The sequence below is a fragment of the Physeter macrocephalus genome, chromosome 17 (assembly GCF_002837175.3).
Source record: "Physeter macrocephalus isolate SW-GA chromosome 17, ASM283717v5, whole genome shotgun sequence".
Taxonomy (NCBI): domain Eukaryota; kingdom Metazoa; phylum Chordata; class Mammalia; order Artiodactyla; family Physeteridae; genus Physeter; species Physeter macrocephalus.
In genome coordinates, this window is record NC_041230.1 from 20,826,866 (window position 1) to 20,970,671 (window position 143,806).

At 45.6% G+C, this 143,806-nt stretch overlaps 2 protein-coding genes across 2 annotated transcripts; both read right to left on the minus strand.

Annotated features, from left to right (window-relative positions):
* Positions 1-45,771: 45,771 nt before the first annotated feature.
* LOC102996921 (ATP-binding cassette sub-family C member 12) lies at positions 45,772-87,370 on the minus strand. Its single transcript, XM_055078909.1, has 17 exons — positions 87,293-87,370; positions 87,055-87,141; positions 85,184-85,279; positions 81,484-81,559; positions 81,329-81,388; positions 78,420-78,530; positions 77,610-77,713; positions 75,274-75,471; positions 74,382-74,608; positions 71,827-71,967; positions 67,102-67,288; positions 52,383-52,472; positions 50,483-50,672; positions 49,902-50,047; positions 47,666-47,779; positions 45,967-46,131; positions 45,772-45,864 (listed from the first exon to the last, which is right to left on the minus strand). The coding sequence occupies exons 1-17, from the start codon at positions 87,368-87,370 to the stop codon at positions 45,772-45,774; spliced, it is 2,163 nt and encodes a 720-aa protein (XP_054934884.1).
* Positions 87,371-89,380: 2,010 nt separating this feature from the next.
* LOC129391422 (ATP-binding cassette sub-family C member 12-like) lies at positions 89,381-115,309 on the minus strand. Its single transcript, XM_055079012.1, is given in 12 exon segments — positions 89,381-89,502; positions 91,859-91,937; positions 95,495-95,770; positions 100,568-100,675; positions 103,048-103,196; positions 106,047-106,049; positions 106,613-106,757; positions 107,167-107,340; positions 108,848-109,081; positions 109,370-109,517; positions 112,049-112,204; positions 115,191-115,309. Coding segments are annotated over 12 exon segments (1,713 nt in total).
* Positions 115,310-143,806: the final 28,497 nt, after the last annotated feature.

Sequence of the window (143,806 nt, forward strand, 5' to 3'; positions counted from 1 at the left end):
TTTTTGATTTCCTCTTTGATTTCTTCAGTGATCTCTTGGTTATTTAGTAGTGTATTGTTTAGCCTCCATGTGTTTGTGTTTTTTACGTTTTTTCCCTTATAATTGATTTCTAATCTTATAGCGTTGTGGTCAGAAAAGATGTTTGAAATGATTTCAATTTTCTTAAATTTACTGAGACTTGATTTGTGACCCAATGTGTGATCTATCCTGGAGAATGTTCCATGCGCACTTGAGAAGAAAGTGTAATCCTGTAAATATAAATTAAATCTATCTGTCTACTGTGTCATTTAAAGCTTCTGTTTCCTTATTAATTTTCTGTTTGGATGATCTGTCCACTGGCGTAAGTGAGGCATTAAAGTGCCCCACTATTTTTGTGTTATTGTCGATTTCCCATTTTACAGCTGTTAGCATTTGCCTTATGTATTGAGATGCCCCTATGTTGGGTGCATATATATTTATAATTTTTATATCTTCTTCCTGGGTTGATCCCTTGATCATTATGTAGTGTACTTCCTTGTCTCTTATAACATTCTTTATTTTAAAGTCTATTTTGTCTGATATGAATATTGCTACTCCAGCTTTCTTGTGATTTCCATTTACGGGGGATATCTTTTTCCATCCCCTCACTTTCAGTCTGTATGTGTCCCTAGGTCTAAAGTGGGTCTCCTGTAGACAGCATCTATATGGGTCTTGTCTTTGTATCCATCCAGCAAACCTGTGTCTTTTGGTTGGAGCATTTAATCCATTCACGTTTAAGGTAATTATCAATATGTATCTTCCTATTACCATTTTCTTAATTGTTTTGGGTTTGTTTTTGTAAGTCCTTTTCTTCTCTTGTGTTTCCCACTTAGAGTCGTTCCTTTAGCATTTGATGTAGAGCTGGCTTGGTGGTGCTGAATTCTTTCAGCTTTTGCTTGTCTGTAAAATTTTGATTTCTCCATCGAATCTGCATGAGATCCTTGCTGGGTAGATTAATCTTGGTTGTAGGTTCTTCCCTTTCATCACTTTAAATATGTCATGCCACTCCCTTCTGGCTTGTAGAATTTCCTGCGAAATCAGCTGTTAACCTTATGGGAGTTCCCTTGTATGTTATTTGTTGTTTTTCCTTTGCTGCTTTCAATAATTTTTCTGTCTTTAATTTTTGCCAGTTTGATTACTATGTGTCTCGGCATGTTTCTCCTTGGGTTTATCCTGCCTGGGTCTCTCTGAACTTCCTGGACTTGGGTGGATATTTCCTTTCCCATGTTAGGGAAGTTTTCAACTATAATCTCTTCAAATATTTTCTCAGGTCCTTTCTCTCTCTCTTCTCCTTCTGGGACCCTATAATGCGAATGTTGTTGCGTTTAATGTTGTCCCAGAGGTCTCTTAGGCTGTCTTCATTTCTTTTTTTTTGTGGTACACGGGCCTCTCACTGTTGTGGCCTCTCCCATTGCGGAGCACGGGCTCTGGACGCACAGGCTCAGCAGCCATGGCTCACGGGCCTAGCCGCTCCGCAGCATGTGGGATCTTCCCAGACCGGGGCATGAACCTGTGTCCCCTGCATCGGTCAGCTATTGTATTGTTCATCTCTGTTTGTTTGTTCTTTAATTCTTCTAAGAAATCTTTGTTAAACATTTCTTGCATCTTCTCGATCTTTGCCTCCATTATTTTTCTGAGGTCCTGAATCATTTTCACTATTGTTATTCTGAATTCCTTTTCTAGAAAGTTGCCTATCTCCACTTCATTTAGTAGTTTTTCTTGGGTTTTATCTTGTTCCTTCATCTGGTACATAGCCCTCTGCCTTTTTATCTTGTCTATCTTTCTGTGAATGTGGTTTTTGTTCCACAGGCTGCAGGATTGTAGTTCTTCTTGCTTCTGCTATCTGCCCTCTGGTGGATGAGGCTATCTAAGAAAATTGTGCAAGTTTCCTGATGGGAGGGACTGGTGGTGGGTAGAGCTGGCTGTTGCTCTGGTGGGCAGAGTTCAGTAAAACTTTAATCTGCTTGTCTGCTGATGGGTAGCCCTGGGTTCCCTCCCTGTTGGTTGTTTGGCCTGAGGCGACCCAACACTGGAGCCTACCTGGGCTCTTTGGTGAGGTAAATGGCAGACTCTGGGAGGGCTCATGTCAAGTTCCCAGAACTTGTGCTACCAGCATCCTTGTCCTCATGGTGAGACACAGCCACACCCCACCTCTGCAGGAGACCCTCCAACACTAGCAGTTAGGTCTGGTTCAGTCTCCTATGGGGTCACTGCTCCTTCCCCTGGGTCCCAATGCGCACACTACTTTGTGTGTGCTTCCAAGAGTGGAGTCTCTGTTCCCCCCAGGCCTGTCAAAGTCTTTCAATCAAATTCCGCTAGGCTTCAAAGCCTGATTCTCTAGGAATTCCTCCCTCCGTTGCCAGACCCCCAGGTTGCAAAGCCTGACATGGGGCTCAGAACCTTCATTCCAGTGGCTGGACTTCTGTAGTATAAGTGTTCTCCAGTTAGTGAGTCACCCACCCAGCAGTTATGGGATTTGATTTTATTGTGATTGCGCCCTTCCTACCATCTCATTGTGGCTTCTCCTTTGTCTTTGGATGTGGGGTATCTTTTTTGGTGAGTTCCAGTGTCTTCCTGTTGATGATTGTTCAGCAGTTAGTTGTGATTCCGGTGCTCTCGCAGAGGGAGTGAGAGCACGTCCTTCCACTCCACCATCTTGAACCAATCTAGTCATCATCTCCTTAATCTTCTCTAATCTGTGACAGCTCCTCAGTCTTTTCTTGTCCTGCTGACCTTGACACTTTTGAAGAATACCAGTTGGGTATTTTGTAGGCTGTATGAATTTGGCTGGTGATTTCTTATGATTAGACTGAGGTGGTAGATTTGGGGAAGTGCACCACAAAGATGAGGCGCCCTTCTCATCCTATCTTGTCAGGGGGTACGTGAGACCAACATGTCTTATTGCTGGTGATGCTAACTTTCATCACTTGGCAAAAGTGGTGTCAATTGTTTTTCTCCCTATATAAAGTCACTATTTTCCCCTTTCCATACTCTATGCATTAGAATTGACTCACAGAATCCAGCCCACACTCAAGAGGACAGGAGATAAGCCCACCCTCCTGGAGGAAGACCTGTCAAAGAATTTGCAGGTATATGTTAAAGCCACCACAGTAATTAATATTTGAAGGGAGATACTTTGAGGCTATGCAAATATCCTATTTCTTCTTAAACTTTCCCAACGAATTTTAGCATTCATGAGAGGATTTTGCCTGCAGCAATGATTATTGTGATGCTCTAGTGGTGATTTTCTATTTCCCTCATTCCTTCTCCATTTATTAATTGGAATTCTTCTGTAAGGAAGAGTTAGGCTTTCCCCTCCATTTATTTATTTATTCAATCATTTATTTATATCAGTATGGACTCATGAATCTGTATTATACTCTTTGCGTTAAAATTCAACACCATTATTATATATTTTGTTGCTGAAATGGTTTAGTTTGTCCATTGGGAGCTCTTTCAGGTTGGTTTCTGTGACTTTTTAATATGTCTCCATCCTTTTGTCATTTGGTTTTGGTTTGGTTTTGCTGTTTTGTTTCTCTTTTTTTGGTACAGGCCATGTAATTTTCCCCTCCCAAACAGAAATCTCTTTACTGTTTATCTTATTATTATTGTTTAGATGCATATATTTAAAGCATCACTTAGACATGTTAGTCTTCAGCTCCAAACCTTCTAATGGTTCCCATTGGACTTAGAATAAACTCAGAGTTCTCCCACAGCACACGAGTCCCTGTGTGATCTGACCTCACTTTTCCTACTCTCTTGTCTCTTGCTGACCTTGGATCCCTCTGGCTTTATTCTTATACCTTTGACACACCTAGTTTGTTATCTGTAAGCCCTTTGCTCCTAGGTCCCCTCTGCCTGGAGTATCCTTGCCCAGATGTCACCTTGGCTAGCTTCTTGTCATTCAAGCCAAAGCTCAAAGTGGCCTCCCTGACCACAAGTGAAGTGGTAGAAACACTCAGAGGAGCAACTGAAGAGAGTTTAATGATGGCACAGTTTACAGAGGTATGCATGGGCTTACAGGAACCAAGAAGGACGAGTAAAGCATTGGGGACAAGCCAGATGGGGAACATTACCAATCCCCAGCTTGGAGGGGCAAGAGGAGGAAACAGTGTTAACAATGCTTGGCAAGACCTGGGGCCACAGGTACAGGAACTCAATCACTGCCCAAGCTGTGGTCCCAGCTGAGTCAGGGGTGGGTCCCGGGGTGTATTTACCTTTCCCTCCCAACCTCCAATCTCCTGTCAGTGTTCTCCATTGGCCAGACCCAATATGGAGCCAGAGGACACGTCTGCTGCTGCACCCAGCAGAGGTTAGCCTCCTGACACACAGGACAGGGCGGAGAATGGGTCTGCAGGGGCCAGTGGAGAATATAACCCCAACCAAACTGTGTCCATCATTTCATCTTGTTCCTTTCCCACTCCATCATGCATTAATCATTATCTGAAACTGTCTTATTATTTACTGCTTGTTTACAGTCTACCTCCCCACCTCTTGACATAATGTGATCCCAATGGAGAAGGGACCATCTTGTTCACCACTACATTCATAGTCCCTTGCACATAGTAGGTGTTCCATAAATATTTGTGCATAAACAAAAAGTGAATCCATATTCAAAGGCCAAAACTCATGTTTGGGCCCATGGTACTCCCAGCTGGTTTTTCTCCGTTTAGAATGCTTCTGTGGCTGGAATGATTTGTGTTAGAATTTCTCCAGCACCTCTGATCCACCCTCACCTCACATACTCCTCATCAGCACGGCTGAGCTGACTTCCAGTGCAGCAGTGATGTGCCGCCTTTCTCACCCTCCCACCCCTGAGGCCTAGCTCCACCTGCCTCCTCCCAAAGGCTGCCTGATGTCTGCAGCCCTCCTACCATCACCATTCCTATTTGAAGGCATGTGCCCATCGCCTTCCACTGCTCACCAGTTTCTCTAGACCTGCGCTGTCCTATGTAGCAGCCACTAGCCACATGTGGCTACCTAGCACTTGAACATGGCAGTCAAACTGAGATGTGCTGAGTTTAAAGTACATGCCAGATTTCAAAGAGTTAGTATGAATAAGAGGATGTAAAAATCTCGATTACATGTAAATGATAACATATTGGGTATATTGGGTTATGAAAATTAACGTCACCTATTTTCAGTTTTTTTAATCTAGCTACTAGAAAATTTGAAATTACATATGTGGCTCACATTCTATTTCTGTGAGACAGAGCTGCTCCAGACGAAATGTCTCCATGAGCACCATTTCATTTGCTGCAGCATTTCCAGGGCCTGGCACAGAGCATGGCAAGTAGTAGATGCTCAATAAATACTTGTTGGGACATAGAAAACAAACTTATGTTTACCAAAGGGGAAACGGGGGAGGAGTTTGGGATTAACACATACACACTACTATATATAAAATAAACAACAAGGTCTTACTGTATAGCACAGGCAATTATATTCAATATCTTGTAATAACCTATAATGGAAAAGAATCTGAGAAAGAATATATATGTGTATTTGTGTGTGTGTGTAACAATCACTTTGCTGTACACTTGAAAGTAACACAACATTGTAAATCAACTATACTTCAATAAAAAAGAAAGAAAGAAAAAATAAATAAATACCTGTTGGACAAAGGAACATTCCCCTCTAGAAGTCTTCCCCAAAGGGATCATGAACTGCTGGAGGACAAGGCAGGGCCCCTCTGTCTGCCTCACAGGTAGGGAGTGTACCCAAATCTCAAATAGACTGAGAGTGGCCTACGGCCCATGTTTGCTGAATGAAGGTGAGTAGGGAGGTGCAAAGCTGACTGCAGCTACAGGAATCAAACCTGGTGGGGCCTGATGTGTGACAAAGGAAGTAAATGCAAAAAACCAGATTGGAGAATACGTGGTGTTACCATTCTACTAAGAATAACTCACTCGAGGGTTCTAGAGAACACAGGACTCTTACAGAAATAGCTCAGGACCCTGGAGACCTGTTTTGCTCAGGCTAGGGAGGTTGCCATGTACCAGTTTTCTTGACAGGAGGCTGCTCGTTTGTGCTAGCTCTGCACATTTTCACCTGACAGAGCAGAGAAATATGTAACCTTTTCTGCTGCAGGAAGTTGTAAAAGGAAGAGCTATCTGCCTCTCCCTAGAGGCAGAGCTTGAGCCAGACGCTGTTGTGAGCACTTGAGAACTGTTATTTCATAAATCCTTTCAATGCGTCTGTGAGGCAGGTAGTATTACCAGCTCTGTTTTACTGATGAGGAAAATGAAGCTCCAAGAAGTGAAGTCACTTAGCCAAAGTCTCAGAGAGGCAGTGGCAGAGTCAGTGCCAGAATGTAGTTTTCTTGCCTCTTTATCCAGTGTACTGTCAACTGCACCACACTGCCTCCATCTCTAAACTGAAAGAGAGGGAGAGAGGGAGAGGGAAAAAGAGAGAGAAAGAGTTGGGTTTCAATGACTATTTGGTCAAGGAATAGAAACACACATTGTGCTTCAAGAATAATACTGGGCGTATTCTTGATTTGTAAAATAATGCTACAACAGATTTCTATTACATTCTGGTTCATCATTTCCCTGATTTTAATATTTCACAGGTCAAATCCCATCTCTGAAACTGAACTACATCTGATTTTATGTAATCGGCCAATATACAAATCCCATTTTCCATTACCAAGGTGGTAACATTTCCACTACAATAACAGAGAAACTTACACCTAGCATTGAGAGTGAGCACTGCTCTCCAATTGCAGTTTTCTATGTGCTTGAATTATTAATGACCAAAGCTCCCCTTATAAATCTACTCACTTTTCCATGGCCTTCCCAGATTTTAGAGCTTGCTACTTTTCTAAGAGCATTGCATGAAGGTTTGCTGTGTTTAATGGCAAATGGGTTGGGTGTGTTTATCAGCCAAGTAATCATAGATATGTAGGTATATCTATGTAAGTAAAGACAGACTGAGTAGAAGAGAGTCCCTAACCTCAAGGAGCATAGAGTCTCGTTGGGAAGATGATATACTCTCTGTAGTGACACAAGCCAGCCACGTCAGTACTACGGTGTGTGTGTGGTTCAGGTCAAACCATCACTGAAAATGTCACCTTAAATTCCCCAGTTGAGGCCATGGAACCACATGTTTTTTAACATGTTCTCAAATCTGACTTCTGTAGTTTAGATCTCAAAAGCAAACGTGAAATTTTGAAAAAAGTTCAGTTTTCTGAAATGATGGTTTCAAATCTCTGATCAGCAATACTTAGGTTTCTCTGGCATTCCTTTCAGCTTAATTTCTGGTCTCGTCAAGGGTATTTTTATCAGTTTATGGGAGAAGACTAATTTTATTTGATAAAAGAAAAATAGAAGCACTAGATGGTAAGCATTCATCTCATTTTCAGTTCATGTTTCATTATGAATTTGCATTGCATCTGACACTCTCGTGTTAACAAATCCTTGGATGTATCATCTTGGAGTTAAGACAATAATTTGCCTGCAAATTTGACAAAAAAATTCAGTAATGCTAGAGATCCATCATACAGATATAATTTGCTACTGCTGTGATCATTTTCAGTAAAATGATCCAATTATACTCTGCATAGCTTATTATTAGCTTCCTTCCCTCAACCAGCTGGAAAAGGGAAAATAGTGTCACTTTATTAGTAAATGGATAAAGTTTGTTTTGTGCAACTCATAGTCTGATTTTAACAGTGAATTTTGGGGACATCAAGCCCCAAGCCTTGTGATCACATATTTGCTTAACAAATACATACTATGCAAGACATTGTGCTGGGTATGAAGAGGAGGAGGAATAGTAATACAAAAAAGTAAGACAGGAGGGCCCCAGTCTCAGTGCCTGCAGTTGCCACACTGCTGACATGAATGGCCCAAGTGGGCATAGGGGGAGTCAGCAAATGGGAGGCCACATACCCCGCCGACTCAGCTCCAGTCACCCATCACCTTACGTGAAAGTAAGAGGAGGAGGAGTGGCCAGATCATCTAAATTTTTAAAAGGAGCCATGAACCTGGGCATTTAGTGAAATGTCCTGATTTGAAAACCCTGTCTATTGGCCCATGGCTGCTCATTGGGATACCCAGTTGCAGACAGGATTCCTGTCCTCAAGAACAGGAGGCAGCAGTGGACAAAGGTCACTTGCTACAGAGCAGAGTGAGATTAGTGATGGGATAGATGTATCCCCAAAGTGCTAGAGAAGCAAGAGGGAGGGGGAGAGCCCTCCAAGCATGGGTTTCAGCAGGAGTCTTCCCTGTGAGACATCTGTAAGACTCAGGCATTCCTTCCTTTGAAGACCCCACCCAAGACATGGTAATCATATTAAAATGCACCCAGTTCTCATATGAAATTTAATATTTTGCTGTCAAAATTTATCTTTAAAATATTATTTTGATTTTGCAGTTTTCGTATTTTGGAGTTCATTCTTTCTTTCTGAGATGAACCTCCACTGCAGGTCTCCACCATTGTCACAGGCTCATGAAAACCCTTTGGGGCCTGATGGATAAAATACTCCGGGGGTCAAGAATGATGGTATAGATCTTGAAAGAAGAGAGTATTTCCACCAGCAGAGAGGGAGCTGAAGGGCTTTCCAGAGAGAGGAAACAGTGGGAGAATGTTCAGGAACATTCTGGAAAGGATGATGTATTCAGCCCTTGCCAGAGGCAGTTTAGAGAGAGGTCTGGAAAGATAAGTAGGAAACAAATTTTGGAGACTAGACTTTTTAGGCCATGAAGAGCCACTGATGGTTCTGAGAGAAGTATGACCTGTGCAGAGGACTGTAGGAGGCACCGGCCTTGGAAAGCTCCAAGGAGGTGAATCTAAAACCTGACTTTGATGAATGAACCTCAGAGCAGAGCTTGGTGTAGAACCCACTTGCTTTCTGCACTGACTGTGCTCCTTGTTTTTCTTAATTCCTTCTTATCACATTGCTTTTCAAGCCTCCTCACTTCCTTTCTCAGCCACGATGTTCCCTAGAATGTATTTTACTTCTCCTTCCTGGTTTCTAGCAGCTATCCCTGCTCTGTCTGGCCTTCTCAGTCAACACTTCTTTGGTTATTACATTTTCCTCTCCCAAAACACATTTCCCAATAATTCACACTATAGCTTCTTTTTCTACCACAGAATGAACTTATTTATAGAACTTTAATGCTGAAAGGGACATGAGAAGCCAATCACTCTTCATTGCCTCAAATTTACTTGCCTAATGTCACTAGAATGATAGTCGGAGTTGGGACAAGGATCTGTGTCATCTGGCTCTAATAAGGTAGCTTCTCTGTACCTGGCCACCTCCTGTGGGTATAACCTGGAGATTAAACTGACAAAGTGTGAGCTTTCAGATACTAAGAAGAGACACAACGCTCTCTGAATTGAGATTGGTGTCCTCTGAGACAATCTAGGAATACTTTTGGTCATGGGTCCTTGGGGTTTGTGACCAGACAATGTTGTCTTGGGGTCAATTATACTGACCTTGGAATACACTACCCATGGATTCTTCAAGTCAGTCTCTGATTTCCTTCCTTTTTTAACCTTTTCAAATAAGAGTGAGTGAAATAAATGTTGGGATTGATCAGTCACCCTTTTTCTGATCCTCCTTTTTTTTTTTTAAGGCCACTGTCTACCCTTGGAAAAATAGTGATGTCAAGCATAGCCATGAGCTTCCTTAGTCATCTAACCCGCCTTCCCCCACCAGTTTTTCAGAGAGGGCTTCCCAGGCATCATGAACTCATGAAATCTTCATTTGTCTTTAAAGGAGATTTGGTGCTGGAACTTTCCACGACAGTCTGTAAATGTCAATATAACTCATGGTGATAGGTTGTGTTGTGGAGGCAGTGGAGGTGAGCAAAGTAGACATGAAATCACCCAAAAAAGACCGGTCTCACTCCCTCTCTGGCACTGTCTTCAGAGAGCTATCACACCCCTTCCTGAAAATCTCCGAGAAGGGACACCCCCGTGCCCTGACTCCGTAGGCTGAACCTGATGTTTTAACATTAGACTTGCACAAAGCTGATTCTCTGATCAAAACTGCAATCCCTTCCACATCCATTTAATCTCTTCCTTTCTCAGTTTGATGCCTAAAACATGGAAATTACCACTTGACTTTGTTCTTCCCCTTCGTATTCTTGCAGATGACACCGCTTCTGTTGGGAATGACACTGCGGGCTCTCGAGGGTAAAGGCAGCTTGCAGGGAAGTTTTCCTTGGACCCACGACCCCAGAGTCTCACTCTGGGATGCATTTCAGATAGGTCCTCTTGGAGAAGGTGGTAACTCACTTCTCTGCTGTCTCTTCAATTTCTTCAGGATGCCAGTGAACCTACTGCCTGCAAAATGAGTTATTCCCTTGTTTGAATCTGTGCTTACGGTTTCTCATTAAATAATAACTTTCACAGCATTCACAGCATTCTGCTGCTCTAAGCCTGAATAGCATGTCCATTACCTCTACAAGTGAAGTCAAAATTACAAGCCTGTCATTTCCTGGATTCTCTCATAAATGCAAGCATTAAGTTTTACCTATACTCACCCATTAGTAACTTTGTGGTGGGTGTTGAAATGTCTTATAATGACTCTACTACCTCTTCAACTTTCCATCCCTCTCAGAATAGTAATAAATTTCACCTTGTTCTAGAGTTCCTGTCTAGTTTGTCTTCTAATTTCTTGATGTAACATGGATTTGACTTCATAAAGTTCTTTTTTCCTTCTCTTTGGGAAAGGAAAAGAGAAACATCTTTCTTACGCAGTTACCATTCTTTAAGGAGTGAGAAGCTGCTAGAAGAAGAATCACCTTTCAGCTTTCAAGTTTTTCTTTGAGAAGACCTACAGGTTGGGTCCAACTGCAGACAGACTGGGTCCCTCCCTCTGGGGTTTTTAATCATTTTTGCCCCTTGATCACAACACTTGTGTTCTGGGTGCTTTATGTGTATTGACTATTTTAATCCTTCCAATAACCCTATGTTCCCATTTTACAGATGAGGAAACTAAGGCAAAGAGGTTAATGAACTTTCTCAAGATCACACAGCTAGCAAGTGTCAGATACGGATTAAACCCAAGTGGTCTAACCCCAGAGTCCACATATCCATCAGAGTTTTTTGCGTTATAAGTGACAGAAGCTCAACTCAAATTAACTAGGCAAAAAGGGAAAGTTTGTTTCCTCACAAGACCAATCCTTGAAAAGAACAGGAAGGTAGCTGCTCACTGAGACAAGTGAGACTGGGAATTTGACTGCCCTCAGGACTCTCTATCTCTGATCTCCAGGTGTTTCCATAGTTCCTTCAGGCTGGCTTCTTCCACAAAGCTGGAGTCTTATTTCTTAGCTGACACCCCCACTAGCTTCACAATGAAAAGAAGGCTCTTGCCCCCAAGCTCCAATTGTTTAAAAAAGGAAAGAGAGAGAGAGAGAGAAGAAACAGGAAAGGATACTGATTGGCCAACTTGAGTCACATACTCATGACCGGGACCCAATCACTGTGGCCAGTAGGGTGAGGTACCAGGATCATTCAGGCTGGGTTAAGCGCCTATACTTGGAGAAGTTATTGCAAAAGGAGAGATAAAGTAGCTTCTGGTAAATCATATTTTAGAGTCATGGAATAAGAGAAAAACGAAACAAATCCCTAAAGGATGGAGAAAGCACAGCTTTGACACTGGAATAATTACTGCAAGCTGAACAGCTTCAGGAAAAACAATTTATCTTAACCTTTATGTTCCTGAGTTTTATTGTTGTTCCTGAAGTGGATGGAACAGATCAACAGATCTGGCAACACTAGACTTGCAGGTGTACAGTCAGCTGGAGCTGAGGACCAGGTCCTCAGGTGGGATGAGGACAGTCCACTTTGCCAAAGCTGCCATCAGGTCTGCTTTGCTCATTTATGTGGCCTGCCTGGACCCTGTATGCATTTGAGTTGGAGGCAGGTGGCTTAGTGTATCACCAAATAGCACATTCATTCATTGGGATGACCAATGAGAGCATCCATTTCCTCCATTATATTTGGCCAACAGCCCATGAAGAAGGTTAATGCTTTGAAGAAGAAAGAGGAAAGGCAAAGCATCTGGCAGTTAAAAACAAGAGTTTTCTTGACAGAATGGCTTATGGCATTTGACAGAATTATTCAAGGCGCAGAAAAACAAGTTTGACAGCATGTGTTTTAAGCAGAGATTCGTATATGGCACTTCCAAAGTCAATCACTGCCAGCCTGTGTGTGGGGTGGGAGGCAGGAGGGAGGGGGACTTCTTTTCTCTCTCTTTTCTTCTTTCCGCCCAGCGCCTCAGTCTGCTCTCTTTAGATGCCTGTGTGAATAGGCAAACCCATTTCTCTCTTGTTCCCACTAATTTTCAAGGTACTGTCTGCCGTGGCATTCCCTTTGTGATGATGCCTAGCAGCTCCTGGAAAGCCATGGATCCCAGGGCATCATACAACGTCGAGCTTTTCAAACTGTGTTTCAGGAGATTCTTCACTGCGTAAACCAAGAGGTGTTTTCTGGCAAGATGGCTGCTTGAAGGTCTTCTAGAGCTTAGAGAAAAGATTTTGTTTTCCCTGACGGACTGGGATAGAGTGGGCTGGTAGTGGAAACATAGAATGAAAGTTTCATGCTTCACATTCAGTCTTCATTTTTCTCCACATCTGGAGCTGCACAAATATTGGGAGGGGAGGGCAGTGACCCTGAGCTGGGAAGTGGAAAACGAGGGAGAAGGAGATGATCATTTTGGAAAAGACATGACATCACACTGGTCAAGCACTCTTCCTAGTCCCCTCTCACTGAGTGCCTATAAGAAGATGCATCTCCTGCTTCCTTAGATGGAATTATTGGTTCCATTATCATATTTGGAGTGGAGAGCAAACTTGGCCACCAGTGACTGTCTCCTTCTCTTGTCCCTTTTGGAATAAAACCCATATTTGTGCAGTGGATTTGGTTTTCCTGACTGCTTTGCAGCACCTCTGGCACTATTGTCCTCCCTGTAACTTGTGTAATCACCCTGCTACATTCCTAGATGATTTTGGTGTTTATTTGTATGTTTTCCCCTCTTTTCACAGACAGGGAAGAAACAGTTTATTGCTCCCTAGTTGCACACCAGTAAGTCTCAGCTTCAGCTTTACTATTAGACTTAAATCATCTTGTCCAACTCCCCATTGTGCTGATTTTTTTTAAGCCAAGAAATACTGCCTTTATCAAACTCAGCTCTTGGCCAAAAGTAAATAAGAATGTTTTTAACTTCATTTTTTTGAATTTATAACCTGTGCTCAAGTTCATCCTTAATCTAACAAGTGATTATCTCTCACACCAGGTTAGTCATCCATCCATCCATCCATCTGCCCAGACATTTAACAAGCATTTTGTTGAGTGAATACTGTGTGCCGCTCATGAACAGGTTCTTTGCTCTTAGCAGTTGCAAATAATATTTATTCAGATATAAACATGAGATCAAAAAACCATCTTTTTTATATTTTAATTTATCCCAGTGATGTTATGGAATCAGCTACATCAAGAATCATAGGTACTGGACTTCCCTGGTGGCTCAGTGGTTAAGAATCTGCCTGCCAATGCAGGGGACATTGGTTCAATCCCTGGTCCAGGAGGATCCCACAAGCTGCGGAGCAACTAAGCCTGTTGGCCACAGCTAACTACTGCGCCTGCGCTCTAAAGCCCGCGCGCCACATCTACTGAAGCTCGCGTGCCCTAGAGCCCGTGCGCCTCAGCTACTGAAGGCTGCATGCTCTAGGCCTGTGTGCTGCAACTACTGAAGACCACGCGCCTAGAGCCCGTACTCTGCAACAACAGAAGCCACAGCAATGAGAAGCCTAGGCACGGCAAGGAAGAGTAGCCCCCGCTCGCTGCAACTAGAGAAAGCCCACGCCCAGCAACAAAGACCCAACACAGCCAAAAAACAAAAACAAAAACAAAAAAAGCATAGGTACTATGCAGACATCAGTTTTTAAAACAACCAAAGAAGCACTTTGACTAGGCAATCATTAAGTATATAACTGGACTTTTCTGGAGAGTATTGTTCCTAAATCCTTAAAAGTAATTTTTAGTTGTGGAAGTAAAGTATGACCCTATTTCTTAAAAAGAAAAACAAGAGGAAGGAAAGGAGGGAGAGGAAAAGAGGAGAGAACATTACAGATGTCCCTTTGCTAAGGTCTCTTTGCTCCCCTTCCCCAACCTTGGTCCCTTCCCTTCTCCCTAAAGGCCACCATTGTTATGAGATGAGAGTTGCAGACCTTGTTAGATGCATTTATATAACTATACATTATGATACAATTTATACCGTATCATACTGTATATTTAATATATATTATACTTTATTATATCTAATATATATTTATATTAAAATACACACAAAATAATGCCACATTTTTCTCCATGGATAAATAAAAATACATGCATTCCCTGATTTCTTTATCGTAAGCAATTTCAAAGAGTTCCCACAGTTTCAGTAGAAATGGACCTACATCATTTATTCCTTGTTTTTTAGCATAAATTTGCAAGACCCTGGTTAAACATCAGTGCTTTGGATGGCAGCAATGTCTGGGCTTGGGTCAGAAGGCTGGCATAAATTTGGAGAAATGTAATTTGCCCAGATCAATTAAAATTCAAAACCACCCAGTTTTACAGAGGGCACTCACTACGTTACCAACTTTGCCCAAGGCGTTTCCTCAGGAGAGGCTGAGGATTAGGAAGAGCAGCCTATCGGCACCCTCTTTGCTCAGGCTAGCCCTCTCCCATCAACACACTTGCTCTCAGTTCACTCTCCCTGAATTGAGAGCAGAAAAGTTGCCACCCCCTAAAAAATAACTTGAAGAAGAGAGAGTCTAAAAGCGTGGGGCTGTCATGATATCAAGCCCAAACTGGAGGTGGTGGAGGCATAAAAACAGGGCCGTAAGTCCCAAGGCTAAGCTTGCCATCATTGACAGGAATCTTTCAGCTCTTCCTTCACATCATTACTTTGTTATATATTCACTTTTTGCTTTGATCTGGTAGGACTGATCATAATAAATTCATTTGCCTTTTACACAAGAGCTCATTCCTCAGCCTCTGCCCCAACCTTATCACCAGCTCTGCACTCCCACATGGATTAAGAAAGCATGGTGTCATACTTCAACAATGGCATAGCCATACATTAACATACAGAGAAATTCCTAAATTGGAAGGCTTTAAGTTTAAAAAATATGTATCTGAGTTATAAATCACCAGGATTTATAGACATATTCAAATAGTCCAGGTAAATATGAATAATCACATGTTATCCTAAGATTCCACATTAAATTATTCATTTCTACAGTGGATTTTCCAATTAACCCAGGGTCCTTTTTCTCAAGATGCTTTTTTTTGAGAGTAATGATTGTATTGGGCTGTTTTGTTTTTAACAGCTTGTGTTTATTATAAAGAATTTAAGCAATGACAAATCTATAGAGAAGAAAGTAAAAGAATTATCCCAAATCTAACCCCCAGAAATATCATTAAAACAATGTGAATATTTTTTAAATTACAAAAATATTATTCCAAATATGTCTTTCTCTTTTGCATATATACAGATGGGAGGCCAGATAAATCAAGTAAACTATATTTCTATGAATTGGATGATACTATACATGCTATTTTTATTTATTTATTTTTAAAATAAATTTATTTACTTTATTTATTTTTATTTTTGGTTGAACTTGGTCTTTGTTGCTGTGCGTGGGCTTTCTCTGGTTGTGGCGAGCGGGGGCTACTCTTCATTGCGGTGTGCAGGCTTCTCATTGCAGTGGCTTCTCTTGTTGCAGAGCTCGGGCTCTAGGCGTGTGGGCTTCAGTAGTTGTGGTGCACGGGCTTAGCTGCTCCATGGCATGTGAGATCTTCCCCGGCCAGGGCTCGAACCCGTGTCCCCTGCATTGGCAGGCGGATTCTTAACCACTGCGCCACCAGGGAAGCCCTATACATGCTACTTTTAAAAAATTAATTTAATTTTACTTAAATTTAATAGGAAAAAATGACATTAAACTAAAAGAATTTATGAATTTGAAGTAAAAAATTACTGTATCACTAGAGGTATTTTTTTTCTGCTTAAATTTTTATTATTATTATTTTTTTATTTTTTACTGGAGTATAATTGCCTTACAATGTTGTATAAGTTTCTGCTGTACAATGAAGTGAATCAGCTATATGCATACCTATATCCTCTCCCTCTTGGATCTCTCCCCTGCCATCCCACCCATCTAGGTCATGACACAGCACTGAGCTGAGCTTTCTGTGCTTTATAGTATGTTCCCACTAGCTATCTGTTTTACACATGGTAGTGTGTATATATGTCAGTCCTGATCTCCCAATTCGTTCCACCCTCCCCTTCCTACCCTGTGTCCACATGTCCATTCTCTATGTCTATGTCTCTATCCTGCCCTGAGAATAGGTTCACCACAAGAGGTATTAGTTCCTAAAAAAGGCTTCTTAGATTAAGATAATAATAATAACTAAAACTTGAAAATGTTTAAGTCATTTTTACCTTTCTATATCCATTTTAAATAATATTTATCTACTCCATTCTATGCAAAATATGGAAATCAGCACTACCCTCCCCCTACTTTTGTTGGCTTTTTAAAAATATTTTTCAAGGTTTATGACATTTGCAGGCTAGTCTATAAGTATGATTCCGAATTTATTTAGTCCTGGTTTATATTGAAGTGACTCTATTGTTCAGAACCTGCTTTTTCCATGGCTTCTTTATTGTGTTGTTGATTGTTCTTTTCAAGAGGACTCAGGGTGCTCTTTTTAAGTAGTTCTTTCCACTGAGAATCTTGGACTGCCTCTGTTACAGCCAAATGACATCTTGTTGGAATAGAATAGATTAGGAAGGTGTGTTCCATCCAGAGCCTTGGACAGAGATGCAGGCAACATCGCACTCAGCCTGTTGGGTTTCAGTGGACCCAACGTAGTCATACTTAGAAGAAGAAGAAGGAAAAGGGGGGTGAGGAGGAGGAAGAGGAAAATGCGCTAGAGGGGCAGGGATTGGAATGATTAGATTCTGGTTGAGCCTGCATGAGGGGAAGGTCCCCTGGTCCCCTGTGGGTGTCGAGGAAAGGCTGCCCATCAGAGGGTGAGCCCCACCCTTGTTCCAGCTCTCCCTTCAGCTGCACATGGAATCCAAGGGAGGAGGGCAGAAGCCCCCATGAAATCTCAGAGGACTGGATGTGAGCCTGCCAGGGAACGAAGGAGGAATTCTGCCACCTGACAGCCGAGCCCTCTAAGGAAAAAGCAGAGTGAAACTAACAAATTCAATCAGAGCAAAAGCAAATGAAAGGGAAGTGAGAATAGGAGGGAATGAAAAGCTGGTGATCAGGCACAGCTGGCTCATTCAGAGCAAGCTGAATATCTCTCAATTACAGGATGAGCTCTGCTCTTCGATAATATTCAAGCTCATTTTCTCATTCAGTGCTCCTGCAAGGTTGACAGTTCTAGCCCCATTTTACAGCAAGGACACCAAACTGGGAGATGGCGGGGCTGAGACGAGGTCCTTATGTGCTAATCCAGGTGGAGGTTCCTATGTGCTGCCTCTGGTATATTCAAAAGACAATGAAACAAAAAGACAAAGAGGATTAAACTGGAAGCTTTAGACGCTTTCCACTGTAAGTTTTTCATTGTCTTTTGCAAGATGGAGGCTGGGCCAACTATGTAATAGACTTCCATCAGCTTTGGCTACCCACCAACATCCCTTCCCTGACGACCCACCACTTTCCTGTTGGGGAATCATCTTCTGCCCCTTCCCATTGGAGATGGTCTTGGTGAAAAATAATACCAGGTGACCACCTTTCACTACAAAAACTAAGGGAGCCAATCCCACCCCAGGATAGTGAGGGCATGTGTTCTCTCCCCAGACCTTGAATCTTGAAAAATGCTGAAAAGTGTAAATGGTTGGAAGTCATTCATCGTGGCCATGGCGGAGGCCATGGCATCCACGCTTCGGATGGAACGGCTCCTGCCTGTTAAAGCTGTCCCATAAATCTCCGTTTGTACAAAGACGCCAATTGCTTGCTGTTGCTGGCAGCCCTGACCCCTAACTGACACAAAGTGTTGGCAGGGCTTAAAATCTTTCCAAAGTTCCAGCCCCCTCCTCGGTCACTGAGGCCCTTGGTGGACAGCCAGGACCTGGGAAGGGAGCAGAGAGGGCTAGGTTCTCTTTAGGCCACACGGCTACAGGTGAGCAGATCTTGAGTTTGGTGGATTATCAGCAGCATTCCTGAGTCACAGTGAGAAACTCCTGGAGCCTCCTGGATGGTGGATTCCTGGCCAAACAGAGGAGTTCGTGTCCCAAGGGGGACCCTGGGACTAAACGCTGAACCAAGTTGGGGCTGCCTGTGCACAGGCTTTGTACAGGAACATCCCAGGGGTGCCTCTCCATCACAAAGCCTGCTCAAAGTTTCATTTGCTCCTGCAACTGGTTCCCTGCACCAGCGGAACTGGCTGGCATCCTATAGAAAGGATATCCTCTATTCTGGCTGCTGTTTGTAGCAGAGATGCTTGGAAGAGCCTGCCCAGGAAATGTCAGTGAGTCAAGTCTGGAGCGCTCACCCCTGACCTTGCACAGGGAGGCGTCCACTCCCTCGGCTGCCCTTAAACATACATTTTCCATTTTACAACAGAGCTTTGTTTCCAGAGTGCTCAGGGAGTGGACGGGCGCGAGAGCCTCTGTAAATCACACCTCGGAGCCCACTGCCTTCGGGCTCTTTCCTGCTGCCCTCGGGGTGGAAAATGCTGCTTCCCTGGTGCTGCGGGTCCTCTGCTTCTCTCCTGTTTCCTCCTCTTGCTGCCCAGGAAAAGTGACATGTTTGCTCCTTGTGGGAGTAGCTGTTAAATGAAAGAGTTGTTAAACTCCCCCCAAAGTGTTTATTTTACCTTATTCATTCCGTCATTCTTAAGAAGTCTGCTTACAAAATAGAGGTGAGGAATAACTGATATGCCTACAGTGGCAGAAGCAGCAAATCCTTCTCGCCTGGCTTCCCCATCTGAGCTGCAGGGCTGGAGAGCGTGCCCCTTCATGAAACTCCTCCATTTCTCTCTTTCCTTCCTAGAATGGAAGCTCCATGAAGGCAGAGGCTGTGTGCTCTCTCTCTGCTGCATCTCCAGGGCCTAGGAACATGCCTGCGACTGGGGGGTGGGGAGCACCAGTGGTGCCATGTGGCAGGGTGCCTGTTCCCTTCCTTTCATAGCCTGGAATAATAATGTAGAACATACAGGGACCTTAACATACTGTATGTAGAACATACAGTGATGGACTCCAATGGCCTCATTTTAGATGAAGATGCCCGAAGAAATAAAAGGATTTTCCCCCTCCCCACCCACCAAATCACACAGCTGGTTAGTGGTAGGCATGGGACTCAAATTAGACAATTCTATCCAGACCACAGAGGTAGAAGTCCCCCTAAATTACTATTTTTCCAGGCTACATGAGAAATACAGGATTTTAAAAATCTAATTGTATTGTGGTAAGAACATCTAACATGAGATCTACCCTCAAAGATTTTTTAAGTGTACAATGCAATATTGTTCACGATAGTTACAGAGTTGTACAGCAGATTTCTAGGACTTATTCATCTTGCTTAACTGAAACTTTATGCCTGTTGATTAGTAGCTGCCCAGTTCTCTCTCTCCCCAGCCCCTGGAAACTACAATTCCACTCCTTGATTCTATGAGTTTGACTATTTTAGATACTTCATGTAAGTGGAATCATGCAGTATTTGCCGGAGACACGGTATAGAACTTTGCATGTTGTAGAACTTCCCTCCTTTTTAAGGTTGAATAATATTCTATTGTATGTATAGACTACATTTTTTTTTATCCATTCACCCACTAATGGATACTTAGGTTGTTTCCACATCTTGGCTGTTGTGAATAGTACTGTAATGAACATTAGAGTGATAGTATCTCTTCAAGATCCTGATTTCAGTTCTTTTGGGTAAATAAATTTGGCGGGGGGGGGGGCGGATTTTTTCATTTTTTTGAATCTGCTTCCAATTGTGGGAACATACTTCTCTAAGCCTAAATATAGAATAGTCGATTGAATTAATAAGATAGAGATTACCGTGTCTCATCTTCATTTCATCTTAACAAGTGGTTCGTACATGAATACCCCAAATTGAGATTGCTGGATCAAATGGTTTAAAAGGAAGAGAAGAAAAAAATATATATATGGTCTTGGTTAAGTGCCAGATTTTGAGGGGACTAATTCTTTTGAAAGAATTATTTTGACAACTTGGATGAGCTGAAGAAGGATGGCGAAGGGGTCTGAGAGCCATATTGTTTGAGAACAAGCCGAATACACTGGAAGCGTGGAGCAGGAAAAGCAATGGGATGCAGAGCTGCTATCTTCACGTATGCATCTTTCTTCCCCTGCAAACACTTAGCACAGAGTGGGCGCACCATAAATATTTTGTTGGGTGAGTGATTTAATTGCTTTCCCTGGAAAAGAAGGGAATGGCTTGCTGCATGCAGCTTCAGAAAGCTTAATGATAGCTAATGAGTAAAAAAGTTTCAAAGAGCTTTTGGGGGAAGTGGGTGGCATCGGTCAGAGCTGAAGAACAGTGCTTCTCAAATTTCAGTGTGCTCCTGAATCACATGGAGCTCTTATTAAAGTCCAGATCCTGATTCATTAGGTCGGGGTGGAGCTGAGGTTCTGCGTTGTCAACCAGCTTCCAGGTGATGCTGCTGTTCATGGACCACCTTTTGGGCAGGGAAGATATAGATGAAACTCTTCAGCGAGGTTAGGGTTAATCACCATTTTAGGTCACTTCCTTCTCTAAGAGTCCCTGAGTGTGGAGCCTTTCACAAAAAAGACGAAGTTGAGAAATCTGGTAGGATGTGATTTCCAGACATACAAATTCATCTTTATATTTATGTAAATCCAGAGATCTCTATGCGGGGAACTGTGATCAAAGGATGTCTTTGTATTTGTATTTTCACACCAGAAGAAAAGCATTCCTGGTGGCTATGATTCTACTAAAATACTCAGCATATGTACTGCACTTCACAACAAATCTGCTCAGTTTGATGCATTAAAAACCTGTCAAATGCTTTACAAACAGAAAATACATAACTCATGCAGAACCCATGAGGCGGTTAAAGCTCCGTGCTGTTACCCTCAGCAAAATGAGGTCCCTCGTACACCCACAGTGTCTCCATTGGGTCTGTTTCTCTGAGTTACCAGCTTTTCATACAGATTTTCACCCTAATGCTGCTCCTTCACTTGGCTCTGGAGAGCCTGGGAAATTGCCCTCCAGGCCCTTGAGCTTACCGCACCAGCCATTCTTGAACCCCTGGCCATTCCTTCCTCAGCAGAGATCATGGAATTGACAGCTTCTGTTTGGAGCGGGGGTGGCAAGTTGATAGGGAAGGAAGAAGAGGAGGAGGAATCACATTGCTGTGCACTGACTACATGCCAGACAATGGACCAGGCTTATTCCACACGTTTTCCTTCATGCTCATGGCACTGTCGTTAGAGGGCAATGGAAGGTACAGACAGAAAAAGAAGTTTCCTGATTATGTATGGGCATCAGAGGTGAGTCAACAGTTCCCAGACTGCTCTCCTGTCCCTCTACACACAGGTCCCAACTTTGACTATGTCCAGAACTCTCCCACTGTCTCTGGGGGCCTGGGACAGACACCAAAGTATTCCCAGATCAAGGCTGCCTGGCTGCACAGGGAGAATCTAGTGATGATGGCTCCAAGTCATTATTTTCTTCTCCCAGTGTTGTCTGCTCCCAGCGGAGGCTGCAGACAGCAAATGCAGAAGTCCTGCCCAGATTCTGCGCTCGCAAAAATTACAGATCCTCTCCTGGAGCCTGAAATTTCAAACCATAGAGTGCCAGATCCCAGACCAAAATGCTGTGGCACAAACACCTTGTTATCAATGCTGTCGATTTCAGGTCCATTTCCAATAGAGGAGGAATGGGTTTGTCTTTTTTTTTTTTTCCAGTTGAAAGGGGCTAAAGTAATAAGCAACAGGGGGTATCTTTATGGACAGTTGCTCACACTGGTAAAATATATCCCAGGTAAGAACGACAATAATAATAACAACAACAATAATAACAATGCCACCATGCCCTTTTAGCAAATGGAGGAAATCTCTCTTCAGCAGGGAATCATTTTTCCAGCTTTCATGTTTTTAGCCACAGGAAATAAAGCAAGCATTGGACCTTACCCTTTAATTCACTGTCTCTCCCATCTAGTGTCTATTTCTTAGTAAATTAAATAGGTGCAATTTACGGGCTTTTCTTACTTTCCTTGCTCCTGTGAACTCTGTTTTCAAAAGCCTCTCAACTCTTCCCCTACCCCTCCCTCCATATATCTAACTTGGCTCTTCTGAGAAGAGCTTATATAAATATTGTTAAACTAGAGTAAGGTATCCTGCATGTAGTAGGTACTTAATAAATGTTGCCCTGGGTTAAACTGAAGCACCGACAGTTCCTTATCTTGGCCTCAGCCCAGTGGAGAATTACAGAATCCAAGGAAAAGACACCTTGCCTCCCCAATCTAGCCTGCTCTCTTCCATGTTCATTACTCGAGGTTTGCACCCTCAGAGAAGCTCTTACTCCCTAAGCAGAGTGCTGGAGATGAAGCCCTGAGCCCAGCCCAGCCCAGCCCAGGTCAGCCACAGCAGCCTGTGCCTATCAACACAAGGCCCCCCCCGGACCCCGCATCAGCCAGATGGGATCTTCTGATGGGGCTGCCCCGGTAGGGCCACTCTGTGAGAAAGGAGTCACGTACTTGCTAAATGGGGGCAGGGGGGCAAGCATACTACCCATATCCTCGGAAACTGCAAGAATATTCAGGAGCTGAAATAATCCCGCTTTGTCTTTCTTTCTCCCTGCTTTTCAAGAGCGCTCTGTTCTCCATCTACTCCCTGCCCACAGCAGCCCCTAGTGGCAGCAAGCTAGGCACGCAGGCCTGCAGAAGGATCGTAGGAGTTGAGACTGCTCCAGAGAGGTCTCCAGACCCCACCCTTCCTGCTCACCTTCATTGAGCTACTTTTTATTTCTTGGGGGCTCAGGTTAACCTTTTGATTTTTCAGTACGTACAAATGCACACACATGAATGTTCACAGGTGAATGAATGTTCACACTGACTCTGTGTGGGGTGGGACCAGCCGGGTCAAGGAGCCTTTCAGGCAGGTGGAAGGGGGTGCAGGGCTGGAGACTGGTGAGGAGAGGGAGAGTGTCTCAGCAAATTCCCATGTTTACTGGTCCAGTGTGGCCCGGGAAACTGGGGCCTGGCTCTGACTTGATTTTTGTCCAGAAGAATCAGCTGTCAAAGAGCGAGGGGTGGACAAGCCAGGCCTCACACAGGGACTGACAATCCCTGCTTTTATCCTCACAGCCCCACAAGCAGCTGCCAGCAGCCAAGGTGAGAAAAGCATAATGGCACCCTTGAGAGAGAGCCCTTCATTAAGCAGCAGAATGTCTTCTCTCTTCCCAGGGAGTGACTTCATAAAACCTCAAACTCCTACCTTGGATGACAGCCTAAACAACTTTTATTAAAGAAAGTCTAAATGCAAAAGCTTATTTCAAACAGCGTCCCAAGGGTGTCCTTGGATCCCTAACCCAGGTGAGGAATTGATGCAAAGACTACTTTCCCTTAAGGGAATCTGATAGTCAAGCGCCTTCACAATCCCCCTTCCTGGAATCAAAGGCCAGTGGAGGCATCAGGGTCCCCCCAGGCCCATTTTGGAAGGGCTGGGAAGGGAGGGGAATTGGATTTGTGCACGCCTACTGAGGGCTGAGACTCCACTGGATGCTTCCTTCACTAACCTTAGCTCACTTCAGACTCTGCACAGAGAAGCCAGCATGGGAAGAATTCCTCTGGGAGGGAACTGACACTTGGGGGAATGGAACTCTTGTTCCTACCTTCAGGGGACCCTGTACATGTTAAAATGGATTCAAATACAACTGAAACTGAGTTGGGTGATTTTGACATCAGTTAATATACTCCAATAAAGTTAGTAGAGGGGGTCTTTGAATTAAGCTCAAGAAAAAAAGAGAAGAATAAACAGCTCTTATACTTTCTGCTTGAAATTAAAACAGCGCATACAGGGCAATTCCCTCAGGGCTTATTTCAAAGTCTCAGAAGATGTTTAACCCATGAGGAAAAGCCTGGAGCTCTGGATCTTGGAGAGGAATGTGAGTTAGTCAGTAAGGGGACAGCAGATCCTTCCAGCCATGTGTGATCTTGGACCTGGTGTGGCCTGCTTCTCAGCAGCTTGAAAGATGGATGTCAGATCAGGCAGGCTGGGCACTCAGGGGTTAACTTCCAAGCCAAGACCAGGAGAGAAGGAGACCCTCCCAAGGGCCACAGGCCCGTTTAAGAACCTGAGCCTCCTCCCTGTCAAGACCTGCCCTCACCCTTCTGTGGTTGACTTGGGGTTGCTGAGCATTTATTTTCTACTCCCAAATCTCAAAATGTGTTACACATGAACTGTTTCCACCTGTCCATCCACCTTCAATTGGCTGCATCACTAAAACAACTTTGGGGAAGGGCACCATGTTGAGCTCCCTCTCATCCAGATCCACGGACCTCTTCCCAGGCCTTGCTGCAGGTGTCCTGCCTCTCTGAGCCGTTCTCCTCATGGAGCTCCTGAGACAGGCTCACAAGGAGGTCTCCTCTCCTCTGCTCTTCCTCATGCTTCAAGCCGACCTTGGTGATGCTCTCTTGCTGATGATGTTCTCTATGGTTTGGTAGTGGGCGTCCAGTCTTTTTACCAACCCAGTCCTCGCTTCCCCTTTATCCATTCATTCCACCATATTCATTAAGTGCCTACCGTCTGTCAGGCACTCCTCCAACCCAGGGGATGCAACAGATGGATATAACAGACAAAAGTCCCTGGGACTTAGATTCTCGTGCAGGGGTTGGCCAACTTTTTCTGTAAAGGACAAGACAGTAAATATTTCAGGTTTTGCAGGTCAGATGGTCTCTGGAGGTCTCTGGACGACTCAGCTCTGTTGCTGTAGCTCAAAAGCAGCCATAGGCAATGCATAAACACACGTGGCTGGGTTCCAATAAAACTTTATTTACAAAATGGGTTGTAAGGGGAGGGATTTGGCCTGTGGACCTCAGTTTTAGTGGATTAACAACACCCACAATTTTTCTTTGGGCAGACACCCTTCTCTACTTTCAGTTCATGTCTGAGCCCACTCCTCAGACCTAAGGGTGGTCGTGTGACCCAGGCTCGGACAAAGTCATAGTGATTGCCTCAGGGATGGGCGCAAGGCCAGTGAACTGATGAGAAGCAGCCTTGCTCCTTTCTCTGCAAGTGTTGAGAAAGACATACTCCCTTTCTGTTGGGATTACTAAGCAAACAGAGTAAGTCCTCGGGGTCACCTTTGCCACAACACAGGGACAACATGCGTGAGAATGAAGCTATTCAGAAGGAAGGTAGAAGGAAGAATCCTCATGACATCTTTGAGCACCGAGAATCAACCATGCAACCACATGTGAAGCCATATGTACCTCTCCTTGTGCCTTTGGTTACTGAAGTCAATAAACATTCCTCCTGTCTCCATTTTTTCCCCTAATCCAGTTGAGTTGGGGTTCTGTCATTTGTAACCAGAGTCCTGACTGATACAAAACCCAAACCCATTCTTGAACACCCTTTCTCTTTATTCTACATATTTCTCTGGGCAACCTCATCTACCTTCCTGAGTTTCTGCTGTCATCTCTATGTAGATGACCTTCCTATCTTTATTTCAGGCCCTAGCTTTAACACTGGGCTCATATTACCTACTGACTACTGAAACGTTTCTACCGAGAGATCCTGCAAGTATAACATCTAAAACTCAACTCATTATGCAGCCTCACCCCTCCAGATATCTTCTTCTATGTCTCATAATACTACTGAAAATAATAACAACAAATAAGTTATTACTCTGTGCAAAGCCCTATAGTAGGCAGTATATATATGCATTATTTGTAATCTTCCCAACTAACATGCAAGGCAGATAGTGTAAGTCCAACTATACAGATGAGGAAACTAAAGCTCAAAGAGTCGAAGCTCATTTGATTTGTAAGTAACTGAGCCACAGTTTAACTTCAGGCCAACTGTTCCCAATCCTTGCTGGCTGCCTTTGACTCCACTATGCCGGGCTGGCTGCCCTCCTATTTGGTTAAGAGCACCACCGTCCAATCAGTCAAGCAAGTCAGCAACTCCAATATCCTTTCAGTCACTAGGGCCCGCTGAGTCTTATTCTAGGCATCTCTTCTATTTCCTCTCTCTAAACAGCCTTTGTCTTGGTCCAAGTTCTCATTCCTGAGGAAACACAGTCTTCTAAATGCCCTCTCTTTCCCTTCCACTCCAGTCCATACTATATTACATTACATAAAATATAAAGCCAAACCTCAAAGAACAAAAATTAAAAAATCTCTGCATCTTGATACTCTGCTCAGAAATCAACAATTACTCCATTATCTACGGGATAAAAGCCAAGCACCTTAGCTTGCAGTCAAGGCCATTTTCTTTCCTTTCATTTTTTTTTAAGCAGTTTTATTGAGATATAACTTGTATACAAAAAACATACACATTTAATAGATGCAATTTGATGAGTTTGGGTATATGCATATACACATGAAACCATCACCACGATTAAGGTAACAGACATCTCCATCACCTCCAAAAGTTTCCTTGTGTCCTTTCGTATGTGTGGGTAAAAATATTTAACATGAGATCTACCCTATTAACAAATTAAAAACTTTTAAGTGCACAATACAGTACTGTTAACTATAGCCACTATGTTCAATTGGTAAAAAGTTTCAGTTAACACAACAAATAAGTTCTAGTTATCTGCTGTGTAACATAATCAAGACCATTTCAATCCAACCCATGACCTACCTTTTTAATCTTCTCTCTGGCCCACCATTTAATATAGTCTTGATCTAGTGACTACTTCCAGAAAATAGCAAGTTTAACCTGCTTTTCCAGAACTGCTGAGACCACTTCAGGTTGGAATGATCCATCAGCTAGCTAACTCTCCTTAAATCCCTTCTCAGGCTCCAATTCTCCCACAAAGCACTCCTGAATACTTGAAATTACTCTTATCTCCACACCTCCTGAAATTTTTTTCTTTCCACTCATCTGGAAAGTTCTCTCTCTCTCAGTTTTGTGCTAGTTTGAAACATCTTTTCTTTTGAGTCTTGTCTTAGTTCATTAGTTAACACATTCATTATTTTTTTAATAAATAAATAAAATTTATTTATTTATTTATGGCTGCATTGGGTCTTTGTTGCTGCACGTGGGCTTTCTCTAGTTGTGGCGGGAGGGGGCTACTCTTCGTTGAAGTGCAAGGCTTCTCATTGCAGTGGCTTCTCTTGTTGCAGAGCACAGACTCCAGGCACACGGGCTTCAGTAGTTGTGGCATGTGGGCTTCAGTAGTTGTGGCTCACAGGCTCCAGAATGCAGGCTCAGTAGTTGTGGCGCACGGGCTTAGTTGCTCTGCAGCATGTGGGATCTTCCCAGATCAGGGATCGAACCCATGTCCCCTGCATTGGCAGGTGGATTCTTAACCACTGTGGCACCAGGAAAGTCCCCACTTTCATTATTTTTTAACTGCATCTTATTTCTCTAACTAGGCAGTAAGTACTTAGAGGTCAGGGGTTTTTTTTAATCTTGCCACAGTTTCTAGCACATTTCTTATTACACCTCTTCTCAACCTTGGCTATACTTTAAAGTCTCCAGTAGAACTTTGCAAAAAATATAAATAAATGCCAGGTCCCACGACCAGAGATTTGGATTAAACTGGTCTGATGTGAGGCCCAGGCCCAGGTTCTATTATAAAGCTTTCCAGGTGATTCTACTGCTCAGTCAGGCTTGAGAACTAGTGGTTCAGCACCTCACAGATACTCAGAAAATGGTCAATAGGTATTTGATTGATTGAAGAGTTCAGATGTGGGACCAAATTTCATAATTAATTGTTCCAAGTTTATCTGGCTACCATCACAACGTACCTAACCCAGAAGACTTAATAAATATTGTCTGGGGCTGAGGATGATAATGTCATTGATGATGATGATGATGATGATGGTGGCGGTGATAAAAACCTGAAACATATTCATTCTTGTGTTTCTAGTCTCAGCACCAGGCAACAGTTCCCCAGTAAGAAAGCAGGTCAGCCCCAGTTTGATCTCTGAAAATTCTTTTCTTCTCTAATAGGTGCCTTGTGCCTTGCTGGTCACTCCACACAGGACTCTTTGCAAGACAACATTTGTGGAGCAGACTCACTGGGAATAACCCAGTTCCTCCTCATCCCCAAGGCCACAGTTTATAAAAAGCTTAGTTAATTTGTCGTCTGAGGAAATTTGGGGCACAACTAGCTCTTTTCTTAATAAAGCCTGGTTCCCAGGGAACGGACAGGGACACAGACTTTTGTCTATACCTAAAATGTTCTTGAAAGAGAATGAGTTTGCATCAATGGTGGTCGCCAGCTGTTTAGAGATTATTTGCTAATGAGGCTAGTGGCAGGGCTCCATCCCCACATGGAATAACAAGCTTTGCTGGTTCTGTGAGTGGAGTCCACTCCTAACGTCACCCAGGATCTTGCAAATGTCCTCAGAGCATTCATATAGATGGTGAGAAGGCGTGGAGGATGGTTTGTTACTGCTGGATTAGAGGGAGCATCTTTATCCATGAGGCAGGCCCCACAGTTATAGCTAAGCATTCAGGACCTGGGGGCTGTTTCTGCTATTTTAGAGGATAATTGATTAAGGACTTACCTTGGTTAGAAGTCAAATGACATCTAAGATGCAAAAACCAGGCATATGTTTTCTTTCTCTTTAGTCCAACTTCCATTTAAAGTCAAAAGAAACCAAGGCAGGTCTGAGCGGATCTGAAACAGGGGGCCTTGGGCAATGCTTATTTGGGGGACCATATGGAGAATAGGTCAGGGGATCAGAGTAGTATAGTGGTCAGGAACACAAGCTCTGGAGTCAGCCTACCTCTGTTCAAACCCCACACTGACCTTAGGCAATTGACTTCACCACTCTAGGCCTTAATTTCCATATTTGTAAAATAGGATAATAATAGTAAGTAATGGTAACAATCCTGGAATGTTCTGGGCGAGGGTAGAGGGAAATTGTGGGAACTATGGCATCGAGGGGCCCCTGTGGCTGCTGTGCGATAGTGACGTTGACCCAAATCCTTGCTCCTTGCAGCCTGGCTTCTGTTTAGCACAGTCCTCAATTAAGGGAATCAGCTTGTCAAAGCATAGGCCAATAGAGGTCTTTCTGGTCTCCAACCCATAGGACAGACCACTATTTTAACCAGGATCCAGTCAAAAGCACAGAAATCACTCCAGGTCTTCCAAACAGAAGCAGTTTAATATGGGGAATTGGTGACACAGGTAAGGCAAGAGCCAAGAAGCCAAGCAAAGGAGAGTGAGGTGAGCCAGAAATTAGCAATGGCAAGAAGTCATTACCATCTGAGGGCTGGAAGGACAATGGGAAAATTTGGGTTTGCAGGGTCCAAAAGCCACGCTTCCAGGTAGGAGCTAAGGCCATAAGGGGCTGATAGGAAGTACCTGGGACATTGGAGGGAGGGACTGTTTGGTGGAAGCTAAAGCCATGGAGGAGACAGAGCCACTGCCAGAGACAGCATAGTAAGCAGAGGGAGATGGGAAGAAACACCCTGGCTTTTCTCCTCCTCTCATCCCATCCAGTGAGCAAGGGAGTCTGGGAAATGTAGTTTCCTACGACACCAAGTGGGATAGAGAATGCAGGCAATGGATCTGAGAGAGACGGGTAGTTGACAGGCATAGACTCCTTTCCCAGTTCCTAATGCACTTGTCTCTCCTGGAGCTGGCACAGAATTTTGTTTCTTGAGTGAATTAAAATGCTAAGGAGCACTTCTCATCTGAGAAGTATCAGAAGGCACTGGGTAAACTGATTAGAAAGGTCCTGGAACCACACTACATAACCAGGGCTGCTCTGTTAGGATAAGGAATACTATAGATAGCAGGAAGGGAAATACTGCTGGGATTGAGGGAATTACATTTGCTTGTTTTCTTTAAATTTTTTCTGGCAAGTGCCTTAGTTCTTTTTATTATTAATCTGGGATTTTTCTTTCATGTTCTCCATACATCTTTGAAAGAATAATTTAAACCAAATCTGTAGGGCTAATCCATTTTTCTGACTCTTTGAACAAAAGGACAATTATTATTTCTTATCAACAGAAAAGCATAGCTCTTTGAGATAAAAGCCCAAGAAGTTCCCTGCCTCCTTGGCAATCTGGAGGCTTGAGACTTGGTTGACAATCTCAGCACAGGCTGAGTTTCTTGCGGGATTTTTAACATAGTTGGAAAAGAAGGAAGAAAGAGGATGGCTTTTGCCACACCAGGCAAAGACTTTAGGACCCTGGGCACTGCTCTCCCTTATCCTCCTTCCACCCCAGTTGTGTGAAAAGGGCAGGTTTCCCCTCAGCCTGTGAGTAAATGCATAATGGGGGAGAGGCTTCTGCTGTGAGCAGAAGTGAGTCTTCCCTCTTTGATCCGAAGTTCACAAGCTGGGGCTTCTGGCAGGAACTAAATCATGGCAGAGGCTGCCCAGGGGTCGCTGAGAGACCCAGAGATACCAAATAAGCAGAGAGATTGGGAAGGAGTACCCCGGCTTTCCCCTCTTCCTGCCCTCCAATCCTGGAGCTAGCATCAAGGTGAAGCTATGAAAATGACACAGTCTCAGAGCTAGAACGTCAGCCTTCTGACAAATGTCTCCTCCCTTAATACCCCCCACCCCACAACACACACGCACAGAACCCTGATGCTGTTAGGATGTGCGCGGCGCGGGAAGCTCGCTGTCCCTCCATCCCTTTAGCGGCTGACCCGAGATCTCCACTTCTTCCTTGCGCCCAAGGGAAGAGGGCTCAGTCTGCCCCGCTTGACAACCCCTCAGGCCTCCCTCGTCTCTGAGGTATCCTCTGTCCTGGATGGAGAGCCTGTCATTCTTATAACAGAAGCGCCACATTCAGCTTTTTGTTTTATACGTCTGCCTGCTAACTATCTGAGCTAGGTTTATCCAAAATGTGTCACAGTGTAGGAATTGATATTCCTTGGAGGAAAAAAAAAAGTTCTGTGGTCAAATAAGTTTTAAAAATTCTGGGTTAATAAACTTTGGCTGTTGCTGTCAGTGACACCCTTGACTCTTCAGCGCAGGCGACCGACCCTAGTTCCATGGTCAGATCCTACATTTCTGTTCTTGAAGTCTTTGTTGGACCCTTGGAGCCCACCCTGACAACACAGGACCAGCAAGAAGTGCCAAGGCATGAGCACTCCTTAGGAGCAGCCCTCAGCCAAAGAGCCACAGAGGTGGTGTGTGTCCACCCAGCTCTCCCACCCTGCCCTTTCGGGCAGACAGCAGGCCAGTATTCTCACTGCTGCAAAATTCCCCAGTGGAATCAAGCTTCAGTTCAGGGCCACTGGCCCTATTACTCATCCTTCCCTGTCTCACTTCCCCACCTTCATTCTCCATCTTTCAGGAACCAGGAAACTTTATCTCAGTCAATGCTCTTGGAAAACCCAAAAGAAGACACAGCCAACTTACACTGTAAATCTCCAGCCAAGGGCCATAGTCTGAGGCCTTCCCAAATATATTTGACCGAGGAACTCTCTTCTCACACTTCATCTCGAAGGGCTAGGGTTCCAGAGAACACTCTTTGGGAAGCACTCTTCTAACTCCTGGGCAGGGTGCACACCTGTCACAGAGTTGTGTCCAGGGAAGAAGTCAGGGATGGGATGGATGACCAGGACGTGAGGCAGGAAGGATGTTGGCGAGGGAATATTCGGCCACCTAGAAATATCTGTGGTTAGGACTCCTCAGGGACAGAGCCCTCCCAAAGACCCAGGCTGCCCGGAAGGGCTGAAGTGGGCGTTAAACTGGTTCATTTGCTGTTATGGGGCCTACTTTGAATTCCTGTTCTCCCATTTCAAGGGCAGTGTGTGGATTAGGCTAAGTCCTAGAGGATTCACACTTCACAAACAAAGAATATTTTGCTGCCTGTGAGGGAACAAACCATCCTGCCCTGCTCCTACCTGTAAGGAAATGCTACCCACCTCCTCCAGCTGTGAGATGGACCGTCAGCGACACCCCAGGACCAGGCAATTATGTCAGGAAACTCAACATTTGAGATGAATGGAAAATGGCTGGGGAGGATATTTCCCAACAACTTGGCTTGAGCAGGATTGATTCCGGGACTGAGAGGCATTCAAGTGACACAGAGCCTGCAGTGTTATAAAATAGGATCATTTTATAGTTGGAAAATCTAAGGTATGCCCTACCATCAAAGCACAGGCATTTAATGATATTGGTTGAAGATGCAGAAGCAGTGAGGGGGGAAATCAACCATGAAATGCTGGGTCAAACCTATGTTTGGAGTCCAGAGGATCACAAAGGTACAGGAAGACATCCTCCAAGTTTCGACATGGACTGGGAAACTTTATCTTGCCCTGAAAGGACATGGAATGTTCTCTCTGGGACACCCCACAGCACTGGCCCAGGAAATCTCTGTGATGTTCCACGACAGGAAATTCTGTCTGAGCCTGCACACAGATCCTTAGGCCTCTGCTTGGCACTTGCTTCACGTTCAGCATTTTGTGATCTGTTATACATGTGATGGGATATAATTTTAGAAGGTGAATGGTCCCAGTCATTCCTGATCCCCTACCCACTCATGAACATTCTGGCTGGGCCTGCTCCACACCCTCTGAGAAGGGCACTGCTCAGCAGAACAGCTCTTCAGACTTGGTAGCAGAGAATCTGGAGAAAGGAAGGGGGAGAGAAATACAAGAGGCCTGGGAGGCGGGGCTTAGAGGAGAAAGTTCTTCAGTGTGGTTTGGGAAAAATAAGTTCAGAGCTGCTGTAGTACATGAGCAAAGAGGATGAGAGAGAAAACAGGAATGTGTTAAGAATGGCTGAGGTCTATATGTGCCCTCCTTCGTGTCTGAAAAATATAAACCAAGCATAGGAGTGCCTGTTTTGAAATTAATCTTGATTGTTGAGTCTTGACCTCAAAACCACCCTGGGACTGGGCTTTGTGGGTCATGGCTTAAAGCACTACATAGATGTATATCCAGTTCCTGAGCTTTTAAACAAATCCACCCACCTACAAAAGGTATGGCTGATGACCAATGAAAATAAGCATTGGGACCTCCAGCCCAGTTCACAGCAATGTGTCTGGGATCTTCTCTCTCTTCCCATCTTGTTCCTCACTGTTTACTCCAGTCTCTTCTTGATTTCTGACTTTTCAATAGTTCTCCCATTTTGGCTCTGTGCTTCCTCCTTGAACTTGAGTGTAGAAGTTGATGTCCCTGGTATGGATCCTTGTTTTCCTTAGGAAACAGCTTTTTTCTCATTCTGGCTCTCTCCTGTCCTAAACCCCTAGCATGAGCACCAGCCCAGCCTGCCTCCAGTCCCTGGACCACCTTGATGCCTCATATTAGCTGGGCTTGCTCTGCAGCCCACTGCCACCTTGAGGGGTCATTTGATGGTGTAGAACATGTTTGTTTCCCCCTAGACTGTAACTACCCCAGAACCCAGTTATGTCCTGTCTACATGACGTCCTTCCCAATCCTAACCCTGCATCTTGTCCAGAGCAAGGGCTCAGCAAGTATTTACTGATTCCCTGTCACAGAATCAGCGTTAGGTCTTACCCTGGCAGAAACATCAATAAGAACGGTGACACTTGGAATTTACCATGAAGACACATGAGTTAACAGAAATTTTAGAATGCCAGAGAGGCTCCTGGATAAATTAGAAATCACAGGAAAGAGAGATGCTATTTTCTGGCCAATACCAATCATTAATGATTTAACAAAGTCAGTAGCTCACGGCTCCTCCATGACTTTCCCCCATTGAATCGTTGCCTTCCTTTTGCTTTTAAAGATCAGTCCTGTCCTGGTTCAGCTGATTTTTCCCAGCTGGACTGCACTTTTCCTAGGCCCCTAGACTCCTGCCTTGTGTAGTCCTCCCCTCCCTCCTCCTCCTCTGGTTCTAGAATCTGGAACCAAATAGAACCCAGATTTCTGTAGGTCTGTGATGCAGTCCTGAGTTGTTTCTGATTAGATGATTGTTTATTTTTCCTGTTTTTGTTTACTTTTTTCAAAATATTTTGAGTATCTGCTATGGGTCAAGCCCTCTGCAGAGCTCTAGGAACACAGTGCAGTCCCAACATTAAGAGCTTGCAACACAATGGGGAAGACAGGCAAGAAATTTAAAAATGCTGTTGTGATGGGGCTGACATGTTGCAGAGGCAGAGAGGAGGGCCTGCCTCTCCTCTCTGTGTGCCTCTGTGTGTGGGGGAGGGTGATGATGGAGGGGAGTAGAGGTAAGAAAGGCTTTCAGGAAGGGGCAATGCCTGAGAAAACTTTAAAGGATTTGTAGCAGATACGTTAGTCCAATAGAGAAGCCAACAGAAGGTATTCTAATCTTCAAGTCTTTGACTTGGTGCTCTTGAAACCTTTTTTACCTGATACATCTGTACACTTCCTCCAAAGCCCCATTCAAAGGACACCACCTTTGTAGGGTCTTCCTAATCACCGCATCCCCCCCCCACACACACACACACCTCAGCTTCTGGGATTCAGCTGTTTGCTTTTCTCATGGTTCTTTTGAACCCAATGCAATAAGACTTCTTCTACTGCATCTTCTTATTTAACATGCCAGAAACTTATTTCTTTCTCATACTGCTCATATCACGTGTTCCATTCAGGTCAGCTGGTGATAGGAGTAGGGGGAGAAGGAGGATTCTTCTTCACATAGTTATTTAGGAACCCAGGATGATGAAGCCTCCACCATATGAAATGAGATCTGGAATGTGGCCAAAACAGTGGAAGAGACAACTGGAGGGTTTTGCACTGGTTTTTCCATGCATGAGTCCATGTTGACTTGTATCCTTTCCATTTAAGCCTATTAACCAACATTGCAAGAGAATTGCAAAACTCCCCTTGTAATAGCAAGTGAATGGTGAGGGTGGGGAAAGAGCCAGTGGAATGTTTGGTGAGACCACTGACTCTGCTACAGGTAGGAGCTAAAGTTGCCGCTGGCTTTTCTTCATCAGATGAGGAAGATGGGCACCACTGGGGGGAAGTCACCAACTCACACTGCCCGGCCTGAGATCCCATGCCCTGGCTCCCAGTAACACACAGGAAATTGTGAAGCATGAAGCCTTCCAGACACTCTTGTTATGTTCATCTTTCCATGGAAATGCTACTCACTGCCCAGATCTCACTGGTCCCTGGCCTTCTTCTGCAGTGTGGTTACCAACATACAGGAGATCTCCATCTTCAGGCAGGTGCCTGGAGCCCACGGAGCAGTGCTTCTCCACTGCATCCACCAACATCCCTGCCTTCCTCCAGGGGAACTCTGCCCCCAGGTACTCTATTTGCACACAGTTGCAAAACCCAATTTTGTAGCATCATGCTCTTCACTTTCTTGATTTTCAACTTTTCCTTTGCTCTCACCTTCATTCTCCTTTCTGGTGCCAATCCCTTGAATCCTACTATGTTTTAATGTTTCAGTTTAATCAGATAGCTCATCTCTGGGGCTGTTGTCATTAATGGCTTCAAAGAAATAACTTTTGGCAATCATTTTCCATGTCTTCCCTCCCCTCCCCTACACCCCTACCCCCCAACACCTCCTATTGTCCTCTGCATCTCCTTATGTTCCTAGCTTGGACTCACTCATGAAAGTCATTTTCATTTGTTTTCTGCTTGAGTCTATTAATACAATGCATTTCCATGCTATTGCCCTCATTAATCTTATTTGTGCTGCCGACGTCGACTCAGGAGATATACATCAATCCACACGTGGTAGCTTTTCAGAAGAGAGAGGGGAGAGGCTTGGCTTAGTGGTCGGAGTTTGCACTGCCTCTGCTGATTTGCTTTCTTCATTACCTCCCTAGTTCAGGTGATAGTTTTCATTTGCGTGGGTTTCTCTTTCTGACTATGAACTCCCCTCGGCTGTGGCCTCCTTCCATGTTTTTCTGCATTAGTGACAGCCCATGGGCTTGGCTGGCTGGCTGGTCAAGCACTCCACTCCCATCTTCCTCCCATTCGCTCTCCCAGACGCTCACAGTCTGGGGCAGAGGAAGACCAGAGTCCTCACAGCTGCCCTGTCGCATACAGGAGCTCTGATCATCCCCCGGGATGCTGGTCCCTCCATCATATACTTGCCTCCCACCTCAGCTCAGAAAAAAATTAAACCTTAAACTCCCTTGGACACTGAGGACACTTTCTGGGGGGAAATAAAGTCATCTGGGTTTGAGCTGAAACTCTACCTAGATTATCAGAGGGACCGTGGCTAGCACAGACCACCTCCTCCTTCTGAACTTAGAGGGAGGTCGTCCAGGTTAGGGGGTTGGAGGGTGAGGGTGGAGATGAGCAGTTTCTGAGACAGTGGGAAGGCGCAGTGTATGTGTGTGTGAGAGAGAGAGAGAGAGAGAAAGGGAGAGAGAGTTGCAGAGAGACAAAGACAGAGAGGGGGGGGTGGGGGCACACCCTTCTGAGGAGCACGGTAGAATAAAAGAGCTGAGAAGATTAAGACCCCAGACCCCAACTTGCTTTCAGGCAGACCTCTCTCTCCTCTGGCTCTCCGTCTCCCCCACAGTTAGATGAGCAACTGGGATTGCATGGTTTCCGAAATTCCTTCCAACTCTGCGCTTCCATGTTTTTGTGAGTGAACTCTGACTTGATAGTCCTTGTCTGACCATAGGCAATTTATTTCAACTTTTTATGCTTTGGGGTTGTTTTTAATTCAGGAAACTGTTGTGACAATAAAAGGAGATTAAAGATGTAAAATCATTGAAATAAACTCAGTGATACTTTTAAAATGCAGGGTCCTTGAGCAAGTGACTTCACTTGCCTGGGCCTCAGTGAAACGTGGATCCCAGCTGTGCTCTTGTGAGAAGCAAGTGAGGAAATCCTGCAAAACTCATAAAACAATGTCTGGCACGTGGCAAGCACTAAATAAATGTGTTCTTATTTCTGTGCTTCAAGATGCTCGTAGGAGAGTATAACAGAGCAGGAGACCCCCTGGGACTGACTCGTAGGAGGAGGCTTTGTGCAGGGGAGGCCTGGGCCTGAAAGAGCATCTGGCTCCTAGCTTAGCCTTCTGGTGAGGGCCCTTCTCCCCATTCAGGGCACAACACAGTATAGCTCTGGCATGGCAGGTACTTTGGGGGCTGGGAAGCTCCGGGGGCACCAGGAGTCAGTACCCCATCAGCAACAAATCCCCAACAGAGACCAAGCTACCCAAAAGAGATGAGGAATGCCCAGGGCACATGGTAACAACTTCCCCATCTCTCAGTTCTGCTTTCTTCTGTGTTGCCTTCTTTCTCAGGCAGACGCTCTCCTTGAGATATCAAAAATGGCATCTGGAAGCTGGAAGCTAAAGAGGTCTGTGGTTCCCTCCCCCCATCCAGGAAGGAGAATTCCCCGTTTCCCCCTTAGTTCCAGCTAAAGTCCTGGGTTTGACTCTGACTGACCCGGCCTGGATCACGTGCCCACCACACACCTCTCACAGCACCACAGAGGTGTGACTCTCCGACTGGCCTCTTCTTATCCCAGGCCCACCCCAGGAGATAGCTGGTGAGTCAGCATCATGTGAACTGCCTAGGTCCTGGGCTAAGAATAGAGTGGGTAATGGTCCCCCAAGAGGTGCTGAGATCTTGAAAATGATGGGTTCGGGTTTGAGCTGAGATTTCTTTGACCTTCTGTCTTAGGTAGGCTTTCCCAGAAATAGACCCAGAGATAAGGATTTATATGCTAGTAATTTATCAAGGAAGTGCTCCCAGGGAAAATCTGTAAAGGCTGAGGGAAAACAGGACAAGGAATGGGAGAGGTCCAGATTCTGGCCAAGTCCTGTACAGACTCCCTTCAACCTAATCCCACAGGGGAGCTTGCAAGTGTGTGTTACACTTCTGAAGCGTCCCACCCTGAGACTAGGGAGCTGGCCTATCAGCTCAGAGCTGCCCTGGAAGAATGTAAACTTCTAGGCTCTTCTGCCTGTCCTTGTGTGAGCTGAGTGGCTCCAGTAGCCCAAGGTGGTCCTGGGAAGAAGAGGTAAAGGTAGAGCCCTTTGGAAACAAGAGCAGGCTGAAACATCCCACTGACCCCAGGGATCCGGGCAGAGCACCAACGGTGTTTCCTAGGAGACCAGGACCCAGGCTTGCTTCTCTCCCCCACATGCCCTGTCCTTCAGTTTGTCTATCCTGCTATTAACATGTTGCCTCCACTTAGAGTGAGGATACCTGGCTCTAAAATCCCCACGTCAGAGAAAACTGAGGAATTTGATTAGTGCTGTAGCACCGTTATCACCACTTACCAAAGAAGCCCTTTGGTTGCCAAGCCAAATGTGCTTTCTGCACAGAGGGGCCTCATCATTTCCTAAATGGTCCTGCTGTGCAGATCATCTCAGACTTACCTATTCCAGAAACAAAGAGACATGCCGTGGAAACGGATGCGCCAGAGGGAACTTGGCTTCCCTTCCACCGAGCGCCCGGGAGAGAGCTTCCCGCGGACGGGCAGCATGCACGATACAGGCTGCTGAATGTGACCCTTGCATGTCCCTGGCAGTATGTCCTCAGGACGTGCATCCTGCCCTGGGGATGGGGGGTGATGTGGCGGAACCAACCCATCTCTGTCCTCCCAACGTTTGTTGGCTCCACTGGCTCTGTGGCAGTCGGATTGTCCGAGGCCCTGCTTTCCTTGGCCAGACTCCCTGGATTGCTAATGGGCTCTTCCCAGCACCTGCCCTAATTGGTTCCACAACAAACTATATCCAATTACATCCAAGCCATTGGTGGTCTCCACCTGTGTTTGGAGATGCAGACATTGAAGCACCTGACAATTTTCCAAACAGTTCTCAGTGCTAGTTAGGCAGTCACCTGCCGTCTCCCTCAACCAGGCCTCATCCTCACCTCAGGTCTTTGGATGATTTCCGCAACCAGGAACACCCTTCCCAGTCTCCCGCCTTAGTGGCCCCTACTTGTCCTACAGGGACTGTCGGTTGTTTTCAGAATCGTTCTCACCGCTTCCACACTTCATTCACTTTCCCCGTTTTTAAATGGAAGGAAGGATCAAAAGAGTGAATGATCACATAAAATACTTAAAGAATGAATAAATAAATAAATGAAAGAATGAATGAATGAGCTCACATCTAACGTTACACTCCATCCTCCTGCATTTTACTGTACGCCCTTTGGCACTTTTATGTCACTTCCCCAGTAATATTATAAGCTGCCTGGAGGAAAGAACTATTATGTTTTATTTCTTTTTTTTTTTTTTTTTTTTTTTTTTTTTTGCGGTACGTGGGCCTCTCACTGTTGTGGCCCCTCCCGCTGCGGAGCACAGGCTCCGGACGCGAGGGTTTTTTTTTGTTTTTTTTTTTTTTTTTTTTTTTGCGGTACGTGGGCCTCTCACTGTTGTGGCCCCTCCCGCTGCGGAGCACAGGCTCCGGACGCGAGGGCTCAGCGGCCGTGGCTCACGGGCCCAGCCGCTCCGCGGCATGTAGGATCTTCCCGGACCGGGGCACGAACCCGCGTCCCCTGATCGGCAGGCGGACTCCCAACCACTGCGCCACCAGGGAAGCCCTGTTTTATTTCTTTTATGGCTCAGGTCACAGAACTGTGCCACCGTGGATCTTTTTGAGAACAGTCTGTGCACCAATCAGTGTGGCATCATGGACACAGCACCAAGTTGGAATTCAGGATCCTAGCCCTCCCCCAACTACTCTTCAGATGAACTCAGACCAGTTTTAGACTTTCTGGGCTTTAGCTCCCTAGTCTTTAGAGTGGAGGGATTGAACTGAGTGGGCTCTTGAGTACAAATCCTGTTTCCTCTGTCTACCATCTGGAGAGATTCTGTAACCTCCTTGAACAAACAGGAAGACTTAATGAGTTGCTTTAAATACTTAATGATATGCCGCATGTTAGGTGTTTAGCCCACAGCTGATAATTACAGTCTCTAAATTCCTGTCCCTATTCTGACACAATGAGAATATTCGTTCATGACACTATATCAGAGAAGGAATTTGCAAGGTGGTGGAAGACTGTTTCTTCTGTTAAGATTCTTACATGCTGTGCAAATTTCTCTTTAAAAGAAATGCAAGGCCAATAAACACATGAAAAGATGCTCCATGTCACTAAACATCAGGGACAAATCAAAACCGCAATGAGATACCACTTCACACTTATTAGGATGGCCTTAAAATGGAATGAAATTCTGACACATGCCTTGAAGACATTATGCTAAGAGAAATTATCCAGTCACGAAAAGACAAACACTGTGTAAATCTACTTATATGAGTTGCCGACAGTAGTCATATTCACAGAGACAGAAAGTGGAATGGTGATTACCGGGGGCTGGGGGGAGGGTGGAGCTGAGAGTTATTTTTCAATGGGTATGGAGTTTCAGTTTGGAATGATGAAAAAGATCTGGAGATGGGTGATGGTGATGGTTGCACAGCAATGTAAATGTACTTAATGCCACTGAGTTGTACTCTTGAAAATGGTTAAAGTGGTAAATTTTAAAGTGGTAAATTATCTATCTTTTAACATAATAAAAAATGTTTTAAAGAAATATAAAACAATTGCCACAAACCAAATTCAGGCTCCTTTGGGTGTGAGTTTTGCCAGAGACTCCTGGAGCTGAGGGTAAAGATCAGCCTGGCTGCCTCCGTGTTTCTTGCTGAAACTGTAGAAACAGCCTGGGTCTGGCCCTTTAATGCCAGTCCCACCAGAGGGAAAGCCTTTCAGCAGAAGCCATGAACATGCACATCGGGAAGTCAGGCAGGCAGACCCTCTCCACGGAAATCAGCATGTATTTGAAGGTTTTAGTGCCCGATTTAGCCTCACTCGGAGGTGACCTTCTACAAAGGGCCAAAAGAAAAGTGATTTCTTTGATCGTCCATCTGACCCCAAACTGACCTCCTGCGCTTTTTAATTCATTTTAAATCATGCTGTTCTGGCCAAAGTGACTCCAACTCCTAGCAAAGAATATTTCACATTTTGACCAACGATTCTTGGCTGATTTCAGATCTGTTCACTTGAATAGCAAGAATAAAATCTGTGAGTTCTTTCTGGGTCCTTCTGATCTCAGGCAGCAGGGAGGGAAGGTGAGGGAAATATTCATATGTGGCATGAAGCTTTGGCAGGAGATGAGAATTACAAAGTCCTTCTTGCTTGGATGTGAACTAGTGCCCATTTGGGCCACTTCTAAGGTAGAGGAAAATGGGTGTGACTCCAGGGCAGGGACCCAGGTTTGCTTTTCCTCGGGTCAGGCTCAGCATCTTCCCAGGAAGGAGGATGTCACTGTCTTCTGCATCGTTTATGATGTTTTTGGCCACAAGTAATAGTAAGTCAACTCCAGCTGGTCTAAACCATAAAGATAATGCAGCCTCTCACGTGACAAGAGGTGGGGTGACTCCAGGGTCGGCAAAACAGCAGCTCAATGTCATAAGCAAGAACTTATGTCTGTCCATCTCTCTACTTCCTCCGTGGGCACAAGGTGGCTGCTGCAGCTTCAGTCACCGCACACACACACCAGGCCACGGGAGAGAATGCTTTCCAGAAGCCACCCTCCAACCTTCAGCTGACTTCCCTCTTATGTCTCATTGACCTGAATTGCATTACACACCAATGCCTTAACTTTTTCTGTAAACGGCCAGGAGAGTAAATGTTTCTGGCTTTGAGGACATGCGTTTGGTTGCAACTACTCAGCTCTGCCAAAAAGTAGCCAGAGGTAATACATTAACAAACGAGGATGGCTGCGTTCCAATAAAACTTTATTTATAAAAACATGCAGGCTGGATTTGGCATATGGGCTGTAGTTTGCCCATCCCCACTCTAGATCAGCCATTCTGAAGCATGTCACAGGCAATTTGTTATTAATTTATAATAACAATGCTTATTGGTGGCTTATTCTATTCTTTGCTGGCATCTAATAAAGGATATTTGAGAAGTTGTAAGTCATAACATTGAACGTATGATCACCTAATAGACAGGCAGATTAAGAGAAGACAGCAAAACAGGGCACCAAATAAAGTGAGAATAAAAATTTCAAAGTCCTTCTAATATCCTAATGAGCATCAAAGTAGACACTAAAGGAAGAGTCAGAACTCAGTTAAACCTTGTTCAAGTTTCTTTACAAATTTAACATTTACAAAAATGTTTAATTACATTTAGGGTTCACTATAATCCCCTTGGAGTTCCAAATACCAGTCTCTAGAAACTATTTTCATATCTCCTTTTTATTCCTCCTGTATTGAAAGTCAAAACTGAAAAGAACTCAGTCCAAACCCCCAAATTTTACAGATGAGGGAATGGAGGCTCAGAGAGAGCAAGCTACTTTCCCCAGATCACACAGCCACTCAGTACCAAAATTAACACCCAAACCCAGGCTGTGGTAGGTTGTAATGTTCAAAATATCTGCTGTCCCTCCCAAGGGGTGGATTATACAACTCCCTACAGGGACAAGCTTGACCATGTGCCTTGACATGCCCCCCACAACTCCCCCCCGCAGGTGGAGTACACGCCTCACCTCCCTGTTGAACTCAGGAATGGCCATGTGACTTGTTGCCCATGAAATGTGGTGAAGTGGCACGTGACACTTCTGATTGCTCTGCCAGCCTGGGCTGCAGAATGAAGAAGGTAAACAGCACAGGCACAGATGACCCATGGTGGACATGTCATGTGAACGGGAAATAAACCACTGAGATGTGAGGCTGTTTGTTACCACAGCATATCTGAGCCTAATCCTGACACAGGCTTTACAACGCTGAACACTGGGCTCTTTCTCACCTGGAGAGTCTCAGGTTTCCAGCAGTGCTACATGGGACTGAGGAGCACACATTCCAGCACCAGCCTGCCTGGATTCAGATTTCACTAGCTGTGTGACGTTGGTCCAGGGGCTCTCAGTGCCTCAGTGTCATCATCAGTAATATGAAGGTAACACTGGTACCTTCCCCACAGCAATATGGTGAGGATTCAATGAACTCAGTCTGTGTTTTGAGGACCACAGGCACACCTCACTTGATTGCTCTTTGCTTTATTGCACTTGACAGATACTGCGTTTTTTACAAATCAAAGGTCTGTGGCAACCCTGCATTGAGCAAGTCTCTCAGTACCATTTGTCCAACGGCATTTGCTCACTTCTTGTCTCTGTCACACTTTGGTAATTCTCACAATATTTCAAATTTTTCATTATTACTGTATTTGTTATGGTGATCTGTGATCAGTGACCTTGACTGTTACTATGATTCACTGAAGGCTTGTATGATGGTTAGCATTTTTTAGTAATAAAATATTTTTTCATTAAGACATGTACTTTTTTGTAGACGTAATGCTCTTGCACACTTGGTGGACTACAGTACAGTGCGAATATAGATCTAATGTGCACTGGGAAACCAAAGAAAATGTGTGACTCACTTTATTGCCATGGTCTGGAACCAAACCTGCAGAATCTCAGAGGTCTGCCTGTACTGGCTAAACATTGGTTATTATTACTCAACATACTTTCTCCCTGGCCAACATTTCAGTGACAATAGGGGTGGGAGGGGAGGGCTCCCTGAGTCCAATCCACGTCATTGCACACGCAAGCAATAGTCATCCCTCTGGAAGTCACTCTTCGCTGGGTGCCATCTGACAACTATCACTGTCCCTGCTACAGGATGAGGGGGATGAGCGTGAGGAGCTCTTGTGGAGGGGTTAGGAGCAGGGTGCTAGAGTCAGACTGGTTAGGGTTCAAATCCTGCCTCTGTTTTTTCCTTTTGTACATCTATAGCTAAGTTACTAACCTCAGTGAGCCTTAGTGTCTACCTCTGGAAGATGGGAATAATAAAAGGGTCCATCTCATGGTGTGAGGTGAAGAGTCAATGAAATTACTCATGTAAAAATGCTTATCACGGTGCCTGGCACATCACAGAGGTGAGTCAGGATTGGTATTCTCTTCTGGACAGTACAAGCCAAGGGGAGCATGGGCAGAAAGAATTAGCAGGAGATGATTCATATTTTAGTGTATCTGAAGGGGCCCCAGGGATCTTTGTAGCCTTGGTGCCCTCCTGCCCTCCTGGAAACACCTTCCTGAAATCATAGACTGATTGTCTGGCAGGTGCTGAGTTGGTAGAAAACAAAGCATCTTCCTCCATCACACAGCTGGCATGGATTTCCACGAGCAGCACAGACTGCCTGGTCTGCTTGCCACATGGGGGAGTCACTGGACATCCATCCATCAAAGTGAAGACCACACTCAGCCTGGAGCAGCTGCTCCAGAGCCCAGTGGATGTGGGTTTGAAGACCTCAGATAAACCTCACATACTGTGATAAGGCAAGAAGCAGGTCAGGACAGTGAACCGTTCTAAGATGCACTGTGTCCCTTCACAGGGAGATCTGAACTTGGCATGGAGCTGCCGTGAACGGAGCCCCCTCACTCGTGGCCTTTTCAACCACATCCTTCTTGCTCTGTGCCCTCTGCTGATGGCAGAATTGCTGCCCAACTACCTTAGCCAGGGCCTTAACGGTCACCATATGGGGAGCTCTACTTGCAGCCAGCTGTGCCTGCTTCACCTCTGGTCCTACAGACACCCGCCCAGGCCTGGCCAGAGGAGAGCTGGAGACTGATTTATTGGAAGCACAAGCCACAAGCCCAGCCTTTGAGATGCTAGTGGATGGCTTGCCTGGCCTAAATCTCAGCCTCTCCAGATTAAACCCTTAACATGCAAATATACCCTGGGAGTAGGGAGATGGCAGGTACCTGCCAGGATGAGTTCATCATGGTGTCATGCACTCATGTCACTCATTCTTGAGTACTATGTGCCAGGCTTGCCTTCCTCCATGTTTGGAAGGATAGGGTGAAGAATGGGACCAAGACTAAGAAGGGGTGGGGCGGGGGCTTCACTGGCCATGGCTGCCCCATGCCACTCACTCCTGGGCTGCTGGGACTATGTCTTTACTGCCTCCGCCATAGCAAACTTTGAGGCTAGAAAGAAAGGTTTTATTTGGGAAATGCTGTGGAGGTTTGTTACTGAGTCAATGGAGAAAGCACAGAGGGTCTGTGAGAGTAAATAGTACAGAAACTGGAATATCTTCAGCAAAATAATTGCAAGGCAACATTTCAGGGTAGTTTAATTTCCTCCTGCATTTTAATGACCAATATAGAAGATATAAAAATGTAATTTACAGAAAAACTCCAACATTTTGTTTCCCTGGTTATTCTAATAGAGCAAATGGGACATACAATATGATTAAAAAAAAAACATTTTCACCAAACACTGTAATCAATCTTTCATGCTACAGATCTGTGTAGTTACTGCTTGTCACACACTCCAAATAGATGTGAATAGGAGTTAAGCAGGAAGAAAACTCTGCTCTTTTCCTTTCTGATAACAGGGCAGGAAACCTTTACAAAGTCCATCCTTAGGCATTTTTCCATTCTGTTTGACCAGTTTTTAACTGAAAGTTACAATGGTTCCATTCCCAGGCACTGAGGTGGTAATGATAAGGACACGAGGGATGGTTGGGGTTTTAGAAGGTGAGGGGCAGTTTTTTAACCCACAAGCTTCTTCTGCCTCTGTTCATCACCTAGGACGAGACCCACGCACTCCAAGTGAGGTCAGGAGGCATGTGCTGGGCGAGGCAAGGAAACAACCTCCACCCCAGCTCTGCCTGTGGTCCAGGCGTGGGAGGGATGGTGGACCAGAGCTGCCCCCTGAGATAACGGCCCCTCTCCCTGCAGACACATCTGACTCATCTCACACAGCCTCCTCTTCCTTTAAAATCAGCTGATGTGGCCTCTATGGGGACTTTTATAGTCGGATTTTGCTTTCTGCTGCTAGTAACATTGCAAACACAGAATCTGGCTTCTCAGCAAGGACTTCAGGCTTATCAAACCCGACCACCTGAAAGTCAGAGAAGAAGAGCTGAAATTGTCAGAAAATATCCACCCACCACAGACCCCAAACCACTGAAGCCTCTGGAGAGGTGACGCTAACTTCCCGCACCTTCCCGTTTTCCAGGACCAGGACGCGGTCACAGTTGAGGACCATGTTGAGGCGGTGGGCAATGGTCAACACAATGCAGTCTTTGAAGGCATCTTTGATGGTGCTCTGAACAAGGGTGTCAGTCTTAGAGTCCATGGAGGCAGTGGCTTCATCAAGGAGAATGATCTGTTGAGGAAGGAGCATTGTGAAAGTCACACCAAGCCAAAGCTATACCTAGAGGGAAACTTATAGTCTTAGCTCAATTTACTAAAAAAGAAGGGCTGAAAAGTAATGAGCTAAGTATCCATCTCAGAAAGTAAGAAAAAGAACAAGAGAATAAAAGTCATATCACACCACCTTCATCTTCCTCAGAGGGACTTGCTGGAGAAACAAGGTTGTATATTCTTTGCTCCCCTTTTTGTGAATGGTTTATTCTAATCCTACAAACCAGTAAGAAGAAATGCCCCATGGTCTTTATCTACTGTACTACATGAGTTAGCATGAGATATAATAACAGTACTTGTTACGTTTCCTACTGCTGCTATAACAAATTAGCACAAATTAGAGGCTCAAAACAACACAAATTTATTATCTTACAGTTCTGGAGGTCAGAAGTCCTAAAGCTAAGGTATTGTCAGGACTGCATTTCTTTTGCAGGCTCAAGAGAAGACATGGTTTTCTTGCCTTTTCCAGCTTCCGGAGACTGCCTGCATTCCTTGGCTCGTGGCCTCTTTCTGACATCACTCTAACCTTTACTGCCATCGTTGCATTTCTTCTTTCTTTCTGACTCTCTTTCCTCCCCTTATAAAGACTTGTGTAATTACACTGGGCCCACCAAGGTAATCCAGGATAATGTCCCCATCTCAAGATCCTTGACTTAACCACATCAGCAAAGCCCCTTTTTCCCAGGTAAGGTAACATGTTCACAGATTCTGGGTATCAGGACATGGGCATCTTTGGGGGCCATTTTCTGCCTGCCACAGTGCTGGTTTGCCAGTCAGAGGGCTTGAGTTCAGCTCTAACTCTGCTTGACTTTGGCTAAATTACTTGACTTCCCCAAGGCTCCATTTCTTTGTCTGTAAAAGGGGGTTACACCTTATCATGAACACGAAATGCAAGGACAACACATCAACCACTCAGTACTGTGTAGTGCCACAGTCAGGACTGAATGCATGCTTGCTCTCTTCCCTGTCGTTAGCACATGTAGAGAGCACACACGATGGGTTACACTTTGATCAGGGTTCAGAGAATGGGATTTCTAAAGCAACAGCAATCCCTTCTCCAAAATCAGTAAGCAAAGATGGCTAAGTCACTAAGAAAAATGAGTATGAATTTTACAGTCCTTATATCCTGGCATTCTGAAGGCCTTCTTTGGTATCGAGTACTGTTTATCAGGCCTCAGAATCATTCAGGGACAAAGCGAAAAAGTTGAGAGGCAGATTTCTCAAACCCAAACCACTTAGGAGGACAGAGAGAATACCTAAGCAAGATCTCCCCGGGGAAAGGCCCAGGGGAGGCAGGTGCTATTGCTGTAAATGGCTGTTATTTTTCAATTTTTTCCCCTCACAACTTTGTCTTAAGAAAAAGTGATTGGTTTTTAAATGGCCCAATTGCTCTCTCTTTACTGAAAGACAAACGCCTGGCTCTACTTCTTGGATTGAGTGGCACTGCAGGAAATATCCAAAATTGGACCAGTCCATTTTCCGCGTTGTTTCCTTACTTTTGAATTACGGAGAAGCACTCGGGCCATACAAAGCAGCTGACGTTCCCCTACTGAGAAGTTTTCTCCATTTTCTGTGACTTCTGTCTGTAATTTCTCTGGGAGTTTCATTATCTATAGAACACAGAGAATGCCATATTTGTGCTGATGATCTATAAAATTGTCCTGTATCCTCCATATTGATTGCCCCCTTCTCTTGCATTTATCAGCTGGCTTTATTTTACTGCGGAAAAGAAAGTGCAAAACGACAATCATTTCAATATTGCGAACAGGCACCAGGGAAAGACCAAGGAGTAGGCAGCCATTAATAATTTAAAATCACAGTGTGATTCATAGAACCCCGTAGACACCTTGCCAAAAGAGTACAAATGATGCACATATGGCTCCAGAGAAACACAAACAAGTGTAAATGGCTTTCAGGATCCTTATTTCTATGCATAAAATGGAGATGGGATGGAGTTTTCTGGTCATCAAGGAAAGGTAAAGACAGGGTCTGATTTATCTAGCAGGACAAGTCAAAGTGGTTTTGGGTGATGCTCACCTTGGTACCAAGTCCTGGGAAAAATAAATTCCCTCTGGGCTGCAGAGGTGGCCACGCTCACCTGCTGACCCCAGCTGCAGCTCTTATAGCACAGGGTTCCATCTCACAGATGGTTCATTCCATGCCATGCCCTCTCACCTTCCCAGAGTTTATCTGCTTCAATAAGCAAATGAGGCTATTGGCAGAGCAGTAGGGCACTTCCTCTGGTCTAGAGTCAGATGGGCTTGGGGTCAAGTCTCCATTCTGCTACTCACACCTGACTACGCTGAGTCTTAATTTCTGCATCTCTAAAAGTAGGGGTAGGAGTACCAACCTCAGAGGGTTGTAGTCAGGACCAACTGAGATAATGCATGTAGAGCTCTTGACTGAATCTTTGCAGTGGCCTAATAAATCCTATCTATTGTTGCTTTTAACAAGGAGTAATAAGGATTGACATATGTGGTGCCAACAAACAACTGGCCACATCTAAACCTGAGCCAAGTGTCTGGGGCACTGGTGCTGGGAAACGGACTCATCCCGGACAGCCCCAGAGACCTACTGTGTCTCTAATGAATGTTCTCTCCAGAACCTGTCAGAGCATCTCATCGCTGTGACTCTCAAAGGGATCCATGTTGTACCTGCAATGAAGGAAAGGAGAGGAAGCTGAATTTCTGAGGACGAGAGGATGGGAGAGCATGTTTTCCACAGCATGAGGGGGAGAGCGGGAGGTGGTGTGTGATGACGCCACAGCAACAAGAGCAGTGCTTAGTCCAGGGCAGTGGTTCATGAAATACCAACTTCAGGCCCAGAGACCGAGAACCCATGACTCTGGGATGGAGCAGAAACCACCAAGGCGGGCAGAACACCAACCCTGCCAAGAGATAGCCCCGAGCGAGGCACTGGGGAGACACATTTGGTCCTCTCCATGGCCGTGTGCAGCAGAGCAGATCTGACCTTATGCAAATTCTTGGCAGAGAGAGAGGCAGCAAGCAATTCCACCTCCCGGTGTGTTCACTCTGCCTTCAGAGAGGCAAGAGCTTTACCTGCAGCTCCCGGGCCTTGCAGAGGGTGAGCACCTTACATGTAGGGTGTGAGTCTAGCATTTCAAGACACGGAAGGTGTCCTTTTCATTCATCTCTCAATACAGCCTCCTACTTCATTTGGTGCTCAATGGGGGAAATGTCCCTCTTGTTAGAGGGGCAGCCACTACACTGGGGTAAGTGAGTAACTGTGGTTTTCTCCTTGTGCCTTGACAACAGATCTCGAGCCCTGTAGAAGTTGCAACCCTACTGTTCTTGGACTTGAGCAGTTTCTGTTCACTTCTTAATGGAGTGAATTGACGTACTTCCTAAAGGATAGCTACATACGTAGGATAACCATTTATTTTATGTGCAAACTGGGGTAATTTAGGGAGTGGCCACTGCTAAACCTGATAAGATGCTGAAACAGGCATAAATCAGGGCTCTCCAGGGCCAACTGGGATGTCTGCTCACCCTGCACATAAGCATCTTGCTTATTTGTAATGTAGTTAATAAAACACAAGTAATGTTCAGGCCCCTAGTCCTCAGCTCCTCTCAAGGCTCGTGAGCATCTCAGGATAGGACAGCCCCAGGCCAGCCACGGCGTGGGAGCTTCACAAAGCTCTTGTTGGTCTGATTTCACTATCCAAAAATAGGGATGCACAACGATCAAAAACAGCTACCTTACTGTACCTACAAACAGAACAGGATCCTGGGGGATCACAGTCAGCTTGGTTCTGAGGTCTTCCAAACCAACAGTACAGATATCCATGCCATCAATGAGGATTGTGCCACTGGCGGGCTCCACCAGACGAAGCAAGGCCGTTCCTAAGGATGACTTGCCTGGGAACGATAAATGCAACAGCAGCAAATCAAACATCAGTTTGTATTCCATCATACCTGAGTATCTATCTAATCAAGGGAATTTTTAATGCAATGAAAATGGCATTGTGCAGACAGAAATCCCACTCTGCAGGGGCTACCCTAATACAGTTAACCTGTCCATCCCTGCAGGGGCTATAAACACATGACTCATCCTCTGGGCCTCATCTCACCAGACTGATTCTCATTTAATTAATTCAAAAACTGATGTGTGTTTACTTCTAACTCCACACATCCATCTAACCTGAAATCCTAATTTACAGTAAAGAGATGTCAGGGAAAAAACAACCAATCCACCACACACGCACATCACCCTCTGTTGTGATTTAACTAGCATGCCCAGTGGAAATGCAAAGAAAACAACATGAAAGAAACACAATCAGAGCTTGTCCTCACCAGAACCTGTTCTTTCAACAATCCCAACTGTCTGCCCACTCTGGATGTTCAAGTTCAGCCCGTTGAGAACAAGGGGAGTGTTGCCTCTGTATCTCATCTGATAGTCTCTGAATGTTATCTCCCCGCGGCTGGGCCAGTCGTGGGGATAAGTCCCTACTTTGAGGGGGTGAGTGCATTCAGGAACACAGGTCTGAAAAGCAGAATAACAAATGATGGGTTAATAGTCATTTGCTTTTCCATTCATTCATTCATTCATTCATTCACACAATTCTAGGTACTGGTATTCACGCTGGTGAACTAGACCAATAAGGACACTGCACTCCAGAAACTCACATTGCAGTGGGGAAGTCAGATAATAAACAAGAAAAGAGATGAGAAATGAAGACAATAAAACAGCGTATTGTAATAGAACACACAATGTGTAGGGTGGAAGAGGTAGGAGGAGTAAAAGTTACTTAAGTGTTGAGGAAGGCATCTGTGAGGATGTGACATTCAAGCTGAGACCTGGAATGCTGAGAAGATGTCAGCTACAGGAAGATTCATTCCAGGCAGAGTAGACAGCTACTGCAAAAGCCCTGAGGCCAGAATGAGTGTGGGGACTTTGAGGAACAGAAAGAAAAGTCAGTGTGGCTAGAGCTTAGTGAATAGAATGGATGACTATAAGGGGCAGCTCATACTGGGCCTTGTGAGCCTGGGCAAGTGTCAGCAGTGTGACCTTGAAGCTGTGTGACAAATCCAGACCAAGCCTTGAGATTTGCAGAATTCGATCAGATACAATTTCGTTATCTGCAAGAGTCACTGTGGTGTTAGAAGCAGGAAGATGACAGTAGCACCGGGTGTCAAGTTCAGAGTTACGTGGAAAAGGAATTAAAGTTTTATAAGGGCCCAAGAAATGCAAATCTCCTCTAATTAAGGAGGAGAGCAACTTGACTGCATTATAAGACTAACCCCTCCTCTGAATTATAAAGTCCCTGTTAACCAGGAGAAATAGAGCTCCCGTGTTCCCCATTAGGGTGGCTGACCAGCCCACATCCCTGGTTGAAAGGCAACCACAATTAGCTGAGAAAATAATTGTATTCCTAGACAGTGAGTATTTTTAATCCCTAGAAGATTTAGAATTTGTAATAATAATATTTAAGAGAAGCAAAATTGGAATAGTAGTATTTTTAGTTTATGGAATCTGCATATTTGGTGCTTTAAGTATTCATAATGTTAATACCATTCAGGCTTGTGAATCTAATTTAAAATGTAAAATTGAATAACTTATTTTAACATGGTTTTAAGTTTAAAAACTTACTGTTTATATACAGCATTGGGATTGTCGTGAGAACTTAAAGCTCACCATACTTATAAGTTTAATTTATTAGATTTATATAACCTCAGGAAGGTTTGTTTGTTAAATCAGATTATCGAGGTACTTAAAAAGGAAATGGAATGCATTAAATTTTAAAATGCAGTTTAAAATGTTTTAAAGTGTTTAATTAAGTTTGTAAAAGGGGCCAAATGCTGTTCAAAGGCCCTTAAAAGTGATTGCTTGCATTGGCAAGACTGCTTTTCAAAGAATAGCAGGATTTGTAAGGGGAACATAAAACCTTTTAAAGAAGAGGAAGACTGGTTTTTTCAATTTACAATTTTAGTCAAGTAAATATTAATTTTTAGAAACTTAAGTAAGCCACTGAATTCTCTCTTCTGTATACAGAAACTGCCCTTGAGGAAATTTTTTAAAAACAACTTCCCCCTCATCATCAAGGACTTTAGACTATATTGTCAATATGGGCGTTAAGAAAAGGGGTTGTGGTCCGATTTCAGTTTTTAAAGAGATCCCTTTCACATGTAAAAAGATCAAATACCTAAATTCTGCCAGAGTTAACTGGCTCCTCCTCTTGCACTGATTTCTTACCGAAATGTACTCCCTGAGCAGCTCCACGGAGGTGAACTTGGCCTGGATCTCCGTCCCTGTCCGCACGCACACTTGGAGCAGCCCACTCAGCTGTGGAGGGGGCGACAAGCAGCCACAGTCAGAGCCCTCTCTGCCTTCAGGGCTGGCTTGTGAGTCACCCCTCCCGTCTTACTCAGGACCACACCAAAAGCAGGCCTGCATTCCCAGCCAAGTGCCCAGATGTAAAGACACTCCTGTTGGGGTGTTTTGTCTTTAAACACTTCCTTTGTATTTAGAAACAAATGGTAATTATATTCTCCCTGGCACTCCAGATGGTCAGAGTCATCCCACCACAGCACCGCTCAGGCACAAGCTTCTTGGTTGGAGCGGTGCGGGAACTGCTGTGAGCAGGAATTCTCCCAGGGCCTCTGCACTGCTGGAAACCCAGCACTTGCGGCCACCTGGTAGGGTCCTGCACCTCTGTGCCCTCCCTGATTACCCCACCTGCATCCTGGAAGCACCTGAAACCCAATCACCACAGATATCAGAAGTGGAAGAAAACCATCAAGCCCAACTACTTGCTTCGGACATGAGAAACTCTAGGCTTAGACGGTGGCCTGCTAAGGTCACCCACCTTAGGCCAGGATACCCCCAAAGCCAACCCTGAGGTTTGAGGGCAAGCAGGTTGAATGGAGTTCCCCCCCAAAGATATTCCACATCCAAATCCCTGGGACCCTTGAATGTTACCTCATTAGGAAGAGGGTCTTTGCAGGTATAATTAAGGACCTTGAGATCAAGCTGGGTTACCTGGGTGGACCCTAAATCCAACAAGTGTCCATATAAGAGACAGAGGAGGAGGAGACATGAAGGCGGGACAGAGATTGGAGGGATGCAGCTACAAACCCAGGAAGCCAACAGCCACCAGATGCCGGGAGGGACAAGGAACAGACTCTCCCCTGGAGCCTTCCAAGGGAACATGGCCCTACAGACACCTTGATTCTAGACTTCCAACTTCCAGGACTGCAAGAGAATACATTTCTCTGGTTTTAAGCCACTAGTTTATAATTTGTTACAGCAGCCCTAGGAAACAACTCCAGGAGGTGGACCCAAAAAGTCCCAGTAGGAGCTGGGAGAACTGAGGCACAGAGGAGGAGAGTGTGGATAGGCTTCACTGTGAGCAACTGAAGCTTGACTCCCCTGGGTGTCCTGGGAGTCTGCACAGAACACACCTGACTTGTCCCGAGGATACTGTTCTATCTCCACTAACTCCCTGCAGGCATTGCTGGGGCGCTGGGAGGACTCCCCATACCGCAGGTGCAACCTGCCTCAGCCTTGAACTGAGCACCTTCCCGCAGCAGTGGGAGGCCAGCTGGCCTGCCCTGGAAGGGGGGCCACCAACAGCACCTGCCTCGGTCGCAGGGTGGGCTAGTGGGCTGGAGGAAGGACCAGGTCTTCCTCACTAGGTGAGCAGTGACTGGGTGCCAGCACAGTTGGGGCTGGTTTCCCAGGGGTGAACGTGATAGACAAGACCCCTGCAGCCCCAGGGCTTGCATTCTAGTGGGCCGGCGGGATGAGACACAGGCAATTTCAAGGAACCCTAAGAATGTCAGTTATATGGTAAGATGTGAAAGAGGGGCTAGGGCTGGACTGGGGGGTTACCTTAGTTGGGGTGATTAAGAAGATGGTGTGTGCTGAAGCATTCATGATAAGTCTGCCAGGCAAACTCTGGGTAGCAGCAAGTGGCCTTAACAGGAAGGAGGCAGTGTGGCCTGAGCAGGCAGATGAGGTGAGAGCAAGTGTGGGTCCAGACCCTCTGAGAGCTCATCTCCGTGGGCCTCCCTTGCTGCCTCCCAGCTCTTTACACATGCCACTGGCTTTCCATTTCTCTTAGGGCACTGGCTCTCAGCCGGGGTGATTAGGCACCCCATCCCCGGGACATTTGGCAATGTCTGGAGACATTTTGGGTTGTCACGACCTTGGAGGCGGGAGATTCTACTGGCATCTCCTGGTTAGAGATCAGGAAGACTGCTGACATCCTGCAACACGCAGAACAGCCCCTGTCAGAAAGGATTATCTGGCCCAAATGTCCACAGTGCTGCAGGCGAGAAAGCCTTTCTTAGAAGACAGGAGACACCCCTGCCCACGGCTGACGGAGCCCCGCCGACCCCTCATATCGTATTCTCCACCACCCTGCGCAGGCCACAGGAGCTTCTGCGTTCCTCCAAGGCACCAGTCTCCTGCCTGCCCTCAGCCTTTCCTGGCCCCCTCAGACTGAAGCACTTCCCTGGCTCCTTCTTTATCAAATTCAGGTGTCAGCTTGCAAATCACCTCCCGGCAGAGGCCTTCCCTGACTCTATCGGGTCTAATGCTGCTTCCCCACTGACAGTCAATTACCCTGCTTCATTATCTTCATAACAGTTCAACAGTTTCTGAAGTCTCCCTATTTATTTACTTGCGCACTTATTTATTCCATCCCACTTTATATCCCTTTATATCCCACTAGCATGTAAGCTCCATGAGTGCAGAGACCTGTCCCGCTTGTTCACTGCTGAACGCACAGCAGCTGAAATGGTTCCGGCTCCTGGCAGGTGCTCAGTGGACACATCTGGTGAGTGAATGAATGAACTCTGCTCTTGAGAAGGGCATATAAATATTTTGTTAAGTTCAAGGGTATCAGCTCCTCAGGGACCCAGGCAGCCCTCCATGGGGTTAGAATTCCCTTATCAGCACAGTGCTGGCCCCAGGAAGTGCTCATCCTCCTCCGTCATGTTATGTGATGTTACTTTGCACTCACTTTCTGCTCTGTGGGACTTCACACCGATTTCTCATCCACCTAGGGAGTCTCCTCTGTTCTCAAGGGAAGCTCTGTCAGCTGGATTTTCTGTATTCTCCAAAGGGGGGGCTAACGCTGGATAAAACTCCAAAGCCAGCTGGAGGGGAAACACCCGCTAGATCTTGAGGTGTGCAAATTCTCCAGCCTCACAGGAATGTTTGAAAACAATCTCATAGAAAGCTGGTGATATATCCCAAGGGCATAACCTCAGTTGAGGAAAGCGGTTTCACTTGGACCAAGTAAGGGAATCTATCCAACATCATCTGTTTAATATTTTACTAGGTAACAACAAATAAAATCATCCATCAATGAGAGAAACTGCCTACACAAGGAAAATTCATTTCCCTCACTTAACATAGAGTCCTGAGCATATATTTCTTCCTCTTCCTTTCCAAAATATTATTAAAATGATAGTACAGAGATTGCAAAAAGGAATAGACCATTAACAGCAAGGGGCTTGGGAAGAGATATCATTGAAGGAGAGAGTTACACATTTCTGGAAGATGGAAAGAGGATGGAAGCCTTTTGATAGGATGGAGGCAGAGTGTGCTGCAGGGGCTTCCAGAACCTTCTGTCCAGCAGAAGTCAGAGAGGCTCCAGGTAAGAGAAGGGGTCCACAAAGAGACAGACGGAGGTGGTGTATAGACAGCTACTCCTGTTGGGCCCATTTCCTCCCCCTCCTCATCTTCCTCCCAACCAGAGGTAGCTGGACAATTTATCCCTAGGCCAACACACACACACACACGCACACGCACATGCACACGCACACGCACACGCACACGCACACACACACACACACATTTCCCTAAAGAAAGTGGATAAATGACTTGGGGCTCCCAGAATAGTATCCTAGATAAAATCCCTTTAAATCTAGCCTTTGGGTGTCTGAAGGCCAGCTCTCTGGCTGCTTTCCTGAAGTGAAGCCAGCCTGTGGAAAAGTCCAACCCACCTATCCATAGTTATAAAACCTCCCATCAGGAGAGACCTACCAAGGCATTTACAAAGGCAGATGAAACGTGAAAATCCAACCAAGTTTCTCAGCCTTAACCACAAATGGATCAAGGGACTTAAGAACAAAACCAATGGCATGAAAGAGCAAGAACCAGATGAACAAACAAACAAACAAAAAACCTGATCCTGGAAAAAACAGATATCAGTCAAAGAAGGAAGGAGAGTTTAAGAAAGGTGAGGAGCTCTAATTAATATCCTCGGAGAGATTAAAAATATGTTACACCCATTTTTAAATGATTTGCTTAAAAACTCAGAGACTAAGAAAGAGTTTGTGGAAATTAAGTATACAAACATATGATCGCCAAACTTCAAATTCAAGAGAATGGCCGAATGACAAAGCAAAGGAAAATTCCCAGAAAAAAGATAAAAAAAACAAGAACATGGAAACTTTGAGATGAAAGAAAGGAAACATAGAGGACTGATGCAAGAAATCCAATATTCAACCAATATGAGTCACAGGAAAAGAAAACAAAGGGAAAGGAGACAAGGAAATTATCAAGAAGAGAAAAAGGAATAAAGGAGGAAAAGGAGAAATTTTTCCACTTGAAGAGAGATTTGACTTTACTCTGTTCCCAGCCTTGAACAGAATGAGTGGAAACAGACCTCCACTCAGACTCACTGTCCTGGAATGTCAGAGCACCGAGGATAAGGGCTGCATCGGAACAGCTTCCAAAGACAGAAGTGTGAGGTATGTAACAAGGAGCAGATGCAGACTCAGATTGGTATCAGACTCAGATGACGTGGGTTCAAATCCTGGCTCTCACACATGCCGGTGTGTGATTCTGACAAGTCTTTCTGGACCTCAGTCTCCTCACCTGTAAAACCAGGATTATGGCGTCCCGACCTCATGCGTTATTGTGGGGATAAATGAGTTAATTTATGTAAAGGACTTACAACAGTGCCTAAAATGACATGTGTTTCCCTATTATCATTATTATTCCCTATTATTATTATTTCCCTGTTATTCTTATTTTTCAAAAGAAAAACACCAAAGCAACCAAAAAGAGAAGTTGGTGATTATTTGTCATGGACATCATGGTTGCCCCCCAGCATTCCTTTCCCTCTCCCCATTGTGGGGCAGCAGTGTGTGACATGAGAGCAACATGGGGTATGACTCCATCCTTTGGCCTAAGCCAGTCATCCGAGTCCCATCGAGCCCCAAATTAGTTCGGGGATGCCTCAATTAATCCAGTAAAAGTAAAACACAGGGCTTTTGTTCAGTGGCTGGGGCAGGAAATGCTTTTCTCCTGCTTGCTTCCTGCTAGAGCCCCCAGAGGCTGCCAGTCACCATTGCACAACAATGAAGAAAGTCATCACAGGAGGAGGACAAACCCAGGGGCCATGATCCATCTGTGCCTGAAGCCCATACAGCCACCAGACCTTTTAATGATGTGAACCACTGAGCTCTCTTTATTATTTAAACCCGTTGAGTTGGGTTTTCTGTTATGTCCACCTTCCCTGATACACTCTATGCCAGAGCCTCCAGGCCAAGCCCAGCCTTACACTAGGTGTTACCTGGATGATGTAAGACAATGACAAGCCTTTGGATGAAGCACTGATTGAGGAGAAACTCAGGGTCACCAACAAGACCACAATGAAGGTGACGATGTTCATGAGGACATCCATCCTTAGAGCAAACCACCTGAGAGCACAGTTAAAGTATAGGAGAGGGCTGCAGTTTTCATCATTTAGCATCTTAAACCTAAAATTAAGAAATCAGACAAAACAGGAGGTCAGGTTGTGCTTCCATAGACTTAGGGTTAGGGCTACTGGAGAAATAGGACGAGAGGAATTTTTACTCAAGGGCCAATGCATTCTTATATAGGAAACTCTTACAAAGATGAGCATATATTCATACTCTTTAGAATCTGCTGCCACGGGCATCTTTGATTTGCACGTATTTTGAGAAATCCTACACGGCAGTAGCATATGGTGCTGAGTGGGCTCTTTCTGTCTTTCCCAGAACTGGCAACTGGAACCCACAGCTGAGAACAAAAGGGGCTGAGAACCTCACACTCTACCTCCAAAGGACCGCTGTCTTGGAGGCAGCCACCCCCCAAAGGCCCTGTGGAAATGACCGTTGACCCCTTTGATCTATACAGGGTGGGAGGTGAGGAGATCTCAATGTTTGTGATGGCAGAGGAAGGAAAAGAAGGTGCTGGATTGGTTCTCCTCCCCAGTTCAGGGAAAGAAGAGGCAAGGCAATTGTTTATAAAGGTGGAGGATGAAAAAGAAAGCTGACATCTTGTACCCCTGCTGCGTGTCCCCTGAGCCAAAGAGGAGAAGGAGCACAGGGTAGAGCGACAGAGAGATGACACAGCCGAGGGATGAAGGCAAGACCCAGCCCCGGAGTTGCTCGGTCCCCAGATGTACGGAAGGTGGGTCCTTCCTGTTCCTGCAGTTCCTAGAGTTGGAGTGCAGAGGGCAGATGGCATGTGAGGCTGCAGTCTTGATGCCACACTGATCGGCATGAGGCAAGAGGCCCCACATAAAAGGAAAGCAGTGTGAGGCTGCCAGGAGGAGCTCATGGGGGGACCCGCCAGAGCCTGCCCATCGGCAGCGCCCAGCAGAGTGGCTGGGGACCTGGGTCCTGTTGGGGGCTCTCCCCTGCCACACCTCATCTGCACGGGGAGCTGGACCAGAAGAAATCAGCAGCAGAAAGGAGAATGACCCGGACAGGGTGGTCACCTGAGGATGTGTCCTTCCCCACCTCCATACCCCTGCACCAGCCTCAGAGAACCAGGCTCAGAGAAAAGGGAGAGAGTGTTTAAAAGAAAAGACTGGGTGCTTCCCAACAATGATCCTGCCCCCTTGCCCGACACATAGAGCAGCACAGCATGCCCACTCCAAGCCTCCGAAGAGATGGAGGGTGGGGGGCTGTGACCTGAGTACCTTCAAGATTGAAGTTTTAACCGGACTGAGCTAACCATTGACCAGAAGGGACATTAATCACAATGGCCACTGAAGGTTCCCCTGACTTACTGGGAAAGGGGCCTCATCAGAACAGCAGGTAGAAATTATTAGAAACAGAAGGGACATTAATCACAATGGCCACTGAAGGTTCCCCTGACTTACTGGGAAAGGGGCCTCATCAGAACAACAGGTAGAAATTATTAGAAAAAAAATTAAAACTTTCCATGCTTAAACCCTTAAAGAGTTGAGATTCCTCCATTGGTACAGTCATGACATCCTCGGACATTGTTGCTCCATCCTGTTCTAAACCTCCTCAAAGGATTCTGCCTGGAAGCCCCTCTGACTACCCAGGCTGGGCCCTGTAGCACCCTCCTCTCTGTTTCCACTCCAACTAATTTTTCCCAGAGCTTAGTTAAAATATTCTTCAAAACACTTTGGTCTTTCTACCATGTCTCTATAAAGCCTACAAATTCAACTGACAGCTTAAGTGACTTAGGAGTCATCTGTGGTCTTACGTGTGTGGTTGGTTAGGTTGTGCAGAAACAGAATCACTGGCAGGGATCAAATTGGAATTTGACCTCGAACCTTTTTTTAGTGCTGTAGCATTTTTGTCTGTTCGCAGAAGCAGTACAAGTCAGAAGCCCAAGCCCTCTGGAAAGTCCATGAAAGGAATGAAAGGATGAAAAGAGGGGAGAGCCCATCAATGGCGTAGGGCTCAGGTCTCCTATAGGATCGTTTTGGAAACCTTGGGGGAGAATCTGCAGGAAGACAAGGATTGAATTTGTTCAGTTTGTTGTGAGTTGATGAATGGCCCATGACCAGGACACTGGAAGGGTGGATGTGTGATGCAGGACTCTTGACAGATGATGTTCAGGTCACACCAGTAACAGGGCTAGATGCTGACTGAACTAAAGACAGGCCGGGATGCCAGGTCCACAGTGAGATCGTGGGTGGTGGGGAGAGAGAGACACAAACTTTGAAGTGTGTGTTAGGATTTTAAGGAGGGAAAGGATGGGGGTGGAAAAAGACCATCCATGTGGCAGAGACGCTATAGATTCACCAAACTCCATTTTCTTTTCCTCCTATGGCCACAGCTGGACTACATTTCCCAGCCCCCTTTGCAGTTAGGTGCACCCATGTGACTGACATCTGGCCAATGAGTGTGCAGAAATGATGAGTGCCTTCATTGGGGTCCTCCACCCACATCTCTCCTCTTATCTTCCAGTTAGACCAGAGGATCCTGGAAAGGTCCCCAAGGCCCTAAGGATGGAAAAGCCCCAGATGGAAAGAGACCGTGTACTTGAGTGTGGAGCAAAATCCCCTACCCCTGCCCCGTGGACCCTCATTCAGGTGTGGCTTGAGGAAGAATAAATACGTATTGTGTTAAGCCCCTAAAATTTGTAGTTGTTTGTTACCACAGTGAGCCTATTGTGATTGATACACACTGATTATATGTGATTATACGGTGTTTTAGAAGTTTGGAGCTGGAGGACTCCAGAGAAATTTATTAATCTAGTCCCGACATTTTAAAAAGAAGAAAACTGGTCCACCTACGAAGTGAGATGTAATGTGGTCTTTAAAAATGACTTTTACGAGGAATATGTAATAACAAGAAAAATGCAGTTTGAAAATAAAACAAGACAAAAGTGATTATAAATATTGCAGAAATAGAAAAAAAGAAAAGACTGGAAGGAAATACACAAAAATATTAATAGGATTTGGGTTGGGGGCCCATGGGTGATTTTTTTTTTTTTTATGTTTTCTCCTATTTTCCTGAACTGAACACATATTACTTTTAGGGAGAAAAAAATAAAACATGTAAAACCCTGTACTGAGGTTGTCATTGGATGAGCTCGAGTCTTTGGGGGCCTTGGACAGTGGGGAGAAAGGCCTAGTGTGTGAGGGGCTCCTCCTCCGTTCTACCGGCTCTCCATCCACAGTCAGCCCGCGCCACCCGGACTTCCCTCCTCAGAGCCAGAGCAGCGTTTCTGGGCCTCCCGCTGGGGCTGACAGGGAGCGGAAGCCCTGGGGCAGGCCCTGCCCAGGACTTATTGCTGACGCAGTCGTCCCTCTTGTCGTAGGCGTGGATGGTTCCCAGGCCCTGCATGGACGAGGCTACGTGGGAGAACCAGGGGGACTGGCTGACGCTCTCGACCTTCTTGAGCTCCTGGACTCCTCTGTGAAAAATGCTGCGGGAAAACCAAGAGTGGCCCAGAGGGCCCCAAATGGGGTCTCCCAGTGCTCCCCTCAGCTCACACAAATCCAACTGGGCACTCAAGACAAATTTAAGACGGATGGTGCCATCTAACCAGGGAGGAGGGGCTGGCCCGCCATTCTCCTCTTGGGGGGCCCATCCCTGTGTGTGAGGGTGGGGTCTCAGAAATTTGAGCCACTTCTTCCTGTGGTCTCAGTTTTGAAGGCTTCTTGCAGCATGAGTGTCTCGCTGCACGAGCTGTGACTCTGGTCTTTAAAGACTAGAGTTTTTCACACAGTGCAGCCCCTAAATACAAGCCAACCACTTCTGGGTACCCAACCAAAGAAAAAGAGATCTGTTCCAATTGTGGAGGAAAATCTGGATCTGGTGTGTCAACTGCCAATATGTGATCTTCTAAAGACATTTTCAAAGGTAATTTTGAACAACATTTGAACATTGTCACCTCAGGAGCTGATTTTAAAACCAAATGCTCCACGGGATGTAACTCCCCCAGGGCCCCAGTGAGTGCGAGACCGCTGCCCTCGGCACGCACATGGGCAGCTGGCCCGTGACAGCGAATCTGATCTGGCCTCCAGACTCAGCTGACACTCACCCAGGGGAGAGGAAGGGAAACCTCATTCAGAGCTCAAGTGAGTTAGTTGGAAACATTGGGTAACTCAGTCTGGATCAGCCTGATCTGGCCGGTCTTGTAGCAAGAAGTAGGGGTGCAGGGCAGAGAAAAACCTTTTGCTAAGTAAGTCAACAGCACAGAGGGGAGAACAGACAGGAACAATGGTCAGACAAACACACAGATTACAAAAGACAAACACCAGCCCAAGGAATCCATTTTAAGAAGTGGCACCCAGGACATGTTATGGTTTGTAAAGGACTTGCAGAAATTATTTGTATTTGGTCACTGCACTAAACTCTTGAGGCTGGACCCTGAGGCCCGTGTGTCCTTTCTCAGAGTCACGAAGGAGGCAGTGGGAGACTGAAGCGAGAGCCCGGCTCCCCCAACTCCCAGGGCACATGTGTTAGTTCCCATGGCGACGCCAGCTTCAGCCAAGGATGTGGAGTCAGCCTCTCTGCCCATGCATAGCTACACGCACAGTCCCCACTGTCTGTGGCATCATCTGTGGACTTGATCCACAGCCTTGAAACATCCAAGATCAAACCGGTAATCTTGATCACCCCCAACTGCGTCTCCTCCTGTATCACTCATATCTGTCTTCACAGCACTCCCCGTCTTGGACTCATCCTTGGCCTCTCCCATCCCCCAACCCCAGCGGACTATCTCCAAAATGGCTCCCGAATCCACCTCTTTTCTGTCCTGACTGCTGCTGCCTGTGTCTCCGTTCTCACTCAGATTCTACACTGCAAGAGTCTCCAATCCTATAGCCTTGTCTCAATCTTTCTGTAGCTTCATCCACCCTCCACACTGTGCAATGGCCACAGCAATATTTCTAAAACTCAGCTCTGAGTGTGATGTTCCTGCTTAGAGGTGGACGTGGGTCCACGATCTGTGGGCTGAATGAATCCTTGCAATCTGGGGCACCCCCTTCAAGACACTCTGTGTCCAGACCAGGGCTGGGCACATTTAAGAACATAATAAACATTTCGTTGAGTTTTATAGAAACTCAAAGTCTGTATAATATTGTGTCCCATTTCTAATTTACAAGACACATTGATCCTCGTGAGAACCCTTCCAGAACAGGCGAGGCGCATGTTTCAATGATTACCGTTTTAGAGATAAGGAGACTGAGGCCTGCAGTGTTCCTCCGACTTCTCCAAGGTCCTCCAGCTAGTTTTGCAGCAGAGCTGGGACTCTGATGCAAATTTCATCTGATTTCCAATCCTTAGCCCTCACTCGATACCCACCAGGCTGCCTGCTGAGAACTCCAGCTCGCCCAGGGCGAGGGAGGGCATTATGGCGTCCCGACCTCATGCGTTATTGTGGGGATAAATGAGTTAATTTATGTAAAGGACTTACAACAGTGCCTAAAATGACATGTGTTTCCCTATTATCATTATTATTCCCTATTATTATTATTTCCCTGTTATTCTTATTTTTCAAAAGAAAAACACCAAAGCAACCAAAAAGAGAAGTTGGTGATTATTTGTCATGGACATCATGGTTGCCCCCCAGCATTCCTTTCCCTCTCCCCATTGTGGGGCAGCAGTGTGTGACATGAGAGCAACATGGGGTATGACTCCATCCTTTGGCCTAAGCCAGTCATCCGAGTCCCATCGAGCCCCAAATTAGTTCGGGGATGCCTCAATTAATCCAGTAAAAGTAAAACACAGGGCTTTTGTTCAGTGGCTGGGGCAGGAAATGCTTTTCTCCTGCTTGCTTCCTGCTAGAGCCCCCAGAGGCTGCCAGTCACCATTGCACAACAATGAAGAAAGTCATCACAGGAGGAGGACAAACCCAGGGGCCATGATCCATCTGTGCCTGAAGCCCATACAGCCACCAGACCTTTTAATGATGTGAACCACTGAGCTCTCTTTATTATTTAAACCCGTTGAGTTGGGTTTTCTGTTATGTCCACCTTCCCTGATACACTCTATGCCAGAGCCTCCAGGCCAAGCCCAGCCTTACACTAGGTGTTACCTGGATGATGTAAGACAATGACAAGCCTTTGGATGAAGCACTGATTGAGGAGAAACTCAGGGTCACCAACAAGACCACAATGAAGGTGACGATGTTCATGAGGACATCCATCCTTAGAGCAAACCACCTGAGAGCACAGTTAAAGTATAGGAGAGGGCTGCAGTTTTCATCATTTAGCATCTTAAACCTAAAATTAAGAAATCAGACAAAACAGGAGGTCAGGTTGTGCTTCCATAGACTTAGGGTTAGGGCTACTGGAGAAATAGGACGAGAGGAATTTTTACTCAAGGGCCAATGCATTCTTATATAGGAAACTCTTACAAAGATGAGCATATATTCATACTCTTTAGAATCTGCTGCCACGGGCATCTTTGATTTGCACGTATTTTGAGAAATCCTACACGGCAGTAGCATATGGTGCTGAGTGGGCTCTTTCTGTCTTTCCCAGAACTGGCAACTGGAACCCACAGCTGAGAACAAAAGGGGCTGAGAACCTCACACTCTACCTCCAAAGGACCGCTGTCTTGGAGGCAGCCACCCCCCAAAGGCCCTGTGGAAATGACCGTTGACCCCTTTGATCTATACAGGGTGGGAGGTGAGGAGATCTCAATGTTTGTGATGGCAGAGGAAGGAAAAGAAGGTGCTGGATTGGTTCTCCTCCCCAGTTCAGGGAAAGAAGAGGCAAGGCAATTGTTTATAAAGGTGGAGGATGAAAAAGAAAGCTGACATCTTGTACCCCTGCTGCGTGTCCCCTGAGCCAAAGAGGAGAAGGAGCACAGGGTAGAGCGACAGAGAGATGACACAGCCGAGGGATGAAGGCAAGACCCAGCCCCGGAGTTGCTCGGTCCCCAGATGTACGGAAGGTGGGTCCTTCCTGTTCCTGCAGTTCCTAGAGTTGGAGTGCAGAGGGCAGATGGCATGTGAGGCTGCAGTCTTGATGCCACACTGATCGGCATGAGGCAAGAGGCCCCACATAAAAGGAAAGCAGTGTGAGGCTGCCAGGAGGAGCTCATGGGGGGACCCGCCAGAGCCTGCCCATCGGCAGCGCCCAGCAGAGTGGCTGGGGACCTGGGTCCTGTTGGGGGCTCTCCCCTGCCACACCTCATCTGCACGGGGAGCTGGACCAGAAGAAATCAGCAGCAGAAAGGAGAATGACCCGGACAGGGTGGTCACCTGAGGATGTGTCCTTCCCCACCTCCATACCCCTGCACCAGCCTCAGAGAACCAGGCTCAGAGAAAAGGGAGAGAGTGTTTAAAAGAAAAGACTGGGTGCTTCCCAACAATGATCCTGCCCCCTTGCCCGACACATAGAGCAGCACAGCATGCCCACTCCAAGCCTCCGAAGAGATGGAGGGTGGGGGGCTGTGACCTGAGTACCTTCAAGATTGAAGTTTTAACCGGACTGAGCTAACCATTGACCAGAAGGGACATTAATCACAATGGCCACTGAAGGTTCCCCTGACTTACTGGGAAAGGGGCCTCATCAGAACAACAGGTAGAAATTATTAGAAAAAAAATTAAAACTTTCCATGCTTAAACCCTTAAAGAGTTGAGATTCCTCCATTGGTACAGTCATGACATCCTCGGACATTGTTGCTCCATCCTGTTCTAAACCTCCTCAAAGGATTCTGCCTGGAAGCCCCTCTGACTACCCAGGCTGGGCCCTGTAGCACCCTCCTCTCTGTTTCCACTCCAACTAATTTTTCCCAGAGCTTAGTTAAAATATTCTTCAAAACACTTTGGTCTTTCTACCATGTCTCTATAAAGCCTACAAATTCAACTGACAGCTTAAGTGACTTAGGAGTCATCTGTGGTCTTACGTGTGTGGTTGGTTAGGTTGTGCAGAAACAGAATCACCGGCAGGGATCAAATTGGAATTTGACCTCGAACCTTTTTTTAGTGCTGTAGCATTTTTGTCTGTTTGCAGAAGCAGTACAAGTCAGAAGCCCAAGCCCTCTGGAAAGTCCATGAAAGGAATCAAAGGATGAAAAGAGGGGAGAGCCCATCAATGGCGTAGGGCTCAGGTCTCCTATAGGATCGTTTTGGAAACCTTGGGGGAGAATCTGCAGGAAGACAAGGATTGAATTTGTTCAGTTTGTTGTGAGTTGATGAATGGCCCATGACCAGGACACTGGAAGGGTGGATGTGTGATGCAGGACTCTTGACAGATGATGTTCAGGTCACACCAGTAACAGGGCTAGATGCTGACTGAACTAAAGACAGGCCGGGATGCCAGGTCCACAGTGAGATCGTGGGTGGTGGGGAGAGAGAGACACAAACTTTGAAGTGTGTGTTAGGATTTTAAGGAGGGAAAGGATGGGGGTGGAAAAAGACCATCCATGTGGCAGAGACGCTATAGATTCACCAAACTCCATTTTCTTTTCCTCCTATGGCCACAGCTGGACTACATTTCCCAGCCCCCTTTGCAGTTAGGTGCACCCATGTGACTGACATCTGGCCAATGAGTGTGCAGAAATGATGAGTGCCTTCATTGGGGTCCTCCACCCACATCTCTCCTCTTATCTTCCAGTTAGACCAGAGGATCCTGGAAAGGTCCCCAAGGCCCTAAGGATGGAAAAGCCCCAGATGGAAAGAGACCGTGTACTTGAGTGTGGAGCAAAATCCCCTACCCCTGCCCCGTGGACCCTCATTCAGGTGTGGCTTGAGGAAGAATAAATACGTATTGTGTTAAGCCCCTAAAATTTGTAGTTGTTTGTTACCACAGTGAGCCTATTGTGATTGATACACACTGATTATATGTGATTATACGGTGTTTTAGAAGTTTGGAGCTGGAGGACTCCAGAGAAATTTATTAATCTAGTCCCGACATTTTAAAAAGAAGAAAACTGGTCCACCTACGAAGTGAGATGTAATGTGGTCTTTAAAAATGACTTTTACGAGGAATATGTAATAACAAGAAAAATGCAGTTTGAAAATAAAACAAGACAAAAGTGATTATAAATATTGCAGAAATAGAAAAAAAGAAAAGACTGGAAGGAAATACACAAAAATATTAATAGGATTTGGGTTGGGGGCCCATGGGTGATTTTTTTTTTTTTTATGTTTTCTCCTATTTTCCTGAACTGAACACATATTACTTTTAGGGTTATGTCCACCTTCCCTGATACACTCTATGCCAGAGCCTCCAGGCCAAGCCCAGCCTTACACTAGGTGTTACCTGGATGATGTAAGACAATGACAAGCCTTTGGATGAAGCACTGATTGAGGAGAAACTCAGGGTCACCAACAAGACCACAATGAAGGTGACGATGTTCATGAGGACATCCATCCTTAGAGCAAACCACCTGAGAGCACAGTTAAAGTATAGGAGAGGGCTGCAGTTTTCATCATTTAGCATCTTAAACCTAAAATTAAGAAATCAGACAAAACAGGAGGTCAGGTTGTGCTTCCATAGACTTAGGGTTAGGGCTACTGGAGAAATAGGACGAGAGGAATTTTTACTCAAGGGCCAATGCATTCTTATATAGGAAACTCTTACAAAGATGAGCATATATTCATACTCTTTAGAATCTGCTGCCACGGGCATCTTTGATTTGCACGTATTTTGAGAAATCCTACACGGCAGTAGCATATGGTGCTGAGTGGGCTCTTTCTGTCTTTCCCAGAACTGGCAACTGGAACCCACAGCTGAGAACAAAAGGGGCTGAGAACCTCACACTCTACCTCCAAAGGACCGCTGTCTTGGAGGCAGCCACCCCCCAAAGGCCCTGTGGAAATGACCGTTGACCCCTTTGATCTATACAGGGTGGGAGGTGAGGAGATCTCAATGTTTGTGATGGCAGAGGAAGGAAAAGAAGGTGCTGGATTGGTTCTCCTCCCCAGTTCAGGGAAAGAAGAGGCAAGGCAATTGTTTATAAAGGTGGAGGATGAAAAAGAAAGCTGACATCTTGTACCCCTGCTGCGTGTCCCCTGAGCCAAAGAGGAGAAGGAGCACAGGGTAGAGCGACAGAGAGATGACACAGCCGAGGGATGAAGGCAAGACCCAGCCCCGGAGTTGCTCGGTCCCCAGATGTACGGAAGGTGGGTCCTTCCTGTTCCTGCAGTTCCTAGAGTTGGAGTGCAGAGGGCAGATGGCATGTGAGGCTGCAGTCTTGATGCCACACTGATCGGCATGAGGCAAGAGGCCCCACATAAAAGGAAAGCAGTGTGAGGCTGCCAGGAGGAGCTCATGGGGGGACCCGCCAGAGCCTGCCCATCGGCAGCGCCCAGCAGAGTGGCTGGGGACCTGGGTCCTGTTGGGGGCTCTCCCCTGCCACACCTCATCTGCACGGGGAGCTGGACCAGAAGAAATCAGCAGCAGAAAGGAGAATGACCCGGACAGGGTGGTCACCTGAGGATGTGTCCTTCCCCACCTCCATACCCCTGCACCAGCCTCAGAGAACCAGGCTCAGAGAAAAGGGAGAGAGTGTTTAAAAGAAAAGACTGGGTGCTTCCCAACAATGATCCTGCCCCCTTGCCCGACACATAGAGCAGCACAGCATGCCCACTCCAAGCCTCCGAAGAGATGGAGGGTGGGGGGCTGTGACCTGAGTACCTTCAAGATTGAAGTTTTAACCGGACTGAGCTAACCATTGACCAGAAGGGACATTAATCACAATGGCCACTGAAGGTTCCCCTGACTTACTGGGAAAGGGGCCTCATCAGAACAACAGGTAGAAATTATTAGAAAAAAAATTAAAACTTTCCATGCTTAAACCCTTAAAGAGTTGAGATTCCTCCATTGGTACAGTCATGACATCCTCGGACATTGTTGCTCCATCCTGTTCTAAACCTCCTCAAAGGATTCTGCCTGGAAGCCCCTCTGACTACCCAGGCTGGGCCCTGTAGCACCCTCCTCTCTGTTTCCACTCCAACTAATTTTTCCCAGAGCTTAGTTAAAATATTCTTCAAAACACTTTGGTCTTTCTACCATGTCTCTATAAAGCCTACAAATTCAACTGACAGCTTAAGTGACTTAGGAGTCATCTGTGGTCTTACGTGTGTGGTTGGTTAGGTTGTGCAGAAACAGAATCACCGGCAGGGATCAAATTGGAATTTGACCTCGAACCTTTTTTTAGTGCTGTAGCATTTTTGTCTGTTTGCAGAAGCAGTACAAGTCAGAAGCCCAAGCCCTCTGGAAAGTCCATGAAAGGAATCGGGAAAGGGGCCTCATCAGAACAACAGGTAGAAATTATTAGAAAAAAAATTCAAACTTTCCATGCTTAAACCCTTAAAGAGTTGAGATTCCTCCATTGGTACAGTCATGACGTCCTCGGACATTGTTGCTCCATCCTGTTCCCTTGTCTCAATCTTTCTGTAGCTTCATCCACCCTCCACACTGTGCAATGGCCACAGCAATATTTCTAAAACTCAGCTCTGAGTGTGATGTTCCTGCTTAGAGGTGGACGTGGGTCCACGATCTGTGGGCTGAATCCTTGCAATCTGGGGCACCCCCTTCAAGACCCTCTGTGTCCAGACCAGGGCTGGGCACATTTAAGAACATAATAAACATTTCGTTGAGTTTTATAGAAACTCAAAGTCTGTATAATATTGTGTCCCATTTCTAATTTACAAGACACATTGATCCTCGTGAGAACCCTTCCAGAACAGGCGAGGCGCATGTTTCAATGATTACCGTTTTAGAGATAAGGAGACTGAGGCCTGCAGTGTTCCTCCGACTTCTCCAAGGTCCTCCAGCTAGTTTTGCAGCAGAGCTGGGACTCTGATGCAAATTTCATCTGATTTCCAATCCTTAGCCCTCACTCGATACCCACCAGGCTGCCTGCTGAGAACTCCAGCTCGCCCAGGGCGAGGGAGGGCCTGAGGAGCTGGGTTTCCTGGAAAGTTGGGACCGATGCTGCCCTCCTGCTTCCCCCAGGGTGGATGTGAAGGTGGGCACGGGCCCCTCAGTGCCAAGCAGCCAAGGCCTTTCTCTCACCACATCAGTGGTCAGGTGGGGCTATTTCTCAAAGCTCGGAGAGACCGGACATTGTTGCTCCATCCTGTTCTAAACCTCCTCAAAGGATTCTGCCTGGAAGCCCCTCTGACTACCCAGGCTGGGCCCTGTAGCACCCTCCTCTCTGTTTCCACTCCAACTAATTTTTCCCAGAGCTTAGTTAAAATATTCTTCAAAACACTTTGGTCTTTCTACCATGTCTCTATAAAGCCTACAAATTCAACTGACAGCTTAAGTGACTTAGGAGTCATCTGTGGTCTTACGTGTGTGGTTGGTTAGGTTGTGCAGAAACAGAATCACTGGCAGGGATCAAATTCTGGTCTCCTCTATCCTCCAGCAGCAGGAATGGCAAAGCCCAGTGGTTAAGAACATAACAGCAGGTAGACAGCAACCACGCTCACTCATTTCCTGGCCTGGGACCAGTGACTTAATCTCCCAGCCATATCCACCCCTCAGCATTGCTGGAATTTGACCTCGAACCTTTTTTTAGTGCTGTAGCATTTTTGTCTGTTCGCAGAAGCAGTACAAGTCAGAAGCCCAAGCCCTCTGGAAAGTCCATGAAAGGAATGAAAGGATGAAAAGAGGGGAGAGCCCATCAATGGCGTAGGGGTCAGGTCTCCTATAGGATCGTTTTGGAAACCTTGGGGGAGAATCTGCAGGAAGACAAGGATTGAATTTGTTCAGTTTGTTGTGAGTTGATGAATGGCCCATGACCAGGACACTGGAAGGGTGGATGTGTGATGCAGGACTCTTGACAGATGATGTTCAGGTCACACCAGTAACAGGGCTAGATGCTGACTGAACTAAAGACAGGCCGGGATGCCAGGTCCACAGTGAGATCGTGGGTGGTGGGGAGAGAGAGACACAAACTTTGAAGTGTGTGTTAGGATTTTAAGGAGGGAAAGGATGGGGGTGGAAAAAGACCATCCATGTGGCAGAGACGCTATAGAGTCACCAAACTCCATTTTCTTTTCCTCCTATGGCCACAGCTGGACTACATTTCCCAGCCTCCTTTGCAGTTAGGTGCGCCCATGTGACTGACATCTGGCCAATGAGTGTGCAGAAATGATGAGTGCCTTCATTGGGGTCCTCCACCCACATCTCTCCTCTTATCTTCCAGTTAGACCAGAGGATCCTGGAAAGGTCCCCAAGGCCCTAAGGATGGAAAAGCCCCAGATGGAAAGAGACCGTGTACTTGAGTGTGGAGCAAAATCCCCTACCCCTGCCCCGTGGACCCTCATTCAGGTGTGGCTTGAGGAAGAATAAATACGTATTGTGTTAAGCCCCTAAAATTTGTAGTTGTTTGTTACCACAGTGAGCCTATTGTGATTGATACACACTGATTATATGTGATTATACGGTGTTTTAGAAGTTTGGAGCTGGAGGACTCCAGAGAAATTTATTAATCTAGTCCCGACATTTTAAAAAGAAGAAAACTGGTCCACCTACGAAGTGAGATGTAATGTGGTCTTTAAAAATGACTTTTACGAGGAATATGTAATAACAAGAAAAATGCAGTTTGAAAATAAAACAAGACAAAAGTGATTATAAATATTGCAGAAATAGAAAAAAAGAAAAGACTGGAAGGAAATACACAAAAATATTAATAGGATTTGGGTTGGGGGCCCATGGGTGATTTTTTTTTTTTTTTTTTCTGTTTTCTCCTATTTTCCTGAACTGAACACATATTACTTTTAGGGAGAAAAAAATAAAACATGTAAAACCCTGTACTGAGGTTGTCATTGGATGAGCTCGAGTCTTTGGGGGCCTTGGACAGTGGGGAGAAAGGCCTAGTGTGTGAGGGGCTCCTCCTCCGTTCTACCGGCTCTCCATCCACAGTCAGCCCGCGCCACCCGGACTTCCCTCCTCAGAGCCAGAGCAGCGTTTCTGGGCCTCCCGCTGGGGCTGACAGGGAGCGGAAGCCCTGGGGCAGGCCCTGCCCAGGACTTATTGCTGACGCAGTCGTCCCTCTTGTCGTAGGCGTGGATGGTTCCCAGGCCCTGCATGGACGAGGCTACGTGGGAGAACCAGGGGGACTGGCTGACGCTCTCGACCTTCTTGAGCTCCTGGACTCCTCTGTGAAAAATGCTGCAGGAAAACCAAGAGTGGCCCAGAGGCCCCCAAATGGGGTCTCCCAGTGCTCCCCTCAGCTCACACAAATCCAACTGGGCACTCAAGACAAATTTAAGACGGATGGTGCCATCTAACCAGGGAGGAGGGGCTGGCCCGCCATTCTCCTCTTGGGGGGCCCATCCCTGTGTGTGAGGGTGGGGTCTCAGAAATTTGAGCCACTTCTTCCTGTGGTCTCAGTTTTGAAGGCTTCTTGCAGCATGAGTGTCTCGCTGCACGAGCTGTGACTCTGGTCTTTAAAGACTAGAGTTTTTCACACAGTGCAGCCCCTAAATACAAGCCAACCACTTCTGGGTACCCAACCAAAGAAAAAGAGATCTGTTCCAATTGTGGAGGAAAATCTGGATCTGGTGTGTCAACTGCCAATATGTGATCTTCTAAAGACATTTTCAAAGGTAATTTTGAACAACATTTGAACATTGTCACCTCAGGAGCTGATTTTAAAACCAAATGCTCCACGGGATGTAACTCCCCCAGGGCCCCAGTGAGTGCGAGACCGCTGCCCTCGGCACGCACATGGGCAGCTGGCCCGTGACAGCGAATCTGATCTGGCCTCCAGACTCAGCTGACACTCACCCAGGGGAGAGGAAGGGAAACCTCATTCAGAGCTCAAGTGAGTTAGTTGGAAACATTGGGTAACTCAGTCTGGATCAGCCTGATCTGGCCGGTCTTGTAGCAAGAAGTAGGGGTGCAGGGCAGAGAAAAACCTTTTGCTAAGTAAGTCAACAGCACAGAGGGGAGAACAGACAGGAACAATGGTCAGACAAACACACAGATTACAAAAGACAAACACCAGCCCAAGGAATCCATTTTAAGAAGTGGCACCCAGGACATGTTATGGTTTGTAAAGGACTTGCAGAAATTATTTGTATTTGGTCACTGCACTAAACTCTTGAGGCTGGACCCTGAGGCCCGTGTGTCCTTTCTCAGAGTCACGAAGGAGGCAGTGGGAGACTGAAGCGAGAGCCCGGCTCCCCCAACTCCCAGGGCACATGTGTTAGTTCCCATGGCGACGCCAGCTTCAGCCAAGGATGTGGAGTCAGCCTCTCTGCCCATGCATAGCTACACGCACAGTCCCCACTGTCTGTGGCATCATCTGTGGACTTGATCCACAGCCTTGAAACATCCAAGATCAAACCGGTAATCTTGATCACCCCCAACTGCGTCTCCTCCTGTATCACTCATATCTGTCTTCACAGCACTCCCCGTCTTGGACTCATCCTTGGCCTCTCCCATCCCCCAACCCCAGCGGACTATCTCCAAAATGGCTCCCGAATCCACCTCTTTTCTGTCCTGACTGCTGCTGCCTGTGTCTCCGTTCTCACTCAGATTCTACACTGCAAGAGTCTCCAATCCTATAGCCTTGTCTCAATCTTTCTGTAGCTTCATCCACCCTCCACACTGTGCAATGGCCACAGCAATATTTCTAAAACTCAGCTCTGAGTGTGATGTTCCTGCTTAGAGGTGGACGTGGGTCCACGATCTGTGGGCTGAATGAATCCTTGCAATCTGGGGCACCCCCTTCAAGACCCTCTGTGTCCAGACCAGGGCTGGGCACATTTAAGAACATAATAAACATTTCGTTGAGTTTTATAGAAACTCAAAGTCTGTATAATATTGTGTCCCATTTCTAATTTACAAGACACATTGATCCTCGTGAGAACCCTTCCAGAACAGGCGAGGCGCATGTTTCAATGATTACCGTTTTAGAGATAAGGAGACTGAGGCCTGCAGTGTTCCTCCGACTTCTCCAAGGTCCTCCAGCTAGAGCAGAGCTGGGACTCTGATGCACATCTCATCTGATTTCCAATCCTTAGCGCTCACTCGATACCCACCAGGCTGACTGCTGAGAACTCCAGCTCGCCCAGGGCGAGGGAGGGCCTGAGGAGCTGGGTTTCCTGGAAAGTTGGGACCGATGCTGCCCTCCTGCTTCCCCCAGGGTGGATGTGAAGGTGGGCACGGGCCCCTCAGTGCCAAGCAGCCAAGGCCTTTCTCTCACCACATCAGTGGTCAGGTGGGGCTATTTCTCAAAGCTCGGAGAGACTGGTCTCCTCTATCCTCCAGCAGCAGGAATGGCAAAGCCCAGTGGTTAAGAACATAACAGCAGGTAGACAGCAACCACGCTCACTCATTTCCTGGCCTGGGACCAGTGACTTAATCTCCCAGCCATATCCACCCCTCAGCATTGCTCTGAGGCTCAAACGCCAGATGTATGCCGAGCACTTAGCACATCACCAAACGTCAACGTGCTCCACCATTCAGAGAAGACAGCAAGGACTCAGTACCACCGGATACTACCGGATCACTGCACAGGGTTAACCAAATATGCATAGGTTTCATGTCCTCCTTTTTAAATCGTGCATCGACCTAACCGTAAAAGAATGAAGAAGCCGACAGCCAGGCCGGCCAGGACTAAAAGGACAGCAGGAAACACAGCAGCCAATATCACGAGAATAAACAGCACCATGAAAAACTGCTGCAGAAAGTTCTCGGCATGAAACGGCAGCCTCACATCCAGCTCGTCCGTGTCCTCGGAAAAACGGTTCATTAGCCTGCCAGAGGGAGTCCTGTCAAAGGAGCTCATCGGGCTCTCCAGGATCTGTGGGCGACGATGGAGGGTCAGGGGCTAGGTGCCTGTCTGGTGACCCCCACCCCTGCCCCGTCCGGCGCTACCTGGGGCCAGGATCGCGAGGCAGGCCTGAGGTTTTTTCTGGGGGCCAACACGACGTGCCAGGCCGTCCTGGGAAAGCGAGAATGCGACCCTTTCTCGCCACCACCATGGAGGGATTCAGCCTCCTTGGAGGAGGGAGGGATTTTTTTGCCCAGGGCAACGAAAGGCCAAGTCCCCCTGCGTGTGTGTGTCGGGGGGACCACACCTGTGCGCTCCGGCCAGGGCCCTCCACGGCAGCAGAGGAATGAAGAGGGGGCCTGATGTCCTCAGAGCTCTTTGGAGCAGGAGATGCCCTCTGGACCTGCACACGTCTGCTCCGGGGCAGTGTCCCAGGGAGACCTTCCTGACCACTCACACCGTCACCCCCAGCCCTTCCTGGGCCCATGACACACCCACAGCTCCCTGAAGTTTGCCTTTGCAGTTGATAATTAGATACTGGGAGACTCTTCCCAGACTCGACTGTAAGCTCCGTGAGCAGTGTCCACCCCAGAGCTGAGCACAGTGTCTGGCACATCGCAGGTGATCAATAAACCCCGCTGACTGATGTACCGATGTGCATGCAGCCCCTGGGGCGGGAGATGGGGAGCCTGTACCTCGTCAAACACTCGGTCGTGCAGTGAGGAGGATGCCATCAGTGTGGTCTTGGTGAAAGCGAAGCCTTGGGTGATACCAAACACCAGCACGGACACCACGCTCCCTGCGTACGCCCACTGGTACACCCTCGGCCCGGTGTCTGCTGGCACCGGGCCCACCTCGCACGTGCTCATGTTGCCGTGAGGCCCACACGTCATCTTGGGAGGAAAACAAGAGGCACCAAGAATTGATCAACTGTCAAAAGAATGGGAATTTTTCAGAGAATCTTTCCAGGGAGAAGAAACTAAAAAGGGGTGCATAATTGTTAAGAATGGGTCAGGTAGGGCTTCCCTGGTGGCGCAGTGGTTGAGAGTCCGCCTGCCGACGCAGGGGACACGGGTTCGCGCCCCGGTCCGCGGCTGGGCCCGTGAGCCATGGCCGCTGAGCCTGCGCGTCCGGAGCCTGTGCTCCACAACGGGAGAGGCCACAACCGTGAGAGGGCCGCATACCGCAAAAAAAAAAAAAAAAAAAAAAAAAGAATGAGTCAGGTGGTAAAATCAAGTCAGTTCCCTGTGGGGACTCCTGAGCTTTGCATAGGTCCTCCTGCTGGGCCGCTGGGCCCCCAAGGGCCCCTGGCTGACGAGGCTCAGCACAGTCAGTGAGAAAAGCAAAGCGGACAAACCAGGCATGTATAGGGCAGTCATCTCAGAAGCCAACTGCACCTCAGGAGACCAGGGGTGATGCTGGGCCAGGAAAACCACAGAAGCAACAAGATCTGGATTCCATAGGCTGGCTGAGCAACACTCAGGCAGCCCAGACAGGCCAGGGAATCAGAGACCTGATAGCAGAAACCACCAGGCCTTCAGGAAGACTCAGGAGCTTCTCTGTATGATGGGCCAGCCCCCCCAGGGCCCTCTGCCTTTCCTTTTCTCAGGGTGCATGTAGGAGGGCGCTGGTCCACTGCCCTGGAGTCGGCGGTGGGGAGGAGGGAGCCTGATGAACCAAGGACTCTGGGAGGATTCAGGGAGACCACACTCGGCTCCATCCTGCACGAGGAGAACACGTGTTTTTGCCTGCATTTCTGGAGGGAGGCCATCTCCTCCTCCTGAAAAACTGGCAGTTTTGCTTTTCTCTGAGCCATGTGCTAAAAGTCAAGACTGCCTTTGGGGAGCGAACGAGCATCTTTCTTCTAAATGCCATTTTGCTGATTACGGCAATAGCGGAAATGTAAACCAGAGGTGGTGGCTGATGAACATCCGTAAAAGCAAAAGCACCCCTGGGGAGCTAATTGACCAAGGGACCAGCTTGAGGAGGAGGTTTTGCTGCGCTGTGGGCTATGCCCACAGTGTCTGGTGGTGGCGCCGATGCGTGGGTCAGCCATAATTGCTGCTGCCCGATTAGAATGGCACTGGCCTACTGGGCAAGCACCACGCATAGGGAGAGGCTCCACTCTGACTCACCCCTTGGGTTCTCCAAGGAAAGGGCTCTTCATGAGCAAGCGGGGATCTGGGGGACATTCCAGAGGTGGCTCTCTTTTTGCACAGAGAAGGCCACCCCTTGGCTTCTCCCCTTGGGACTGGTCTCAGGGAGCTATGCCAAACTCCAGGAGGGCAATCGTATCCTCTCCCCTGCCCATGTCTTCCCAGGGCCTCCTCACTTTGGTTGTCATAGCAACAGAACTGTACCAAAATGTAATCTTGGAGGATGGGCAGGCAACCTCACAGCATTTCCCGGGGCTCCAGGAAAGCTTTGAAACCATAGGCCAAAAGCTGGGAGAGTTTCCAGCAAGCTTGAGGGAGAGCAGAGTTATCTGTCCTTCCCAGGAGGGACCGGGCCTAGATGAGAGCTTGGGAGGCAGAGAGAGGCCCCCCAATGGCCCTACAGCACATCCAGGGACCCAGTCTGACTTTTGCATGTCCTATTCCTGTAGGGGAGCAGAGCCAGGTGGAACTCTCTGACACCAGACAGTGTCCATGACAAGATGCCAGTTTCTCTTCAGAGGCAAGAAGACAGAAATCTGTGTTAGGCTTCCCCAGCCCTTCCCAGACACTCCTCAGAGGTGCCTTACAACAGAGGATGCAGAACTGACCCTATCCTGCATGTTCACGACTCCAGCCATGCTGCATTTGCCCGGCACAAGCTTTTTAGCCAACCCTTTAAAATTTGAAGGTGGCACATACAAATCTGGATGCCCTGCTTGTTTTGAAAAATCAAAGGGGATTTCAGGAGTTGAGTTGTGTAGTGTAAGCAACTGACCTCAGCCTTGTGGAGAGGGCTGTGGAAGGCTCATTGTACGGTGTTCAGACTCTCCATTAGCAGCTGACTCAGCATTTCCCAAAGCCAAAAGGGAACTCACCTGTGAGCCCTTGTTTAACCAGACACCCAGCCACAAGTTGCTGAAGGCAGAGCTGCCGATCATCAGGAGGAAGAGAGACACCACGAAGAGAGAGAGGAAGTACCCTGCAGGGGAGGGTAGAGGGCCAGGGGTTACAGAGGCCAGGGGGCTGTGGTGGGCTCCTCTTCCTTGGGTCCAACCCTGGTGGGAAAATCAAAGCCTGTAGGAAAATGGCCTCTACCCCGGGAACCACTTTCTAGGCTGATGTGACAAGTCTGAGTGTTAGGTCCCTGAACCCCCAATGGGAACATCTGTTCCACCTGGTTGGAACATGGGTCCAAATTGTCAACCTATTAAAAAAAAAAAAAAAAAGACAAAACCACCACTATTCACTTTAATAGAAGTGACTCAGTATTTTAAAACAAACGAATAAAAACCGAGTCTTGCTGAGGGGAGACAAGGAATGAAACTATAAGGTATGTTTTGCTCATGGAGATGACTCTTGCACTGAAGGCAGGCGACGAGCGGGTGGCTGCTGTCCTCAGAGATTAGAGAGCGAGGTTACACAAGAACCATAGCTGGGTCATGCTGCTGTGCCCTCAGTTTCAATAAATAGAGTCTGGCAGCTTTAATGGAGATAAAGGATGATTTCATTTAAAAGGCTGTTTTATCAGACTTTAGATTTTTAGGGGGAAAGAATAAAAGCACTGATAAATGACCCTAGCATAAAGAGAGTAATTGTTAAAGAAACCATCAAACATGAACCCAACAGTTTAAGAAAGAATTTTTTAATGCAAATTAAATCAAGAAACCCGTTGTTTTCTACCGAACCTCCAGAAGCCTTAATGTACGTGTGATAAGTTTTCCAGGTCACGGTTCCTCCCCGGGGGGACTCGGTCTGGATGAGCTGGTGCAGAGGAATGGTGGGGACAAACACAAGTCCTGTGGCGCCCCCGGCGGGGCAGGCCCCCTCCCACCCACTCCCGGCCACCACTAGGGCCAACTGCCATCCTTTCTTCCACTAGCCCTATGCTTTGAAATTTCCAACCTCCTTTTGCTCATTTTGTTTTATTTGGTCCTCATTGCAGCCCTGTGAGGCAGGTGGTTTTCAGTGTTTTGAGAAATATATTTATTAAGCACCTACTATGTGCTCAGCCCTGGGGAGGCAGGGGTTGTCTTGATCTAGTTCTGCAGAAGCAGATCCTAAGAAGAGGATGTGAATGCATGCAGTTTACTCCAGAGCTAAAGGGTACAGGGAAAGGAAGGCAACAATAAAAGGTGTCTCATCCAGGCAGCAGCACCCATGGGCGATGGGAGCTTAACCCAGCATAGAGAAATCTCAGGCTGAGGCAGAACTACAACGCAGAGGCCTTTCTCGTGATCAGCGGGGTCTGGGATGTTTCTACACCAACTCCCGTTGGCCATTGGGTGAGGTCTCTGCCCAGGGGCTAATTCCCCAGCACTTCTACCTTGACTTGCAGCCGGCAGCTACAAGAGAGCCCCAGGCAAAGGGATGCAGGCATGGCAGCTGGGTGTTGGGCTGTGCGCGCAGAAGTGCTGAGGGCACCCACACCATCTACTACGGGGCCAACAAGAAGGCATGGCATCTACCATGGTGCTCACACCATGAGAAGAAACCTGGGGCATCCTCCCAGGTGGTTTCCTGATTCCCTCCACATGGCTGTCCCAAGTCCTCTCCATTTTCCAAAGGGTGAGGGCAAATGACCATCAAGCTCTCATTGAAACAGCTTTCAGAGGTGCAGGGAGGCTGCCTAAGAGCTCCCAGCAGCCAGGATTGAATGCATGTCTCTTCCCTCTCCTGCACAGAGGAGCATGAAAATGTCCGCTCCAAAGCAGCATGCTGTAGTTATACCTGGCTCTTGTAAACAGAGATTAAATAGAGCCAGACAAGGGGGCCCCCCTTCGCAGGGCTCTCTGCATCCTGCCCTGGCAAGGAAAACTGTCCCATCTCAAAGGCGCCTCCGTGAAGAGAGCTGCCATTATCCTCTCTGCCTGGGAACCCTCGCGCTTCTTTGAAATGTTCAGCCTGGCTTTCACTCATTGTGTCTCCCTCTGGGGCTGCAGTCCGAGGGGGTCACCTCGATGGGTCGGCAGAGCCTAGCGAATGGCACCCTAGAGCGTCAAAGGAGCTGTCAGATCCCCTTGCTGTGCTGCTGATACCCTGCTCACCTTCGCTGCCCTTGGAAAATGCCCTCGTGCCAGCCCAGTGGGCCGTCACCGGCAACCCTTCCCTTCCTATAGCTCGCAGAGCATTTAATTTCACACTTTCCCTTTCCTCTCCAGAGAAGGGACATGAGGAGGAGAAGAGGGGCAGGATTTACTCTCCCCACAGGACCCCAAACCCTGAGCAGCCTGGAGCTTTCCTGGGAAAGCATGGAAGAGACTACAGCACCCACCCACCCCACCCCCCCCAACTTCAGCCTTGGCCGCCTCCAGAGCGATAAAAATATATTGTTTTTCCAAGTGGGCACGCATTTGTCACAAGCACCGTTAATGGTGCCAACTTTCATCAAGAAGAAGACTCACATTTTTTTTCCCGCATTTTAGCATCTCTGAAATCAGGATGTGTCCCCTTCGGTAGTATGCCATAGCATCTAATTGGCAGAGACTTTTCTGAGTGCTACATAAAATGATGATGCTCTCAAAAATGGATGTCATCTTAAATGTGATGAAATATACGAAGGGTTTTCTTCAGGTACACATTTTTGAGGGACCTTGGTGTGGGCACTCGGAGCTAGGGGTATTTTGATCTCTGGCCTCTCAGTGCCCAGTGAGGGCCAGGGCACAGAGTAGGTGCTCAACAAATGTTGAATGGATAAAGGGATGGAAGGCAACAGACTCTAAGGAGGAGAGACAGCTCGCCAAGTTTATCTCCCACATCTCTCCTCTCTGCCTTCCTGGAACTGCCTGATGCCCTCGAGCCCAAGTCCTCCCCTTTCCCCTCCTTGTCACCAGAGTGTCCCTGGCAAACTCCTACATATGCCTAAAGGACCAGTCCAAAGGTCACCTCCTCTGTGAAGCCCTCCCTGACTTCTCACCCCCACCCCAGCTCCCCATTACTCTTATCACAGTTTCCCATGATTATCCTCTTGCAGGTGGCTCCCACCAGACCAAAAGATTCCGAGGACAGGGGCATATTTTCTTTCTCTCCCCAGCCTAGCTTAGTGCCTGGCACATAGTAGAATGCTGAGTCCTTTTGTGGAAAGAATGAATAACCTTATCCCACCTCAATCGCTTCACAGCTGCACAATTCTTTCTCAATGCTCCCCATAAAGACTGGGAAACATCTCCTGCATGCGCTTTTGCGTGTAATTAATCTCTGTGCATTGCTTTGATCTTTACAACTAATCATCATCATCATCATAACAACAACTACTGAGGGTTACTATATGTCAGGCACTGTGTTATTAATTCTATGTACAGTTTCTAATGTAATCTTTGCAAGAACCTATGAAGTTGGTACTCTTATTTCCCCCATTTTATGGATTAAGGAACTAAGGTTCAGAGTGGCCAAGTACCCTGCTTCAGTCATAAAACTAGTAAGTGGTTGAGCCAGAATTTGGACTCAGGCAGTTGAGCCCCAAGGCTCACACTATAGTAAACCACATAATTCTAGCTGCCCCAAGGGACATACAGTGTGCCTACACTTCTCTGTCCCAAATGGTAGGTGCCCAACAAATAGTTAAGAGTATGTAACTGAGGGAATGAAAGGTAAACACCTTTCACGTCTACAAACTCTGATTCTGTTTCAGGTTCTTTTCCATCATGTTTCTCATCTCCTGGAGCCAAAACTACGGTGAGAAATAAAGAGAGATCTGTGTCCACTCGTGAGCCATGGGTGATAAGAGAGGCGTGATTGGAACTCTGATTGTACCAGTGTCTTCATCTCTCTCAGCAGGGCTCTCCTTAAGGGCTTCCACCACTGCTGCATCATAAATGTGCTCAGGGTCCTGGAGACAAAATGAAATTCCTCTGAAAATGAAATGACAGAACTTCTCCAGGCCAGAAATCATGAGGGAAGGCACCCAATCTTTTGCACCCAAGGCCAAAGAGTTTTACCTTGAATTGCAACCCTCAGAGGTTGTGAATCAGTTTTGTGTAGAGTCCTCTCTCCTCCATTAACTGTTCCCTTTTCACAGATCTCTCCATCTTCCAACAAGATGACTTCATCACAACACTCCAAGAACTGCAGAGTTATTAAAGCAATCTACAATGAGATTCTGCCTTGGAAGAAAGAGAAGAGAGCCGTGCCAGACTCCCATTCAGCAGTGTCCCAGGCTCATCTGGTCCAGGGGTTCTCAACCTTGGCACCACTGACATTGAGGGCCATATAATTATTTGTTGGGGGGTGGGGTGGGGTGGGGACTGACCTGTGCATTGTAGGATATTTAGCAGCCTCCCTGGCTTCTACCCACTAGATGTCAGGAGCACCTCCTCCCCCAGGTGTGACAAGCAAAAGTGTTTCCAGACATTGCCCAGTGCTGGCTAGGAGGCAAAATGGCCCCCAGTTGAGAAGCACTGATTTAGTGCCCACGGGTCTCATGAGTATAAAAGAGACCTTTGGTTGCCACTGTGAAGCATATTGAGCCTTCCTTTGCTATTGCTTCCTATGTGAGCTGCTGTGCTAAGAAATCTCGTCATGGAGACCTGGGAGTATGAAATTGACAGTCACTGCAGCCAAGATTTGGTGGAGAGGGGAAATATGACCTCAGAGATGGCTTCTCTCTGCTGTAACATTACAAGCCCACCTCATCATCCTCATCTAGCCCAGGAGATGTAGCCTACCGTGCAGTCTCTTGCCTCCAGGCCACACTACCTGGCCTGAGGAGTTTACACCAGCTTCATCTGTACGATAAAAATATAGCCGCATTTAATGATAGCATCCTACATTTTGCCCAAAGCACTTCTGTTTTTCTAATTTGAGTTCCCTTCATTTCCATATCATGCCTGAAATCAAAGAGTTGCTAAGAGGAGTTTTCTTTCATTTTGGAATGAGACCAAGCTCTCCCCATAGGATCAGCCCATCTAGGGACAGGAAGACCCTCTTAGAGGTGGACAAGATGCTGTGAGATCTAAGATGGTTCAGCCAATACAGGGCCTTGAAATACAGGTATTTCCCCTGGGCTTTGGGGTTCACCCAAGGTCAAATCTACCTTTGATGCTCTTGATTGAAACCCTGAAAGAAGTAGCTACATTTGGTCATTGTGCATCTGATTGGGTTTGGGGAGAAGAGGGTGGTGCCCAAAAGGCCAAATGACAGCAGTTTCGCTTGGCTTCGGACAGCTCCAGCCTTTCTGCTTCCTTTGTACTAACTGCCCTGTCCACTTTCCCAGACAGCCCAAGGAGGGACAGTCTGGCTTTTAATGTCCAGTTGAGACACTTTCTGACAGAGCCATTTTTCTGAAAATCACCTCTCACCTTTTCACAGCATCTTCTAACTTTCAAAGGCCGATCTCATCTCCTATATCTCAGTCTCCCACAACCCAGTGAAGAAAGCAGGCCGCATTATTATCAGCCCATTTCTCAGATGTGGAAACTGAGGCACAGATGTAGGGGCACACATTCCAGTCCCTGAAGTTCCTGGTGCAGCCCCTCTGGCCAGCAAGCTCCCAGTTCTCTCCAGTGAGACTAGGTGTGATCTGAGAAGCTTTGTTCTGCAAACTCACAAAATCTGGCCCTGGGTTAGATTTCAGTGGCAGGCCAGTGGCCTCATTTCATTTGTTTCCTCAAGTAGTAGAAGGGCAATCGTCCAGCCTGAGCACTCGGAAGCATACAGATTGCCCGCGGGGCCCAGAGTAAAAGCAGCCCGAGAAATGTTCTGGAAAAGCCCACGGGCTCCAGGTCCGGGCTCTGAGCACCTCCTCCCCAACAATGGATGGCCGGACTGAGACACCAGTGCCATCTGGTGGCTGCCTGTATTTTTCAACACGCAAAAAGTAAGATGAAATGACCTTGGTGAAAAGTAGAGTCTCTGAGGCCTCCTGGGTTCTTGCTTGAGTTCATACCGCTGGTGAGTGAGGTTCAGCGATTGGGCCAGGGCCAAGGTCACATTCTCCCCCCCTTGAGGACTCCTGCAAAGACAGCTCTGACCCACATCCGTCAGGTGCCGGGAGTCTCCCTGTGCACCCCCAGGACTCCAGGAGGACAGCCCTCCCTGCTACACATGGTCTCCAGGGACTGGACCCTTGCAGTGCAGAGCTGTGGTCACCATATTTAGCACCCTAGATGGGCGAGAGCCCGTTCCCAGTCCCCTCATGGGGACCCAGAAGAAATCTAACCTTCTCCTCACCCTGGTCCCCGCCCAGCAGAGGAACGAGGAGCTCTTGTCTGCACCAGCCCAGCTGGATGCTTCCTGGAGGTGACAGATGCCACTCAGAGGAAACCTGAGCAACCCCACACGCAACAGTCAGATGCTTGGAGCTTATTCTGAGGTCTCTAGCCCTCAGCAAACAGAGGCAGAGGCTGGGGGCAAAACCATAGGTATAGGAAGGCCTGGTTTTCCTGGGTCTTGAAGAAACTTTTCCCTCTTTGGCTGGTCCTTCTGGCCACTGACAGAGGAGCCTAACGATGCTGGCTACAGCATCCTGTAGCCATGGCAACTTCATATGCTGCCAGCTCCCATCCCAGCTTGACTTACCTTTGCAAAGGCTGAGAGTCCTGCCTCTTACCCCTAGTTTAACATTTCCCCACAGGTGGCAGGAGAGGCAGAAGACAGGACTTCTGCTGCCTCAGCTCCAATTGACCTCTCATGACAGGCCAGTCCTGTGGGCTCTCTCCTCCTGCAGGGGACGCACATGCGTGTGCGTGCACACGCATGTGCGTGCACACTCATGTGTGCGCACACGTACACACACACACACACAGAGCACACCTCTGGGGAGTCACTGTAGGCCAGGGGTAACCTGGCTTATCTCAGGGTAGAGAGGGGTCCTGCATTCCCACCAGGCATCCAGAACCCTTTACATGGGGCTGACACAGTCAGAACTGTCCCCACGCTGCCAAATTCCCAAGCTCATTCAGGGGATTCAGTCAGTCCCTTTCCCGGGCAATATTCATGTTCCTAAGCCTGAGAGCGTGGCTCTGGGCAGGGAGAAGCTTCTTGCCTTAGTCCCGAAGTCCTGGTCTCCAGACTTGTTCCCCTGGGAGTGATGCCAGGGGTATCTGGGCCTCTCATCAAGGGATCTGTCATCCCCTGCCACCCCACACCCGGGCACCCATGGCCTCAGGCCTGCCCAGCCCTTGAGGGAGAAAATGTTGGTCTAAATGTTCCTACCCGACTTCCCATCTCCCCACCATCAGTGGTCCAGAGCTGGAGAATCTCCCTCTGATGGAGGAAAGGTGTTGGCCCCACTGAGTCCAAAGGTAGGGCAATGGAAGCCGTGCACAGAGAGGAACAGGCAGGGCTAGGTGCGAGCCAGGATGGCTGGGGGCGGTCATGGTGTCTCCTGTGCACCTCTCCCCTTCCCTGACCTGGTCCAGGTGAGGACAACGGGTTTAGGCAGAAGAGGAGACTCTGTGAGCATCAAGTGCCACGCCCATTTCATGACCTCATGGGTCCTGCTGGTCCCAGTCACCTGCAGCTGGTGGGTCACCAGGACAATGGTCTTCCTCCTGAGCGCCTTCTTAATGCACTCCTCAAAGTCGTGCTTCCCCACGTGGGCGTCCACGGCCTACAGCGGGTCGTCCAGCAGGTAGATCTCATGGTTCACGTAGACGGCTCGGGCCAGGCTGATCCCCTGCTTCTGCCCCCCCGAGAGGTTGAGGTCCCGCTCCCCGATCTGCAGACAAGGGCAATGCTACTGTCCATCACCAGACCCCATGCCCCACCCTGCAGTCCTTGGGGACCAGGAACTTCCTGAAGCTTCTCTAGATTCTTCTGCAGACTGCTCATCACCCCTTTACAGGAACCCCCTAGCCACACCAGGTACCCTGGAAAGTGGAAAGCTCCACTTCTGCAGGGAGCCTGGCGGGCAGTGGCAAATAGGGAGAAACTCCTTTCAGTGTTGAGTGAGGGGTACCTGGCTCACAACAGCCCCATCCCAGTGCAATCCTGTAGGGAGGGGCTACATCTTGACCACTAGCACCAAAGGGCATTGTTGAGCAGGAAGCTCTGGGCAAGTGGACAAGCAAACAGGAAGGAAAACTGTCTCGGAGAAGAGGGACAAGGAGTCTCTCTTTGTTTACCTGTGGATCAACTCCCCGCCCCCACTAGGCAAGTCTAAGCTCCATGAAGATAACAGACATGTTAGCCTTTTTCATCATCACATCCGTAAGGCCTGGCACCACACCTGGCCCAGAGCAGGTGCTCAATAAACACTTGTTGAAAAGATGAATAGCTTAGGTTGCCTGCTTCAGGTGATTCTATCCAACTGACCCCAAAGTGAGCCTCCAGGAGTTCAGCCGGTGTTGTGCTGAGCCCTGGGGCTGGACACATGAAGCGGGACCAGAAAATTCCCCTATCTCCTGGGAACTAGCATCTTAGCGGTGTGCGGGGGTGGGGGGGGTTAGTTATACACATAATAATGGCACAAAGCAGAATTTAACAAGTGCCAACTGAGAAGCATAAACTAAGTACTTTGGGGCCAATTACTTTAGACCCTGGGTCTGGGGAAAGTCTTCCTCCAGGGTGTGGATTTGGGGTGGGAACTTGAAGGGTGGTAACTGGCAAAAACCGAGGTCTAGAGCCTGGAGAGCGAGTGCACACCTAGGCAGGCAGGTAGGGGTGGGTGGAAGCAAACCCTGGCAGGGAGGCCAGGGCTGCAGTGGCTGTGATGGCCATTTCCTTGATGCAGGCACACGGAGGTACCAGCAGAGAATGACATTGTGCTCTGAACTGGGCTTTCTTCAGGATGCCTCATTCTTTGGGCTCCTGGGCAGAGTGGGAAGACTGGGCAGAGGGTACACTGGGATGGGAAGACAGAAGGTGGCCCGGTGACTCCCCTGGGTCACCTGAGTTGGCAGGCTCAGCCCAGGACCCAGCCAGCCCTTTAAACAAAACCCTGGGGGCAATGTTTGGAGATGACCCTTATACTCCTGGGCGGGCAGGGCCAGTGAGGCAGGAAGGGGCCCTTGAGCCTCCAGCCACAATGCTGTACCCTTGACCTCTGTCTTAGGATGACAGAGCTAGCCCAGGAGGTGAGGAAGCACCTTTCACCAGAAACCTTCCCTGAGATGACAGGCAAATTGGTAGTGACCCCAGGAGTGACCAGGCTGAGCCCAGCACAAGTGGAGTTGGTGTCACATCCATTGTGATATCTCCCAAGAAAGGACCCAGGTGGAGAATGCAGAATGGTAGAACCTGACTTTCCCCACATTTCCTGGGATCTTTCTGTTCTCTGGGGCACACGGATATGAAGGAGCTGGTGCCTACAGAGCTTCAGCCCATTGGACCTGGCGTTCGATCTGCCATGAGCCGCTGTGGGGCTGAGCTCTGGACTCTACTCACCTCGGTCAAGTCTCCATAAGGTGGAGTGCTCAGGTCCTCCTGAAGGGCACAGACACGAACCGTGTGCTGATACCTGTGGGTGGAAAGCTAGAAGTCAGCACCGTGAGAAAGACCCCACGTCCACGCAGCCCTAGGTTGCTCCAAAGGTGCGCTGGTGTCATGGGCAGGCGAGGAGGCGGCTGATTGCTTGGTCTTTGATGTCCAAGGGCAGCTTCCCCTTGACCTCTGCCCCGCTTACCTGATGCAGAGTTGACTTGGGAGGGCCCCTCTGCTCGCAGGCTTCCCGCCATTCGAGAAAGATGAAATCAGTGCACATGAAACATCTGAAGGAAGGGAAAATTGCTCGTGGGAGTCAGAGCAGGGAGTCACCAATGAGGGCTGAGGTCGCTGGAGGAGGCCTCCCAGAGGCCGCAAGACCACTAGTAGACGAGGAGAAGCGTGTGGGTGGTGCCAGCTTAGAGTGAGCAGGCAGATCACAGGTAGCTGCCCGGCAGGTGGCGCGCTACGTCCTGGCAGCACTTGACGCCCTGAGCATTGTGCCCGTGTATCAACTTTAGGGCTGCTGTGCCTGGTGGTTAAGAGCAGTAGCTTTGGAATCAGAACAACCTGGGTGTGAATCCAGCTGGGTAACCTTGAACAAACGACTGTACCTCCCTGATCCTCAGTCTCCACTCTACGCGATAGGCTAATAACTCTCACTGGGTTGTGAGACGTGGGAACACACATATCAGGCCAAGAGCACACTGTCTGGTGCGCAAATTCTCCATCAGCAGTAGTTATAGTTAACGTTATGACCCTTGCCAATCTTTGACTATGAGATTCAGACTGCTCAGCACATCTTCATCTTCTTGCCGGCTCCACCCATATCTTAAACTTCCTCCCACCCTCCTGCTTCCTGTGGTCCTGAGCGTCTCAATAACCACCCCAGGAGCAGAACCCCTGCTAGAGATGCCACATAGGAAGGGTGCTCAGTCCATCCTTCAAGGCCCAATTCAAGCGCCACCCTCTCTTCCCTCTTGTGATCTCTGCTGCCTCTGAACAGTCCAGCACAGTCTCCTGCCCTTGGCACATTCCTCTTTGGCCCATTGTGCATCTCCTACAACCCTTTACAGACTTGAGCACCTCAAGGGCAAAGTTACATCTGAGCCACCCTGGTGGCCCACATGGTCCTGCATAGTCCTGTGTCTTGCAGGTATTTGGTAAATATTTGCTCTCTGATGTCCTAATAATAAAAGACAGGAATCCCTCCCTCTAGTCTGCTTCTGGTGAAAGAGAAGCCGTTCCAGGCGGGGCTGGGAGGAGGCAGAGGCAAAGGCAGTCCAGGAAATGCTGAGCAGAACAGTTCGCTGGTGCCAAGGACTCCCTGACTGAGCCTCGTGATGACAGGATGTCGTGGCCAGGAACAAGGAGGGGAAGTAACAGATCTCTTGCTGAGAACCCACATGCTGGCCGAGGTCGTCAGTAAGGATATAATTTGTGGGTTCAGGCAATAAGATGTGAAAGTCCAGACCACAGTTAAAGAGCTGACAGCCAGATTTGTAAAACTAACTCCATTTGTCTTTCCTTCAGCTTTGTGGCACTTGAGGGGGCTTTCAGGCAGTTCCAGTGGGAACAAATGATGCTGGCCTGGAGTTCCTCTGATATTTAATAGCTTTGACCTTTGGCAGGTCAACTCTCCTCTCTGGGCCTCAACCTCTTCATCTGTAAAATGGGGATATGATGCCAGGACCGCCCTTAAATGGGTGGTTATGGGGCTCTAACGAGAGAATGCACATGGAAGCACACCAAACTCGGCAAAGAACCTTAGGAAGCTATTTTCAGAGCTTAAATATAATGGTCCAAAGTGAATTCAAAAATTATGACTTGAACTTTGTTTTCATTCCATTAGACTGTTTTGAGGACATCAACAGTGATATATCCTGATAACTGGTGTCAATTAATAGTTTCAGGGCCGACTAATCGCATACCTGCTGCACTCAATTTCAAGGAAAGTTCTTGTTACTTGGCCTAAAGCAAAATTGCCAGATTCCTCTTCCTCCAGTCAGACACCATATGCACTGTTACACAGAACCTCAGAACATATGCTACTCTGCACTGGGATTGAGTGGCGATTCCGTACGTTTCTGAGAGCGTGATCACAGGTCTGCAGAAGGCACCTCTCCTGAACTCTTGGATCAGGAAGAGAAAAAGCAACACCCATTTGGATCTGATGAATGTTTAATCAGAACTCATTAAAGAAACCCAGTTAGCAATCATTACCAATGGCATCAGCATCTGTAGCAGATCATACCAAATACTAAAATGCCTCATGCTTTCAAAGTTAATATTACCTTTGGTGATCATACTTTTCTCCAAATAATATGTTTTCTCTCACATCTCCCTGAAAGATCCATGCTTGCTGGGAAACGTAGGCCAGAGTCCCATTGACGGCCATGACCCTTGCTGTAACTGCGTCTGGAGCAACGACACCAGAGAAGCTTCAGGAGCCAGGCCTCGCCACCTTCTCCTCGGGGGCCTATTGCACACTTGCCACCCACTTACTGTATGAGCACTAATTCAGAAGGTGCAAGAGGGTGACAAGCTGTCTTGCCACACACTGCAAAGCCCGGCTGTGCAGACCAAGGGTCTCAAAGTCAAACATCTGCGAGAGGCCAGGTGGGAATGTTCCAGAAGGGGCAGAGGTGAGCCCTGTGCTCTGGAAAGCACAGACTGCAGGGCTGCTGCTGGCACACGTGCACTTTTGTGCAGCTAGAATGAGATGCTTTCTGAGCAGACCCATCACAAAGGTTCCCTCTTTCCCCAGGTGCACTGGCAAGACCCCACCCTCCTCAGCCAGGGAGGAGGTTCTCCCTGTGCCCCAGGGAGAGGGCACAGCCTGCACTGCTGTGGATGGTGGCCCTGGCATGCCCCATCCTAAGGAAGCAACCTTGACTCCATTGCACAGTTGGTGCCAAGCAAGGATGTACGCCTGCTGTGGCGAGTTTCTAATTTTTCAAGAGGAGCAGAAAGTCTAGTTGCGTGTGGAACTTCTGAACTTTCAAAACAATGAGGAATCCAATTTAAAAACATGCATGGGCTCCAGTCTGTGACCCTGAGTACCCACGTGCATTTAAGATGGCCCTTCATGGTGAGCTTCAACAGATAACGGGAGAGGCTAGTGGTGGTGCCATATTTGTAGCTGTCAAGAAAGGGTGTGTGAGGCAGGCCGTGGCGCTCAGGGCTGGTGCTCATGGGCCAGTGGCAGTGTGTTGGGGACAGGTAAGGACGATAGCCAAAGTGGCAGAGGGATGTGATTCCATTCCTCCTCAGGAATGGTCTAAGGGATAGAGAACATTAGACTTGGAGAAGAGAGAATGATAATAACAATAACAACAACAACTATAATAATAATAGCTAAAATGAATAGGGTGTCTGCCAGGCACTGTGTTAAGTACATATAAAATGCTAATCACTGTGGCTGGGGCTGGGAATTGTCCTGTAACTACTATTATATCAGTTATCTCATTTAATCCTCATCACAACATCCTTAGCTCCATTTTACAGATGAGCCAACCAGGGCTCAGAGAGGTTAAGTGACTTATCCATGCTCATGAGACTGAGATAGCTGGTGAACCCACGCCGTCCAGAGCCCACTCACTTAACCCAGTGACCACGTGAGAGGCCTGATCCCACCACTGTCACATGGGAGATGGATTCTGTTTTCTCTGGGACATTCCACAGGAGCAGACCATAGGGTAGAAGTTAAAAGGAGGCAAATTTCACTCCCATATACCTCAAATCTCTCTAAAGAGATAATGAGTTCCCCATCACTGGAGGCATCTGAGCAGAGGTCGGCTCATCTCTTATAGGATTCAGTGGAAAGGACTCATGTTATTAGGTGGAGAATTGGGCTGGGTCACCTGTAACGCCCCTGCCGACTCTAGGGTTATCAAAGGCACTCACGCTGAATCCCGGAGCCTGAGGGACCGCCACAGCTCACCTGTCTCAGCCCCTGCCTCCGCCTTCAAGCAGGGAAGGAGTTGTCACTCTTTCTACAAATGAGTCAGCTGAGGCCAGAATGAGTCACCCTGGTCTGGAGGGGCTCTTCTGAGCCTAGCATCCCCCTGTCTCTATTGCAGGCAAAGGCAGTGCCAGGTGTCCAACCTTCCCTTTAGGAACACAGAGTGGAGAGAAAGAGAACTTAATTTCTTTCCCCGGAATGTTTCTCATTCATTTGGAATGAGAAGCCTTGGCAACTGTGAACTATTCATTTACTGTGGATACAGTGAATGGCTTGGCCATTTCCCTGGGGTCAAGCAGCTAGAAGTAGCAGACAAAGGATGAGAGTGCGCCCGCCCTCCCTTGCTACCACGAGGTGTGCTTTGGTTCACACATTCATTCAGCCCCTCCTCCATTGAGGGGCAGCTGCTGGAGGCAGACGCTGGGGAAATGGAGATGGATCTAAAGTCACCGAGACTCGCAGGTTCCTGGGTTTTTCCCCGCCAACCTGCCTGGCCGGCCTTTCTATTTGGCACAGGCCAAGCATGTCATGAGAAAACCATGGATTTAATGACCCATTGCTTCCTTTGACCAAGATGGAGCTCCAGGCAAGGAAGCTATCGCTGCTTAACTCATGTCCTCGGGAGGCAAACCGGGGAGAGCACGTGGAAGGCCCGGCCCCGCCTGCCATGGGCCTGGAACCGCCAAGCACATTGGCCTCCTGGGCATCACCGTTCAATCTGAGCACAGAGTCCAGTGCGGCCAAGCCCAGGGCCCCAAACGCGGCCGGCAGGGAACCACTCCATCGTCACAACGCTCGGCACACAGCTTACCTGTCCTAGGAGAGCTGCGAGGAGGGAGCTCTTTCCACTTCCAACATTCCCACAGATGCCCAAGACCTTCCCCTACCAGAGAAACAGAAAAAAGACAGTCATTCTCCGAGTTCTTAGAGGGTCACCACCAAACTGCACTGGCCAGGCCAGGCAGGGACCAGTAGGGCACTGCTGGCTCTGTGAGGTGGCAGTTGCAGCCTCGCCCCCCAACCCCGATACACAGCCTCATAGGAGGCAGGAGCCTCAGTCTTAATTACGAGCCTCCTCTGCACAACCCAGCACAGCACCCAGAGGGCTTCTAGAAATCATGTATAAGCACTGATGCAGAACAGTCTTGCGCTGCTCTGGGACACACAGGCCCTGAACATGAGGGTGGTCCTGTGCCGACTCCAGGAAAGTAAATCTAATGGACGTCAAAGGCTGCACAACCCAGAGGGACAGCGACAGCCTGCAAGTACAGAAGGCTGGGTGCTTTTTAAAAGTCCGCTTAAAGCATCCTTCCTCCATCACAGCTCAGTCTGAAATTACTGAGCAGTTATGCTGTTCCAGCATGTTGGGTTCATGGATTTTTCTACAGCTGCAGATTTATTAATTCAACTAGCAAATCACTGCTAAAGCCTGCTTTGTGCCAGGTGCTGTTCTGAACACCAGCAATAGCACAATACAGCAAAGAACATCACAGTCAAAAGGCTGGGTCTGTCCGCACGGAGCTTATGTTTTAGTTGGGGAGACAGTAAACAAGATAAGTAAGTAAAATATGGAGTATGTCAGATCCATGCCATGGAAGCAAATAAAGCAGGGAGGATACGGGGGCGGGGAGCCTTACTGGACACGTGGACCTCTTAGCTGGAGTTCTCCCAGAACGAGACCCTAAAGCAAGGAATTGAGTGAAGGTAGCTTGCTGGGAAGGTACAGAAAACACCAGCTGGGAGGAGGGGGATGGTACAGGAGGAGGAAGGTGGCCCATCAAGGGAGTGCTGTTAGGTCAGCTCCCACAGGAGGCAAATTAAGCTCAATCCTGCTGGGAAACTCAAGGAACTGCGGAAACTGAGCATGGCTTTGTCCTCCCAATGGCTTAGGGAGTCAGGATAAATAGCCAACAGTCGGTGTTTGAGAGCTGCTCCCTCGGCTGTTGATGTCTTGGCTTACTGAGGTGGTGGGGAGGGCCCTCAGGCACACAGATGCAGATCTGGCAGTTGGAAGATGGCCAGGCCACAAGGATGGGTCACTGACAGTACCTGCTACAGGTGATGTCTGAGTAAGACCCGGAGGGGGCAAGGGAGTGAGCCGTGTAGTTATGGGGGCGGTGGGGGGGTGTGAGCCACTGCTGGCAGAATAGGAGTCCATGTGGAGACTCTGAGGTGAGACCACTCTTGTGTTCAAGCAGATATTGCAATGCAGCAGTTGGAACATCTAGAACATTCTCACTGAGATCTGTTCCCAGTGATCCCTCAGAGCAAAGATGCCCGGCACGGGGCCAAATGTGGCTTCTTTCCCACCTGAGGTAGACCAGAGGGCCCCTCGCCTGCCTGCTACCCCCAGCACAAGAGGGCTGTTGCCTGTCATCATTCAGCCCTTGGCTAAGTCTTTACTGAACACCAGATACTGCACTAGGCACAGGCAATAAAACAGTGATCAAGGCAGACGCAGTCCCTGCCTTACTGTCACTGGCGCTGCAGCTAAGAGAAGCGGATCCATTTTAATTCCACCAAAAGGACTACAGGAAACAGGGGCATTATGAAGACTTTGGGACAAAGAGACACAGGGATGGATCCAGCTTCCCTAGACACTTGGCTCTTTTTTGAGTCCCGTCCACTACTTGTGGCCAGATCTAAGCCTTCTAGATTCATCCTTGTCTTTCAGCAGGAAATCCATGAGGCCTGCACCCCTGAGTTACTGATTATTTGGAAAACATTATTGGAAACCTACTCTGTGCCAGGCTCTGGGCTCAGGGTAAGGCCACACGACTGTGAACAAGTTCACAGATACGTGCCCTGACCTCAAGGAGGCTACGGTCTAATGGAATCTTAGAACTAAATTTGGAAAAACCGAGATGCCTTGAGTTTAGGACTTTTAAGGGCAGCACTTAAGCTGGACATGATTGTTAGAGGAAAAAGGCAACAGCAATAGCTCCCGTCTGTGGGGACTTAGCATTTGTGTGTGATGTGTCTTTCCGTCCTCACATCCACCTTGTGAAGTGGGTACTATTATTAAAATACCCATGGAGCAGGTAAAGAAACTGGCTTGAAGAGGTTAGGCAATATGCTCAAGGCCATGCAGCTGGCGAGTGGCTGGGACTGGAGCCCGGGTCCACCAGGCTAGAGAGGCATAGCCCCAATCCCCAAGATATTGTGCTGCACCCTTTGTCTTCACCTTATTTCACAAAATATTTGACCACGTCCTTGATGACAAGTCATGAGCCACCAACGTACTGAAAAAGAGGAAAGCAATTGAAGGGCTAAGAGGAGGCTTCTTTACAACATGAGAGCAGTTCACGGAGGCCTCTCTGGAGCAACGCTGAAGGCATGGTTGAAGTAACCCGGGTGCTGCACGTCATAGACGGGGAAAAGTGATGAGAAAGCAAGTGGGCTGCACACAGCAGGACTTCACTGAGAGCCAAGCTCAATTGCACTCAGCCAACCGAGTATCATTTCCAATGAATATGTGCAGAGAGCCTTGTTAGCTACAAGAGGTACCACTCTACACCAGCTATTGAGCCTAGCGTCACATAATACATAAGAACCTCTCCCTCTATAGTGCTCACATGGGGAAAGGGTGAGTCAACAAGATGGGAGATTAAAATATTAGGCACAAGATTAATGCTGAGCCCTTTGCAGCAAAATCAGCACTGCCATCCGGGGAGCATGGCTGACAAGTACCCAGGGCAAGAAAACCACATGCAAGAGAAGGTCAAACATTCCCCAAATGCAGAGCTGCTCTAAGGACTCTACCCCCCAATCCCGAGGGGAGGGGAGCAGCCAGCAGAACGTGGCTGGCTTCTGTTCCTAGGCTGCTTGTGGCACTCATTTTGCTTTTTACAAGAGCAGTGTCGCTTGGTGGTTAAGAGCAGACGGTGGCACCAGGCACCCTGGGTGTGAAGCCCTCTTCTGCCACTTTCGAGCTGTAGGACTCGGACGAGTTATTTAACCTGCTGTGTCTCTGGTTCCTCAGTCATAAAGTGGGGCAGCTATACACCCACCTCATAAAGTTATTGGGGTAGCTAAATGAGTTAATTATGTGCCTCGTAAATAGAAATTGCTCATAACTGTCAGCTATTATAATCTATTGTTGGACTCCAACGTGAAATTAAGAACAAATCTGAAAAGACTTACGAAAGCTAGTCAGTTTGAGTCTAGCCACCTGAAATGGATTGTCCATTGAACACTGCAACTGGCTCTCAACTCCTGTGGAATTTGAAGATCGGCTCTAATACAACCACTAAGACATATTCTCTCAGCTTGAAGAGATGTCTCCAGGGTTCATTTGCATAGCTTTAAAATTTGGGGAGAAATGGAGACATCCCACCACGACCTCCTGCTCAAACTGAATTATATTCAGCCTTGAGAAGGCCATGGTCATGTGACACAAGGAAAAAGGATGGAGGCCACACCTTTGGAACACATACCCACCTTTCTTACCACAAAGCTTATATTGTGCAGAACTGATTTGGGGCTGCCACGTTGCTCCTTGGCCCTGGTGACTCCCCAACCTGATGGACTCAAACTGTATGCCTCTGGCCTCTGTTTCTTAAGAAAATGCTTTTTCTGGTTCTGCAATTTCTTTAGGTCACTTTTCCCCCTGGTTTCTTGCTCCCATGTCAAGGTGGCATTTGCTAAAAGCAAGACTGTATCTGGGTCTTCTGGTTGGGTGATGTAAGATGGGGGGCTTTTAGCTATGAGAATTTTCTAAGATTAAAGAAACAAAATTAACTTGGCAGACATCATCCATTTGCAAGAATCATCCCAGTATATCTTCTAATGACCCCAAATCATAATCTTGGGAATTCTACCTGGGACATCCAGGAAAGGTATTCTGAAGATATTCCCCCAGGAGAAGCTGCAGCAAAAATAGTCTATTAGCTCATACTATCTAGAACGGATGCCTTTTAAACCACAAGGCCTATCTGGGTCACCCACATTGGAGAATGCTGATACCAGCTACAATTTACCCTTATGCCCAAGATGGCCAGCTTTTGCCAGTCTTTGGGTGGTTGGTTGGCTTTATTGCTTGACACTAATGCTTATGAAACCAAGGTCACATGCTCAGTCTCTGCTGTGTCTTCTTCCTAAGTCCCCACTCAGCTCAGTTCAACAAAACACCTGCCAAGTGCCTACTCTGTGCCAGATTCTGGGGTAAAGAGCAGAAATGCAAATATTAATAATAAGGCATGCTTCCTGTCCTTGAAGAGACTGCAGTCCAGGTGGAGATGGGAACACGCACAGATCATTTCAGTGAAATGTCACAGGGACAAAGCCCTGTAACTGCCAGAGATGGGACACTTGGCTCCGCATCCTGAGGCCCATGTAATTGATGCCTGAGCTGAGTCTGTACAGTGCTGTACAGGCAAAGATGAGGGAGGGGTTGGGGAGGAGAGCTTTCTAGTAGAGGGCACAGCATGAGCAAAAACAGGCAATAGCATGGTTTGGGGGGATGAGAGGTATAAGATAAGAAATTCAGTATAACCGAGGGCCAGAGCTCAAGGTAGGAAGGGGATAAGAAATGAAGTGGAGACATAACTGAGGACCTGCTGATGGAGGACTCAGGCTCAGTCCTGGAGAGCGAAGGACAAGGATTTCAAGCAGGTTAATGTCAGTGATCAGACAAATATTTTAAAGCTCAATTAACAGTGCAATATGGATTGGAAAAGGACAACATTGGAAAAAGACAATTGGTTCTTCAATCACTGTGATAGTTCAGATGAGAGACTATGAAGTCTTGAATGAAGGTGATGACACTAGGGACAGAGTGGAGGTTGCAGAGTCAAGAAATAGCATCGTTCCTCTAGTCTAAGATATTGGATATCATTATACAATTAATGTGATGAGGTTAACTCTGTGTTTTGTTCAAAATGTAATAACTCAACAGTGCACCTTCCAATCCAATCTCATAAATGGCGCCTCTTAAAATTGAAGGAATACAGTGATCAGGTGAGTCAACAGGATTCTTTTTTTTTTTTTTAACTATTATTTGTGTCATTCTTTTTTTTTTTTTTTTTTTTAATTTTGGCCACGTTGGGTCTTCGTTGCTGTGTGCAGGCTTTCTCTAGTTGTGTCGAGCGGGGGCCACTCTTCGTTGCAGTGTGCAGGCTTCTCATTATAGTGGCTTCTCGGGCTTCCCTGGTGGCGCAGTGGTTGCGCGTCCGCCTGCCGATGCAGGGTGGGCTCTAGAGCTCAGGCTCAGTAGTTGTGGTGCACAGGCTTAGTTGCTCTGCGGCATGTGGGATCTTCCCAGACCAGGCCTTGAACCCGTGTCCCCTGCATTGGCAGGAGGATTCTTAACTACTGCACCACCAGGGATGTCCCAACGGGATTCTTGATTGGTTAAATGTGGATGGTAAGGGAGAAGAGGGATACAGGCACCTAGGATGCTTAAAATGACATCCACATTTCAGACTTGAGTGAATAAGATCTCCCAGTCAATTCACAGAGGTCTGAACGCATTGCTCTTTTGACTGAAATGCCCTCCTTCTTTTCCTTTTCTTGCCTCAACTTCAAAACCACTTTATCTGCCCTTCCTACACATCACTTTCACCCTTACTATATATAACAATTACTGGGATACCTGGTCCTGTACTAGACTGGAGGCTCTTAAGAGTAAACACTCTCTTCCTTGTATTTGCATTTTCCACAGTGCCTTGCATATAGGAAGCATACAGTAAATCTTATTTGCATTTTCCACAATGCTTTGCATATAGGAAGCCTACAGTAAATCTTTTTTTTAATCGAGATATAGTTGATTTACAATATTAGTCTCACGTGCACAACATAGTGATTCAAAGTTTTTATAGATTATACTCCATTTAAAGTTATTATAAAATATTGGCTATATTCCTGTGCTGTACAATATATCCTTGTAGCTTATTTATTTTATACATAATAGTTTGTACCGCTTAATCCCCTCTTCCTATCATGCCCCTTCCCCTTCCCTCTCCCCATTGGTAACCACTAGTTTGTTCTCTATATCTGTGAGTTTGTTTCCTTTTTGTTATATTCAGGGTTTTTTGCTTTACTTTTTTAGACTTCACATATACATGATATCATTCAGTATTTGTCTGACTTATTTCACTTAGCATAATTCCCTCCAAGTTCATCCATGTTGCAACAAATGGCAAAATTTCATTCTTTTTATGGCTGAGTAATATTCTATTGTGTATATGTACCACTATCTTCCTTATCCATCCATCTCTCAATGGACACTTAGGTTCCTTCCATATCTTGGCTTTTGTAAATAATGCTGCTATGAACATTGTGGTGCATGTATCTTTTCAAATTAGTGTTCTGTTTTCTTCAGATATATACCCCAGAGTGGAAGTGCTGGGTCATATGGTAGTTCTATTTTTAGTTTTTTGAGGAACCTCCACACTGTTGTTTTCCATAGCGACTGCACAAATTTACCTTCTACCAACAGTATACGAGGGTTCTCTTTTTTCCACATCCTCCCCGACATTTGTAATTTGTGTTCTTTTTGTTGATAGACATTCTGACAGGTGTGAGGTGATATCTCATTGTGGTTTTGATTTGTATTTCCCTGATGATTAGCGATGTTGAGCATCTTTTCATGTGCCTGTTGGCATCTGCATTTCCTCTTTGGAAAAATTTCTATTCAGTTCTTCTGCCCATTTCTAATTGGGTTGTTTGGGTTTTTGATGTTGAGTTGTAGGAGCTGTTGGATATTAACCCCTTATCAGTCATATCATTTGCAAATATTTTCTCCCATTCAGTAGGTTGTCTTTTCGTTTTGTCAATGCTTTCCTTTGCTGTGCTACTGTCAATTTCTCCCTTTATATTTGTTAATATTTGCTTTATGTATTTAAGTGGGTCCTATGTTGAGTGCATATGTATTTATAATTGTTATATTTTCTTCTTGGATTGATCCTTTGATCATTATGTAATGCCTTTGTTTCTTGTAACAGTCTTTGTTTTAAAGTCTATTTTTTCTGATATAAGTATTGCTACTCCAGCTTTCTTTCGATTTCCATCTGCATGGAATGCCTTTTCCATCCCCTCTCTTTCAATCTGTGTGTGTCTTTAGATCTGAAGTGAGTCTCTTGCAGGCAGCATGTATATGGGTTTTGTTTTCATATCCATTCAGCCACTCTCTGTCTTTTGGTTGGAGCATTTAGTCCATTTACATTTGAAGTAATAATGGGTAGTTATTGTCATTTTGTTAATTGTCTTGGGGTTGTTTTTGTAGTTCTTTTTTGTTCTTTTCTTCTTTTGCTCTCTTCCTTTGTGATTTGATGACAGTCTTTAGTGTTATGTTTGGATTCCTTTCTTTTTTGTGTGTGTGTTTATCTATTATAAATGTATGGTTTGTGGTTACCATGAGGTTTATATATAGCAATCTATATATATATATATATATATACACGATTATTTTAAGTTGCTGATCTCCTAATTTCAAATGCATTTTAACAACCCTGCGTTTTTACTCTCTTCCCCTCACAAGTACTGTTTTTCCATATTTTACATCAATTTGTTTTGTTATCCCTTAACTATATATTGTGGATTTAGATGATTTTACTACTTTTGTCTTTTAACCTTCCTACCAATTTTATACATAGTTGATTAACTACCTTTACTGTATATTTGCCCTTACTGATAAGCTTTTTCCTTTTGTGATTTTCATGTTTCTAGTTGTGGTCTTTTCTTTCTAGCTTAGAGAAGTCCCTTTAACATTTCTCGTAAAGCTGGTTTGATGGTTCTGAACTCTTTTAGCTTTTGCTTGTCTGTAAAGTTTTGAACTCTCCATCAAATCTGAATGAGAGTCTTGCTGTGTAGAGTATACTTGGTTGTAGTTTTTCCCCTTTCATCACTTTAAATATATTGTGCCACTCCCTTCTGACCTGCAGAGTTTCTGCTGAAGTCAGCTGATAGCCTTATGGGAGTTTCCTTGTATGTAACTTGTTGCTTTCCCCTTGCTGCTTTTAACAGTCTCTCTTTATCTTTAATTTTTGCCATTTTAATTACAATGTGTCTTTGTGTGGTTCTCTTTGTGTTGATCCTGTTTGGGACTCACACAGTAAATCTTTGATGAATGAATAAATTAATAAATAAAATGACTAAATGAGTGTATAAATATGGTGCCACCCCGCCCCCACTGCCTTCATCACTTCTGTCACCACACACATCCTAGGACAAACTAGGTAGGCAAAGGGGAGATGGCTCAGTGCAAACTGAACTCCACTCCCAGAACAAGTTAAGATTTATGGCTTGGAGAAAGAGTAGAGGGTCAGGAACATCATCTCCCTGGGTGGAGACTCCATCTCATTTTTACTAAAAGGGCAGGCCACCTATAATACTCTGCCTGTATCCTGCTTGATGCATATTTGTGTATCCAACACTGAATGGAGGGTGTTCTCCCAACACCCACCAAACCAGTGACCCAGCCCTCCAATGGGTTGACACAGCCTCCCCTTATCTGGGAATTTTCCTGCCCCAAAATGAGATCTTTCTTCCCTGCTCACCCAGTGTTAGTTATACCTTCATTCTCCTTAGAGAGACATTGGCTTCAGCTGCTGCTTTGACGGAGAAAGGTAAGATTGCAATTGAAAACTTCATTACATTAAACATGGCAATCACACTAAATGCCTGAAGAACAAAAGAGAGGTATAGAATTCAGGATGGGATGTTGCCTTGGCTTTGAACCATTAAGTCCATGGGGATTAAACTTCCTGAGATGAGAAACAGTATCACAGTTGGGATTCTCAGAGGAAAAATTTTCTCATTTCATGGCTCAGAAATCATGGGTTGGCAAATTAAAGATATTAACATCTTAAACTATTTTGCTTTTGGATTTTCACCAAAATGGTAGGAAACTTATCCCCTTATCTCTGTCAATCCAGAGGATAAGGTCTGAAAAGGGCCTCTAATTGAGTGCCTTTGGAAATCTCCATCCATACCATATCCTTATTTGGCCTAGACCATTCGCTCACAAACCTATGCAGATTTTTCCTAAATTATCCCCTTCTCTCAGTTGCTTCAGAGGCATCTGACACTTCAGAGATAGAGCATCCTTTTACATGCCACACAGAGACCAGTGTTGAAGGTGGAAGCTCCCTAGAATGATGTGCCTGGCCCAGGCTGGTTGCTGGTTCTCCTGCCCTCGGGGTCTGGCCTCCATGCCCTGCTTCCACACACACATAAGGGACCAATTTGAGAGCCTTGGTTCCACTGTCATTTCCAAAACAATGAACAATGACCCCCTTTCCCTAGGGCCTTCCCCACTGAGCCCTGCCTGGTGGGTGGATAATATCATATAGCCTCAATGAAGACACGTTTCCTTGCTCTGTGGGTGCCCCACAGGGGGCATGATCTCATCTCTCAGCTTTCATCTTCTCACCTGTCTGACTTGTAATTAGCCTCTCCCTAACCACCCATCTAAGAAATTAAAAACACAACTTCCATCGACAAATCTGGAGTGATCCTTCCTGCTGTTGAATGGGCCCCATGGACAGGGCCCCCAGGCTTCAACTAATCCAAGTTAGTTCATTAAGAGGATGATGAAGGATGCTCCCTTCATCACATCTGGTTCTAAATATATCCCCAAAGAGAATTCAGCTCCCCCAGGCCCTAGAGCACTATCTTGGCTCAGGAAACCCAGGCCCTGGCTGGCAGAGCCCCCGGGCTGCCTGATATGACAGCTCCTCAGGGCTGACCGCCTACTTATGTGGCTCTGGCAGAGGAGGTGACTGAAAGGGATTCTTAGTTCAAAGAAATACGAGCCTCGCATTCAGGGAATTTGTTCTTGGTCTAGATTTCTTCTAAATCATCGTTTTAAAAAATATTAACTATGTGCACTCAATTTGGTTTCAAATTAATTTGCTTGGTGTGTTCTGGGAAAAAAAAAATTTTTAGTTTGGGATGGTAGACAGCAGCCACAATAATCCGGTAGCATTCATTCTGTACGTCAACCATTGCTGTTCATTTTGGCTTTCGGTTCGTGGCTATGTTCAAGTCCCCAGAGTGTGTGAGAGAAAAATGTGTGTGAAGAAACTAAGAAAATTAAAGTATCTCCCAAAGAAATACGGGGCAGTGATTGGATTGACAGCACCACAACGAATGCCCCAGAAGAGCATCCTGCCTTCTCAAACGTCCCCCCACCCTCCCCTCCAGATCCCTGATTTTTGGTGCAATTCTTCCCTGGTGAGCATACCTCTCCTTTTTTATTTCATTCTCTCTCTCTCTTTTTCTTGCCTTTGTGTTCTTTCTTCCAACCACTTGCCCTTCAGACGCTGGTTTAATATCTGAAATGTTTGTTTCTTTATTTCAGTCAGGGGCCATTTGCTCTCTAGCTCAGGTACTGAGCCCCTCACGTTCACTCCAGTTCTCCTTCTGAGGCTTTCAACCTGAATATACCTGGCCTGGGTGAGCATAAGGCTAATGAGAACAGCAACAACTTACGTAGCATTTACCGCATTCGAGGTGTTGACCGAGTGCTTTGTGTGAGACAACTTCCATCCTCACAACGATAGGGACTGTCATCACCCCATTTACAGATAATAAAACCGAGACAAGAGAGGTTCCGTGAATTGCTGCAAGTCATAGCTAGCAAGTGTGGAGTCGGGCTTTAAACAAGGGGGACCCTGATCCGGACACCACACTGCCTCTCCCAATACTGACACCCCTCCCACCCAGAGAACCTTCACCAACTCTCTTCTTGGCGTATATATGGATAAATAAGAATAAAATAGCCAAGGGCTCCTTTGGTTTCAATGTCCAAACGTAAAATTGTGTTCCAGCATTAACTACTACCCCTGCCCTGCTGTAGACTGAATAAGAATTGCTACTAAGCTCTCCTTGGCTCCCAGTCAGCTCAAGTACTTGTTTTAGAAGTCAGGGTGGAATTCTGCTGTTTTCTGGCTCACCGTGATTGGGTGTTCTGATGCCAGTGCCAGAGGAGCTACCCACCTGGCACTTGCAGAGTTGGGTACAGAAGAGGCCAGCTCTAAAGAGGTGCTTACCACTGGGGCAGTGAGCTTTCGTCTCAGGAAGATGTGGCAGGTGAATGTCAGTACAATGGCTATGGTGGATGCAATGGGGGCCAGCGCTGAGTTTCCACTTTGGACAAATCCAGCTTTTTCCAGTAATCTCCTTTCCCTCTTCCTTATATCTGTGAAATAGAAACAGTCCACGGTGGTCTTATTTTGCTTGTCAAGCTCCAGCATTAAGAAACGTATTACTCAATGGAATACTCCTCAGCCATAAAAATGAATGAAATATTGCCATTTGCAGCAACAAGGGTGGACCTAGGGATTATCTTACTAAGTGAAGTAAGTCAGACAGAGAAAGACAAATATCATATGATAGCACTTATATGTGGAATCTAAAAAAGTAATACAAATGAACTTATCTAGGAAATAGAAAGAGACTCACAGACATAGAGAACAAAGTATGGATACCGAAGGGGAAGGGCCAGGGGGAGGGATAAATTAGGAGTCTAGGATTAACAGATACACACTACTATATATAAAATAGATAAACAACAACGATTTACTGTAGAGCACGGGGAACTATTCTCAATACCTTGTAACCTGTAATGGAAAATAATCTGAAAAAGAACATATATATTATATATATACATATATAATATATATATGTATAACTGAATCTCTTTATTGTACACCTGAAACTAATACAACATTGTAGACCAACTATACTTCAATTAAAAAAAAAGAAGCATATTACTCCTGCCCTGTTCTCCTGCAAATGAGCATTAAGGACTCTTGTTGTGAAGTTTAAAATGGGAGGAAGCACAGACAGCCCGGAGCACAATGCCAGCATGTACTGGGGGTTCAGTGCATGTCAGCTGCCATTGCTGGATGGTTTCCAAGGTCCCTTCTGATCTGATTCTCTGGGTGTCAGGAGTCATACACTCAGATGCCTACAGGGGTCGGGCAAGTAAGGTAAATGAAGGGAGTGGGCAGAGAGCAAGACCAGAGCAAGGATGTCCCAAGCTCACCAGACTGTTTTGAAGTCTGAGATCTGGACTTTTATGAGACATCTCCCTACTCTTAAATGTTGGGAACTAATTGAAAAAGCTAAAGTACTGTAGGGGCCAAACAGAACACACATGCCAGCCTGAAGACTGCCGGATTGAGGCCCCTGCCCTTTGTCTCAGGAACAGCTACAAACACCCAAGAGCACATCTCCCTTCCGTAAGTCCAGATGAGGCCATGACTCTGCACCACTCACACATAAAATTCAAGCTTCCCTCCCCTGCTGTTTAAAGAGTCCTTAATGGCAATTCCAGCGTCCTCTGCAAAAACCCTTTCACATTAGCAACATGGTGTCACAGCCCTTCTCGCTGAGTGCTGCCTACGGCCCAGGTGTTGGGCTGAACCCTGCACAGGCACGCTCTCCCTAGGCTGCTCTCACCACAGTGTGACACGGCAGAAGCCATCATTATGCCCTTCTGACAGTAGAGGAAAGGCTTAGCAGGTTAAGCGACTTGCCTCTTAAGAGGTTGGGATCCAAAGCATGCTGTCCACACGCCCTTCCCCTCAAGAACACCAGCCACCTCCTTCTCCCCACGCAAAGCCTCTAGGCCTTTGCTCCTGCCCAGGGGGCTTCCCCAGTTCCATCTGTGTCCACATCCCTGCTGTCCTTCAGGGCCTGTCTAAAACGCCACCTCTGCCAGGAGGCTTTTCCTCATCTCTCACACCCGTGGAGCTCCTCTCAGTTTCTTTTGTGGCCTTTTACCCATTTTATCCCATAATTAATTCACATGTTCACTCATTCAGCACATTTTAATCTGATGTCTACTATATGCCAGGGGCTGTGCTGGGTGCTGGGGAATATAGGGACAAACAGGGTCTCGGCTCTTCCAGTAGGGGCGATAGACAATAAAGAAACAAACAAACAAGTAAATAAGATAATTACAAACTGTGTTGGGTGATATGAGAGAAATGAACAGGATGAAGTGATTAAGAGGTGAATGGGGAGTGGACCTGCTGGGACTGTGGTCAAGAAGGCCTCTTGAGTCAGTGACATTGACTTCAGGAGACCCAAAGTCAAGACAAAGTCAGCATGAACATCTAGCAGAAGACATTCCAGGCAGAAGGAACAGCAACGGCAGAGATCCTGAGGCATGAATGGGTGTGGATGTTGTTCTAAAAACGGAAGGTTTGTGTGGCTCAAGCAGAGGTATCAAGGCCTGGGATAAGATGTGATGAGGTCAGGAGGTCAGCAGGGGCCAGACTGTGCTGGATCTAATAGCCCATCGGAAGGAATCTGGACTTCAACCAAAAGACCTAAATTTGAAAAAACCTAAGTGTGATAAGAGGCCACTAAAGCTTTTTCAGCAGGGGAGACACAAGATCTGATTGACAGTTTTAAAAGGTCACTCTGGCTGCTGAGAGCACATGGGTTTTAGGGGGAAGGAGGAAAGCAGGGGTTGCATCTAGAAGTTCTTGCCATAGTCTGGAAGGGAGAGGATATTGCTTGGACTAGGGTGACAGTAGAATGAAGAGAAGCAGAAAGATTCCAGATATATTCTAGAAGTAGAGCCAACAAACTAATAGCTATTTTTGAGCTTAGTTAACTCATCCTCCCTCAATTTTAAAACTAGGGACCATTTTCCTAATTATTTTGTGTGACTCCCATGGCCTTGCACATAGTAGGAGCTTGGTACATATTTATTGAGTTAAACTGACTTGAATTAAATTGAGTTTTAAATTGAATTATGTCAAATGGAATCAAATTTAATCACATCAAATAAATTGTATTAAAGTGAGTTCAGTGTGTGAGGAAGTATTTCTGTGTCTTCAAAGAGGGTACAGTAGGGCTGCCAGCATCCCAACCTGGGGCACTTCCTCTGGCAGTCTCAAAAGCAGATTTTTCTAAAGCCACTTCCTAAAATGTGGATACACAGCTTCGGGCCCGATTACATGCTGGTCTAAAAGTGTAATTGTGGATCCAGAGCGTTAGTTGTAACGGTGGTTCAAATCATTAACTGGTCAACCACCTGAGTCTATGTCAGCAATTATGTAAATATTCCTGCAATTAGATTTGCATTTTTATTTGATTGAAATAGTCTTCATATCTTCTTTAAAACAAAACAGCTATATATGCATTCTCTTATCTGCCCAAAGCATGTCAAGTCAGTGAGACATCCGATCCTGATGAGGCTGCTGCCGGCGAGGAGGGGACTTGTGTGTAAGCGTTAGTGTGTGCGTGTGTCCGTGTGGACATCTTCCAAGTCAAGGAAATAGCCTGAGCCAGCTCTTCTCCTGCTCATAATGTTTTAGTGGACTATTTTTGTGAAAGGTAACTGGCCAGTACAAGAATTCACTGACCTCAGTACGGCTAAACCATATGTCACTCACCTGCTGAGCCCTTGGGTTCAGCAGAAGAGATGCCTGGGTCTATTCTAAAATCTCTGTAATTTTTTGAAAAGCCTACAGATCAGCTCGGGGGTCGCTTCAGCCAACTTCCATAATGCCCGGCCCCAGGACCCTTAAGAACCCCTTAGAAGAGCACATTCTACAGGGTAAGTGGTTCTTTCAGCAACCGCTCATCCTACCTTACGGATGGCGTTCGTAAAAGATTTCTCCCAGGTGTACATTTTAATCAGCTTGATGCAGGTCAGAAACTCATTCATTGTCTGAACTTGCTTATCTGTCACTGAAATTGCTGATCATCGAAAAGCTGAACTGAGCTTAGCCATAAACATCTGAAATCGAGGTACAAACAGTGTGTTCAGAGAATTGCTGAGTTGCAGTTGGCCTAAAAATCCAGGGATTGGAGTGTAAGTGTCAGGAAAAGTTCTAAAGGAAGTTGGCCTGAGATTCTCAGCTGAATCCTTCCCTTGAGTTGTGGCTGATGTGCTCTGGGGGACACGACTGGGGTCGGGGCAGATGGTGCAAATGCATGAATTCCCAGGATGCAAGGAAAGTGCTGGGGACTTTGACAAACTGAAGAAGCATGCTCCCCTTCCCCAGGGTATTCAAATTCAAGTTAAAAAAAAAATGTACTGTCTGTGAGCTCAAAGTAAGGGCCCAGGCTTCAGGGCCAGGCTCTGGACACAAAGTCCACTTCAGTGAGAGTGTGTGTGAAGCACAATGGCAAAGACCTGCCATTACCTGGATAGGGATGAATAGCACATACACGGATATCCCGATGAGAGCTGTGGGCCCCAGAGTGAAAAAGGTGTACACTACACAGACAGCCATTAGGATAAGGATGGTGGCTGGCAAGGGACAAAACAAGGCAGCTTCAAACAAAGAATAACTATCCCTTGATAGTATATTGAGCACCTGGAAAGAAAGCACATGGGTTCAGCCTTTGGAAGGGCCACCTAAACATTTCCTCAACTGAAGGCTTTCGGAATGGCTGAGGGGTCTGAGGAAGGAAGAGAAAAACTGACTTATAGGGGGAGAGAATTGTCAGAGGACCAACAGGGTGAGTTTCGTGGGTCTCATTTTAGTATGACTTTGGAGAGGCCTGTCTTTTAGAACTGAGAATCCCAATGAAGAAAGGCTTAAATACCACCTGGGAACATGCCGGCAAGGTTGCCAGCTGCCTACCTGATAGCTCTATCTCCTTCGTCTTTATTAGCACAACCCTGCTTAATCAGGGCATCCATGGGCCCAGCAAAAGGACTACATTTCCCAGCCTCCTTTGTGGAAGCATGGTGACCATGTGATTACCTTAAGGGCCAAAGTGCTGAATGGAACTTTGGGGATGAATTCTTACAGGGAGCCAACTCAACTTGGAAGTCTCCTTCCTCCTACCGGCTCTCTGAAACATGGTTGGGATGGCTGGACCTGCAGCTTCCATCCTGAACCATTATGGGAGCCATGTGCTAAGGCAGTGATGAAGAAAAATAGAAAAGCCTGGAAGTCCCCACTCCAGCCCTGGATCATCCTCTTCCAGACTCCTTTTACACAGAGTGAAGTAAATCCATCCTGTTTAATCCACTGTTTTGGGGGGGGGCGGTTCTGTTATATGCAACTGAATCTAATCGTAATTGATACAGGATATTTTGAACAAACTGAAAGAGCAAGTGTAAGAAAGAAACAAGTCTTTTCCCTTACCTCACACCACCCAGGTTTCCCTTGGCCAGGGAAATGTTCTCGTGTAAAGGGTGAAGATTTTATTGCTAAGGATTAAGGGCTTAAGAAAATGTCAACTCTGGGCTTCCCTGGTGGCGCAGTGGTTGCGCGTCCGCCTGCCGATGCAGGGGAACCGGGTTCGCGCCCCGGTCTGGGAGGATCCCACATGCCGCGGAGCGGCTGGGCCCGTGGGCCGTGGCCGCTGGGCCTGCGCGTCCGGAGCCTGTGCTCCGCAACGGGAGAGGCCACAACGGAGGGAGGCCTGCATACCACACACACAAAAAAATGTCAACTCTGAAGTCCAACAGGCATGGTCTTTGTTGGGACTTGGCATCCCAAATACTACACAGTTGGAATCATCAGATCCATTAGTCAATCAATTTTATTAAATGCTGTAGTGTTCTCTGTACTGCTTCAGTGTCCTCACTGACGATCAAAGGGATTGGATGAGGTCACCCCTAAGCCCTGTTCCAACTGGAACAGGGAAGCCTTTCCAAATTCTCCAGCTTGAATGGAGCTCTCCTTTCTCTGAATTCTTCTGGTGTTTTGAGTCTCCACCACTTCACTTAGCAAAGAGATGGGACATGATGGGCAGGATATTGACAACCAAAAGGGGGGCAGATATTCCATCCAGGAAGCGCATCTCACACATATTCAGAAAACTCGGAATTTAGTTTCCTAAAATTAAACTCCTTCTGGACCAACTTACCTCACCAACAGAGATGTGTGTCAGCCTCTTGAACGACACCAGGTTTTCGAAAACCAGGGTGGAGATGGCCACCTTCAACTGGATCGCCATGCAGTAATTTATGGCCCAGGCAAGGGCCCAAAAGAGAACTTTGGTAAACTCGGTGGTGAAAAGGGCTGTGCACAGGCTGACGCCAACCCAGACCTTCCTGGAGATGCTCTCTGTCTGCTGGAGGATTTGGTGAATGAGAACCATCTGTAAAACAGCGCGGTGGAGAGAGAAGAGTGCTGCTGGGGGTCAAGGTGGGTACAGGAGGCCTCAGATAATGTCAGCAAGCTGACTTTATCAGGCAAACTTTTAAATTAATTTCAGTGGCTGCTGCTGTGCTTGACAAGGATTAGCTTTATGAAAATTTGCCCCCAAGGAGCGCAAAGATAACAACAATGTACTAAACCCACCAGATCGTAGAGAAAGTAACTAATGACATTCTTTGCCAGTCTGGGGACCTGGGAGACAAGGCAGAAGAAGGGCCAGTGCTCTCACCGGCCCTATGGCTGCTGTGATAATGCACAGGATATTGGTCACGATATCCATCAAAACATGCGTCCTCTGGAATTTCCAGACCATTCGGCCCAGAGAGGCTTTCTCGGGACCCATTCTTTCTACCTCTTCATCCCAAAGGATTCGAAATCTGTGATGAAAGAACACGAAGAAGGAAAAGGATTTACATTCCCACTTGCTGTTCAAAGCTACCCTGATGGAAAAAACTTTGCAAGAATTCTTAGCACAACCTCCATCCCTGGCAGTGGTGGCTTCAGAAGAACAGCATTTGTTCTCCCTTCTTCTTTTGGAGGGTGGATGGGACACGAGCGAGGCAGCGGGCCGAGCCCTGACACAGCACAAGCTGGTATCTGGCATTTGGGCTCTTTCTGGGCCTTGATTTCCTCCTCCTGCCTGTCTCTGGCACAATACCAGTTGTGATAAAAAAAAACATTGAGGCAACAGAGAAACCAAGAAAAAAATCTTCTCCAGGGCAGGGAGGAGTTTGTCCATTTCAAAGATCTGAAAGGAGGCCGGCAGTGTGACAGGCGTATGGGGCCACTGGGAGGCAAGGCAGGGCCAGATCTCACGGGATCTCACAGTCCTCACGAAGGAGATTAGATTGCAAAGGAAGCCACTGCAGGCTTTTAAGCCGATGTGACAAGATCATTTCACATATCTAAAAGAACATCTGGCTACTGTGAGAGTAGTGGGTTATGGGGGCGGGAAGCAAAGACGGAAGCAGGGAGACCACAGTGGGAGACCATCGGCATCCAGGTGGGAGGTGGCAGTGGCTTGACACTGGATTTAGGGAAAGGTGGTCAGGGGAGACAACAGGACTTACTGATGAATTAAATGTGGGAGAAAAGGATAAGGGGGATCAGGGGCCCCAGTTTTCTGGCTTGACCAACTGTGGGAATAGAGTTCACAGAGATGGGGAAAGGGGGAAGACGGAACATCGTCAGGTGGGGCTGAAGTTCAAGAATGCAGCTTTAACAGGGAGATCAGCTCGGTGCTCTGTGACCACCTAAAGGGGGGGGATGGGGAGGGTGGGGGGGAGGGAGACGCAAGATGGAAGAGATATGGGAACATATGTATATGTATAGCTGATTCACTTTGTTGTAAAGCAGAAACTAACACACCGTAAAGCAATTGTGTACTCCAATAAAGATGTTAAAAAAAAAGAATGCAGCTTTAGATATAGGATGCTTGTGACTCATCCAAGTCCAGTCAGATGCCGAGCGTATGAACTCAGAGTCTGGAAGAGAGGCATGGACTGAAGATAGTGTGTTATTAAGGTTGTCAGCATATGCTTGGTGGGTCAGCCTTTGGAGGAGAACATTAGCACAGAAGGGAAGAGGATCTAAGTTGATGTTGGGCAGATGGAAGGCAACATTAAAAACCAACAGAGAGGTAGAAGGAAAACTTGGTACTCCACAGGCACTGGTCCAGCCCCTTTCTCTCCGTGCTGCCTGGCAACTTTCTCCAGACTATAGATTTTGGAAACTACCACTGACAGAGATTCCTGCAGGACACAGATGAGGGGATGCACAATTGTAGGAGCAATTGCAAGAGCATGATTATAACTCCCAGCCCTTCAAGCATATGAGGCCAAAGAGAAGAATTCCAGAAGAAACAAATGCAGAGAGAGGGCTATGAGATCTTCCCCATTGTTTAAGACATGAACCTTGAAGTTCAATGCAGCCGTTAGAAAGAATGAAGTTGAGGTTTTGGGCTGTGGAAAAATCTTTACAAACTCTTCACTGAAAATAGCAAAATGGTTAACCATGAGATAGTATGCGTCATTTTTTTTTCAAAGAAGAAAAGATGACCTGTGAGTAAGGAGGAAGAAGAAGTGGTATTGATCTGCAGAAGATGGTAGCACAGGGTGTGTTTAATCTGAGTAGAAAAAATCCAGCACAGATGCACACCAGCTTTTAACAGTGCTGACCTCTGGGGAGTGGGGCTGCAGTACAGTGGGGATACTTCCACTGCTTAAACTTCTGTTACTTTAACATTTCTATAATGAATCTGAATTAGGTTGAATCAATGACATACATGCTTTTGCAAGTCAAAATTGTCAAATATGGGAAGTTTTCATTTGGTTCAACCTGAACATATTTTGTAATATAAAAGCTCACAATATTCTGTAATAACCTAAATGGGAAAAGAATTTGAAAAAGAATAGATACAGGTACATGTATAACTGAATCACTTTGCTGTAACACCTGAAACTAACACAACATTGTTAATCAACTATACTCCAATATAAAATAAAAAATTTTTTTTAAAGTCCAATGACAATTTTTAAAGTGAAATACAACACCATGCCTGGAAGCAGCCCAGGTGGTGTCCAGCCAGCACAGAGCAAAGTGAGATTCCGGCCACTCTTGTCCTGATGCGGTGCTCCTACAAAACAGCTGATAGCCCTGCCAGAATGGTCCTGAAGCCTCAGGCTCTCAAGAAGTTCATTCTCCCTACCAAACCTCCCCAATACTCACCTCCCCAGAGACTAGGCCAGGAAGGTCAGTCAGCCCAGCCCTCATCTCAGAGATAAGCCATGAGAACAGCCACCAGTGGGCGTTGATTTCCGCAAAGGGAAATGGGAGCACACACAAGGACTCACAGGTCCCTTCCCAAAGTGGGCTCCTCTCTAGATGTGACCCAGACAAATCCTGGTACCTTTTGGCATTGGTGTCAAATGAGTCATATGGTGACAGTGGGGGCAGGGTGTCCACAGTCAGCGTGTGCTTGTAGCCTTTCACCATCACTGGCGCGAGCCAAGAGAATGTGGCAAAGGAGAGCAGCCCTGCGTCATCCACAGGGTTGGGTGCCAGCCTAAAACAAGCGAAACACTCGGTGTTCCAGGTTGTTGGGGTCATTGCCTTGAGTCCCTGGCTGGAATTCTTAACTACAGTGATAACCACAGCCATGCTCAGACCTGTGACTCACGTCAGCCCCATGAGCAGCGGTGTGCTGGGCCAGCTCCTACCAGCTTGCAAGAGCTGATTGTTCGATTTTTAGGAATTCTGCAAGTCAGTTCTTAAACACAGACTATATTAAAAATTAAATTACTTAAATGTAAGTAAATTATCTTAAAGACAAAGGCAATCAATACTCAAAACTCATAGCTTCCAAGATTATTTTACTAGATTTTACTCGTATTTGTTCTTTAGATTATATAAGTCTATGGTGTCTGTGGTGGAAATACCATACAGGATAGGGCTCTATTACCGTGCATCTGTTCCCAACTTTGCGCTCAGTGACATCACATTGAAATCAGCCATGGTAGGAGAATTTACACCAAAAAAGTGATAAATGCTACGAACCAGGGAATTTTTTAGTGAGCCAGTTGTTGAATATTTACCAGTGACCACCCCACGGGAAAGAGGGTACCTGCTCCATTTGGCATGAGGAAATGGAGACCCAGTAGCTGATCATCAGAGGAGTTGGATGCCTGGCTTTTGCTCTCAGGAGGATGGGGAGGGTCAGAGCAGAGTTGCCAAAGTAGAGGTGAGACTGTCCAAGGAGGCAAGAGCTAGAGGCAAACTCATGGTTTATTGTGAGGATTAATACATGTAACCTGCCACATAAATATTAGCTAGCAGATAAATAAGGAGGACAGGGGAAGTAAAAGGAGGGAGAAAGGAGAAAGGGAAGTAGAGGAGGAAGAAGAAAAGGAAGAAACAATGAAGAAGGAGGAAGAGATATGTTTCTGCCCTTGAGGAACTAACCATCTAAGATGGAATAAGAGTCAGAGACACAGAGTGTTATCTACTAATTGCTGAGTGTTTGTTATATCCCAGGCCCTGAAAGGGCTTGGTATTTGTAGCAGATGCTGTCAAGATGCCCTGAGTCTCAGTCCCTGGTGGCGCAGTGGTTAAGAATCTTTGTCACATCCACCTCCGATCTCAGATGTGGAGGACAGCGCTGTGCAGCTCAGGCTCATGCTGACAGCATTCCATCTCACAGGTATCCTGTGCCTCTTTTCACTACTGGGTTTGGGGTCTTCTCAGAGCATAAGTGCAGCCCAGAATTGCAAGGGGCTAATGTCCCCAAGAAGAAAACCTAACTAATGGAGTACAGGAGCCCACGGACAAATGCCCCCACCGCCCATCCTATGGGTGGAAAATTGTTCACTTCTTGGGGGGACCTAGTAGAATCCAGTCCCCATGTCTACAGCAGTGATGCTGATGACACACCCCATGTTCTCCTTCCCTGCCTCAGTCTCCCTAAATCTTCCCTCCTGCTTCTTGAAATCACCTCCCAAATAAGCTACCTGCATCCAAGTTTTTGATTCAGGCTCTGCTTTTGGGAGAACCCGAGCTAAGATAATATTAATAAGGTACTATGTGCCTGGTGCATAGTAAATGTTTCCTAAAGGGTAACTTTAATGATGAAGTCATGCATTACCTCACATTTGAGAAATATTATGATCCCATTTCGTAGACAAGAACATCAAGGTATAAAGAGGTTAGGGTACTTGCCCAAAATCTTATAGCTGGTCAGTTGTGAAGTAGGGATTCAAACACAATGCTTGCTGACTCCAGGGACCCATCATTCTCTTAAGCACTATTCCACATTTCCTCTCCACAAAGAAATTGTAAATTGAGCCAAAACGGTGGGTAGTTAGAGCTCTTCTGCATGGGGCTAAGGATGGTATACCATGCCCTCACCTTTCAACATTCACCTCTCACCTTAGAGGGCTCACAGGTGTATCTTTGGTCCATGGATTCTAGGAGAGAGCAGTGCTGTATCACCTCATTATAAAGATGCCACTTGGCCTTCTGCTGCCCAGAGGGCAGGCTATAGGGCACTTCTCATGTAGAAAAGGTAGCTTTCTATAATGTTATAGTTAATGTAATGTTAAGAATACATATATAATATTATAAAATGACATTATAGTTAAGCATGTGAGCTTGGAAATCAGGCTGCCTGAGTTCTTATTCTGCGGTTCAAAACTGAGCCAATTCTCTCTCCTCACCTGTATCCCAGACCCTTGGAGCTCCTTCCTTCAAGACATTTCTCCACACCTTGAATCTGTGCTGACTTGTGACTTGCTTTGGCCAATAGAATGCAGTGAAAGAAATGGTGTACCAGCTCTGAGCCTGAGTCTCAAGAAGGCCTATATGCTTCGACTCATTCTCTTGGCCACCTACTGCATTACTATGTGATTGAGGGCAGGTTAGCTTGCTCGAGGTTCATAGCCCATGTGGCCCACCTTCTCCCAGCCAGTCAACCCCCAGAAGCACAACCATCTTTTTGACCAGCAGATGCATAAGAAAGCCTGGTCAAGACCAGATGAATCACCCAACTAGGCTTAGCCCAAGTTGCTGACCCACCCATAAAATTGTAAGCTAAATAAATGGCAATTGTTTCAGGCTACTAAATGTAGAGGAAGTTTGTTACAAAGCAAAATCTACCTGATTAAATTTGTGCAACTTATTTAACCTTGCTGTGCCTCACTTACTCACCCATCAGATAAAGATAATCACAACACTTCCAGGGTGGTTGTGAAGAGTGAATAAGAAGATGTTTATAAAGCACCTGAACAGGTCCTGACACATGGAAAGCTCTCTTAAACATTTGCTATTGTCTCCCTTTCACCAAAGGACAGGAGGATTCATGGAGTGAATGGTCAATAAATGAAAAAAAATGGATGGATGGATGGATGGATGGATGGATGGATGTGTGGAAAGACAAAAGGACAAGCATATAGAGCAGAAGCATGGCGAACAGGGTCAGGGTCCACTCTCCCGATGGGCTGGAAATGATTCCTAGAAGTTCTGCCCTGGACCTCCCTCCAATCCTCCTCCTGGCTTACCTTGCATAAAGTCTCACTGGGATCATGGTCTTTAAGCTGGGGCCATATCTCTCTGAAAATGATCTCTGCTGGCCTCAGCAGTCCAGATCAGAGATAAGGCAGGGGCCATCACCCACCATCTTGATGGCAGTCTAGAGCCCCGGGCTCCTGGCTTTGGGACCTTCACTCTGTAGCAGAGAGATGAGGAGATGAGAAGATACTCTGGAGTGAGATCAGGCAGCCCCTACTCCACCCAGACCAGCTCCCTTTCTCTGACCACTCAGACCTGGTTTCACCAATCAATCCTCCACGTTCATGGGAGAGCGTGGCCAGAGACCCCACCACTCCCTCAACTCCACTAAGAGCCTTCCTTATTAGCAAAGACATTCTGTTCCTCTTCTTTACCATTTTGGGTTGACTGGGAGCTGAAAAGCCTGTTACAGGTTTTCTACCAGGAGCCAGCCCATGACCAAGACTGAGTCCCAGCCTGGCAAAAGAACCCCAAGAAGATGGATTTTCTGCCTTATTGTGACCCAGAATGAAGTTTGTCACACATACAAACCCTTTTTTCCTCTCTGATTATTTCAGATACCCAAGCTTGTGCATCCACGTTCCCATGTCCCCACACACAGGATCAGAGAACTTCAACGAGACCACCTCTCAGGACCAGGCATATCTGAACAAGCCCACATTCCCCCCACTTCTGTGACTACTGCCCCAAAGGGAAACCAACAATCCAAGTAGAGAGGACACTTTTAGGAGTGCCCGTCCAGTCCACAAACCAACCACCCCATTCACCAATCACCTAAATGAAAAGAAAAGAGAATGATTCCCAAAGGTTTTCTATTTCTAGTTCCAGTTCTACCCTGATACACAGCTCTATTCTTGCCCTAGAGTTCTATGACTTTCTGCTCCCCATATCGTATCAATAAATTCTCTTTTTTAACCTAAATATACCAAGTTGGTTTCTGTCACTTGCAACCAGAAGCCTCACTATTATAAATACATGGGTCCCAATCTTATGAATTCTCTCTGGAATTTTTCATGGCTATAAACATAAAATAAACCAATTCCCATCTAGGTTTCAATGGCTGATAAACTTATGGCATGTCAGAATTAGAAGTATCCTCAAATGCAATCTTTTATAAACTCCTCATTGAACAGAAGAGGAAACAAAGGCCCAGAGAGGCAAAGGGACTTACTCAAGAGTATATGCAGTAGTGACATCAGATTCATGGCTAAGACATACCTCATTTGTGCTTCCCGGACCCCTGTCCAACAAGAGCAATTTTGCAGGGGAATCCACAGAACGTCTGAGAAAACTTCAGTGTCCCTAGCAGGGCTGACAGAAGGTATTTCTCTCCCAAAGGCAGTTAGTAAAGACTGGAGGAGGTGACTACTACTTCAAATGCATATGAGAAGTCTAACAAAGAGATAGGAATCATTAAAAAGAACCAAAAAATCATGCTGGATCTGAAGAATACAACAAATAAAATGAAAACTGTAATAGAGAGTATCAACAGGAGGAAGAACCTGTAAGTTAGAAGACAAGAACTTTGAAATTATCCAGATAGAGGAGAACAAAGGAAAAAGAGGGAAGAAACATACATAATCTATGGAATACCACCAAAGGAAACAATTTGCAAATTATTGGAGTTCCAGAAGGAGAAGAGAGGGAAAAGGGGCTAGAAAGCTAATTTAAAGAAATAATGACTGAGAACTTCTCAAATCCTAGAGATTTTGATATCCCATTTCATGAAGCTAATAGGTCACCAAACAAACTGAATTTAAAGAGATCCTCTCCAAGACACATTTTAATAAAACTGTCAAAAATCAAATAAAGAGAGAATCTAAAAAGCAGCAAGAGAAAAGAAGCTTGTTATGTACAGGAAATCCCCATAAAGGTATTAGCAGATTTCTCAGCAGAAACCTTATAGGTCAGGAGAGGGTAGGATGGTATATTCAAAGCACTGAAAGAAAAAAATGCCAACCAAGAATACTCTATCTGGCAAAGATACTATTCCCAAATAAAGGAGAGAGAAATATTTTCCAGACAAAAGCTGAAGGACTTCATCACCACCAGACCTACCTTACAAGAAATGTTAAAAGGAGTTCTTCAGGCTAAAATTAAAGGATACCAATTAGTATTCTGAAAACATATGAAAATATACAGCATACTGGTAAAAAGTATATAATCAAATTCAGAATATGCTACTAATATAATATGGTAAAGTGTTAACCATTCAATTCTAGTGTAAAAGCTAAAGGACAAGAGTATTAAAAAAACACTATAGCTGAAATAATTTGTTAATGAATACACAATATAAAAGAGGTAAGGGCTTCCCTGGTGGCGCAGTGGTTGAGAATCCGCCTGCCGATGCAGGGGACACGGGTTCGTGCCCCGGTCTGGGAAGATCCCACATGCCATGGACCGGCTAGGCCCGTGAGCCGTGGCCGCTGACCCTGTGCATCCGGAGCCTGTGCTCCGCAACGGGAGAGGCCACAACAGTGAGAGGCCCATGTACTGAAAAAAAAAAAAAAGAGGTAAATTATGATATCAAAAACACAAGGGGGGAAATAAAATGGTATGGTTTTTGTATGCAAAAAGTTAAGTTGTTATCAGCATAAAGTAGACTATTATATCTATAAGATGTTTTATGTAAGCTCATGGTAACCACAAAGTAAAAACCTACAGTAGATTCACAAAAGATAAAGAGAAAGGAATCACATCATAACATTACAAAAAATCATCAGTTCACAAAAGAAGGCAGCAAGAGAGGAAGAGAGGAACAAGGGAACTACAAAACAGCCAGAGGACAATAAGATGGCACCAGAAAGTCCTATGTATCAATAGCTACTCTAAATGTAAATGGATTAAATTCTCCAATCAAAAAGCATAGAGTGGCTGGATGGATTTGAAAAAACAAGACCCAACTATATGCTGCCTACAAGAGACTCATTTCAGCTTTAAAGACACACGTAGGCTCAAAGTGAAGGGATGTAAAATGATATTCCATGAGAGTAGAAACCAAAAGAGCAGGGTAGTTATACTAATATCAGAAAAAATAGATTTTTGGCCAAAAAATATATGAAGAGATAAAAGTTATTACATAATGATAAAGGTGTCATTTTATTAAGAAGATATAATAATTATACTGGGGATATATATATCCTTAATATTGGAGCACTTAAATATATTAAGTTAATACTAACAGATGTGAAGAGAGAAATGAATAATAATATAATATTAGTAGGGGACTTCAATACCCCACTTTCAACATTAAATAAATCATCCAGACAAAACATCAACAAGGAAATATTGGACTTGAACTATCTTTTAGATCAAATGGACCTAAGAAACATATATAGAACATTTCAACTAACAGCAGTAGAACACACATTCTTCTCAAGTACACATGGAACATTCTCCAGGATAGATCATGATAGGTCACAAAACAAGACTTATCAAATTTGAGAAGATTAACGTCATATCAAGTATCTTTTCTGACCACAATGGTGTGAAAGTAGAAATCAATAGCAGAAGGAAAGCTGAAAATAATCACAAATATGTGGAAATTAAACAATACACTGCTGAACAACCAGTGGGTCAATGAAGAAATCAAAAGGGAAATAAAAAATATCTTGAAACAAATGAAAATGGAAACAAAACATAGCAAAACCTATGAGATGCAGCAGAAACAGTTCCAAGGTAAAAGTTTATAGTGATAAATGGCTACATTAAGAAAAAAGAAAGATCTCAAGTAAACAATCTAACTTTACACCTCAAGGAACTAAAAAAAGAACAAACTAAGCCCAATAAATTTAGCAGAATGAAGGAAATAATAAGTATCAGAGCAGAAATAAATGAAATACAATATTGAGAAACAATAGAAAGGACCAGTGAAACCAAAGGCTGAGTTTTTTTTTTAAGATAAAATTGAAAAACCTTTAACTAGTCTAAGAAAAGAAGAAACGAGGAAAAAAAGAGTAGGCCTTAGGACTGATACCTCAGAAATGCAAAGGATCATAAGAGACTATGAATAATTATATACCAACAAATTGTATAACAGAGAACATGGATAAATTCATAGAAACAAACAACTTATTAAGACTGAATCATGAAGAAACAGAAAATCTGAACAAACCAATTATGAGTAAGGCGATTGAACCAGTAATCACAAATCTCCCAACAAAGAAAACCCAGAACCAGGGGGCTTCACTAGTGAATTCTACCAAATATTTAAAGAAGAGTTAATGACAGTTTTTCTCAAACTCTTCCAAAAAATTAAAGAGGAGGAAACACTCCCAAATGCCAGATAAGGATGCTACAAGAAAGGAAAAAAAAGAACTACAGGCAAATTTCCCTAATAAATATAGATGCAAATAATATCAACAAAATATAAGCAAGCTGAATTCAACAACACATTAAAAGGATTATATGTCATTATCAAGTGGGATTTATCCCTGGGATGCAAGGATGGTTCAACATACACAAATCAATAAACTAATACACCACATTTATAAGATAAAAGATAAAATCATATGGTCATCTCAATAGATGTAGAAAAAACATTTAACAAAATACAGCATCTTTTCATGATAAAAACTTTCAACAAATTATCTATAGGAGAAAAGTACCTGAACATAATAAAGGCCATATATGACAAGCCCACCCCTAACATCACACTCAGTGGAGAAAGTTTGAAAGCTTTTCATCTAATGTCAGAAAGACAAAGATGCCCACTCTCACCACTTCTATTCAACCTAGTATTTAAGTCCTAGCCATACCAATTAGGCAAGAAAAGGAAATAAAAGGTGTCCACATTGGTAAGTAAAATTGTCTCTGTAGATGATATGACCTTATATATAGAAAATTCTGAAGACTCCACCAAAAGAACCATTAGCACTCATCAGCAAATTTAGTAACATTGTAGAATAAAAAAATCAGCATATAGAAACGAGTTGTGTTTCTATACACTAAAACAAAATATCTGAAAAAGAAATAAAGAAAATAATCCTATTCACAATAGCATCAAAAACAATAAAAATACTTAAGAATAAATTTAATCAAGGAGGTAAAAGATCTGTACACTGAAAATTACAAGACTTCGAGGAAAGAAATTGAAGAAGACGCAAATGGAAAGATATCCTGTGTTCATGGATCAGAAAAATTAATGTTGTTAAAATGTCCATACTACCCAAAGCCATCTATAGATTCAATGCAAGCCCTATCAAAATTCCAATGGAATTTTTCACAGAAATAGAAAAAACAATCCTAAAATTTGCATGAAACCACAAAAGACCCTAAATAGCCAAAGCAATCCTTAGAAAGAAGAACAAAGTTGGAGGTGTGACACTTCCTGATTTCAAAGTATGCTGCAAAGCTTTATTAATCAAAACAGTATGATGCTGGCATAAGAATAGACTCAGACCAATAGAACATAATTGAGAGCCCAGAAATAAACCTTCACATATACTGTCAACTAATATTTGACAAGAGAGTCAAGAATACTCAAGGGGAAAAGAATAATCTCTTCAATAGATAGTGTTGATAAAACTGCATAATCACATACCAAATAAAATTGTTCTCCTATCTTACACCACCCACAATTTTAACTCAAAATGGATTAAAGACTTACAACATAAGACCTGAAACCATAAAACTCCTAGAAGAAAACATAGGGAGAAATTTCCTTAATATTGGTCTTAGCGACTATTTTTTTTAATATGACACCAAAAGCACAAGCAAAATAAAAAGCAAAAATAATTAAGTAGGGCTACGTCAAACTAAAAAGCTTCTGCACAGCAAAATAAACAATCAACGAAACGAAAAGGTAACCTATGGGAGAGGAGAAAAAATTTTAAAATCATATGTCTAAGTGGTTAATATCCAAAATATATCAGGAACTCAGTAACAAAACAAAAACAAAAAACAATTCAATGTTAAAATGGGCACAGGAACTGAATAGACATTTTTCCAAAGAAGACACACAAATGGGCATAAAGTACAAAGAAAAGTGCTAACATAACTAATCATCAGAGAAATTCAGATCAAAATCATGAGGACATAAGAACTCACACCTGTGAGAATGACTATCATCAAAAAGACAAGACATAACAAGTGTTGGCAAAGATATACAAAAAAGGGAACTTTGAGCATGGTTAGTAGGAATGTAAATTTGTACAGCCACTATAAAAACAGTATGGAATTTCCTCAACAAATTAAAAATAGAACTACCATATGATCCAGCAATCCCACTTCTGGGTGTATATCCAAAGGAAATGAAATCAGGATCTCAAAGAAATATCCGCACCCTCATGTTGATGGCGGCTTTCTTTACAATAATGAAGATATGGAAACAACCTAAGTATCTATCTATGGATGAATGGATAAAGAAGATGCAGTGTATATATGGTTTACCCTTGAACAACATCAGTTTGAACTGTGTGGGCCCATTTATATACAGTTCTTTTCAATAGCTACAGTATTACATGATCCAGTGTTAGTTGAATCCACTGATGCAGAACCACAAATACAGAGGGCTGACTATGGGACTTGAGCATCTGCAGATTTGGATATTTGTGCCAGGTCCTGGAACCAATGCCCTTGGATACCAACAGACAACTGTACATGAGTTTACACTGCATTGGGTGTCAGTGCCACCCACCCCTGCTTTGTTCGAGGGTCAACTGTGTATACAATGGAATATTATTCAACCATGAGAAAGAATAAAATCCTGCCATATGCAACAACATGGATAGAACTTGAGGACATTTTGCTAAGTGAAATAAGTCAGACAGAAAAAGACAAATACTGTTTGGTATCACTTATATGGAAAAGCTAAAAATGCCTAACTCATAGAAACAGAGTAGAATAGTGGTTGTCAGGGCTTGGGGCTGGGGGTGGGGGGAGAAATAGGGAAACATTGGTCAGAGGATACAAACTTCCAGTTATAAGACGAATAAGATCTGGGGGGTCTAATGTACATTTTGGTGATTACAGTTAATAATACTGTATTATACACTTGAAAGTTGCTAAAACAGTAAATATGAAATGTTCTCACAATAAAAAAAGAAATAGTAATTATGTGAGTAGATAGAGGAGTTAACTAATTCTACTGTGGTAATCACTTTGTAATATATACATGTATCAAATTAACACATTGTATACCTTAAAATTACACAAAGTTATATATCAATTATATCTCAATAAAGCTGGGTTGGGGGGACAGTGTATGTAAAATGAGTAACACTTTCTCATCTGAGGCAGTCTAGATATAGGTAAACTGATGCACACTATCTTCTCCAATAACCTTAGAAAATCCCTTGCTTATATTATATTCCAAAAAGCACTCCTCTGGAATAATATATTCCTTTTTATAATAGAATTTGAAAATCAAAATGTCTTCACCTCAAAAAGACAAATCCCCCAAAGTGGAAACTGAGGCATTATAGACAACTGGACAAGGCACATGTTTTATAGGCAATAATTCTGTTCAAAAATCTCTTCAATCATTTGATTAGTGAATATTAAAGACATGAATATCATGGATGCAGCTTTATATTCCTGAAAAAATTAGAAGTTATCAAATAGGTACTCCCTAAACTTCTTGCCAACTTGCACCATACTCCACATTCCACCCCCATTTGCTTCACCTAACACTATGGTCCAGCCTTGCTGCATGTCTTACTGCTCCCTGAGCAAATTGCCAGTTGCTCCTGGCTCTGGGTCTTTGCAGTCACCACTGCCACAACCTGAAAGGACCTAACATTACTCCCCTCACTTGAAGAAACTTGCACTTCACTGCTCAGCCTTCAAGGCTCAGTTCAGACATTTACTCCTTTGGGAAAACCTTCCTACTTGCTTATCTATTTCCCCAAGCAAACTGTGGGCTTCATATCTGTCTGATTCACAGATATATTTCTAACACTTAGAAGTCCCTAGGAAATAGTAGATGTTTGATAACAATATGTCAAATGAATAAATGAATAATGATGATATGAGAGAAGTCTAAGACAACTCCTCTCCTCAAAGAGGGAGAAATAAGCACACAATAACACACATGAAAATATAAAGCCATAGCATAGTGTTAGCCCTAGAAAACACACACACACAGACACACACACACACACACACACACACACACAAATAAAGACAAAGCTAAAAAGTCAGTCTAGGAAATAAAATGGAGCAATAAATTGTAGATTAGCCCCGCAAAAATATAGGCAAAGAGGAATATAGAAAGAGCAAATAGAAGACAAATAGCAAGCTGACAGACATAAACACAATTAAATCAATAATTATATTAAATATAAATGGAGTAAACACTTCAATTAAAAAGCAGAGATTATCAGATTGGATATAAAAGCAATACCCAGTGATATGCTGCTTATGAGAGATCCATTCCATATAAAGATATAAATGGGTTGAAAAATAAAAGGATGGAAAAAAAAACATGCTAACAGTATCAGAATTAGCAACCCATAGCATTTTGAGAAACAGCTTTATCCAATGGAATACAGTGCTTCCAAGAGTACAGTAAATATGGAAAAGGGAAAAAAAGGAGTCACTTTACAATGAAGAAACCTGATAAGCATTACCTCCAACCAACTGATCAAGGTAAACATCAACAGCAACAAGTCATTAATCAAAAGATGTAATCTTTTTAAAAAATGTAAACTGAAAAAAAATTAAGATTCCAGCCCCAGGCCCACCTGAGCCCCACAGCTGGCCACCCAAGGACCTGCCTAACCCACCAGCAGGCCAGCACCAGCTCAGGGACCTTCTGGGCCCCACCCACCAGTGGGCCAGCACCAGCCTCAAGACCTTCTGGGACCTGCAGCCAGCTGCTTTGAGACCTGAACCTGCCCACCAGTGGAGTGGGCTCACACACGAGGCAGAGCCTAGAAGCCGATGGGGCTGGGGGCATGCCCCACCACCAGCACACCCACAGTGGTTGGCCCCACCTCAACAGAAGGGAGCATGCAGCCTGCATATGGTGTACCCTTAGAGCATATAGATGTGGTGACCAGAGGACAGTGTGCTGCTGGCCCCATAAGATGTCTCCTACATAAGCCTACTTCTTCAAGATCAGGAAACTAACCCACCTACCTAGTATATAGAAATAAAAACAGAAAATTAGACAAAAAGAGGTGACAGAAGAATATGTTCCAAATGAAGGAACAAGATAAAACCCCTGAAAAAGGGCTAAGTGAGGTGGAGATAAACAAGTTACCCCAATAAAGAGTTCAAGGTAATGATTATAAGGATGCTCAATGAACTGTGGAGAAGAATGGATGAACACAGTGAGAAGTTTAACAAAGAGTTAGAAAGTAGAAAGAAGAACCAAACAGAGCTGAAGAATACAATAACAGAAAGTAAAAACAGACTAGAAAGAATCAACAATAGATTAGATGATAGAGAGGAATGGATCAGTGAACTGGAAAACAGAGTAGTGAAAACACCCAAGCTGGCCCCCCAATAAAGAAAAAGTTTTAAATAATGAGGACAGTTTAAGAGACTTCTGGAACAACATTAAGAATATTAACATTCATATTATAAGGGTCCCAGAAGGAGAGAGAGAGAGAAAGTTGTGGAGAACATATTTAAAGACATAATAGCTGAAAACTTCCCTAACCTGGGAAAGGAAACAGACATCCAGGTCCAGGAACCACAAAGAGTTCCAAACAAGATCCACCCAAAGAGACCCACAGCAAGAAACATTGTCATTAAAATGGCTAAAAATAAGATAAAGAGAGAATCTAAAAAGCAGCAGGGTAAAAGCAATGAGTTACATGCAAGGGAATTCCCCTAAGACGGTCAGATGAATTTTCAGCAAAAGCTTTGCAGGCCAAAAGAGAGTGTCACAATATATTTAGAGTGATGCAAGGAAGAAACCTAAAGCCAAGAATACTCTACTGAGCAAGGCTATCATTCAGATTTGATGTAGAGACAGAGTTTTACAGACAAGCAAAAGCTAAAAGAGTTCAGCATCACTAAACCAGCAATACAAAAAATGTTAAAGGGACTTTTCTAAGGCGAGAAAAAAGCTACAACTAGAAATATGAAAATTACCAAAAAAATTTATTGGTAAAGGCAAATATACAGTAAAGGTAATATATCAATCACTTACAAGGCTAATAGGAAGGTTAAAAGACAAAAGTGGTGAAATCAACTATATCCATAAGAAGTAGTTAAGAGATAAGCAAAAAAAAAAAAAAAGGATGTAAAATATGATGTCAAAAACATTAAACATGAGGGATGGGGGAGTAAAATGCAGGGTCAAAATATAGTCAAACTTAAGAGATGATCAACTTAAAATAATCACCTATATATACAGTCTGTTATATATAAACCCTACGGGAACACAGAACAAAAACCTGTAATAGATACACACACAAAAAAGAGAAAGGAATCCAAACATGATACTAAAATAGCCATCAAATCACAATGGAGGAGAGCAAAAGAAGAAGGGAATAAAACTGAACTACAAAAACAACCCCTAAACAGTTAACAAAATGGCAGTAAGTACATACCTACCCATAATTACTTTAAATATAAATGGGCTAAATGCTCCAATCAAGATACATAGAGTGTGGGTACCTAAATAAGACCTATATACATGCTGCTAATTCAGATCTACACACACACAAAGTGACTGAAGGTGAGGGGGAAAAGGTATTCCACACAAATGGAAATGAAAAGAAAGCTGGAGTAGAAATACTTATATCAGAAAAGTAGACTTTAAAACAAAGACTGTAACAAGAGACAAAGAAAGACAATACATGGGATCAAGGGGTCAATCCAACAAGAAGATATAAAAATTGTAGACATATATGCAAGCAACATAGGAGCACCTAAATACATAAAGCAAATCTTAACAAACATAAAAGGGAAAATTGACAGTAACACAATAACATTAGGGGACTTTAACACTCCACCTACAACAATGGACAGATCATACAGACAGAAAATCAACAAGGAAACACTGGCCTTAAATAGTACATTACACCAGAGGGACTTAATAGGTATATATACAGAAAATTTCATTCAAAAGCAGCAGAACACATTCTTCTGAAGTGCATATAGAACATTCTCTAGGACAGATCACATGCTAGGTCTCAAAATAAGTCCAAATAAATTTAGAAGATTGAAGTCATATCAAGCATCTTTTCTGACCACAAGTTATGAGATTAGATATCAACTACAAGAAAAAAACTGCAAAAAACACAAACCCTGGGAGGCTAAACAATATGCTACTAAACAACCAATGGACCACTGAAAAAATCAGGGAGGAAATAAAAAATACCTGGAAACAAATGAAAATGAAATGATCCGAAATGTATGGTACACAGCAAAAGCAGTTCTAAGAAGGAAGTTTATAACAATAAAAGCCTACCTCAGGAAACAAGAAAAATCACAAATAAACAACCTAAACTTACACCCAGAGGAACTAGAAAAAGAAGAACAAACAAACCCAAAGTTAGTAAAGGGAAAGAAATAATAAAGATCAGAACAGAAAAAAAGATCAGTGAAACTAAAAGCTGGTTCTTTGAAAAGATAAACAAATTGATAAACCTTGAGCCAAACTCATCAAGAAAAACAGGGGGCCCAAATAAATAAAATCAGAAATGAAAAGGGAGAAGTTACAACTGATAACACAGAAATACAAACAATCATAAGGGACTACTATGAGCAAATATCCACCAACAAAACGGACAACCTAGAAGAAATTGACAAATTCTTAGAAATGTATAATCTCCCAAGACTGAATCAGGAAGAAACAGACAATATGAACAGACCAGTTGCCAGTAATGAAATTGAATCAGTAATCAATAAACTCCCAACAAACAAAAGTCCGGGACCAGATGACTTCACAGGTGAATTCTACCAAACACTTGAAGAAGAGTTAACAACTATCTCAATCTCTTCTAAAAAATTGAAGAGGGAGGAATGCTTTATGAGGCCAGGATCACCTTGATACCAAAACAAGACAAACACCATAAAAAGAGAAAATTATAGATCAATATTGCTAATGAATATAGATGCAAAAATCCTCAACAACATATTAGCAAAGCGGGAGGAATGCTTTATGAAGCCAGGATCACCTTGATACCAAAACAAGACAAACACCATAAAAAGAGAAAATTATAGATCAATATTACTAATGAATATAGATGCAAAAATCCTCAACAACATATTAGCAAACTGAATTCAACAATACATTAAAAGGATCATACACCATGATCAAGTGGGATTTAATCTCAGGGATGCAAGTGTGGTTCAATATCCACATAACAATCAATGTGATACACCACATTAACAAATTTAAAAGTAAAAATCATATGATCATCTCAATGGATACAGAAAAAGCTTTTGACAAAATTCAACATTCATTTATGATAAAAACTTTCAACAAAGTGAGGAAACATACTTCAATATAATAAAGGCCATATGTGAAAAGCCCACAGCTAACATCATACTCAATGGCGTAAAACTGAAAGCATTTCCAGTAACATCAGGAGCAAGACAAGGATGCCCACTCTTGCCACTTTTATTCATTATAGCCTTGGAAGTCCTAGCTACAATAATCAGACCAGAAAAAGAGATAAAAGGAATCCAAACTGGAAAGGAAGAAGTAAAACTGTCACTTTGCAGATGACATGATACTATATACAGAGACTTCTAAAGATGCCACTAAGAAACTATTAGAACTCATTGATGAATTTAGTAAAGTTGCAGGATACAAAATTAATATACAGAAATCTGTTGCATGTCTATACACTAACTACAAACTATTGGAAAGTGAAATTAAGAAAACAATCCCATTCACAATTACGTCAAAAAGAATAAAATACCTAGGAATAAATCTAACCAAGGAGCGAAAAGACCTGTACTCAGAAAACTAGAAGACATTAATGAAAGAAATGAAAGATGACACAAACAAATGGAAAGATATACGTGCTCATGGATTGGAAGAATTACCATTATTAAAATGACCATAATATCCAAGGCAATCTGCAGATTCAACAGAATCCTTATCGAAATACCAATGAACAGAACTAGAATAAAGAATTATAAAATTTGTATGGAAACACAAAAAACCCCAAATAGTCAAAACAATCTTGAACAAGAAGAACAAAGTTGGAAGCATCACGCTCTCAGATTTCATGCTATACCACAAAGAGACAGGAATCAAAATAGTATGATACTGGCACAGAAACAGATGCATCGATCAGTGGAACAGAATAGAGAGCCTAGAAATAAACCCACATGTATATGGTCAATTAATCCACAACAAAGGAGGCAAGAACATACAATGGGGGAAAGACAGCCTCTTCAATAAATAGTGTTGGGAAAACTGGCCTGCAACATGCAAAAGAATCAAACTGGACTACTTTCTCACACCATATATAAAAATAAATTCGGAATGGATTAAAGACTTACATAAATATAAGACCTGAAACCATAAAACTCCTAGATGAAAACAAAGGCAGTATTCTCTTTGACACTGGCCTTAGCAATATTTTTTTTGGTTATGTCTCCTCAGGCAAGAGAAACAAAATAAAAAATAAACAAGTGGGACTACATCAAACTAAATCTTTTGCACAGCAAAAGAAACTATCAACAAAATGAAAAGGCTGCCTACTGAATGGGAGAAGATATTTTCAAACAATATATCTGGTAAGGGGTTTATATCTAAAATAAACAAAGAATTCTTATAACTCAACATCAAACAATCCAACAACTCAATTGAAAAATGGGCAGAGGACCTGAATAGACATTTTTCCAAAGAAGACATACAGATGGCCAACAGGCACATGGAAAGATGCTCAACATCACTAACCATCAGGGAAATGCAAATCAAAACCACAGTGTGATATCACCTCACACCTGTCAGAATGGCCATCATAAAAAAGACAACAAAAAACAAGTGTTGATGAAGATGTGGAGCAAAGGGAGCCCTCATGCACCGTTGGGGAGAATATAAATTGGTGCAGCCACTGCGGAAAACAGTATGAAGTTTCCTCAAGAAATTAAACATAGAACTACCATACCATCCAGCTATTTCACTTAATGAAATCTTGCCAATTGTGACGACATGGGTGGGCCTAGAGGGTATTATGCTAAGTGAAATAAGCTGACAGAGAAAGACAAATACCATGTGATTTCACTTATATGTGGAATCTAAAAAACAAAACAAATGAACAAACATAACAAAATAGAAACAGACTCACAGATACAGAGAACAAACAGATGCTTGCCAGAGGGAGGCATGGGTGAGTGAAATAGTGAGGGAGATTAAGAGGTACAAACTTCTAGTTACAAAATAAATGAGTCATGGAGTAACATACTGTATCCATATTACTCAACTCATCCATTTTCCTACTGATGGGTGTTTAAGATGTTACAAACAGAGCTGCTACAAATATTCCTGAAGAGGGGCCACAAGGATATTTTGTGCATGAGAGTATCCTCTGTGGATTGTTTGCTTCTAAATTGAACTTGGTTGACATCAGTGAGTATGAGAGAAGAGAGGCTAGCAGAGGTAGGTGAGAACTTGTGAGGACGGGAGGAAGGAGCATGCAAAGTTGGCGGCCACTCTGTAGGTGACCCCTTCCACAGGCGGAATTTGTTCAGAGCCCGTATATACCTCAGGGGGAGAATTGCTGGCAGTGTTAGTAAGATACTCTTCGACTTGACCAGATAACACCAAATTGCTTCGGACAACTTATACTCCCACCAGCAGAGTTTAAGAGCTCTGAATTTATTTTTATATATGGTGCTTTACATATACGCCAAGAGAGACAATTTCCAAGCTTTTTAATATTGCCAATCTGAAGAATGAGAAATAGCTCTGTTTGTGATTGTGGTTTTAATTCACACTTCCCTGATACTCAAAGGCTGAGCATTTTTGTATGTGTTTATTTGGCTCAACTATGAATTAATTGCTTGCTTATATCTTTTGTCCACTTTCTTAATTGATTGTGTTTTTGTTATTGACTTATGGCACATTCTTTGTAAACTCTGTATACTAATTCTTTGTAGTTAAATGAATCACATTTATACCAGCATGTTGCTTCTCTTCTTCTTTTTTTTTTTTTTTTTTTGCGGTACGCAGGCCTCTCACTGCTGTGGCCTCTCCCGTTGCGGAGCACAGGCTCCGGACGCGCAGGCTCAGCGGCCATGGCTCACGGGCCCAGCCACTCCGAGGTATGTGGGATCTTCCCGGACCGGGGCATGAACCCGTGTCGCCTGCATCGGCAGGCGGACTCTCAACCACTGCGCCACCAGGGAGGCCCGCTTCTCTTCTTAATCTTAATTTTTTTTGAGTTTCCACAATTTACTGATAAGTGAGAAAAGCAAGATACATATATCCCAGTAACATAGAACACATCCGGTGCCCAGATCTTGTTTTCTAATACCATTCCCCAATAAAAGGAATCAGGGCTCCTTGGAGAAATGGGATTTTACTACAAACATATTTAACAGTAAATGAATATATTACTGTTCTGCAAGTATGTGAATTTTCACATATGGTTATCAGAGTGAATAAATTTTCCTGCAACCTGCTTTTATTCTCTCTTGATTTACGATATTCACATAGGTTAATGTGTGGACTTAGTTCATTCATTTTTACTGTTGAATAGTAACATATATGGAATCATAACACACACACCATACTAATATAAGATGTTAATAAAAGGGGGAACCCTCTGTACTATTTCTGCAATTTTCCTGTAAATATAATACTGTTTTTAAAAATAAAGTTTATTTTTAAAACTTGAATTAGAAAGATACACACCGATTTCAAGATGATGGTTACCTCTGGGAGGTAAAGGAATGGGATCAAGAGGTCATGCGGGAATTATCCCATGACATTATGATATTTAATCATGTATTTAAGAATATAAACCCTGGGACTGGGCTGTCTATACTCAGCATCACAGAGTAACGCAGATCCCCTGTGCTACCCAAGTTCTGCAGAAGGACAGATCAGGACGGTCTGGGAAGAGGATGGGTTTAGAGAGGACTTCTAATTGGAAGTGAGGCTAGAGCTGGGTGGTTAGAAGCAGAGGAGAGGAGAGAAGGAGAGTTTGAGGGGAAGCCCAGGTGGGACGTTCTGCTGAGATTGGGTGCATGGTGCGGGCGTAGTGAAACTCTTAAGGGAACCACGTGCATGAGGCTTGGGCAAAAGTCAAGAGCGACAAGGCTGGGAACAGCAGTGAAGGGCTTTAGATCTGCTCCTGCTTATGTGGACAGCAGCCTGCTGCCCCTGCACAGGCCCAACCCTGGGTCAATGTCCCCCAGGAGCCTTTCCCACAAGACTTCGATTGTCTGTTTACCAGAAAGCCCTTCACAGCTTCCTTAACCAAAGCACCATGCTCTCCTGGCTTCTCAGGCTTTGCTGCAGGAAGACAGTGGGGGGAGGGGCAGGGGGGCTGATAGCTGCTGCTGCAGGGACACTCTGACTGAGAAAAGTAAAGAAATTGGCCTCTAGGGGCTTCCCCGGTGGCGCAATGGTTGCGCGTCCGCCTGCCGATGCAGGGGAACCGGGTTCGCGCCCCGGTCTGGCCCGTGAGCCATGGCCGCTGAGCCTGCACGTCCGGAGCCTGTGCCGCGCAACGGGAGAGGCCGCAGCAGGGGGAGGCCCGCATACCACAAAAAAAAAAAAAAAAAAAGAAAAGAAATTGGCTTCTCAGCCTTGGATGGCTCATTGGCTCCCTGAATATACGCAGTCCATCTCTGGCCAGAGAAGCTGGAGGTGGGAAATCGGCTCACAGGCACAGCCTTGGATGCAGAGTCTCTCGGGATGCTCTTGTATGCAGAGAATCCCCATCCTCCCTGTTACTGCCACAGCATGGGTCATGAGCAGCCACGCTGTGGGCCCAGACACCTGCCCACAGCTTCCCACGGCCTCTGGGTCACTCCCTGAGGGCTGCCCAGAAGTTTAGAGTGAGCGAAGCAGAGGTAGGAAAGCCGATCAGCTGCTGAAGAAAGAGCTCACTACAAGTTCTGAAAATATTTGGGGGAGAGAGAATCACAGAATCCGAGAATTTTAAAAATTCAAGAAGACGTCAGACATGACAAACTCAGTGTCTTGAGTGAGAATTTCCTTCTGGCCCACCAGACTGTGATTCTACAAGCTTGGCAACAGACCCCAATCATTCTTTTCAAGACGGCCTTCATGCAGTATTTCTGCAAACAATGGATAACCTGAATCTGGTCACGAGGACATATCAGACAAATCCAAAGGGACATTCTACAAAACCAAAACCACTGGCTGTGCTTTTTGAAACTGTTAGCAACATGAAAGACACAGAAAGTCAAGGAGACATTCTAGGATAAAGGCAACTCAAGAGACATGACAGCTAAAAGCAATATGCAGTCTTGTAAAGTCCTGGACCAGGAAAAAAGTTAGGATGTTACTGGGACAATTGAAATTTGAAGATGGACTGTAGGTTACATAAGATTATTATGTCAGAGTAAAATTTCCTGATGTTGATAATTGTACAATTTTATAATTGATAATTTTGATAATTATGATTATGTAAGAGAACACCCTTATTCTTAGGAAATACATATTGAAGTATTTAGAGGTAATGGAGCAAAATGTCTGCAAGTTACTCTCAAAGTTTTCAGAAAAATAATGATTATGCATAGAGAGAGAATGTTAAAGCAAATGTGGCAAAATGTTCATTTGCAAATCAGAGTGAAGAGTAGTTAGGATTTCTTAGCATCATTCTTATTACTTTTTATACATTTGAAATCATTTCAAAATAAAAAGTTAAACATTTTTTAAAGAAATAGCCCTACAGGGGATGAGTTGTTTTCCTTCTGTGGAACTGAAAGCGATTTGCCTGCCACAGTTGCTCTGCTCTCAGGGTCCATACAGATCACATTTACGTCCTCTTTATGTGCCCTCACATCCGTGAAGACGATAGCCGTGTCTCCCTGCTCCCCCCTAGCAACCCATTTGTGATTCCTCTCTTGTCCAGGCTAAACGTCTCCGGCGCCTCCGATCCTGATCCTCCTTCTGAGAGGGTGGGCCTCCCCATCCGTGGAGAACCCTCCTATGACTTCTATTATTGTCCTCACTTCTCTAATGGCAAAGAGGCCTGGCAGCAAGCTGTCATCAGCTTGTCTTAAGGGGTCTGGACTCCAAGATGCCAAATGCAGGACACCAGGGCTCCCTGGCTGGGTTTGGGTAATCAGAGTGCATAGGAAATTAGGGTTGGGAGGTAACCTCCTTGAGCACTGCACAGGGAATGCAGAGTTATGATGACCTAAGACCACTTGGAAACACTGCAGCTGGAATGGCACTTTGCTAAATTTGGCAGCCCCAGGGGGAAAATGAGACTTTTTAAATCAGGAAGTCTGCTTTGGCTAACGTCTCTATCCCCATCTGTCGTGCCATCCTCTGCCAGGAGTGAGGAGCTGCCTGGAGCAAGAAATCTGCTTGCTGGCAGTCATGGGGTGGGGGTGGGTTGGGTGGGGGGCGCTGATGAGCCTCACCCACAGGCCAGGGCGCCTGCAACCATCGTGACCCTGTTCCTGGCTTGCCATTTTCCACTCAGAGCATCTGCGAGATGGCAGGAGATGGAAAAGGGTTCCTGGTGTATCCCTCTGCTTGCTGGTGGGGTATTCCTAACCTGACTTCAACAGACCAGAAATGGCAGAAGCAGGAAGTTCTCATTTTAGATCAGAGGTCACAAACTCATAGATCATGGACTGCATACAACTTGCAAGTCCGTTTTATTTGGCCTGCACAGTTTTTTAAATTTTTTGAACTTGTGGAAAACATTTAAAAATTAGAAGATAATCTCATTAAGAGAAAAAAGACCTCTGTCTTTTGTCAAAAAATGAGGAGCTCTGTATGCTCATGAGCTATAGTCAGCTCACGCAGAGCAGCATCAATCCTTTTTTGGCAGGGCACATGTGCTTAATTTGCCACAGTCCTCACCACTCCTTAATGTCTCCCTGACTCTGGGGTCTGGGTGACTTATCATTTATCATCACATTTGCACTGCCATTCTCCTTAAAGTGGATTCATTTTTCTGTATCCTTGTCTCTCTCCAAAGATGGAAGCCAAAAGATACCTTAAGGGCATTTCAAGAAGAAACATTTTCCACACCTACCCATTTTGCTCCATTATGATCCATTTCTGCCTCTCTAACCCAGAAAATTAACAATTAACGATATCTTGTTTGAGAACTGGATTCTCAGTTTCCCTTGGTGCCCATATTGGAAATCCTTCCTTAGGACTCCCCTGCATCAGTCAAATGCAGATACACCTTCAATCATAAAATCCTTCCCAGATATGAGATTATGGCCCCTGTCCCTCTCTTAACAACTCCATTCTTAATTCAAAGCCATCAAAATTACCATCATCTGATGGTCTCATGCCCTCCCCTGCAAATCCCACAGCCCCTTCCTCCAGCCCCTAACTACCTTTCAGCTCAGAGGAGAAGATCTGGGAAGCTTTCCTCAACCCCTTCCCCTCCACTCTCCTGTCTGTCCAGTCCAGCTGTCCCTAGTACTCACGGGGTCAGCCAGACCTAGGGCTGGTGTTGGAGAGGGAGGATGGAGGGGAAGAGAGGGTAGAAGGAAAGCATGGGCAGGTGAGAGCACACATGGCCTGGGGTGCAGGAAGGGGAGGGGCTTTGCTCAGGTCCTCTCATCCCCAGATGGCCCTAAAAGGTCATCTGTGATGGGGTCTCCAGGTGAGGGCGTCCGCTCAGTTACAGAGACGCTCTGACAAGATTGAAGAAAGATGAGAACTCCCATACACCTGTGTGAACCACACAAAGGGTACCATGAATTCGAGGTTGTTTTAAAAATAAACCCTGTGATTAAATTGTGAACAGTACTGTGTGTGTGTGTGAGTGTGTGTGTGTGTGTGTGTGTGTGTGTGTGTGTGTGTGTTAAAGGGCTTCATTTATTCTTGTAGGTTTTGTGTATCAGATTTGGAGATCCTGTCTTGGCATTTCTACTCTTTATTTTTTTAGCAACACCAGGGGACTGCCAAATGGCAGTGCCCCAGGCCGCCCTTGTGCTCTGGGGGCCCCAGGTCTCTGCTATCTCCCACGTGGGCAGCCACGTTTGACGCGGTGTTTCCCATCACAGCCTGTCCCCAGGATGAGGGACAAGGGCCCCCAACACTACCTGGGGGCTGATCGCTATAGAGAGGAGCTTTACCTGGGCAGGCAACGCTATCATCCTGAGGACAGGAAGGAGAGGAGGCGGGGTCAGAAGTCATGGGGCTCAGAGGGTGGGCCCTGCTGTTGCCTGGGTCTCCTTCTCTCCACGGACCTCAGGTTGGGCTTCCTGTCCCTCCTGCCTGGAGTGCCCCTCTCCAACTGCCCCATTCAACTTCTGCTCCCACTACACTTGTGGGGGGAACCCTGGGGGACCAACATTTCCTCTGCCCACATTAAAGGGCACTGCCCCCTCCCAGGACGGGCCTGTGACACGGTCCCTCTCCTTCGGTGACAGTCCAAGCTCATGGGTTGTGCTTACACAGCCACCCCCTCCCCAGCCCATCACATCACTGCTTGATATAAGATGAGAAAATCCTCCCCCAGCTCCCATTCTACAGATGAGGAGGCCAAAGAACAGAGGGCTTTCCATGACTGGCTTGGGGCAAGGCTCAGACCAGTAGACAAGCCTCCTGACTCTCAGAAGGCAAGCATTTCTCCCTCTGTGTTCCTGCAAAGGTGAAGCAACTCTGAGGTCAAGGGATGGAGAGAATCCAATCTTCAAAACAGAGAAAATTTCATTCATTCATTCCCCATTTATTTAACCAAAAATAAAACACAATTTGAGCTTAATTTTTCTTCCTGAATTAAATGAAAGGTAAGTCTGGGACTGGCACTCTTGCACAAAAAATTTTCCTGTTGATCTCACTTCATGCTTGCAAACTCTGGGACACAGGTCTTTTCCAATTTCTTGAGTCCTCGTGACCGGCCTCAGTGCCTTGCTCAGAACACGTGCCAAGCCCAGAGGTGGCTCAAGGATTCCACAGTGGCCAGTGAATGGTTGGGAGGGAGCCACATCTCTAAATCCAGAAATAACAAATCTTGATTCATTTTTAAGAATTATTTACACACCTTAGAAGACCTTCTTCATCTGACTCACATGGATTTTATGACAAATTTTGCTGTAGTATTTCAGGCCTGCCAAGGCCTCTTCCTACTCCTGTCCTGGTCAATTCCGCCCCCCCCTGCTGGCTGACTTCTCCACATCCTGGGGGTGTAATTCACAGAGGAGGCACAGACAGAGAGAAAAGACTTGAGGTTGCCAAGGAGGGTGGGGGTGGGAGGGATGGATTGGGAGTGTGGGATTAGCGGATGCAAACAGTTGTATGTAGGTTAGACAAACAGCAAGGTCCTACTGCAGAGTGCAGAGAACTATATTTGATATCCTGTCATAAACCATAATGGAAAAGAATATGAAAAAGAATGTAGGTATATATATATAACTGAATCACTTTGCTATACAGCAGAAATTAACACAACATTGTAAATCAATTACACTTCAATAAAATAAATTTTTAAAAATTCACAGAGAAGGCTGCCCTCACTCTTCATGCCGGAGAGGGAGGTGGGAAATGGGGAGGGTCTGTAAATGGGTGCCGTATAGGAAAACCTTCCTGTGAGGAAGCTTCCCTGGCCTCAGGGTGGGCTAGGCCCCCAGAGGCTTTCTCTATGCGAGTCTAAGGGGTCTCGTTTTACTTGCTCCATTCCTTCCTCCATAAATGCAAATCACAGCTAATAATATCACTTGACATTTGTAGGGCCCTTTGCGTATCAGGAACTTCTGCATCCTTTTATCACTTGATCTTCACAACAACCCCAGGAGGTCTCAGAAGCACAGCACAGACTCACGTTCACAATTTCCAAACAGATTCAAATGCTGTCGGGTTTATGGAAGATCAATGGGCAGCTTTCTTCCATGTCCGCCGAAGGTCTGGCAGCGGCGGATTTCTACCAAGACAGTTTTGCATACTACATCAAGGAGATCATTTGGCCTGTTGAGCAGCAGACTGTGGCATGGAATGATGGAGAGGGCTTGTGCAGTCTCCACCCAAGGGAAACTCCACCTTAGAAGAAGGGTAGACAAGCTCCTGTCCAGGCGGTACGTACACTCATGGGAGGTGGGGGAGTAATAATATATAAATATTATTGATATAAAATAAATAATAATTTTATTATTTCTAATAAAAATATTAGAAATCCTTTCTAAATTTGTCCTCATACTTATAAAAATTCTACTTTTTGTGTGTACATATATGTTAGTCCAGTGACATACACATATATGCGGTACATCATTGTAAATAAATGTACATGCCTGTATTAGGAGTCTGTGATGCTGTGCTTGGCGCAAAGTTTCAGGACCAGTCCTCTGGAGGATCTTCCAGTTCTGAGGTTGAGTGAGGCCTTTATTCCAAAGTCAGTCTCTGAAATCCTCCCTATTCCTGCCCTTCAGCAGTAAAGCATAACAGGCATGAACTCAATCAACCTCAAAAAATTGTTTAATAATTTTTTAAAAACATGTATATGTGTTTGAGAGAGAGAGAGGGGGAGGAAGGAAAGAAGAAAGGAAGGCAAGAAGGAAGGGGGGGGAAATATTAGAGGGAGAAAGCGATAGAGACATAGAGACACACAGAAACAGAGACAGACAGACAGAGAGGCCTGGCTCGAATACCCCAGGAAGCACACAGAGGTCAGCAACTGGAGTTGCACAGAACCAACAGCACATAGCAGTTAAGAATAGGAACTCTGGAATCAGATCTGAGCTCAAAGTCTCTAAACTTTAATTTCTCCAGCTACAAAATGAGCATACTAACTTCCAAACATTGTAAATTAATTGGGGATTAGATAATGTAGGTGCTTAGCACCGTGGCTTAAACATGGTAAACACTCAATAAACAGTAGCTATTATTTGTGAATAATAATTTTTTAATTAGCAGGATCTTACAGGAAATAAGAATTCCACCTCCTGGGCTGCTGTTGGAAGGACACAAAATATCTGCTAAAGGAAGGGGTTTGGGGTTCTCATTTTTGTTTTTTTGCCTATGAACTATGGAGAGAGATACAGGGGGAAGAGCAAACAAAGTTGATGTCAAAAGATTTTGGAACCTAATTGGGAATTTGAATGGGCTTTTAAAACAGGAAGTTGAAGAAACATAAATGAGTGAACCAGAAATGCAGGCATATAGCAATTAGAGAGCAAACCTCCAGGAAAGCGCAAAACAGGTTCTTGGACAGAAAACCTGTGTTCTGGCTCAGCTCTACCACTTAGAGCTTAAAGATCTGGGCACATCTTTAGAGAGATGAGCCTGAGAATACCAAGTTGCCCCACATGTAGAAAAGATGACCCGCCATTCTCAAGACCAGGAAAACTCTGCTTATCGTGAACGACCACATTTTTTTCTTTAAATGGTTGGGTCATGAAGATCTGGTAACACATCTTACTTCCTTCTTCATGCTAACTGTTAAGGAACTCAGAGTGAAAACTCTTAGCCCTCTCTAGCAATGGTGCACAATCTTATGGTGTGCATTTTGTGTGAACTGATATTTGTGGACGTGCTCTGTGAGCTCTAAATCATGAATCAGGCAAAAGCCCAGAACCATGAAGTATGTTGATGGGTGTAGGGAGAAGGGGTGGGGAACATCCCAGTGAATGCCAAGTGAGACTGGGACTATCCTATTGGAAGAGAAGCTTCTGGATCAGTCAGTTGTTGCTAGAGCGCAGCACAGATGGCAAAGCATCCAGGACCCAAGGACTGGCCAGGGAACATTGTTATTAAGTCAGAAAATTATACTCCTCTTTGCTGTAATGAGAAATGGTTTTGCCCTGATACTGCTCGGAGCTGCTGCAATGATGGCAGGAACTGGAAAAGGGTCAGCTAGGCAGCAGCACTAGAGTTAGTGTGAATGGGTCACCCTCTGCTCTGAGCAGACTGTGCCCAGCCATGGTATTGGGTGAGACCCTTCTCCCCAGCCCTTGCTGCTCTCCTGTCCCTTCTTTTCCTCCCTATTTTAGATTCGAGTCCCAAGCCAGCCTGCTAAAAGCCAATGGTATAGTTGTGGGCAAGAAACCTTCTCTGTCTTGGACTCAGTTTCCCTCTGTAAAATCAAGCATGGAACTAGATGAGGGTTCTTAACCCTTTTTGTGCCGTGGATCTCTTTGGCATTCTAGTGCCCTCAGAATAGTGCTTCTAATGTATAAAATAAAGTGCATAGGAGTGCAGTGAAAAGCAATTATACTGAAACATGGTCATCAAACTACGTGTAAAAAGTCAAAGTCAGATATTGTCATATATATGCTTCTATACTGATGCATTAAATAACAAGATCTAGCAGTAGGTCGAATAACTACCATAATTTCAAAGCAGTGATGCATACAAATGATATTTTGAGGCATCTGAAACAATGGAAATGAGATCTGAGAATACTGGTGATTTCGGTTGAGGACAAAGTCACAGGCAGTGCTGATACTACTATAGTTTGTTACCTCCTTCATAGACAATGGAAATTTCTGTTAGTAAAATTTCAGTTATTAAAAATAATGACATCATTTTTTTTCCCATCCAAATTCATGGCTCCCCTGAATCTAGCTAAGGAGTCCATGGACCACAGGCTAAGAACATCTGAACTGACAATCTCTGAAGTTGCTTCTGACTCTGAAATAGTTGGCTAGAATAGGACATTTAAGATAATGGGGGTGAAATGTTACTATCTTAACAGCTGGCACCTATCATAGGGTAGAAACTGATTTTTGTTTAGAGAACTGCCTTGACCTGTCTCTTGAGGTAAGCTATGAGACCCTGATGACTTGCTTGGGGGGAAAAGGCATCAAGAGCAAGAACTAAACTGCTCTGTGTAGCACATGCCAGGGACTGGGAGGTGGAAACGGAAAGAACTCAGAGGGTGCTGATGAGCAGCACGGAGGAGACTGGGATAGAAACTCCCCCTTGGCCCAGCCTTCATCGAAGTCATCTACACGTGGAAAGGAAATAAGGGAAAGTGCTGAGTTCTCCTTCCGAGTCAATGTGATGTAGAAAAGGAGAGTCTGTATGGCCCAGTGAGTTGCTCCAGAGGTCTGAACCAAAAGAGGTCATAAAAATAAAAGTGTCCTGGAAATGCACAGAAACTCTGGGGAACACATTAGAATGAGGGTTTGAACCTTTGCAGTCTAGAGCATACGGCACAGAGTGATCTTGCTGAACCCCGGGTTCTAAGCGTGTGGTGCTGGCTCCAGCAGCAGCAACATCTGGGAACTTGTCAGAAAGGCAAATTCTCAAGGCCCACCCCAGACCTCCTGAATCAGAAAGTATGCGGGGGTAAGGGGACCTGGCAAGCTGTGTTTAGCCCTGCAGGCAATTCTGATGCTCATTCAAGTTTACGAACCCCTGCCATTGGCATTATTACGTTCACCTTTGCATCCCAGAGTCATATACCCCCTAGAAGTTATCTAGTCCGATTTCCCACGCATAAAGAATCCCTAACGGAACTCAGTCTTGTGGAAACCCTCTCCGAGCCTGGGGATATCAACAGTGCCCCTCGCCCTACACGGGGGAGAGCTGTCCAAGTCAGAAAAGGCTTCCGACCGGGGGGAGCTCCCTAGCCAGACATTTCTGATGAAAGAATGTTCATGCCCCTTGGCCTGGGGCTGCCCTCTGGAGCTGCTTCTAGAAGAAGCCCTGCAGGAAAGTGAAGACTGCCTCTTCCTTCCTGGTCCCTCTCACACCATGGCTCAGGACCCCTAGTGGTCGTCCTTTGAAGAGCCTCCATTTAATAGTGTTTCTCTTAAAACAGTGTCCAGAGCTGGAGACAGAGGGCAGGCCAGGGCCAGGGCCAGCAGGACGACTGCCTCCTTTGATCTGTACGTCTGCCTGCTGTCACTGCACGGCGTCACATAGCTCGTGTTGAAGTCTGCCCACAGCGCTCAGCCAGGAGGGGCGCTAGGCCCTGAGGACAGGTGGAGCCTTTAGAACCCCTGGACACTAAAAATACTCCCCCCAGCCCCACAGGGATGTAATTGACAATACAAATAATAGCAAACCATTAAGTAAATATACGGAAGTAGAGCTACAGTCTCTCATTACAATTATTTTTATGTTATTTTTGAAATATCAAATATCAATTTTTAAAAATTTTATTATAACATAGTTCAGGGGCTTCCCTGGTGGCGCAGTGGTTGAGAATCCGCCTGCCGATGCAGGGGATGCAGGTTCGTGCCCCGGTCCGGGAAGATCCCACATGCCGTGGAGCGGCTGGGCCCGTGAGCCATGGCCGCTGAGCCTGCGCGTCCGGAGCCTGTGCTCCGCAACGGGAGAGGCCACAACAGTGAGAGGCCCGCGTACCGCAAAAAAAAAAAAAAAAAACAACACAGTTCAGATGCCCAAAAATATATAAAGAATTAAAGAAAACAAACTCATATAGTCATCACTCAACTTAAGGAATAAAAATTTCCAATACTGTTGAAAAAACCCGATATACGATTTTTCAAATAATTCTACTTTATTGCTGCTTGGAGCCAACGGTTCTCAAGTTTTGCTGCACACTAGATACACCTACAGCTTTAAAAATCCCAATGGTCTCTACCCCAAACCAACGAAATCAAAGCACCTAGGAGTGGACATCAATCAGGGTGTTTTAAACACTGTGGGAGACTCCAGCATGCTGCCAAGACTGAGAACTCCCTCCCCCCATCCCAAGGGAGGCTGCTGGCGGGGAAGGTGGGATGAGGCCCTGAAGCCCGAGTGGAAATGGGCTCTAGTTCTTGTCCTCTAAGGCAGTGGGCCCCAACCTTTTTGGCACCAGGGACCAGTTTCGTGGAAGACAATTTGTCCCTGGACGGGGGAGGGGGGGTGCGGGGGGCAGGGAGACGGTTCAAGAGTTAATGCAAGTGATGGGGAGCGGCAAATGAAGCTTCTTGCTGGTCCCCTGCTCACCTCCTGCCGTGCGGCCCGGTGCCTTACAGGCCATGGACCCGGGACCCCCTGCTCTAAGGGATTCTCAGTGGATCTATTGGGTTGGCCAAAAAGTTCGTTCGGTTGTTCCATCACACCTCACTGAAAAACTCCAACTAACTTACTGAAAACCCAGGACGAACTTTCTGACCAACCCAACAGATCTGGAACCGGCATGTCATCCCCACATTTTTGGGAAGAGCCTGCCATCTGCTGGCCCACTGAAGGAAAACAGGCAGCTAACTTAGGCCTAAGGAAAGACACTGGGGTCAAGTATCTTAGCCGGCACTGAGCGTGTAGAGCGCTTTCTCACACAGGACACAGGCATCTGCCCCTAAGGCAGCTCTGGGAGGGGGCAGGGCAGAGAGTGTAGAGTGACCTTCAACTTGCCGATGAGCGGCTCTGCAACCCTGCAGAGTTGAGCCAGGCTGGGAGCAGGAGGGCCCAAGAAGGAAAATGCAAGGACAAAGGGGGAGGGGATCAACCACACAAAAGGATTCTTAAGAGAGAGAAGACATTTAGCTGGGAAACACCCTAGGAAGAGAAGCGGGTGCTGCCTAAGAGCCAGGAAGGGCACAGAGGTGATGCACACGTGTCGTGTCACTAGCTCCAGGTCCAGTGATTGCATCAGGCCTGTCGTAGTTCATTCCCACAGGGGTTTGTTTGCTGTTCTCTCTGCCTGGGACAGTCCTCCTTGCCCTAATCCCCTTCATCTGAGCAAATGTTTGTTCATTTTTCAGGTCTCAGTAAACCACAAACTCGCTTCCACCAGGAAGCCTGCTCTGACTGCCACCATCTCCTGCGCCCTGTCCTTGCCTCCTGTCACTTGGTTCTGGAACCTCCTGTTTACTTGTTTACTACTTACTCTCTGGAGGGCAAATTCCATGAGGGCAGGAACCTCATGGCAGTACATCCCCAGCACCCACCCCAGTGCAACAGAAATACTTGTTTATGGAATTGATTTTTCTTATGGCAAAATCGGACACTGATCTGAAGACAGAAGAAAAGTGCTTTGAAACGTACTCCCCCTGAACAATGAGGCCTCCCTAGAAGTAAATTGAAAATAATTACCATTTCTATTTATATATATCTATAACCACTTGGGGGTAGGGGGGTGACAAATAATCTTATTTCCAGTTGGCATATGATATAAATTAACTCTTTATTTCACCCATCTATGCTCCAATTAGTAAACAAACATATGGTAGACAGCTACTGTTTGGGGCCTGCCCAGCATCCATTTCCATTCTTCCTTAACGTAGTAAGAACACCCCAATTTTATTTTGGGGAAACAACCTCCTCCATTCTCTATGTGATTCATTCAGGGCAGCTGACTCCATCTCCAGGCCCAGGTGTGAGCGTGTGACTCGGGCCAGGCCCATCACTGTATTCCAGCAGCCTTGCATGTGACTGGTTCAGGGATTAGTACATGACCCAACCTGGCTCAGTGAGATTTAGCCCTGGAGGTTTTTTTTGTTTTGTTTTGTTCTGTTTTGTTTGTTTTTGTTTTTGTTTCTGCGGTATGCGGGCCTCTCACTGCTGTGGCCTCTCCCGTTGCGGAGCACAGGCTCCGGACACGCCGGCTCAGCGGCCATGGCTCACAGGCCCAGCCGCTCCACAGCATGTGGGATCTTCCCGGACCAGGGCACGAACCCA

Coding starts and splice junctions, on each gene's coding strand:
- LOC102996921 (XM_055078909.1), bottom strand. CDS start 87,370: ATGTGCACTGATTTCATCTTTCTCGAATGGCGGGAAGCCTGCGAGCAG. Junction 77,714..78,419: donor GTACATTAAGGCTTCTGGAG/GTTCGGTAGAAA, acceptor CCTCCCCTGCAG/GGTACTTCCTCTCTCTCTTC. Junction 47,780..49,901: donor CCCAGGATCCTGTTCTGTTT/GTAGGTACAGTA, acceptor TGTGTTCTATAG/ATAATGAAACTCCCAGAGAA.